This window comes from Ranitomeya variabilis, chromosome 1 (assembly GCF_051348905.1).
Source record: "Ranitomeya variabilis isolate aRanVar5 chromosome 1, aRanVar5.hap1, whole genome shotgun sequence".
NCBI lineage: Eukaryota > Metazoa > Chordata > Amphibia > Anura > Dendrobatidae > Ranitomeya > Ranitomeya variabilis.
The window spans coordinates 82,132,433-82,276,611 of NC_135232.1; the positions used below are offsets into that span (position 1 = coordinate 82,132,433).

At 44.0% G+C, this 144,179-nt stretch overlaps 3 protein-coding genes across 8 annotated transcripts in view; 1 reads left to right on the forward strand and 2 right to left on the reverse strand.

Annotated features, from left to right (window-relative positions):
* The first annotated feature begins 10,955 nt into the window (after positions 1-10,955).
* On the forward strand, positions 10,956-38,686 carry HMGCS1 (3-hydroxy-3-methylglutaryl-CoA synthase 1). 2 transcript variants are annotated; one of them, XM_077285474.1, is made up of 10 exons: positions 10,956-11,099; positions 19,314-19,771; positions 26,286-26,411; positions 26,844-27,008; positions 27,084-27,252; positions 31,702-31,872; positions 31,971-32,077; positions 32,312-32,437; positions 32,542-32,705; positions 36,975-38,686. In XM_077285474.1, exons 2-10 carry the CDS (start codon positions 19,324-19,326, stop codon positions 37,053-37,055), a joined length of 1,557 nt encoding a protein of 518 aa, XP_077141589.1. In that variant the 5' UTR covers positions 10,956-11,099; positions 19,314-19,323; the 3' UTR covers positions 37,056-38,686. The 2 variants fall into 2 exon arrangements, with proteins under 2 accessions (XP_077141589.1, XP_077141597.1); XM_077285482.1 differs by lacking the exon at positions 10,956-11,099 and adding an exon at positions 17,829-17,962.
* A 1,280-nt stretch (positions 38,687-39,966) lies between these two features.
* Positions 39,967-114,316, reverse strand: NIM1K (NIM1 serine/threonine protein kinase). 2 transcript variants are annotated; one of them, XM_077285495.1, is made up of 4 exons: positions 113,462-114,316; positions 50,168-51,015; positions 47,770-48,038; positions 39,967-45,643 (listed from the first exon to the last, which is right to left on the reverse strand). In XM_077285495.1, the coding sequence occupies exons 2-4, from the start codon at positions 50,466-50,468 to the stop codon at positions 44,894-44,896; spliced, it is 1,320 nt and encodes a 439-aa protein (XP_077141610.1). In that variant the 5' UTR covers positions 50,469-51,015; positions 113,462-114,316; the 3' UTR covers positions 39,967-44,893. The 2 variants fall into 2 exon arrangements, with proteins under 2 accessions (XP_077141610.1, XP_077141618.1); XM_077285503.1 differs by lacking the exon at positions 113,462-114,316 and adding an exon at positions 85,133-85,365.
* Positions 114,317-136,009: 21,693 nt separating this feature from the next.
* Positions 136,010-144,179, reverse strand: part of ZNF131 (zinc finger protein 131) — an 18,780-nt gene continuing 10,610 nt past the window's right edge. For 3 of the 4 annotated variants that reach the window (XM_077285512.1, XM_077285521.1, XM_077285528.1), the window contains exons 5-7: positions 143,658-144,179; positions 139,715-139,845; positions 137,581-139,077 (exon numbers count right to left, since the gene is read on the reverse strand). The exon at positions 143,658-144,179 is cut by the window's right edge and continues 158 nt beyond it. In XM_077285512.1, the coding sequence (XP_077141627.1) occupies positions 138,421-139,077; positions 139,715-139,845; positions 143,658-144,179 (1,310 nt within the window). In that variant the 3' untranslated portion in view covers positions 137,581-138,420. Of the gene's footprint in view, positions 139,078-139,714; positions 139,846-143,657 lie in introns of all 4 variants that reach the window. The other variant, XM_077285537.1, reaches the window with a different exon arrangement.

Consider the following 144,179-nt stretch of genomic DNA (forward strand, 5'->3'; position numbering starts at 1 on the left):
TCACCAGCATTATTTCCTGCTGATTCTAATGATGCTCCAGTCTCGGCAAAGCTCCTCAGTGACAGTAGACTTCTGCAACTACCTAACCAAACGGAGCCAGAGATCACCCATCTAAGATGCTAACTTCCTGGAGAAACTAAAGATGTTCATTCTATAGTAAATATCGGTGACAATTGCATGACTGATGACCTTATGTGGGAGATACGGGTTGGGTGGCCACACAGCTGACTTGAAGCAAATATAGGTTGTTGAAGTGCTGTCATCATCATACACTGAAATCACTAAAATTTGTGCTGACCTAGATGCAGTGCTGCAGGATGCCGAGAATAAAGCCCACAAGGGAAACCTATGCATATGTGGTCTGTCTGAGTCTATCAAAGACCTCCATGGTACAAATATTGCCCTTTTCCAGGAACTAGTCAATAACATTCATGTTGTCCATCTTGAAATAGATGGAGCTCATCATTCTCTTGCCTGTAGAAAGGATAGCAAACCATGGGATATTGTTATCAAAATGACCTTCTTCTGCACCAAGGAGGCTATAATGAAAGCAGCGCATGAGAAAGGCGATCTAGTTTTCTAAGGCCATCACTATCATTTTATTTGCAGACCTGGCTTCCATCACTCTTCAGAAAAAAAAAACCTTCAAACCATATGAGGACATGCTACTCAAAGCCAACATTCACTATGCCTTTGGCTATCGCCTTAAATTGAGCTTCACCTATAATTGGAAACTCCATGCTTTCACCATTCAAGGTGACCTGAAATCTTACCTACTTGACAAGTCCCCTTGTAAGATAGGAACCCACATTCTGAAATTCCTGCGCTTCCTTAAGAGGTTTCACTTCCATCATGAGTGGACACAAACCACAGCAAGAAAACAGTAATACTTTCTCATCCAACTGGTAGACCTTCCACTCCATCACAACTAGACTGAGGTGCAGGATTTTGGCTTTGGTTTATACCCGATGTCATGCTGGTTGATGATTTTATAATTTGATTCCTTGTCCCCTTGTGCGGACTTGGTCTTTTAGCCATCAGACTTTAGGGCCTAGTTTGTATTTCTGCAAACACAGCCGTTTTTCAGAATGTGCATATTTTATAATTACCCATTAACCCTTTTTATCTAGAGTAGGTCTACATTGGCTACTAATGAGCAATAAGAACTTAAAGGCTCGTCTCAGTTGTGTCAGAAATCATCTTGATGATCCCCAAGTCTTTTGGAGAGAATACTCTGTGGACTGATGAGACAAAAGTTAAACTTTTTGGAAGGTGTATGTCTCATTAAATCTGGTGTAGAAGTGACACGGTATTTCAGAAAAGGAAGATTATACAACAATTAAATATGATGGTGGTAGCGTGATGGTCTGGAGCTGTTTTGCTGCTTCAGAACCTGGAAGACTTGCTGAGGTAAATGGAACCAAGAATTCTGCAGTCAACCAAAAAATCCTGAAGGAGAATGTCTGGCTATCTATTCATGACCTCAAGCTGAAACGCACTTGGGTTATGTAGCAGGACAATGATCCAATACAGACCAACAAGTCCACCTCTGAACGGCTTAAGAAAAACAAAATTAAGACTTTGGAGTGGACTGGTCAAAGTCCTGACTTTAATCCGATTGAGATGCTGTGGCATGACCTTCAAAAGGCAGTTCGTGCTCAGAAACCCTCCAATGTGATTGAATTACAACAATTCTGCAAAGATGACTGGCCAAAATTTCTCCAGAGCGTTGGTAAAAGACTCATTGCCAGTTATCGCAAACACTTGATTGCACTTGTTGCTGCTAAGGTTGGCCCAACCAGTTATAGGGTTTGTGGCAATCAATATTTAAATTTGTTTGGTGATCTGAAACATTTAAGTGTGACAAACATGCAAAAGAATAGAAAATCAGGAAGGGGCAAACACTTTTTCACACAACTGTGTTTGTCTATGCACACCTACAGCAACCATTACAGCTAATTCCCCAAAATTCTAAGACATGTTTTGCCAACACCTCTGTAAACTATACTTTATAGCAAGTAGCCTACATTTAATTCAGACGCTGCCACCAGTTTTTTCATTCGCCTCATACTTCACACTCATAGTCCTGAGGAAGTCAATATTATGGGAGCAAACATAACTTTGCTGGATGTCTGTTGATTAAATCTCTGATGGCTTCCAAATCTCTAAGCCTTGACGGCTTCTCAGCTCTCTTATATAAAAACAAATGCGCTTGCCCTCTTAGGGTATGTTTCCACGGTCAGTAAACGCTGCGGGATCAGATGATCGTGAGAACTGCAGTGCAGGTGACCGTCGGAGACCAAGTTATCTCTGGTGGTCATCTACAAGCTCTGCTGTGTCTGGATGTCAGGCTGGATGGTGGCATAATGCCACCGTTCAGCCTCACATCCAGATGTAGCAGAGCTGGACTCGTTGTGGGACATTTTGGATTATCTTCTCGGCGGACAGGTATGGTATACTGCTGCTTTTTTTATTTTACTTTTTTTTTTACAGGAGATCGAGGGCTTCAGGGAATTAGGCGTTGCAGTAAGTATGGTTTAATTTAGAATATTAAAGGAGTCTGGGTCTTTATTTCAAGTAAAGGACTTTATTGTGGCTGTGTCTTATATTTGCCATATAACTATATGATTAGTAATGGAGAGGTGTCTTTTTTCCAGAACATACAGTAATATAGTGAAGTGAATGGTATGCACAGACGAGAAAAAGGGTAACAATGTTTTGAACTTTTGACTTTCACGCTCCATATCTCACCATTCACTACTGCTTTGAACGTGAGACTGCCAACATTTTATAGGCAATCATCTTGGCCATCTCATACATAAATTTGACTTGCAACTATTCAGCATATGATTAGTTATGCAGATTTGTCTCATGTCACTGCATTGTTACTGTTTTGCTCATGGTGGTGAAAATCTTTTTCTTCCTGTATACTACAAAATACAACCTGTTCTCACATTCACTAATAGCTCAGTGTGTTATTAGGCTGATTCCCAAGTGAAAGGTCACTGGTTGAAATCAAGGAGCAGCAATGAAGACGATTTCCAAAGAAAAGAGAAACAGCATCATCCAGCTCATCGATAGCGGTCTCTTGGCCAGAAAATTGCCAAACTGCATCATGTGAGCACCATGACAGTTGGAAGAATACGAAATGAAGTCCGTCCATCCATTCAGAAGTCAAAAGGTGGACATCCAGGCAAAATATTAGAGTCAACAAGTCAGCTCATCCCAAGGTCTAGCAGTTCAGGTGCGACAAACACGGCAGTGGAGGAGGCTCGTATGCTTCATAACAGTGAGATCACAGACGTCCATGCAAGCACCGTGCAACGGACGTTACACAAGTCTGGAATGGTGTGAAGGAAAAAGGTGAAGAAGCCTCAACTTCAAAATTGTCATAAGAAGCGTTAGCTCAAGTTTTACAAAAAGTATGAAAAATGGACAGTAGAAGAATGAAAATGGGTGATTTGAAGAGATGAGATGAAAGTCAACAGACTAGGCTTTGATGGGTGCAAATTGGTCAGGGAAAAAGGGGCTGACGGATCAAGAAATTGAAGGAACTGTCAAGTTCGGTGGAGGAAGCCTGATGATTTGGGGTTGTTTCACAACCAAAGGAGTTGGATACTTGTCTAGGATCAATGGTGGTCTCAATGCTGAGCTACATGTGTGTATCCTACAAAAGAAGTTACTTTGTACACTCAAGTACTATGAGTATGAAAAGGATGACATAGTGTTCCAGAAGGACAACGACCCAAAGCATACGTTGAGATTGGCAAAGAAATGGTTCAATGACAATGAAGTATAGATGCAGGATTGAACCCCACAGTTCACAGACCTCATCCCAATTGAACACTTGTGGGTAGAGTTGAAGAAAAAGCTGTAAACATACCCAAGTGAGTGGGGACAGTATGCACCAACTTTGGAAATGTGTAGAAGAGACCTGGGATCAGATATTAATCGAGGCTTGCTTTAACCTGATCGAGTCAGAGAAAAGAGGGAGAGCGCAAACAGGGTCTTATCAAACGTTACACAGAGTTGCTCACAAAGAGAACTACTCACCTGGTGAGAGTGAAGGAAGGACATATATTAATGGCGGCTGCTGCAGATCCACAGGTCAATGCAAGACCTGATTGAAACATACACTTAGGTAGGAAAAAAGGATCATCCCTGCGCTGCCGCAAGAAGAATTCCAAAAATTGTAGAGGTTTCAACGTGGTTTATTCTACGCGTTTCAGGGTTCAGGTGATCCCTTCATCAGGACATACCACAAATATTGTACCAATACCAATTGTACCAAGGTACAATATTTGTGGTATGTCCTGATGAAGGGTTCACCTGAACCCTGAAACGCGTAGAATAAACCACGTTGAAACTTCTACAATGTTTGGAATTCTTCTTGCGGCAGAGCGGGGATGATCCTTTTTTCCTACTTAAGTGTATTAATCTGATCGAAAGCATGCCCAGAAGGATTCAGGCAGTGTTGAAAGCCACAGGTGGATTTACAAAATACTAACAAAATAATACAAATTAAAATTTAGATTTTAGGAGCAAAACAGTAACCATGCAGCGACATGCCAAGAATTTGCATAACTAATCAGATGCAAAATAGTTACAAGTCAAATCTATGTATGAGATAGATGATTGTCTATAAAATGATGGTAGTCTCACGTAAGAAGCAGTAGTGGATGGGGAGTTATGGCGCCTTAAAGTCAAAAGTTCAAAACATTTTACTTTTTTGCTAGTCAGTGTATATTAACCCCTTTATGACTAATTACGGACATAGCAAGTTCTGACTGGGTGTCAGTTCCCTCTCCATGACGTGCTATGTTTGACATGCTTTAACCCCTTAGTGACAGGGCCAATTTTTACAATTCTGACCACTGTCACTTTATGTGGTTATAACTCTGGAACACTTCAACGGATCCCACTGATTCTTAGACTATTTTTTCATGACATGTTGTACTTCATGTTAGTGGTAAAATTTCTTCAATATGACTTGCGTTTATTTATGAAAAAAATTAAAATTGGCAAAAAATTTTAAAATTTTGCAATTTTCAAACTTTCAATTTTTGTGCCCTTAAATCAGAGAGTCGTATCTCACAAAATTGTTAATAAATAACATTTCCCACATGCCTACTTTATATCAGCACAACTTTGAAAACCAAATTTCTTTTTATTTGAACGTTATAAGAGTTAAAAGTTGACCAGCAATTTCTCATTTTTCCAACAAAATTTACAAAACAATTTTTTTAGAGACCACCTCACATTTGAAGTGAGTTTAGGGGGGGGTCAATATAACAGAAAATACCCAAAAGCGACACCATTCTAAAAACCGCACCCCTCAAAACCACATTAAAGATTATTAACCCTTCAGGTGCTTCACGAGAACTAAAGCAATGTGGAAAAAAAAAATTAACATTTTACTTTTTTCACAAAAAATTTACTTTGGAACCAAACTTTTTTATTTTCACAAGGAGAAATTTGTTGTGCAAATACCCCGTATGTGGGGGAAAGCCACTGTTTGGGCGCATGGAAGGGATCAGACGGGAGGGAGCAACTTTGACTTTTTGAATGCAAAATTGGCTGTAATCAATGGCGGGTGCCGTGTTGCGTTTGGAGACCCCCTGATGTACCTAAATAGTGGAAACGCCCAATTCTAACTCCAACCCTAAAACAGCCCTAATCCCAACCCTAACCCCAACACACCCCTAACCCTAATCACAGCCCTAACTATAACCGTAACCGCAACACAACCCTATCCCTAGACCCAACCTTAACTGTAACACCAACCAAATCCTTGCTCAACCCTAAATCTAACCCCAACCCTAACTCCAACCCTAGCTCTAACCCCAACCCTAGCTCTAACCCCAACCCTAACCCTAGCCCCAACCCTAACCCTAATGGAAAAATTGAAAAAAAAAATATATTATATATATATACACTCACCGGCCACTTTATTAGGTACACCATGCTAGTAACGGGTTGGACCCCTTTTGCCTTCAGAACTGCCTCAATTCTTCGTGGCATAGATTCAACAAGGTGCTGGAAGCATTCCTCAGAGATTTTGGTCCATATTGACATGATGGCATCACACAGTTGCCGCAGATTTGTCGGCTGCACATCCCAAAGATGCTCCACACAAGGCAGGATGGATCCATGCTTTCATGTTGTTTACGCCAAATTCTGACCCTACCATCCGAATGTCGCAGCAGAAATCGAGACTCATCAGACCAAGCAACGTTTTTCCAATCTTCTACTGTCCAATTTCGATGAGCTTGTGCAAATTGTAGCCTCAGTTTCCTGTTCTTAGCTGAAAGGAGTGGTACCCGGTGTGGTCTTCTGCTGCTGTAGCCCATCTGCCTCAAAGTTCGACGCACTGTGCGTTCAGAGATGCTCTTAGGCCTACCTTGGTTGTAACGGGTGGCGATTTGAGTCACTGTTGCCTTTCTATCAGCTCGAACCAGTCTGCCCATTCTCCTCTGACCTCTGGCATCAACAAGGCATTTCCGCCCACAGAACTGCCGCTCACTGGATTTTTTTTCTTTTTCGGACCATTCTCTGTAAACCCTAGAGATGGTTGTGCGTGAAAATCCCAGTAGATCAGCAGTTTCTGAAATACTCAGACCAGCCCTTCTGGCACCAACAACCATGCCACGTTCAAAGGCACTCAAATCACCTTTCTTCCCCATACTGATGCTCGGTTTGAACTGCAGGAGATTGTCTTGACCATGTCTACATGCCTAAATGCACTGAGTTGCCGCCATGTGATTGGCTGATTAGAAATTAAGTGTTAACAAGAAGTTGGACAGGTGTACCTAATAAAGTGGCCAGTGAGTGTATATATATTAATTAAGGGGGCGATAAAGGGGGGTTTGATTTACTATTTGTTTTATTTTGATCACTGTGATACGGTCTATCACAGTGATCAAAATGAACCAATAGGAAAAATTTCCTATTGTTGCCAGGTGCTGCGCACTATATATGCTCCCGCTATTTTCTTCCCGGAAGATGCCAAGGGCCAGGGCCGGGGGATGCAGTAGGTGCCGGAAGTACCGGGGGGCTCGGGGTCCCCATTTCTCTCTCCTCTGATGTGCTAGATTATATCAGAGAAGAGAGAAATATATGGGAAATCAACCTTTTTTTTTGCAGTCACAACACTGGGGACGGTAAAAATCGACCCAAGTCATGTAGCCCAGACCCCGGAGATTTTCAGATGCTGGGGTACGCTATAACCTTATTTCTCAGCGCCGTTAAAAAGAAGCACTGAGGAATAGGTATCCTTAACTCTTGCTGTTAACAAGCGTAGCAGCGGTCTTAAGGGGTTAAAACTGTCACTGCGAGTAAACACGAAGTGACAGTTCCGTGCCGACAGCTGTCACTGTCAGCTGAGCGACACGGGAAAAGGTGTGGTGACCCACAGAGCTGTGATCTGTCAGTCAACTGGACCTTCAAAAAACAAGCCGCAATACAGATCCTTCAGTGGAAAAATAAAAAGTTATAGCTCTCAGAATAAAGCGATGAAAAACAGCATTTTTTCTATAATATAGTTTTTGTTTTCTAGAAGTCACAAAACATTAAAGAAATTATATAAACGTGATATCGCTGTCATCGTACTGCCCAAAGAATAAATCAGTCTTATTGCTTTTATCCCATGGTGAACGGCATTATTAAATCACCACAATCAATTTCTGAGAGGCTGTTTTTTGTTCATTCTGCCTCCCAAAAATCGGAATAGAAAGTGATCAAAAAATGTTGTGTGCCCGAAAATGGAACCAATAAAAATCTCGTTCTGCAAAAAACAAGCCCTCACAAGACTCTGTTGCAGAAATATGGAAAAAAAATTATAGCTCTCAAAATATGGAGCAGCAAAAACTTTATCTTGCAAAAAAAGTCTTATAGTGTCTGAAAGCAACCAAACAATGTAATTGCACCGACCCGACGACTAAAGTCGTCTAATCACTTATACCACAAGAGCAATGACGTAAAAAAATAAATAGAACACCTGCTGTTGATTTGTTTGTTGATCACAGTAAGGCTCAGCTCGCATTTATCCTGCACTCTACACTGAGCGCTTACACCGGGGCTTCCATGTAAATCTCTGAAATACGTGAATCAGACGGAACCCCTGGTGGAAGATTCCCTATAATGAGGGAGATGGAGACACTGTGGATGCCGACTGGCCTATGATCCGGCGATATACGTCTTTTTAGGAGTTGCGGTAGCTCAGCTCACTTGGCTGCACATAGAAGTAGACACAGGAACACTGTCTCTTTAAATCTACTGCCGGAGCCCACATCACAGCGAGGGTACTGCCATCGGATGTACTATCCCGTCTGATGGCAGAAAGGGGTTAAAAAGGCGCAAGTTGGAGGTTTTACAATGGCCCTCCCAGTCCCCTCATCTAAACATAATTGAAAAGCTGTGTCTAGACGTCAAAAAAGCAGTGCATGCAAGACGACCCAGGAATCTCACAGAACTGGAACAATTTTCCAAGGAAGAATGGATGAAAATCCCTTAAACAAGAAATGAAAGTCATGTTAGGTGTCTATGAACTTGTACTGACCTGGAGAATCAAAATGGCAGGTCAGTTTTAGCATTTAGTGAACCTAGCAAAAAAGCCAAGCAAAAAACAAGTGTGGGACTGCACTTTTTTTGCAATTTCACCGCACTTGGAATTTTTTTCCCGGGGGAAGCCTGGTGCGAAACGTGCGTTGGGGTGAGGTGGAACGCTGTGCTGTCTGCTGGTAGATATGATTATATGAACTGATTATGTACATTGCTACTGTTGTTATAATTTGGGCATGCTTAGCCAGCTAAAGGTGTACTCAGTTGATATGCTGTTATGAAACTACTAACGTGTGATTGATGTTTCAAAGTGATATACTGCACATAGCCTCCACCTTATGTTAAGGTGCTTGGGCAATTTTATGCATTTTATTAAGTTTTCCAATAAAAGCCTTAATTAATGTCATTCTGGATCTCTTTGTTGCTGTTACCCTTTGGGTGACCATTTGTTGTTCATACTTCTTTAAAGTGGCCTATAAACTAAGACCACCGGCATCAGGGGCTTATCTACAGCCTCTCTGACCCTTCCCGGCACCAGCTCACTGCAGTACTTTGCTCTGCTCTCAACAGGACAAAGTACGCCTGCGCCGTAGCAGGAAGACAAGAAGAGGACGTCATTGTATGAAGATGGGAGGCGCTAGACCCGGACCGCGACGCCCATCAGACCGGACCGCAGCGGGAAAGCCCCTGGGTGAGTATAATCTAACCTTTATTTCTCATCTTTCAGGATACATCGGGGGCTTATCTACAGCATTACAGAATGCTGTAGAGAAGCCCCTGATGTCGGTGGGCTTAGTTTATAGGCCATGTTTGGGGTGACAGATTCCCTTTAACACCCCACTATCAGGAAGTGCCCCCCTTTTATCAACACTAGTTCCCACCCACGGGGCTAGTTCTATCATTAACTCTTTCCTATCCTAAAGACTAACCTTATTGTCCTTATCCTATGCTGTTGATAAACCACTTACTATATAGACCGTAAGTTTGCTCTCCCCAGCTAATCCTCTGCTTTTCTCGCACTACACACTGCTCACATTGTACATTAACGCTTTACATGACTTTTATACAGCACATTAGTACCTAGAATGTTAGAGTTGGAAGGGACCTCCTGGGTCATTGTGTCCAACCCCCTGCTCAATGCAGGACTCACTACCCCATCCCAGACAGATGTCTGTCCAGCCTCTGTTTGAAGACTTCCATTGAAGGAGATCTCACCACCTCTCATGGCAGCCTGTTCCACTCATTGATCACCCTCACTGTCAAAAAGTTTTTTCTAATATCTAATCTGTATCTTCCCCCTTTCAGTTTCATCTCATTGCTTCTGGTGTTTCCATGTGCAAATGAGAATACGGATGATCCCTCTACACTGTGACAGCCCTTCAGATCTTTGTAGACAGCTATTAAGTCTCCTTTTTACAAGCCGAACATTCCCAGATCCTAACCGTTCCTCAGACATACGTTACCATAACACATCACATAAGACGCACATCACTATTAGGCTACGTTCACATTTGCGTTGTGCGGTGCAGTGTCGGCGACGCATGCACAACGCAGAGTTTTATGACGCATGCGTCCACTTTTGCATGGTTTTTGGCGCAGAAAAAACTGCATCATGCAGCGTCCTCTGCGCCCTGACGCATGCACCACAGTGACGCATGCGTCACAAAACGCAAGTGCAACACATGTCCATGCGCCCCCCATGTTAAATATAGGGGCGCATGACGCAACGCTAATGTGAACGTAGCCTTACATAGAAAACCGCATGACGCAGTACACACAGCGCGACTTGTTCTCTTCAGGGGCAGGACCAGGGTCAGGCAGTGCACATCCCTAAACATGGACAACCGTGATGGCAGCAGGACTCCTAAAGCCCCTCACCCAGAGCAATGTACTGTGGGAAGCACACGGGAGTGTCATGGTGGTGGGGGGCACTGGGAGTACCAGTATTCCAATAAACTCTGATCACGTGCTTACTGCTGCTGGGACCCCCAAATATTCATAAACACGGGACCCCCTGCTACCAGATGACTGAGCAGCCAGTCCAGTCACCGCACACCCCCGTCTGTCAGTGCGGGGCTGGCGCCACATCCGCGCATGTCACCGTGCACCACCTGGGAGCCCCCGCTCCCGGCCCGTTGCCTGGCAACCTCCTCACTCGCACGCTGTGGGCTGCAGCCCTTGCCTATACCTCGCCAGTAGTGGGACGTGCATTCTGATTGGCTGAATCTTCTACTTCCCTGCTTTCCATTGGCTGCCGCTCTCTGGCCATACAACGTCACTTTCTCACACCATTCCATAGTGGAGTGCCGGCGAGCCGCCGCGATAGGTGGATGTGCGGTGCCGGTGGGCGTGTCCTGTAGTTCATGCGGTGCCCGGTGCGCTCTCCTATTGGCTGGGGAGCGCCGTCAGTCAGGCGGCTGCCGTGTGGTGGCGCGGGAGGGCAGCGCTGTTATAAGGACTATACTGCAGGCGCCGCACACACACACACACAGTGCTGACGGTCAGCAGGTACCAGCACCGAGCATCTCCGCCACAGACAGGTGAGCAGAGTCTGCAGCTGGGGAACTAACAGTGCCAGCATGTCTCACTAGCCGCTTCTGCCTTGTCACTCTCCTCTCTGCTGTGTAACTAGCCAGGGGCTGGCACTACAAGTCTCAGCATGTGGTGATTTGCATGGTGGCAGATTAGGTGCCCTCTAGACCTCATCCTGCCTTCCAGAACTACAGGTCCCAGCATGACTCCGCCTCCGTGCTGCTGCACATTGTTACGGAAGACTAGAAGTCTCAGCCAGGTTATTTAGCTGTGTGGCACCACAAGTCTCAGCATGCACTGATCATTGTTCTGTTAGATGATTTTTTTTCCAGTTGTGGGGGCACTGCAAGTCTCAGCATGTTTGTATCGTCTCTTGGGAGTCTGCATTCTTGTATGGTTTGTAGACAACCTGTGGATCTTGTACTGTCCAAGAACTACAAGTCCCAGCATTCCTTTCTGCTTTGTTGTATAGGAGATTTTGAGAACTACATGAATTAATGATGTCCTCAGTGGGCTATCCAAATGTGGTGGACTACAAGTCTCAACATTAATTGATAATGCATTTTAAGTGGCTTTTCTCCTTGTGAGGGGACTATAAGTCTCAGCAGTCATGGCTGACTGTGAGCGGTGGTCAGGGCCACTCCCCCCCCCCCCCCTTTTTTGTTTTCTCCTTATTGGCATTTCTTCCATATTGAAGCCATATTGGGTGGCACACGCGGGGTTACAGGAAGCCGGTCACATACAGAAAGGCTAATGTCTCCCCAGCTGTGACATCTGGACCTAAATGCTGGAACCTGTAGTCCTACAACCCCCAGTGCAGAATATATGGGCAGGTGAGTGATCCTGGTTCCTGCACCGCGCCATCCCGGCTAGGACTGTGTAATCCGCAGGTGTCGGTTGTCAGGTAGCCGCCGTGTGATCCCTCCTGGGTATAAGAAGCCGCACATCCCCAGTATCCCCGCACTAATCGTCTCGTATGTGGAAGGACTCTGCTCCGCTGCCCTAGACACCGGGGATGTGAGGTTACACCCGAGACCTCCCACCTTCCCATATTACCCAAGAGCCTATATACCAGCCCGGACCACCGATCACAAGAAGACACCCCCTCAGACCTAAAGGGAATCTTTTACCAGGATTTTGCTACTTCGTCTGAGAGCATCCTGATGTAGGGGCAGAGACCCTGATTCCAGTGATTTATCACTTAATTTACTGGGTGCAGCTGTTCTGACGCAATCTGAGTTTTTTAGATGTAGCAGAGCTGAGAAAGCGAACCCTGCCCACACCACAGCTTTCTGTGTACATTGTTTATTGACAGCAGGGAGCAGAGTTGGACACCTTGACACTCAGCAGCTGGTCCCAGCAATGATCATCTCCAGGTGATAGAATCTTCATTGTAAGTAAACAATAATACACAGCCTAAGGCCGGCCTCACACTAGCGAGTTTTACGGACGTAAGAGCGCAGAAATTACGTCCGTAAAACTCGCAAAGTAAACGGCACAATTATTCTCAATGGGGCTGCTCCTATTAGCTGTATATTACGGTTCAGTATTATACGGCTTTCTACGGCCGTACAAAATCGCAGCATGCTGCGTTTGTCAGCGTATTGCGCAAAAAATTCGCAAATGAAAGTCTATGGGGGCGAGAAAAATACGGATTCCACACGGACCAGCAGTGTGACTTGCGAGAAATACGCAGCGGTGTTAGGGTATGTTTCCACGTTCAGGATGGCCGGCGGTATCGCCGCAGCGGCGAAGCCGCTCGGCGCTAAGCCCCGCCCCCCTTCTGGGACGCGATCATGCCGGATGTGTTAACTCTTCACATCCGGGATGATCGCTCTCTCCCATAGCGCCCTGTGATATGCCTTGCGGGGACGCTGCGTCCCCGCAAGGTGTACGGACATGCTGCGATCTGAAAAGACGCGCAGCATGTCCGGAGTCGCAGGGCCGCCGCGTGCGTGTTTCCACGCATAGTGGAGACGGGATTTCATCAAATCCCCTCCACTATGCTGGAACATCTGGACGCTGCGTGTTTGACGCTGCAGCGCTGCGCAGCGTCAAACTCGCAGCGTTTACTGAACGTGGAAACATACCCTTAGTGAAAAGCCGATAATTCAATTGCCGGCTTTTCATTTCTCCTGCCTAAACCCGACAGGATATGAGACATGGTTTACATACAGTAAACCATCTCATATCCCCTTTTTTTTTGCATATTCCACACTACTAATGTTAGTAGTGTGTATGTGCAAAATTTCAGCGCTGTAGCTGCTAAAATAAAGGGTGAAATGGCGGAAAAAAATTGGCGTGGGCTCCCGCGCAATTTTCTCCGCCAGAGTGGTAAAGCCAGTGACTGAGGGCAGATATTAATAGCCAGGAGAGGGTCCATGGTTATTGGCCCCCCCCCCCGTGGCTAAAAACATCTGCCCCCAGCCACCCCAGAAAAGGCACATCTGGAAGATGCGCCTATTCTGGCACTTGGCCACTCTCTTCCCACTCCCTGTAGCGGTGGGATATGGGGTAATGAAGGGTTAATGTCACCTTGCTATTGTAAGGTGACATTAAGCCAGATTAATAATGGAGAGGCGTCAATTATGACACCTATCCATTATTAATCCAATTGTCTGAAAGGGTTAAAAAACACACACACACATGATTTAAAAGTATTTTAATGAAATAAACACAGTGGTTGTTTTAATAATTTATTGCTCTCTCAATCCATTTGCAGACCCTCGCTTGGCAAAATAATAAACGCACAAGATACATACCCTCAGCTGAACCGTCACGTCCCACGATGTAATCCATCTGAAGGGGTTAACTAATATTACAGGCAGGAGCCCTGCAAATGCAGCGGTGTGCTCGTGCTTGTAATTCCCCTACATTGACCTACATTTCCTACAGTCGCGGTGATGCGCCCCCTGGTGGATGTCCTCATATGACCTGGAGCGTGGGAAAAAGTTCCCAGGCTGCAGTTCATGAGAACATCCAGCAGGGGCGCATCACCGCGACTCAATGTAAGTATAGATCACTCTGCTTTCCTTTCAGCACCCGGGGATTACAGGCACGAGCGAGTGGTTTATCGCAGCTCGTGCCTGTAATATTGGTTAACCCCTTCAGATGGATTACTTCGTGGGACGTGATCTGACATCAGAAGGTATGTATCTTGTGCGTTTATTATTTTGCCAAGCGAGGGTGTTCCTGATGGATTGAGAGAGCAATAAATTATTAAAACAACCGCTGTGTTTATTTCATTAAAATACTTTTAAATCGTGTGTGTGTGTGTGTGTGTGTGTGTGTGTGTGTGTGTGTTTTAACCCTTTCAGACAAATGGATTAATAATGGATAGGTGTCATAATTGACGCCTCTCCATTATTAATCTGGCTTAATGTCACCTTCCAATAGCAAGGTGGCATTAACCCTTCATTACCCCATATCCCACCGCTACAGGGAGTGGGAAGAGAGTGGCCAAGTGCCAGAATAGGCGCATCTTCCAGATGTGCCTTTTCTGGGGTGGCTGGGGGCAGATGTTTGTAGCCAGGGGGGGCCAATAACCATGGACCCTCTCCTGGCTATTAATATCTGCCCTCAGTCACTGGCTTTACCATTCTGGCGGAGAAAATTGCGCGGGAGCCCACGCCAATTTTTTCCGCCATTTAACCCTTTATTTTAGCAGCTACGTGCTGAAATTTTGCACATACACACTACTAACATTAGTAGTGTGGAATATGCAAAAAAAAAAGGGGGATATGAGATGGTTTACTGTATGTAATCATGTCTCATATCCTGTCGGGTTTGTGCAGGAGAAATGAAAAGCCGGCAATTGAATTACCGGCTGTTCACAGATATCGCGCTGAATGAAATCTAAATACAGAATATATATATATATGTGTCTCAATGACATATATGTATATATACTGTATATATACTGTATATATGTTTTCCCGAACATTTGAGCACATAAATCCATTAGATGTCGGTTTTGCAAGCCTGCGCGAAAATCTCGCAGTACGGATGCCATACGGATTACATACGGAGGATGCCATGCGCAAAATACGCTGACACACCCTGACTACGGATCAATATTTTGGGAACATTTCTCCGTATTACGGCCGTAGTACGGACGTATAATACGTGGCGTATTGTCTTACGCCCAGTGTGAGGCCGGCCTAATAAGGGACACATGGTTGGAATCAGTGTTTTAACCCCTACCTCATGCCGTCCTCAGATCACATAGCAAATACCTTCTGACCTTTACAACGTTTGTTAGGGCCAGGGGCGAACAAGAACAGAGTAGGGCCCATTGCATTATGAGAGTTCACCACAATGCACGATTCCACCTGTTGACCTGTGTCCTTCCACCATTGACAGTACATGGCTGCCCTCACCCACCGGGCCGCGATGTGGCTGCACCAATCACCCGCCGCCCCTGCTTCTCAGTCCTTTCTATTTTACAACCGATAAATGGAATCGGTGATCTGTGACACCAGTTCTGGAAATGGCGGCAGCAGCGGGCCTCATTTATTATCATGGGGTCTATTTAGTGCCTGGATTTTTAGAACAGAAGAAAAGTCCTTTCTACAAAACTTTTATTTTTTTCTTTCTTCAGTTTAAAAAAAACAAAACAAAACCGGACCCTCTCAGTAATGAAGCCGCCCCTCAGCTTCCTCCTCTTTATTATCACTTACTCCGTTCATCTGTTGTAAACTAGACCAGAAGTGCCGTCCGTGTGAGCAGAGACTAAAACTCGCTGCTCCTTATCACAGTAGAAATCTGTAGAATCTGTCTCCCCCCCCCCCCCCCGGCACGTATATGACCTATTAATATGGGCATACAGGTGATAGAAATGTTAAGCTTGTCCTACCTGTATGCCTCATATTAATGGTTTTGTTGTGGATAAATGTTATATTCTGTCTTTATGTTAATGATTTCTTTCAGTTCTAATACTGCCCTGCTTCCATCAGTGTCAGTTATGGCCCCAGAATCTTGCGCCCTGCCCTCCCTCAGGAATACACACCTCATCCTCCTGTCTGGGGGCGCTGAATTCAGGGGTCTTCTATGCAGGTGCTGGCGACTTCCACTCCAGTGACCACCGGGGCGTGCCGATAAGATGCTCTCCCCACTTCCTCCCTGCACTAGGAACCATGTGTACATGGCGATGACTATGTGGGGAGAGCACCTTATCGGCGCGCACCGGTGGTCACTGGAGCGGAAGTCGCTAGTGTATAAGACCCCTGAATTCAGCGCCCCCAGACAGGAGGATGAGGTGTGTATTTCTGAGGGTGTGCAGGGCGCAGGATTCCGGGGCCATAACTGACGTTGATGGGAGCAGGGTAGTATTGTAATGAGGACAGAGATCAGGGATTACTTCCAGGCAACGAACGCTCCAGAGCCTGTAAGAAATCATTAACATAAAGACAGAATATAACATTTCTCCACAACAAGACCATTACTATGAGGCCTACAGGTAGGACCAGTGTAACATTTCTATTACCATCCCGGGAGGGGGGTGACAGATTCTCTTTAAGTTTGTTTGTTTTTTTTAAATAATGACTGCCCAGACACTGTGACGTTTGCATTGTGTGTTCCACTAGTCCAATTGCAACAATTTAATTTATCCCTCAAAATTGAAGATCAGGGGCGGAATAGCGGAGCAGTGTGCATGTAGATACCAGAGTGGGGGCACTAAGGACCCCTCCTGCTTATTTCAGCCCCCCGCTCTCCTGACGTTTCCACTCTAGTACATACTTATTATTATTTTTCAGCGTCTTTTATTTACAATTCTGGCTTTTTCCTCCATCAAAAAGGTGGGTAAAGAGTGACAACTGGGTGTGAGAGTTTGCCTTGTCAAAGGGGTGTGTCCCTACACTGACCAATCAGTGCTGATGAGATCAGACTTCATTGGGGCCCAGTTGGTGGAGACCCCTCCCTGCCACAGTAAGCCCACCAGAAGCTGGCGATACAAGGGACTGTCCGTGCATTCCGGTCCAACCTGGGTGCCGTGTATACAGCGGAGACTCCACGACGAGCTCACTGACAGATGCCCAGTTCTCTCATTCTGCAGCCAGCCATACACCGTGCAACACAGGCTGTAACCGAAAAACCATGCAAAATGTAAGAAAAAAATCTAGGTAATGTTCACGCAATAAAATGTATTTCTCACTAAATGATCTTTCTTTCCAGGGGGAGGGGGCGCTTTTCCATTTAACACTTACTGCATTTTTTCTGTTTGCATATTATGTGCCCAGTACAAAAGATCTCATGGGGACATTGAATCTTTTTAAATTGTTCGGTTTCTCACTGAAGTGCAGGGTCATTACCTCTCCTCTACTTGGATGCAGTCCTCATAGGTAAACATGGACTGTGGACGTGGAGTTTGTAGGGGCGCAGATATTGTGATCACTCGTGATCAGAGCCCGCACGTTTCCTCTTCGTGCTGCCGAATAGTGACTAAAATGCCGCCACTAGGGGGAGCTCCCACTGCAGTGAATGTGTGCGCTATAACTACGGACATATCCTATGCAGCCAGCTCCCTCTAGTGGCCGCTTCTAGGAGCATTCTGCAGCAAGTCCTGATCCTGAAAGACCTGACGGCAGTCGGGCCACACACGGTACAACCTTGTAAATAGTCACATGATACGATTGACCTTCGTGAACAAACTACCTCGGCGTCAGCGTGTGTGGGGGGAAGTCGTCTTGCCCTGATTAAATATGGCGGCGTGAAGCCCAGTCACTGACAGTACCGCAGTGAGAGGCAGCGCGCGTGCGCAGTGTGGGCGGCGCCGGCTGTGTCAGTGCGGGCACGAGTGTGATGAGAGCGTGTGACCTCTCCGCGGAGTGACTGCCGGGGACACGGGCGAGCTGGCCGGGCGCTGCCTGCGGTAAGACTAATGCCGCTGTGGCACTACAAGTCTCAGGTGGCCTCACACTCGCTGCCGGGAATGTGCACAGTGACCTAATCCTGTGCAGCTGTCCTGATCTGCTGGGAGTTGTAGTGCTGGCATAGTGAGGTGGTGGGGTCCTGCGCTCCTGCAGGTGTATACACCAGTATATAATAACGCGGAGTGTGCCCACCCGTCCCACAGGCAGGAGTGGCTGGTCCTTGTAGTGCCGCACGCTCCCATACTGTCTGGTCTCTCTGTGGATTGTGGGGTTCGGCCTTTAGCATTAAACATCCTGATAAGCCACAGACTACCAAGGATTATTGGGGAGCCCCTCGGTGTGCCCCTGACCAGCAGCCCTTCACAATCTGCCTTAGTACTAGGGTTTGAGTAAAGGGGTTGTCGGTCCTTGTGGCACACGTCTGCAGTCCCTGTGTGGGCGGTGACCCCAATGCTGCAGATCCCCTGCTTCTGGCCACATTCCGACTAGACTGTTTCCGTCCTTTCTCAATAGCCCTACCCTAAGGCCGGACACGTCTAGTCTGAATGTGGCCTGGAGTGTGCGTGTCGCTTCTGTGGTCATGTGATCTCTATCCCCGGCATTGGAGATTCCTGACCGTGTGATGTAAGGACTCGCAGGACTGGAGGCCGGACAGTGCCCAGATCAGAGCGGACTGCATTCTCTGCCAAGCACTGTTCTCCGCTGTCCCATAGACAATGAATGGGGCAGAGCACGTGCACCTTCCTGAGCTCAGTGGTCAAACCCCCAGAGATCAGCAGGTTTTCCCCTATGCTGTAAATAGCTTCTTTTTTTTTTTTTCTGGGGAGGGGGGGGGGGGGGTGTTCAGTCATTTTATGATTTGCATATTTCTATGTGTTATTGTAAGAAAAGAAAGTGTCCGTAATCCTTGCAAAGGAGCCGCTGTTATTGTAGACACCATCCTACAGCGGTGATGAGGGTAATATGGCTGCCGGGGGCAGACCCCGATCCTGGCTGGTATCCTGCACGTGTGTACAGTGGGCGCTTGTCTCATCAGCTGTCATGTCTGCCGTGTAGCAGTGTCACTCTCTGCAGAATGCCTTTAAAGTAACCGTAAACGGATTCTGTTTTTTTTTTTTTTGTTTGTTTGTTTTTTTGCATGGAGAAAGCTTGTGTTCAGCTTTACTTCTTAAGCCTCCACTTAGTCACTCAGTCCTAAAGACCCGATCCTGAGGACCAGTGTGATATGGGCCTCCAGAGACCACCCACCACCCCCAATCCTTTGCTACAGTTCAGATATAGGTGTACTATAATTATTCTGTGACACAAACCCAGACACTCCATTTCTTCTGCTTCTTCCCCTCTGTCCAGATTGATCGCCATGCCTGGATCTCTTCCTGCCTCCGCTGAAGCTTCCTGGCCTAAAGATGTGGGAATCGTCGCTTTGGAGATTTACTTCCCGTCCCAGTATGTTGACCAGGAAGAGCTGGAGAAGTTTGATGGGGTTGGAGCGGGGAAATACACGATTGGCTTGGGTCAGTCCAAGATGGGCTTCTGCTCGGACAGAGAAGACATCAACTCCCTGTGCCTGACCGTGGTCCAGAAGCTGATGGAGAGGAACAACCTGTCGTACGATTGTATCGGAAGGTTGGAGGTGGGAACGGAAACCATCATCGACAAGTCCAAATCGGTGAAGACCGTCCTGATGCAGCTGTTTGAAGACTCTGGCAATACGGACGTCGAAGGCATCGACACGACTAATGCATGTTATGGAGGCACCGCTGCCCTCTTTAATGCCGCCAACTGGGTGGAGTCCAGCTCTTGGGACGGTAGGTTTTAGAGCAAAAAAACTGAAAATTGTCTCTTCAGAGAAGAGGAGGACTAGAACTCTAGTGTCACCTATTGGAAGTAGCAATCCTAAACGTCATTATCAAGCCTTGTCACATGACTAAGGGTACCGTCTCACAGTGGCACTTTGGTCGCTACGACGGCACGATCCGTGACGTTTCAGTGATATCCATACGATATCGCTGTGTCTGACACGCAGCAGCGATCAGGGACCCTGCTGAGAATCGTACGTCGTAGCAGATCGTTTGAAACTTTATTTCGTCGCTGGATCTCCCGCTGACATCGCTGCATCGGCGTGTGTGACGCCGATGCAGCGATGTCTTCACTGGTAACCAGGGTAAATATCGGGTTACTAAGCGCAGGGCCGCACTTAGTAACCCGATGTTTACCCTGGTTACCATTGTAAATGTAAAAAAAAAAACACTACATACTTACATTCCGGTGCCTGTCACGTCCCCGGGCGTCCGCTTCCCTGCACTCCTCCTGCATCCTGTGTCAGCGCCGGCCGGCCGTACATCAGAGCACAGCGGTGACGTCACCGCTCTGCTTTAAGGTCGCGCTTACACAGGATGCAGGAGGAGTGCAGGGAAGCGGACGTCGGGCACCGGAATGTGAGTATGTGTTTTTTTTTTTTTTGTTTGTTTTTTTTTACATTTACAATGGTAACCAGGGTAAACATCGGGTTACTAAGCGCGGCCCTGCGCTTAGTAACCCGATGTTTACCCTGGTTACCCGGGGACCTCGGCATCGTTGGTCGCTGGAGAGCTGTCTGTGTGACAGCTCTCCAGCGACCACACAACGACTTTCCAACGATCACGGCCAGGTCGTATCGCTGGTCGTGATCGTTGGAAAGTTGCAGAGTGTGACGGTACCCTTAGGATAAAAGCCAAACCAGAATCTCAATTTGCAGACACGGTGTTTCGGGATTCTGCCCCTCATCAGTGCAAAGTGTGAGATCTGGTTTGGCTGTGTGAGAGGCGTCTGACCGGGATCCAAGGGGTAATGTTTCTCCTTACGGAGAGCGAAATGTCAGGTATGCCGCGATAAGGAGCATTGCGTCTTAAGTCTCCTCACACGAAAAATCCGTCTATATCACCTGCTACAAGAAGCAGTGAAATAGAAGATGCAAAAAACTCTTCTTACCCAATAAAATAATTTTTTATTAAATAATTTAAAATATAAACACCATTAATAATCAATCATAAACCATATATCTCAGATGTGAGGGACTGCTCGACTACTAATCTCTTTAAACACCGAGTATATACAATTCATACAAAAGGATATTAAATATCATTAGCTGAACAATGGGATATGTCTTACCCCTTTAATACACGTGGTATCAAAGCCACAATCAATAAATACATAGAGGGGTATACAAAAATCCTAGCCAGCTTAAATTGAATCACTTCTACTGCAACAGTAATACCTCGGACTTCCATATTAGCCTCCAAAATCAGAGGGCAAGCTATCTAATGTTGCCAGAATTAGGGAAATAAAGTAGCCTCTGTACTTACTACTGTGTGAGAAGAGTGTCCAGTCCCTCTACCCCGACGCACGTTTCATCCACGGGGCGTCATCTCACATGCTTGAAATGTCTCGTCTCCATAAGGAGAAACGTTACCCCTTGGATCCCAGAGCAGAAAACTGTCACTCTTGCAAAAAGTTCATGAGTCCGGCTCACCTGGAGCGCCTTCAGATAGGAGACCTGGGGCAATTTGCAAAAGAGAGGCCCAAAATTCCAACGGAGAGGTGTAAGGGTATGTGCACATGCTGCATGACGTTTCCGCAGCAGCGGGTCCGCAGCGGTTTCCCATGAGCTTACAGTACAATGTAAACCTATGGGAAACGAAATCCGCAGTACACATGCTGCGGAAAAAAACGCGCGGAAACGCAGTGGTTTATATTCCGCAGCATGTCAATTCTTTGTGCGGATTCCGCTGCGGGTTTACACCTGCTCCAATAGAAAACTGCAGGTGGAAACCGCGATAAATCCGCAGTAAAAACCACAGCAGTTTTGCACTGCGGATTTATCAAATCCGCTGCTGAAAATTCCGCAAAGGAATCCGCAGCGTGGGCATATGGCCTAAGAAGCTTGTCGATGGTTATAGGAAGCGATTGATAGAAGTTATTTATTCCAAATGGTGTGCAATAAAATATTAAGTGGAAGTTGCCAACAATTTTATATGGCTTCTTTTGGGGATTTTGTGTGAAATTATGTCCAATTTGTAATTGCAATAATTTTGTGGGAGAAATAGTTTAAAGGTGCCAACCCTTTCAGCCATGACTGTAGATCTGGAGTTCTTTCTGGTGCTGGCTTTTAACCCACGAGTGGTGCGAGCTCGGCCCCTGAGCCCGCACCGTACAGACCCTGCAGCCTTCCGCCATGAATATGAGGCAGATGTGATTCGGGCGGTTTTGTGTTTTAACCCCTTCCCGACCTATGTGGCGTCATGGAATGATCGCGTCCCTGCAGATCGGGTGAAGGGGTTAACTCCTATTTTACCCGATCTGCAGGGAGAGGGGGAGTGGTACTTCAGCCCAGGGGGGGTGGCTTCACCCCCCCCTCCGTGGCTACGATCGCTCTGATTGGCTGTTGAAAGTGAAACTGCCAATCAGAGCGATTTGTAATATTTCACCTAAAAAAACTGGTGAAATATTACAATCCAGCCATGGCCGATGCTGCAATACCATCGGCCATGGCTGGAAAACCTGAAGTGACCAAACCCCCCCACCCCACCGATCGCCCCCCCAGTGCTCCGTTATGGGGTCCGGTCCCCTCCGTCCTGTGCTCCGCTCCCCCGTCCTCCTGCCCGCTCCCCCCCTGCTCCTATGTCACCCCCCGGTGCTCCGACGCCCCCCCCCCGTGCCCCGATCTTCCCCCCCCCTTATACTTACCGAGGCTCCCGGTGTCGGTCCGTCTCCTCGCTGGGCGCCGCCATCTTCCAAAATGGCGGGCGCATGCTCAGTGCGCCCGCCGAATCGGCCGGCAGATTCATTACAAGTACATTTTGATCGCTGTGGTAGGTTCTATCACAGCGATCAAAATAAAAAAATAATAAATAACCCCCCCCCCCCTTTATCACCCCCATAGATAGGGACAATAATAAAATAAAAAAAATATTTTTTTTTTTCTTTTTCCACTAGGGTTAGGGTTAGAACTAGGGTTAGAACTAGGGGTAGGGTTAGGGTTACGGGTAGGGTTAGGGTTAGGGGTAGGGTTATGGCATGTGCACACAGAGCGGATCGGCCGCGGATCCGCAGCGTATCGGCCGCGGATCCGCAGCGGATTGGCTGCTGCGAATTTGAAGCAGTTTTCCATCAGGTTTACAGTACCATGTACACCTAAGGAAAACCAAATCCGCTGTGCCCATGGTGCGGAAAATTCCGTGCAGAAACGCTGCGTTGTATTTTCCGCAGCATGTCAATTCTTTGTGCGGATTCCGCAGCGTTTTACACCTGTTCCTCAATAGGAATCCGCAGGTGAAATCCGCACAAAAAAACACTGGCAATCTGCTGTAAATCCGCAGGTAAAACGCAGTGCCTTTTTACCTGCAGATTTTTCAAAAATCGTGCGGAAAAATCTCACACGAATCCGCAACGTGGGCACATAGCCTTAGGGTTAGGGTTGGAATTAGGGCTAGGGTTTGAAATAGGGTTAAGATTAGGCTTGTGGTTAGGGTTACGGATAGGGTTAGGGGTGTGTTGGGGTTACAGTTGTGGTTAGGGTTGGGATTAGGGTTACGGTTGGGATTAGGATTAGGGTTGGAATTAGGGTTACGGGTGTGTTGCGGTTAGGGTTGTGGTTTGGGGTGTGTTGGGGTTAGGGTTGTGATTAGGGTTATGGCTACAGTTGGGATTAGGATTAGGGGTGTGTTGGGGTTAGTGTTGAAGTTAGAATTGAGGGGTTTCCACTGTTTAGGCACATCAGGGGTCTCCAAACGCAACATGGCGCCACCATTGATTCCAGCCAATCTTGCGTTCAAAAAGTCAAATGGTGCTCCCGCCCTTCCAAGCCCCGACGTGCGCCCAAACAGTGGTTTACCCCCACATTTGGGGTACCAGCGTACTCAGGACAAACTGGGCAACAACTGTTGGGGTCCAATTTCTCCTGTTACCCTTGCAAAAATAAAAAATTACTTGCTAAAACATAATTTTTGAGGAAAGAACAATTATTTTTTATTTTCACGGCTCTGCGTTATAAACTTCTGTGAAGCACTTGGGGGTTGAAAGTGCTCACCACACATCTAGATAAGTTCCTTCGGGGGTCTAGTTGCCAAAATGGGGTCACTTGTGGGGTGTTTCTACTGTTTAGGCACATCAGGGGCTCTGCAAATGCAATGTGACGCCCGCAGACCATTCCATCAAAGTCTGCATTTCAAATGTCACTACTTCCCTTCCGAGCCCTGACGTGCGCCCAAACAGTGGTTTACCCCCACGTATGGGGTATCAGCGTACTCAGGAGAAACTGGACAACAACTTTTGGGGTCCAATTTCTCCTGTTACCCTTGGGAAAATAAAAAATTGTGGGCTAAAAAATCTTTTTTGAGAAAAGAAAAATTATTTTTTATTTTCATGGCTCTGCGTTATAAACTTCTGTGAAGCACTTGGGGGTTCAAAGTGCTCACCACACATCTAGATTAGTTCCTTGGGAGGTCTAGTTTCCAAAATGGGGTCACTTGTGCGGGAGCTCCAATGTTTAGGCACACAGGGGCTCTCCAAACGCGACATGGTGTCCGCTAATGATTGGAGCTAATTTTCCATTCAAAAAGCCAAGTGGCGAGCCTTCCCTTCCGAGCCCTGCCGTGCGCCCAAACAGTGGTTTACCCCCACATATGGGGTATCATCGTACTCAGGACAAACTGGACAACAACATTTGGGGTCCAATTTCTCCTTTTACCCTTGGGAAAATAAAAAATTCTGGGCTAAAAATCATTTTTGAGGAAAGAAAAATTATTTTTTTATTTTCACGGCTCTGCGTTATAAACTTCTGTGAAGCACCTGGGGGTTATAAGTGCTCACTATGCATCTAGATAAGTTTCTTGGGGGGTCTAGTTTCCAAAATGGGGTCACTTGTGCGGGAGCTCCAATGTTTAGGCACACAGGGGCTCTCCAAACGCGACATGGTGTCCGCTAACGATTGGAGCTAATTTTCCATTCAAAAAGTCAAATGGCACGCCTCCCCTTTCCGAGCCTTGCCGTGCACCCAAACAGTGGTTTACCCCCACATGTGAGGTATTGGTGTACTCAGGAGAAATTGCCCAACAAAATTTAGGATCCATTTTATCCTGTTGCCCATGTGAAAATGAAAAAATTGAGGCTAAAATAATTTTTTTGTGAAAAAAAAAAAAGTACTTTTTCATTTTTACGGATCAATTTGTGAAGCACCTGGGGGTTTAAAGTGCTCACTATGCTTCTAGATAAGTTCCTTGGGGGGTCTAGTTTCCAAAATGTGGTCACTTGTGGGGGAGCTCCAATGTTTAGGCACACGGGGGCTCTCCAAACGCGACATGGTGTCCGCTAAAGATTGGAGCCAATTTTTCATTCAAAAAGTCAAATGGCGCTCCTTCCCTTCCGAGCCCTGCCGTGCGCCCAAACAGTGGTTTACCCCCACATATGAGGTATCAGCGTACTCAGGACAAATTGGACAACAACGTCCGTGGTCCAGTTTCTCCTTTTACCCTTGGGAAAATAAAAAATTGTTGCTAAAAGATCATTTTTGTGACTAAAAAGTTAAATGTTCATTTTTTCCTTCCGTGTTGCTTCTGCTGCTGTGAAACACCTGAAGGGTTAATAAACTTCTTGAATGTGGTTTTGATCACCTTGAGGGGTGCAGTTTTTAGAATGGTGTCACTTTTGGGTATTTTCAGCCATATAGAACCCTCAAACTGACTTCAAATGTGAGGTGGTCCCTAAAAAAAATGGTTTTGTAAATTTTGTTGTAAAAATGAGAAATCACTGGTCAAATTTTAACCCTTATAACTTCCTAGCAAAAAAAAATTTGTTTCCAAAATTGTGCTGATGTAAAGTAGACATGTGGGAAATGTTATTTATTAACTATTTTGTGTCACATAACTCTCTGGTTTAACAGAATAAAAATTCAAAATGTGAAAATTGCGAAATTTTCAAAATTTTTGCCAAATTTCCGTTTTTTTCACAAATAAACTCAGAAATTATCGACCTAAATTTACCACTAACATGAAGCCCAATATGTCACGAAAAAACAATCTCGGAATCGCTAGGATCCGTTGAAGCGTTCCTGAGTTATTACCTCATAAAGGGACACTGGTCAGAATTGCAAAAAACGGCAAGGTCATGAAGGGGTTAATACCTGTCTTGTGACTCCCTTCTGCCAGTAACAAAATTATACACTTAGGTCTATTCTTGTCATAAATCTTGCAAAAAAAAAAAAAAGCGCGAACCCTGACACTTATCACAGCATCTCATTCAATCTACTTGTCTCTTTCCTGAGTATAACATCTGACCCTTCTGCAGGACGCTATGCTCTGGTGGTGGCTGGAGACATTGCCGTGTACGCCACAGGAAGTGCCAGACCCACAGGAGGGGCCGGAGCCGTCGCCATGCTGGTGGGGCCCAACGCGACTCTCATATTAGAAAGAGGTTGGTTTCTCTCCATGTGCATCCTGCAGATGGTACGCCGCTGCCCTCTAGTGTCCTGATACTGTGCTACGCCAATAGACAGAGAAAATAGTTTTTGGTAATGTTTAACCCTTTTCCCAACAAAATTTGTTATTTTTTTTTATTTTTGCACTTTGTTTTCAAACTATACACTTTAGTATTGCTGCATGTAGTGAGTATCTATTGCATTGAACCATTTAAATGCTGTTGTCAAGATTTACAGCAGCAACTAAATGCTTAAACGGCAGTGATCGGCCCAAGCTCTGGTCGCTTCTGTATAGCACAGCCGGCCCCTGCCATGGGAGGACCCGAGCTTGCTCCATACACACGCCCTACATCGGGGAGAAGAGGCTAGCCTTGGCTGGTTTGGTAGCCTCCTTCCACAGCTGACCTGTTCTCTTCCTAATGTTGCAGGGTTGCGTGGGACACACATGCAGCACGCGTACGACTTCTACAAGCCTGACATGGTGTCTGAATATCCGGTGGTCGATGGGAAATTGTCTATCCAGTGCTATCTCAGCGCGTTGGACCGCTGCTACTCCACCTACCGCAAGAAAATCCAGTCACAGTGGCAGAAAGGTACCCGGGCTTCTGTCTGCCGCCGGAAATTTGGTATTTAGAAGATATTCTGAGATTTTTTATTTTTTTTTCTAGAGGGAAACGATAGGCCGTTCACGCTGGATGACTTTAGCTTCATGATTTTTCACTCTCCTTACTGCAAACTTGTGCAGAAATCTCTTGCTCGTCTCTTACTGAACGACTTCATTAGTGATCCCAGTCCGAACATGGAGAATGGGGTCTACACCGGCCTGGACTCATTCCAGTAAGCATTTCTGTATAGATGATGATATTGTTAATGACACATGATATTATTACCACTGAGGCGGCAGTAAAGCCAGCAGCAAAAGTAACCACGGATGATCACACGTTTGAAGATGTCACCTCTGGTGGTATGTGCCCGGAACAGGGTGATGTCATGGCTGCTGCCTCCAGTCCACATACAGTCCTAGAGATGTGAGTTCAGACATCCCTGTTGTGGTGTGAATGCAGATATATATATTCCATATCATTTTTAAAACTTTTTTTTATTCAATAATCCCAGACCTGCAGGTCCCATCTCCTGTGCTATACATAGTAATGCATCAGCACTACTACATATAGCAGAAATCATGATCTCCAACGAACGCCGGCCACCCCTGGCTGTCATGACAACCCATCAGTGCCCCCGCAATCACGTTACTGGTGTGCCGAAGGGAGCATTGAGTGATGCGCTCCCGTCTGTGCGTGTTAAATCCCACTGTCAGAGATTGACAGCAGGATTTAACAGGTTAACAGTCGCGGGCGGAACACCGATCCACCTGCGGCTGTAAAGGTCACATGTTGGCTGATTAAATCACTCGCCATGTCTCAGGAAAGATGTAAACCCGCATCAAGTCAGGGACATGACACATAGCGTAAGTATATATCACATGTCGTGGACGGGTTAAGTGACCTTTAAAATCATTTATTGGTGCCATAAGGACATCACTAAATAATGAGCCTAATATTAGAATTTATTCTGATCTATCAAGTAATTGTCACTTGGGGAGTTGCATCATCATCATCATTATTATTATTATTATTATTATTATGCCATTTATTGCATGGCACTTTACATGTGAAGAGGGGTATACATAACAAGTACAGTAATCTTAAACAATACAAGTCACGACTGGTACAGGAGGAGAGGGGACCCTGCCCGCGAGGGCTCACAATCTACAAGGGATGGGTGAGGATACAATAGGTGAGGATAGAGCTGGTCGTGCAGTGGTTTGGTGGATCGGTGGTTACTGCAGGTTGTAGGCTTGTCGGAAGAGGTGGGTCTTCAGGTTCTTTTTGAAGGTTTCCACGGTAGGAGAGAGTCTGATGTGTTGTGGTAGAGGGTTCCAGAGTAGGGGGGATGCACGAGAGAAATCTTGTATGCAATTGTGGGAAGAGGAGATAAGAGGGGAGTAGAGAAGGAGATCTTGTGAGGATCGGAGGTTGCGTGTAGGGAAGTACCGGGAGAAGAGGTCACAGATGTATGGAGGAGACAGGTTGTGGATGGCTTTGTACGTCACGGTTAGGGTTTTGAACTGGAGTCTCTGGGTAATGGGGAGCCAGTGAATGGATTGACAGAGGGGAGAGGCCGGGGAATAGGTGGACTAGATGGGCAGCGACGTTTAGGACAGATTGGATGGGTGCGAGAGTGTTAGAGGGGAGGCCACAGAGCAGGAGGTTGCAGTGGGCGAGGCGGGAGATGATGAGGGCATGGACTAGGGTTTTTGCAGATTCTTGGTTTAGGAATGTACGGATCTGTGAAATATTTTTGAGTTGAAGGCGGCAGGAAGTGGAAAGGGCTTGGATATGTGGTTTGAAGGAGAGATCAGCGTCAAGGACTACACTGAGGCAGTGACCTTGTGGGACTGGGGAGAGTGAGCAGCTGTTTACTGTAATGGATAGGTTTGTTGGGGGGGTTGCGTGAGATGGGGGAAAGATGATGAATTCTGTTTTGTCCATGTTAAGTTCTTAGAAATCTAGTGGAGAAGAAAGATGAAAAGTGGACAGACATTGTGGGATTCTGGTTAGTAGGGAGGTGATATCTGGTCCAGAGATGTAGATCTATGTCTCATCAGCATAGAGATGATACTGAAAACCGTGAGATTCTATGAGCTGTCTCAGGCCGAAGGTGTAAATGGAGAAGAGCAGGGGCCCAAGGACTGAACCTTGTGGGACTCCGACAGATAGGGGGCGAGGTGAGGAGGTGGTGTGTGAGTGGGAGACGCTGAATGTCCGGTCTGTTAAGTTTGAGATCCATGATAGGGCCAAGTCTGATGCCAAGGGATGAGGTTCTGTAATAATAAGGAATGGTCCACTGTGTCAAAGGCAGAGGACAGGTCCAGGCAGAGGAGTACAGAGTAGTGTCGCTTGCTCTTGGCGGTTAATAGGTCATTGGTGACCTTAGTTGGGGCAGTTTCAGTGGAGTGATATGAACGGAAGCCAGATTGTAAGCGGTTGAAGAGGGAGCAAGAAGAGAGATGGGAAGACAGTTCAAGATAGACGTGTTGTTCCAGTAGTTTTGAGACATAGGGGAGATGTGATATAGGGCGATAGCTAGATACAGAGGATGGGTCAAGAGAGGGCTTTTTGAGGATAGGTGTGATGGAGGCATGTTTAAAGCTTGAGGTGAAAACACCAGTTGTTAGTGATAGGTTGAAGAGATGGGTTGGGATGAAGTGGGATGGGATCGGGTCAAGTGCACAGGTGGTGAGATGCGGTCTTGAGAGTAGAGTGGAGAGTTGATCTTCTGTAGTGGTGGAGAAGTTGGTTTTGGAGGTGAGGGCTGGGCAGTTGGGAGGAAGGGCTCTGGGGGTTGTCGACTAAAACTGTCTCTGATGTTATCAATCTTCTGCTTGAAAAAATGAGGCAAAGTCTTCAGCTGAGATAAGTGGGGAGGGAGGAGGTGCTGGGGGACGGAGGAGAGAGTTGAAAGTGTTGAATAACTGTTTAGGGTTGTGAGACAGGGAGGATATGAGATGAGAAGTAGGTTTGTTTTGCTGTTTCATTCATTCATTCATTCATTCATTTAAAAGCCCAATGTGTTTGGAAAGGATCATGTACAAAGACTGTGTGCTGATGTTCATCAGTATGGTGCAGAAGTCCTGGAAAAAAAATGGTGGTGTCCCAGGATACAGGCTGCCATAAACCGCAGCTGCAGGGAAAGTGCTCACTAAACAGCTCTGGAGTGAGACTGATGGAGCTTTTTAGGAGGTCGATCACTGGACATGTGATTATATTTCATATACAGTTGGCAAAAAAAGTTCTGAATTGTTCATATACTGTCAGGCTAAAGGACCCGGCCTGTTTACCCAAAGTCTAGTCTGAACTTTTGAGTTTTGGGATCTTGACATGCAGAGCAAGATCCCACAACTGTTCTTAGACGCCCCCCCCCCCCCCCCCCCCCCCACTCCACGTTCTCGTGAGATCTTGCGCTTTCTGCTGCATCTTCACTAAGTTGTTACCGATCAGTAAGCGCTCTAATGGTGCGTCCTATTAATCGTAAGTAAACGATGCAGCAGTGCCGGGTTCGGTCAGTGGCAGATTTCACAATAAGAGGCGAGATCTCGCACTTTCACCTTTAGAGGGGCTTATGAGGGTTGTGGGATCCCACAACCCAGAAACTTGGTAATAACTGTTACTTAGTAAAATCCTCTGTGGCTGCCTGCAGCTTTATTAATGAGTTATTGGTGTGTGGCTGCCCCTTTTTCTTTTTATTGTAAGGGTCCTAGTCCCATGTAGTAGTCATTGAGCGACATAGCTGTGATGCCATGACACCATGAAAGTCACCGCAACTTCCAAATGGATGTTTAATAATTCAGTGTAAACTAATTTCTTGGTAGTTACTGTTACATATCCAGGTGGCACATGTGGACCCACTGTGCCACGGGCCCGGGCTTGCCCAAGAGGGGTGTAGCTACGTGGTGTTCACTGGAGGTCCTGATGGTAGTCAGGCTTGAGCTTCTGGTAACCACCAGGTACCACTCCTATGCAGTCCCCAATGCTACAGCTGCTGACCCCAGGGGTCAGGTACTGAGACACGGATTGGACTCTGGCTCTGTTCTGACTACTGCTGACCCCAGGGGTCAGGTACTGAGACACGGATTGGACTCTGGCTCTGTTCTGACTACTCCTCGGGCAGGACTGATGCTGACACTCAGGTCACAGACAGGGCTGATTCGGAGACTGAATAGACAGTCTGGATACACGGAATACTCGGCTAGGCACACGTTCAGACACACACAGGTCTCTGATATAGATTCAGGTACCACCGGAGCACAAGGAACTTCGGGTACTGGACACTGGCCGACCAAGGACCAGGGACTTTGGGTCCAGGACACTGGCCGACCAAGGACCAGGGACTTTGGGTCCAGGACACTGGCCACCCAGGGACTTTGGGTCCAGGACAGTGGCCACACAAGGACCAGGGAACCTAACCACTAAAAATTTCTTCTAAACACTGATGATACATTTGTTGCTTCGGCATCTCCCAGTAGGAGAGGGTGCCTTTTATACACGGCGTTAGTGACCATGTGGTTTCGCTGTTAACAATCTATTTGTAAATCTCTGACTTTGACCACTGAGCCACATTTTGACCGTGCTCTGGGAGTGAGGTGGCGTCGGTCTCTACATGACAGTAAATGTAGAATAGATATCCGGCTGAAGATGGTAAATACAGCTGACTTTTCTCATTTAGGGATGTGAGATTGGAGGACACGTACTTCGACAGAGATGTAGAAAAGGCTTTCCTGAAATCCAGCGCGGAGTTCTTCAATCAGAAGACGAAAGCGTCATTGTTGGTGTCCCGGGAGAACGGGAACATGTACACGCCGTCTGTGTATGGCTGCCTGGCCTCCGTGCTGGCTCAGTGAGTACTATCTGACTTGTCTTGCTGTGGGGAAAAAATGCTAAACGTGATTAGAAATGTAACCATTTTAATATTTGTATAAATGTTTTGCCCCTCAGGTATTCCCCTCAGCAGTTAGCAGGACAGAGGATTGGAGTATTTTCCTATGGATCTGGTTTTGCTGCTACGTTGTACTCCATTAGCGTTTCCCAAGATGCCACACCGGGTAAGAGCAAAAGTGTCAGATTATGTCTGTTTTCTCCTGCTGGGGCGCTTCAGGGGATTTGCACACTCTGCTGGATCTCCAGCAATTGAATGTTTGATTTACTCTGGAATCAGCCCCTTTAACATAATGGGATTAGGAAAACCCCAGTTTGAGCTTCGAAAAACATTTTAGAGTAATGTGTATAGTAATATGCCTGTGCTGCGGTCTGATCTTGCTCCTTGCTGTCTCCAATAGGCTCCTCTCTGGATAAGCTGACGGCCAGTCTGTCCGACTTGAAAGCAAGATTGGACTCGAGGAAAATCGTTCCCCCCAGTGTGTTTGCAGAAAACATGAAGTTAAGAGAAGACACCCACCATTTAGGTACCGGCTCCTGCGGGGTGACTCCATTAGTGACTAGTTTGACAGTACGGGGACCAGTCTAATATTGTGTTTTTGTTCTGAGCTTGCCATTCTTTTCTCTGCAGCCAGTTACATACCTCAGGGCTCCGTAGACGAGCTGTTTGCTGGCACTTGGTACCTGGTGCGGGTGGATGAGAAGCATCGGAGGTTTTATGGACGGACCTCGGTACTGAATGACGGCCCTCTGGAGGCGGCTCTGGAATTGGTCCACTCGGCAAACGCTAGTGAGGTAATAAAACCACAGCCATGGCCTCTATACTGGGCAGCATGCACCCAGCTTGACTTTGAGATCACAAAGCAATACTTTAACCCCTTTACAATCTTGGACGTATAGGTACGTCCAAGGTCACATCCCCCTGTCTGATGTGGGCTCCAGCGGTGAGCCAGCAACTTCTCCAGCACATCAGCTGATGTCATAAGCTGACATGTGCCCCCAACAGCGGCAGGTGGAATCGCGATCCACCCGCGGCTGTTAACATGTTAAATGCTGCTGTCAATCTTTGACAGCGACATTTAACATGATTGCGGCCGAAGTGCATCACCAACCCCACCCATCGGCGTCTGTGTCACATGACCCTGGGTCACCGAGGGATTGGCAGATGAGCCCTATGGTTGCCATCGCCAAACTGCTGTGATCGCCACCCAATGGCTGAAGCCCTGCTATCTGTAGCACAAGCGATCAGAAAATCGTAGCTTCTAGTCTCCCATGAAGACTATTGGAGTTAGTAAAAAAAAAAAATCACAATCTACAAGGGATGGGTGAGGATACAATAGGTGAGGGCAGAGCTGGTCGTGCAGTGGTTTGGTCGATCGGTGGTTACTGCAGGTTGTAGGCTTGTCGGAAGAGGTAGGTCTCCAGCTTCTTATTGAAGGTTTCCACGGTAGACGAGAGTCTGATATGTTGGGGTAGAGAGTTCCAGAGTAGGGGGGATGTGCAGGAAAAATCTTGTATGCGATTGTGGGAAGAGGAGATAAGAGAAGGAGATCTTGTGAGGATCGGAGGTTGCGTGCAGGAAAGTACCGGGAGACGAGGTCACAGATGTATGGAGGAGACAGGTTGTGGATGGCTTTGTACGTCATGGTTAGGATTTTGTACTGGAGTCTCTGGGTAATGGGGAGCCAGTGAAGGGATTGACAGAGGGGAGAGGCCGGGGAATAGCGGGGGGGACAGGTGGATTAGTCGGGCAGCAGAGTTTAGAATAGATTGGAGGGGTGCGAGAGTGTTAGAGGGGAGGCCACAGAGCAGGAGGTTACAGTAGTCGAGGCGGGAGATGATGAGGGCATGGACTAGGGTTTTTGCAGATTCTTGGTTTAGGAATGTACGGATCCGTGAAATATTTGAGTTGGAGGTGGCAGGAAGTGGAAAGGGCTTGGATATGCGGTTTGAGGGAGAGATCAGTATCAAGGATTACCCCAAGACAGCGAGCTTGTGGGACTGGGGAGAGTGGGCAGCCGTTTACTGTAATGGATAGGTTCGTTGGGGGGGGTCGTGTGAGATGGGGGGGAAAGACAATGAATTCTGTTTTGTCCATGTTAAGTTTTAGAAATCTAGCGGAGAAGAAGGATGAAATAGCGGACAGACATTGAGGGATTCTGGTTAGAAGGGTGGTGATATCTGGTCCAGAGATGTAGATCTGTGTGTCATCAGCATAGAGATGATACTGAAAACCGTGAGATTCTATGAGCTGTCCCAGGCCAAAAGTGTAAATGGCGAAGAGCATATTTATAATTCTAATATATATATACATATTTATAATTAAAATGTATACATACATATTTATAAATATATATATATATATATATATATATATATATATATATATATATATATATATATATATATATATATATATATATATATATATATATATATATATATATATATATATATATATATATAATTATATATATTTTTTTTAAATTGCCCCATTAACCCCATTCTGCCAGCTGACGGAATAGTACGTCAGCTGGCAGAACCCCCGCTTTGAGGTGGGCTCCGGCGGTGAGCCCACCTCAAAGCCGCGACATGTCGGCTGTATTGTACAACTTGCATGTGCACGCAAACGCTGACAGCGGCATTTAACTAGTGCTCCCGGCCGCGTGGCCGGAAGTGCTCGCACAGCTGACCTCCGTCACTTGATCGGGGGTCATCGGTGCATTGCCATAAGAACAAGAGGTCTCCTTGAGATCTCTATGGTTGTTGATGGCCGATTGCTTTGAGCGCCACCCTGTGGTCCGCGTTCAAAGCAACCCTGCATTTCTGCTACATAGAGGTGATCTGTGCTTCACCTCTATGTAGCAGAGCCGATCGTGTAGTGCATGCTTCTAGCCTCCTATGGAGGCTATTCAAGCATGCCAAAATTTTAAAAAAAAGTGTTTAAATATATAAAAAAAATATATAAAAGTTCAAATCACCCCCAATTAACCCCAATCAAAATAAAACAATAAAAAAATCAAACCTACACATATTTGGTATCGCCGCATTCAGATTCGCCCGATCTATCAATAAAAACAAAGCATTAACCTGATCACTAAATGGCGTAGCCAGAAAAAAATCAAAATGCCAAAATTTACGTTTTTTTTGGTCGCCACAACATTGCAATAGAATGCAATAACGGGCGATCAAAAGAACATATCTGCACCAAAATGGTATAATTAAAAGCGCCAGCTCGGCACGCAAAAAATAAGCCCTCACCCGACCCCCAGATCATGAAAATTGGAGACGCTACGGGTATCGGAAAATGGCGCAAATTTTTATTTTTATTTTTTTTAGCAAGTTTTGAAAAAAATGTTTACCACTTAGATAAAAGAGAACCTAGACATGTTTGGTGTCTATGAACTCGTAATGACCTGGAGAATCATAATGGTAGGTTAGTTTTAGCATTTGGTGAACCCAGCAAAAAAGCCAAACAAAAAACCAGTGTGAGATTGCACTTTTTTTGCAATTTCATCGCACTTGGAATTTTTTTCCCGTTTTCTGTTACACGACATGGTAAAACCAATGGTATCGTTCAAAAGTACAACTTGTCCCGCAAAAAATATGCCCTCACATGGCCATATTGACGGAAAAATAAAAAAGTTATGGCTCTGGGAAGGAGGGGAGCGAAAAACTAAAAAAAAGCTTGGGGTGAAGGGGTTAAAATTAAAAATACACATTTGATATCGCTGCTTTTAGAATTTGCCCAATGAAACAATTTCAGCTCCGCGCAAAAACCATTAACGATCACCCAACCCCGAAAAATGAAGACTCTACAAGTCTCTGAAAATGGCAATTTTTTTTTCACCACTTAAGTAAAAAATGAACCAATATATTTGGTATCTACGATCTCGTAATGACCTGGAGAATCATAATGGCAGGTCAGTTTTAGCATTTAGTGAACATGGGGAAAAAAAATAAAATTGTGGAATTGCACTTTTCTTGCAATTTCATCACACTTAGATTTTTTTTTTTCCCCCGTTTTCCTGTACATTATATGGTAAAATCAATGGAGTCGTTCAAAAGTACAACTCGTCCCGCAAAAAAACACTCCCTCACATGTCCATATTGACGGAAAAATTAAAGTTATGTTTCTGGGAAGAAGGGGGGCAAAAAAAAAAAAAAAACGGAAAAAGCCAAGGTTGTGAAGGGGTTAAAAAGCATTGCTCTGTATTGTGGGTAGTGATGGGGTATGGTAGCACTATAACGCCATGGCTTCCCAGTGTGAGACCCCTTTGGGTATCTTTTAAACGTCACCTTTCTCTGACTATCGCGTACAGAAGGCAGATGTGAGAGGGGAGGGCTCCTGCCAGTGTCCTTACAGCCACGTCTGGTCTGAGGCTTCTGAGGAGGGGTTGGGATTCCTTATTTATTTTTCATATGGTTTACTGCATTATGAGATGTGTAAGGATCAACGAATATGATAATAAAAGGCCGCACTTATTGTCAGCCGTCATGTTGAAACAAAGCTATATTAAGGGGCTAAAGCTGCCATACCACACACAACCTGTAGACAAGTGGGGCACTGTTTGTTTTTAAATATTTTTAGCCCTGGTCAACCTTTTGTAAATGTTACCTGTCGGGTGATCTGTGCTGCCTGCACCATGAGCAGCATGAATCCAGGAGAGCTTCTGTAATTGTAGGTGGTGGTCTTACTGTGGAACCCATGAGCATTTCAGTAAAAAAAAAAAAAAAACCCCGAAATAACTATAACCTGGAATAGAGACTGGTCATGGGGGTGGGTCTTCATTGCCTTTTTCCCTCTGCCCAATTGACAAGTCTCTCTCCCTATATAAATAAGAGGAGACCTGGCTGATCAGGGCATCAAGGAGCTTCCCTCAAGACTAGTCTGCCTGTTCCCAGGTCCCATCTAATCCATGGTTATCTCTGAAATGCCTTGGTTTCAAAGTAAAACCTGGATCTCTGCAGTGAGGGCAGCATGAATAACCGAACAAGTTCACTTTTGAAGGAAAAAGGCTTTTTGTTGTGTTTTTGTCCTAATCACGTCTTCTCCGATAACAGCACTTCCCGAGCCCGGCTAAGAAGGTGCCGAGAATCCCCACAGAGACGGAGGCCATTTCTGTAGCTAATGGAGACCACTGACCCGACTTTCTGGACCGACGCATTTCACTTTCATTGATGGAGCTGCAAATATCGTCCTCCCTAAAACCTGCACCTTTTTATTTTTAATAGAATCGCTACAAGATATAAAAGTGTTTAAAGAACAACTATAAATATCCAACATTGTAAATAGTGAAAGGGCTTCTAGCTCCTCGTATCCGCTGTCTACAGAATATTTTCTATCTTTTTAAAGAGAAAAAAAAGAGGGAATTTGATCTTTTTGGTTGTTTGCTGCACTTCGTTTCTAGTTCTCATAGATCAGGGAATGGCCCCATCTGTTGTAATTGGGAACCATTGTGATATATAAAGAAAACCTGTAAAGTGTCCACCGCCCTCCTCCACAGAGACCGTGCAGCGCCGTCGCCCAGAGCAAGGCTTCCGAAAACCCTGTCCTTCCGTCACTAGAATACACTTTATTTTCTTGCTTTTAGCAAGTCGTCCTGAAACCACGTACCTCAGACAGTATTTATTTCTTCCTACCCGGCGCAGTGCGTTTTCTATGTACAAAACTGTTTAGCGTCACCAGGAGAAGGTTCTGAAGATCACATTGGTGCTAAATCTTAACTGTAAAAAGTGTAGAAAATGAATGTAAATTGAGGTTTGTGTTTTTTTATTTTTTTATTTTTTTTTTAAGCCATATCGGTCACCTACATATAATGGAGGCGGCTTTCTTGTATGTTGGGTAATAACACATATACACACAAATGGAACCTAAGGGTCATGGGATCCGATGACAATGGCAGCCGCAGCCTGTAGGCTCATCGGGAGCCATTGACTGTAATATGGCACATTTACTAGGGAAGTGGGGAACGCCACCTCCTCTATATGAACTTCTAAAAGAGATATCACTAAAAGGCCCTGCAGACCTTCACAAACACTTTCCTAAAAAATAAAAGCAACTCTGTAAATAATATTCATTTAGGACACATTTTTCTTTTTCTACAGCTTTTATGATGACTGTTGCATCTCCATGGTAACAGACTACAAACAAATCAAGTGTAGTCAGTGTCTGCAGTCCTAAATTAAATCTTGCCTCTACTTCTTGATCTTAACATAATAATGAATAAATTAAATATATATTATTGCAAGAATTGGAGGACCGGTAAAAGGAGGTATGACTTTGGAATTATTTGGTCTGTTACCATGGAGATGCTTTGGTCTGAATGGCGACTAGTTACATAAACTGTTCATTAGTGGCTTTTGTTTTGTTTTTTGTTTTTTTTCATTTTAGAGGCATTAGGACAAAGTATTACAACATGTGTTGAGTTTGACACGAGGTGGTGTAACTTCTATTTCCAGAACCATCTTTTTCTGTTCCTTTAGTGATGATTTCCATCTACAATTCACTTTTTGTATTTTGGTTGTGTAATTTTTTTTTTTTCTGATTTGTATAATATTGTGTACTCTATTTTGTACAGTTTTTTTTTTTTTTTTTTTTCTTTTCTTTATCAATTCCCATAGGAAATGTACAGGACGCAAATGTAAAACTATTTTAGATTATTATTAATAGGTGTAAACCTATGAACGAATTGGTTCTGTAGAAAAGAGAAGGGTAAGAAATGAATTTGGAAGTGATGTAAAACCTTTAAAAATAAAGTTTTCACAGGATTGTCTGCCGGTGTACCTTTTTTATTTTGCATGTTCTAAATGTACAAAAAGACATGGGGCCGCACATCCATCCCCCAAAACAATCTCTCATTCATCTGTTGCAGCTAAGCAAAAATTCCATGAGTTGCTACTTACCGGCCTGTTGTGCAGAGCGGCGGGTTCTTTTCCCTTCCACTCGGTTGACAGGATGGTCACCTCACAGCACAGACACCAAGTGAAAGACTCGTGTATTTTGTCTTGCAACGTATATTATCTTACACTATCGCAATTTTTCATTTTTCTTAATTCTTCATGCAAACAGTGAGGCCGTGGCTCCGGTATAAATACTCATCCAAGAGACCTGACTTCAGAATAATTATTACACTGGGGTCCCACGCCAGTATGAAAAATCAGACTATTAGTCCTGAAAAGTGGTACTCCCCCCCCCCCCCCCCCCCTCCTTCTATCCTCACTTGTCAACTGTGTGTGTAATAAATATATATTTTAATATATAATTTTTAATATATACTCCGTATGAATCAATAATTTACAAGACCATGTACAGTTTCCTCTCCTAAAGAATTGCAATGTATCCTTCATGATCGGATAGTATACTGTGGCTACGTATGGCATCCTATAGATAGATTTTTTTTTTTTCACATTTAGATTATTGAGAATAAAAAAATTGTTCCCTCTCCCCTGCCCCATGGAATAACATTGGTCATAACAAGAATACAATCCGTCTGTGAGGGGAGCGTGGTTTGTTCTAATTTAAAGGTTAGCGCTCGGACTGAAATATTGTCAAGGGCTGGAGCCCTTATTTAACAAGATCTGATAGGGACATCTCCAACACTAAGGGATATGTGCAAATACTGATGTGTTGGCAGGAAAAATGCAGCATAAAATACACGCGTTTTTGATAAGGGGGCCCCCATCTTCCTCATTTATTAGGGTGAAAACTGCATAAAAAAAATAACGTGCCTGAGACTTCAGGAGTCTGATTCACGTTGCTGGAACTAGGAAATTCTTCAGGTTTTGTGACGTCTGCACAGAAAAAAAAACTACAAAACCGCAGCGTGTGCACAGGCCCTAAAGGTAGAAGGGGAGCAGTAGAGGGGCTACCATCCGGTGTCTGCGTTTTATAACCCACCTGTACTATTGAGTGGCGGCCATGTACTACATTTCCCTAGCAGGAGCGTTCGCTGAATCCTGCCGCTTCCCGGCTGACCATCCGGTATTTTCGTTTCTTTAACCCTCCCTTTTAATTAATACCATTGAAGACGCGCCATTAACGACAGTACCCAAATAATAGTAAAATAGTGATTTATAGAACATTTAACATCACATTGCAAGATGCTCAATACCACCAGCACTGAATTACAAAGGGTGTCATTAATGTAGTCCTCAACGTGCACTACAGAAAAACACAAAAATATGCAAAATAACACAATATTTAAATATTTAATCAAACCTGTTCGGATAATTTAAAGGTAGAGAAGAAGCAAAACGAGGATAAAGTGCACATGCCGATAACCAGTGGACGATACAGTAGAGCGCCATGTGAAATACTGCTGCAAAATGCACGTACGAGGCCGCAAACTGGGGACGGGATTCACACGCGGTGCCGCCAATGTCTGTGACCACCCGGGGAGCGTTTATGGGTTTTCACTCTCCTCATACTGGGGGCTGATTCCAGGACAAGATAAGTCACCCATTTCCTAAACCGATCAGCTGCTTTGCGAGGGGGTCCATAGAGTCAAGGCTGGCCGATGTCTCAGATCTGGGTAGTTCCCGGTGTATGTACATGGTATTCATACCGTGCTCTGGATTAGTAACATTCTTCAGGCAAAGCTCATCTAAAAAATTCTCAGACTAGTGACGGTGTGAAGGCTCATGCAGACGTCCGTGGATCTCGGACCGTAATGCACTGATGGTCCACGGGTCTCAGTCCCATGGAAAGACATGAAGCTGTCACTCTCTGGAAGGGAGACCACGGCCAGTCCATGCTCTGACTAATCTGACAAATTTGTTTGATTTTGATCCAATTCAATGAGTCAATAATGAAAAAAAAAGAACTCTCGGAAGCCATCCTTGTGCTGTCCGTTTTTTTACTTTATAATGCTGGGAGAAGTTTGGGAAACCGCCATCACTTTTATTTTTTTTGCATACGAGAAAAATGGAACAATGATAAAAAGCGACACAGCCCGAACGCTGAAAATCCGACCCGGCGCAAAGGTGGAAATCTTATGGTATGAGAAAGACAACTGGCACTGTGAATGAGGCCTTACCTGAAGGGGGAAAAGTTGCAAGAATTCTTCAATTAAGTTTTTCTATATAAATAATCATAGAAGTAGTGTAACCAAAAATCCCACGTTAAAGTGTCCTTAAAGGGGTCATCCACTTAGGAATTAAAAATGGTCAGAATGGCATAAAAAAAGACTAAGGAAGTTATAATCGCCTCTCTGATCCACCAACACTCCTGTTCCGGGGTCTCCCACTAGTCTCTACTTTCTGCCTCCTCGCCACTCCAGAAATGATTGCTTGAAAAAGTAAGGATGTAATGATATCTTTCTGATATAATGAACACTCATTATCGGGCAACACTAAAATACACTCAAGAAGATGAAGCAATATCAAAAATAGTGATTTCCAAAAATGTGCCCTGTCTAACAGTGGTCACCAGTTACTGTAAAGCTGAATTCTTTGTGAATGACAGACCTAGGAAAATATCAACCCAAAGTCCACTGGTTAATAAAAAGTTTAGTACGAAATCCTATCAGTATGGTAAACACTACATATATATATATATATATATATATATATAGTAAAGACAAAAAGATAGGTGACATTAATAAAAAAAAAATTACTTATATCCAATATTCATGCCTCTACATACAATTGAGTTGGAACAGTCAAAAATTACGGCGAGTGTATCAAAAACCCAACACGACTGCCGCAGCTTAGTATTACACATTTTTGCAGAAAATATGTCTCTAATTGGAGAGGCTTGTTAATAATGTATTTTGTATAGTGGGTCCAGGTTATTGAACTGAAAGAGTTGCAGATAATTTTGCCTGCCATACAGTAGTCTGCCTCTCCTTGCTTCACAGACCTGTTTTAGGTCAACACCCCCACAAAATCAATGAAATAAAAGTATACATAAAAAAATTCTGAACTTCAGGATGAAAACAAGCAGATATAGGAGGGAGTTTTCAGAAATGACTGTAAGTTATGCAGTCATGCTTACCCACTAACTCAATTTTTTGTTGGGGCGGTCTTGCAAGCCAGACCACAATGGGTGGGGCTTAGAGAAAAAGCAAAAGTGGAAGCTCCTGGGTCGGTTCCAAGTGCCTCTAGAGTCAGGGCTGGGATGCAATGAACGTTTTGTAGTCACACGTCTGTACAAATCGGACTGAGATCAGAACGCGATGCTCGGACTAGCCAGTGGCTTTCCTGACCCGAGCGTGACTGTTGCATAGAAATATATGGAGCTATCACGTTCGTTTCGGCAGAGCCGCCGGCCAGTCTGGAATTGTGTTCTGATCTTGGTCCAATTTATACAGACGGTCTGTAAGGATGTGTGATGTTTGGAAAAAAAAAGAGGTAGGAGTATAAATAATGGGTTTGCCCATAAATTACAAATATCTAATCACTGGGATCCCGACTGACTACAAAGACTGGAGTCCCGAGTCTCCCAGTCCTCTGCCACTGGGATTGAGTAGAGCCACATGGTTCCTCATATACCCTGCTGCTCTATTCACTGTCTACTGGACCGACGGGGATAGTAAGCATCCCAGCAATGGGACACCCAGTCATCAGACTTCATAGATGACAAATATCAAGTATGGGACTATTGAAAGATATAATAGGCAGTAATCTTTAGGGAGACCACAAAGAATATGACCTGTTAAGGGACCAGCACAGGAGCCGAGCAGATTACAGAGATCTTCTCTAATGAGCAGCCTGAACAGCTGCTAATTGTCACGTATTCACTTATCGGATGTCTCCAGCTGATGCGGATTCCCGGTCTGGTGCTATTACACACATCTGCTGATTTATATCTTAATCCTGTTCCCAGTAACGTCACACAATATTTGAAGCTTTTATCATGGTCACCCTGCTCCGAAAAGTAGGAGAGCATCTGCAATATCTCACTGGTTTCCTACTGAAGGCAACGTCTTCTAGCGTCAATGACAAGATCTACAGTTTTACTAAAGGAACCTAATGTTGCAATAAGGTTGATGAAAATGGAAGATTCAATCATAACGAACTTTCGCCGGGTGGAACATGACGAAAACTGATCAATTTGGCCAATCGATGACACATTGTCCACCATGAAGACGGCCATGTTTGAAGTTTACTGTTGATAGATGAACAATCCTTCAGTGAAAAGAATCCTTCTATAATGCACGTCGCTTCTGGCAATACATCAGTGTTTACTCGACCGCCGCATCTGAACGGGTTAAACAATTGTAACCGCCAATATCAATTGAAATGTGTATGTCCGCGTAGGTGAAATTACTCGACTGTTCATCCATTAGCTAACTTTTACCTAGGTTTAAAAGCCCCACCTCCATGGACATTAGATAAAGTCAGCTGAACCTGCTGATTTTGCAGGATTGTATGGCGATCTAAAGTGTAGGTGGCCTCCTAACCCTTCCCTGACAGATGATGTCGGGGGGAGAGAAGGATCCGGCCTGCCGAGTTTCAATTGCCAATTTCGTTCAGTACTGTGATAAGCCTCTGCCAGAAGAGACTGGCAGCAGCTCTGTCATAAAGAACACATTCAAATTAACCTGGAAGTTCATTGAGGTAGTGTCACTGCTTTTGGAAAGCATCAACACCCCCTCTATCCCCCTATGCACTTCCAGGATAATATGCCTACGCCTTCAAATCTTGACACGTTAGGTTTTCTTCTTGCACTAAGACCCCTACAGCCATATCATAGCTTCAGTAGTAAAATCGTCCTGACAGGTTGCCTTTAAGATCGGAGCTCTTCTAGACTGCTATATTAGTTAATCAACAGATAATTTTGGTCAGCGAGTCTCCTTGTGTTATGTAGGGTGTAAAGAACACCCAAGAGTAAACCCTGTGTCCCTACTCAGCCTCTGAAGTAAGCATAACACAGTTTTACCTGGAGCATTCCATTATATTTTTTTCAGTGACTGTCTATCTACAGACAATAGCTACCCTGATGTGGGGATCTGTACAAATAATCAATATTTTATCACATTCCTGAAAAAGCATTGGTCATTGCGCCCTGGCACAAATTTGTAGGACAAGACTAATTCTTTCCATCTAAAATAACGTTAGACATAAAAATTATACCAAAATATTTTTCATGTTAGGATTTGTTACTTCGCCTTAAATGTGTTTTTTTTTTTTAATTTGGTGTAAATGCCATTGTTCTCCTCAATCTGGCGTTGCTTTTCTTTTATTCCTACTCCTCTCTGTTCCTGAGATATGGCCAATATTGGGCATGGTTCTTGACTATTCTCTACGAGAGTCTTCGTGAGGCCCAGTTGGCCCAAAAAAAAAAACAACATATATTCCAGGGGGCACATCTCAGGATTGGAAAGGCGCAGAAACAAATAGAAAACCAACGACAGATTCGGGAGAACAGCGGAAATTAGAACAAGTAAAAAAAACATTTATGGGAAGTGACAGCTCCTCATAATCCAGTGTCCAAGTCCCATGCACCATTGATAAATTTTGTGCTTGCTCGGTAGGACCTCCCACTAGGCCTGGAAGATCCTAGAATCCTGAGGCTATAAAGCTGTATTTTGAGGCTTAAGAAAGGCCAGATATGGCGGAAACGTTGCCTCGTCTTCCTATTATTGTGATTTTATAATATTATGGAAAAAAGATCTAACTTTCTGAGGATTATCCTCTGATGCCTCAGGGTTCTTGGATACTCTAAGGCAGGTCCTCTTGAACTTTAAGATGACTATTGCAGAGGGTGACACTAAGGAGGTTGCCATTTTCTCAGGGGAACCACACTTCTTGCCTGTTCTATTATTGTGTAGATATGAATTTGTTGAACGACACCATTGGCACTCTTGATTTCCTTAAAGCAAATCATTTAGACAAACATTGAAGCTGTTTGAGAGTGAAATATTTGCAAAAAGGTATTAAAGGCATCACTGAAAAACTGTAAAAAGATATAAAAGTAAGTAAGCAGCCTCTCGTTTCTGGGGTATTTCAGTTCATTTTGTGAAGAATTTTTAAAAGTCTTATAAAATTGAACAAAATTTAGATGTGTGCCGGATTTCTCGGCGGGTTCGGTGAGGCCTCTTTGTGGTCTTTTCTTTTGGTTCTGGATTGGTTATTATCGGGACGCACTCTACAGCTCTTTTCTTCTGTACTCTGTGAAGAACAATCCGATAAATCCCCGTTATTGAGCTTCGCGAGTCTTTGCCTCGGTTATTAAGAATATGATCCTCTGTAATCCCCAAATTTTCCAAAGTGTTCTTCACTTCTGTTTCATCGTCCTTTAGGGTACTCTTATCCAATAAGTGTTTTGGATCCAATTTGAAGGGTTCTAATGGTTTTGGATACTGGATGGTTTGCATCCATTCACTGTTCATGATGTAATCCACACTGCATCTTTCTGATGGTACGGGCTGAAGCATCCCTTTAATCAGCATCTGACAGGGTTCAGATACGATAGGAGGAATGGCATATGTCCCATCAAGAATGCACTTCTTTAATTTGGCCACTGTGTCTGCTCGGAACGGCATACTGCCTGTCACCATGAAGTATAGAAGTATGCCTAACGCCCAGATATCAACAAAAATGCCTATGTAGTTTTCATCTCGAAAAAGTTCCGGGGCGGCGTATGGAGGAGAACCACAAAATGTGTTGAGAGTTTCTTCTTTTTTACTTATTGTGCTAAATCCAAAGTCTCCGACCTTCACGCAGGTGTTACTTGTGTAGAAGACGTTTTCGGCTTTCAAGTCTCTGTGTATGATTTGGTTGTCATGCTGAGGATTAAAGAACAATAAAGGTTGGATGGCTGTTAATCAGATTTGTAAAGTCTAATTAAAGGATTAGGCATTTTACAATTATTGTTGGACGGATCATTATGAACAAAAGGTCAGAACGTGCTGAACTGATTGTAACATGGAACAGAGGAAAAGATGTGTGAATTTCCATTGAGCAGTAATCTGAAACTTCTCTTGTGCTGTACCTATCCTTTAGAACCTGATCTCTTACCTCAAAAGGCACTTAAAGTATCCACTTACTATTAGTTATTACTATCTACACTATCTACAGCTCATTGACAAGACCAATTTTTATGGCATGACATCACATGTCCATCCTATCACAACAATAATGTTGCGCCAGTCTGGCTAATCCTAAGAGTATACAAAACCTTAGAAAAAGTGTCAATTCAACTCATCCATCCTTTGTTAGGCCACCTGCACACTTTGAATGCTTGGTCAAGTGGTGACGTGTTTCTATTAGGGTACCGTCACACAGTACCATTTTGATCGCTACGACGGTACGATTCGTGACGTTCTAGCGATATCGTTACGATATCGCAGTGTCTGACACGCAGCAGCGATCAGGGATCCTGCTGAGAATCGTACGTCGTAGCAGATCGTATGGAACTTTCTTTCGTCGCTTGATCACCCGCTGACATCGCTGGATCGTTGTGTGTGACAGCGATCCAGCGATGTGTTCGCTTGTAACCAGGGTAAACATCGGGTAACTAAGCGCAGGGCCGCGCTTAGTAACCCGATGTTTACCGTGGTTACCAGCGTAAACGTAAAAAAACAAACAGTACATACTCACATTCCGGTGTCTGTCCTCCGGCGTCTCAGCTTCTCTCCACTGTGTGAGCGCCGGCCAGCCAGAAAGCGAGCACAGCGGTGACGTCTGACGTCACCGCTCTGCTTTCCGGCTATGGCGCTTACACAGTGGAGAGAAGCAGAACGCCGGGGACAGACACCGGAATGTAAGTATGCACTGTTTGTTTTTTTTACGTTTACGCTGGTAACCACGGTAAACATCGGGTTACTAAGCGCGGCCCTGCGCTTAGTTACCCGATGTTTACCCTGGTTACCCGGGGACTTCGGCATCGCTCCAGCGCCGTGATTGCAACGTGTGACCGCAGTCTACGACGCTGGAGCGATACTCATACGATCGCTGCGACGTCACGGATCGTGCCGTCGTAGCGATTAAAATGGTACTGTGTGACAGTACCCTAACACTTTTCCTCTGGTTGTTCCTCTCCTGATTTTGGCTTACAAATACTGAGATAAAAAACTGACCAAATACTCAACATGTGCATGTGGCCCTAGAGATAAGTATCCCAAGAGACTTCAAGGGTAGACCGTGTGTGGTCTGAGTGTGGTGCACGGTGTATGGACTGGTCTGGCTTCCGGGTCAAATAGCTCTCAATGGTCCAAAATGGGATGTTCTCCAGCACCAGATGAAAGTAGTTAAAACTTGGTCTTTAGTCATATAGGATAAAAAAATGGCGGAATGAGCAAATATTAAAAAATAGCAAACATAATTGTTATGTTTTTCGCTCAGAAAAACCCTTAATCATAGCTGGATCAAGCTATGATTAATGTTTTTTCTGACCGAAACGCGTAAGCATTATGTTTTTGTCTTTTTTTTATAAATGCTCATTCTGCCAATGTTTTATCTTATATGATTAAGGGCTAACTTTTAACTACTTTCCTTTGCTGCTGGAGCACATCCCTTTTGGACCATTGAGAGCCAATCAAAAGAGAAGCCAGTGATGACGTCAGGTTAGAGGTAGTCCAGTGGCCACAGACTACCGATGTGGCCGCTGGACAGGATCCTTCTGAATCTATTTGTACCATCTCTAATATATAGTCTTTACAGGGGTTCTCCTGTGGCATATCCACAAGATCTGAGACCAGTGATATATACTTCAATAAAGAGGTGCCCAATCCAATATTCACCCAAAATGTCTCCCATATTATCTCCATTTGAACACCATTGTTACTGGTCTAGGGTAATTCATCGAATGCACCGTGTTAGACATTGGTTCAGCAGACAAAGACCTTCAAGGTGTATATCTCATACATGGTCGAAAACACCAAATGTAAAATATAAGTAAGCCATGTCTCACCATATGCTTCACAGCAGACAATATCTGCGAGAAGATCACTTTGCTTTCTGATTCAGATAATTTTCCATCTGTGTTAATTTTGGCAAATAGCTCCCCTCCTCCGGCATACTCCATCACGAGATGCAGCTTAGACAGAGTCTCCACCACCTCGTAAAGTCGGATGATGTTAGGATGATGCAGTTTCTCCATACTGGAAATCTCTCGTGATAGCAGACGTTGAGTCTTCTGGTCCAGTTTGGTCTTGTCCAATATTTTGATTGCAACTTTTTCTAGAGTTAGAGAATAAAGACAAGTTTACTACCATTAAAAAAGAGAGATACCAGGGATTGGCTGCAATGGTGAAAACATCAGGCTACTAAGACAAATGAGCTATCTTAGAAGTGGTGCAAGTGATTCACCTTGTCATTTTAGATATTTTTAAGTTGGACAACTTCTTCACGTAATGTAATCATTGGCACAATTCCCATCTCCAAAATTCAAGAGTTACCAAAAAATGACAAAATGAAAAAGAAGCCTTCAGGCTTCTTTTACACTTGCCGTGATTTTGCGGCCCGCTTTTGCAGCCCCAATAGATTTCTATGGGGCCGCAAAAACGGGCCGCAATAATTTCACGGTGCACCGTATGGCCGTGAGGGCCGTATTTACAGCCATGAAAAAAGATCGAGTCTGCTCGATCTTTTTCACGGCTTACGGACACGTCCCCCATTGCAATCAATCAATGAAGCCGCAAAAAGAACTGAAGGTGCACCGTGACTTCCGGTTTTGCTGACCGCCATTTTCTTCCCCAATACTTTTGCTATAGCATTGTGACCCCGAAAAACTGCGATCCACAAGTTTATTGCGGTCCGTTATTGCGGGAGACCATGAAAATCGTGGCAAAAAAGGGCTGCAATAACGGGCCGCAAAATACCCGGTATGTGTAAAAGAAGCCTTAAAGTTGTATTTATCCCCCAGCTGCTGAAGTAATGTCAGACAGCAGCTCTCAAGTGCGGCCCCTTTAGCTGTATGAGTCATGTACCATCCATCCTGCACCACAGGAACTTGTATCTCTGTCAAGAGACAGCACAGTCAGGATCTGTGTTGGTGAAGGCGGCCGAGAGGAACATTCATCCACTACATGGGGTCGCGTTTGTCGTACGCAGCTAAGTACTAAAACTGAGACACTTCACATACTAAAAGCAATGTTCACCTTCGCACTTCTTTTTTTTTTTTAATCTTCATTTGTTTTCTAAACCCTAAATTTAGCAGATTTCTAAGTCGTCTTCTTTCAAAATGTTTCACCATGTTGCTGCTGCAGTTTGTCCTTTTTTGAACCAAGTCCTCAGCAAAATTACTACAAATCTGTTAGTGTTATTGCTCAGTCCTGACAACCCTCTCTGCTCCGCTCTCCCTTCTCTCAGTGTTAGAGATACTAGCATGGAGGGGGTTGTAAACAGATCTGCAATAGAAAGGGGGGAAAGTCTCTAAATCTATATGGAGGGAAGAGAAAACAGTCTATAGGCAAGGAGGAAAGCACACACAGAGGAAATAAGTGCAGCTCTGGAGCTGTGCTGTTAGGTGAAAGCGAGTGCAGACAGTAGTACTCTGGACACACACACAGCGCTCTCATCCAGCCTGTATTACCGAGAGAGACACTCCCACTAGAGAAAAATCTGAAACTTGGATCCAGCTGCAAACTGTATCAAGAGGGCTGAAAATGAATGAAGGGATGAAGATTATAGACTACAGACTGAAGCTGCAATTTTATTTTAGGGGATATCTCAAATTCCTAAATAGGTAAAATTGCAAAGTATTGCAAAATTGCAAGATACCCCTTATTAAAAAATCCCCTCAGTTCTCCAGAACACCGGGATTTTCAATTTTATTGCTACCAGCCACCCTGCAATCCCAGCATGGCGGGTTTTCTAGTCGAGAAGCAAGCGGCACAAGCAGTCTCTCTCTATGCTTTAAAGGGAAGCAGAATTGTGCTGAGCAATCTACAGACAGTGTCAGGTTGGCGCTATTATACTGATCACAATGATACCTTCTGGAGACCTAGACTGCGCTAAAAGATGAGCAGCAAGGTGTGTATCTGCTTTAATATTTTCTTTGCCAATGTTGAATGGTGTTTTTTTTTTCAATTCAGGAGTGGAAAACCCATTTGACATCATTCTAAGTCCTAACACAATGCAAGAAATTAGAATCTCCTGTGCTACAATGCAATGTCCATTACCAGGCCCCCAACGACATGATTTTGTAAATTTGGTCCTCTTAGGCCCCAACTATAACTGCAAACTATTTCCGCCCCCTTATAGATAAGCTCATGCAAAATAAAAACACAAATAACAAACTAAAGCCCAAACTTCTATATATTTTTGAAAAATGAATGAGAACCATTTACCCTTGACATGAATGTTACCTTTGGTAAGGACATGAATCCCAAGTTTGACTTGTGAGAAATTTCCACTTCCTATTTCCCCGCGCAGCCTATAAAGGCCGATCCTTTTGCCCAGTGCCATCTCCTTGACCGTCTTCTCGTCGTGTGACATATCATGGCTGAGCTTCTGAAAGGGTGTCAGTTTGCGCTGCTTCCCTTCTCCATCTTGTTCATAGCATTCTGACCGGGCGTAATCTTCCAGGCTGTCCTGCTTGTTCCAGCGGGAGTATCGCTGGTGTCCTGGACCCCCGCCATTCATGTACATTGCTGTCATGGTCAACATTTGGGCACCTTTAGTTAATAGTCTTATTATACAAGGGTGGAATATAACAAGTCACATCCAGATGGTCTAATAATCAAAAATGTCAAGCCAATAAGTGAGGAAGACCTTTTTTTTTTAGAAGGAAATGTCTCCGAGTCTTATGGATGAGTCTTAGGTTCCTCCTTAAAAAAAAGTTAAGTTCTTCAAAAAGTGGTTCCAGAAGACTTCATGTAGGAGACACTTCACATCTCCTTCTCATTTCACCAGAGGTGGACATTTCAGAGCTTTCCTTCAGTTTCATCTTCCAGTTGACTGCAAGAACTGCCTTGTCCGATGTCCTCAGCTCCGAAAGGTCTACACGTGAGGCACAGCTTCCAGCCTTAGGGGAAAATCCTGCAGATCTGCAGTCGCTGGCTAGTGCTCCAGGGTGATAAGTCACTTTCTGAGTCACATGACATGACAGAGCAGGATTAAGCGACTGCAATGTCACATTAGCCTCCTTAGCACAGACAAGTCTGCATTAGACGCCTCTGAGCCTTTTCGAAAGTTATCCAGACGTCTGGTCCCACTAAGGAGAGAAATGGAAAGAATATCAATAACACATAAGTAAAACACTTTTCACACACATGAGTGAACCTATAATGGGGTGCATGATGTCATGGTCAAAAGTTTGTTCTAGATGGAAGAACTACAAAAGTAATGTGCAAAATGTAACCCCCCTGTATACCAAAACCTAAATGTGCTTTTGGCATCAAATATCACACGACAATAATATGGCTATATACAAACTCCAAGTTGTAAACTACATCCATAAGCGTCTATGGATCATGGTCCTAGTTGTAAGATACATAATACTACATCCATAGAAGTCTATGGGGCCATGTTGTACAACACTTGTTAAATGGTTCGTCCGGCTTTAGGCTACTAGTCAGGAAGTACAAGTATGTGGTTTGCATACATTGCTCAAAACAAGTGAATTGAGTGAGGCCGGTAACAGTCTAGTCGTAATGTGGCCAGAAGTGTGCAAATTACATACTCGTGATTACATGTCCACTGCCCCTGGCGTCGCCACCGGAGAATTCCCACAGCACGCAGGGCATGTGATGTGAGGATTCACAAGTCTGCAGTCACATAGGGCAACTGCAGACTTGTAGCCTAAAGCTGGACAACCCATTTAAGCTCTACTGGCCAGAGCACAGTACCGTCCTGGCTTCTTCGGGCCATCCATGACATGGTGGTCATTTATCTCTATGGCTGCCATGTAATTCTACATTTTTCATGCAACAGCTCCTGCAGTAAACAACTTTTCAGCAAAAAAAAGGTCTCCGGTGGTTGATTCTCAATGATCTGCTGGTTGGTGCTCTGGCTCACACATTCAGGGGGTTGTTTGGTATAAAAAAAACTTTTCAAAGAAACTATATTACATTAAGACCCAGATGAAACTTTTTCTCTTTCTTTTCCTTCCATTCTGGCAGTTATAGCGTTTTTATTTTTATGTTCAAGGTTTCGTATTTTTGCTTCTCCAATTGTACTTTTAATTGACTGTTTGCAATGATTTTTTTCTGGGGGGGGTCTCCGTTTCTGTCCTTTATCACTTTAATTGAAACCAAACTAAACAATTTGTAGATTGTGAGCCTTCGCGGGCAGGGTCCTCACTCCTCCTGTACCAGTTATGACTTGTATTGTTTAAGATTATTGTACTTGTTTTTATTATGTATACCCCTCCTCACATGTAAAGCGCCATGGAATAAATGGCGCTATAACAATAAATAATAATAATAATAATAATAATAAACAATAAAATAACCAATAAACCAAACTCTGTCCTTCTGCTGAATATCAAGAGGACCTCATCTGTATGTGGAAAAGAGGACTCTGAGTAATCAGCGGGATGTGTGGATACGCAGAGATGTTAATTAGTACGTGTCCAGCAGTGCCATCTGCTTTCATTCCCAGGCTCTTCATGGAGGTTACCATAGGGAAAGTGGAGGCTGAGCAGCGCACTAGTGACTGAGCCTTTCCTCAAAAGTGTTTCCACCTATCGTTACAGGGATATTCATCACATCTACACTGACCTCCTGAACACAACATTATCCCCTGGACTGTCCTGTTTCCTAAACTAGGAAATGGAAATTGGTTTGTCCAGCAGAGCTTGATCTGGACTGTCCCAGAAATGTGGTTATCCCAGTTTTATAGCCACAGAATTTGTGGAACACATGATCAACATCTTTGACAGTGTCAGGTGTATAAAGCCTCATACAGTCATCCATTTTTATGTACGTGGTTTTCTCGGATAGCACACGTCCCAGTTATAGTCCATGGGACTGTTCATGCCTGAGCTTTTTTACGGAGCGCGTGTCTCCAATCTTGATCCAAATCATGGATCAAGAACACCCATACAAGTCTAAGGATCTGCGAAAATCGCAGACAGCACAAGGATGGCATCAGTGTACGATCTGTGTCAGCAGCGTATCTAGGGGGGAGGCAGGCATGGCGCCTAATGTGGAGGTCCGAGGTGTCTCCCCGGTGGCTGCATTTTATCGACCGTTCTCTGAGCCGGCTGGCAAGGTGACATTGGGTGGTGGTGCCAAAAATCGGACCACTACAGATCTCATATTAAAGGAAACAGGTCTCCAGAAAAAAATGCTATTAACCTGCAGATATGGAGCTAATCTACAGGTTAACAGCGTTACTATCTCCGATCAGCAATACGTACCCTTGATTGTTTACCAGCCACAGGTTTGTAAATTTTGTGGCGGCCATGTCTGGTATCACAGCTCAGAGCAGCTTGAAGTCCCTCAGTTCATAAATATTAAACTTTTCAAACAAAGTTTAACTTTAATTTTCTTTTTAACATTATTTTAAGTCCAGTGACTAGTTTATCACACTACTTTACTGGAAAATAATAATGCAACTTGGTGCAAATTTCCCCCACAATGTTTTACCGCAATATTAAGATAATGCTAATTAGTGGCTTTCAGCTGTGTTTCCTCCTTTGTAAAACCTTTTGACAGCCTATCTCTGATCTTCACCAAACAAGGGATGGAAGTGACATGAAAGGACATCACACAGAGTCATAATTACAATGCACTTTGTCTATGAAAATAAAATTACGGTAAATCACAATGAAATGATTAAAGCGCTGCATTGTGATGAGTAGCTTGTGATTAACAGATGGCCAGGACAGCTGAATGGCTTGTTTCTGAGGACAACATTTAGACTAATTAACCTTTTTTTTCCTAATCAAAAATACATATTTACGCAACGGACATGCCACGTACAGTATTTGGCCAGTTTTTTACCTCAGTATTTGTAAGGCTACTTTCACACTAGCGTCGTACGACGCACGACGAATTGCGTCGTTGTGACGTACCGACGCAAGCAGTGAAAGCGCCGCACAACGGGGGCAGCGGATGCTGTTTTTCAACGCATCCGCTGTCCCATTGTGAGGTGCGGGGAGGAGGGGGCGGAGTTCCGGCTACGCATGCGCAGTCGGAAATGGCGGACACGACGCACCAAAAAACGTTACATGCAACTTTTTTTGGTGCCGACGGTCCGACGCAACACGACGCAACCGTCGCACGCTAATGTTAGTCTATGGAGAAAAAACGCATCCTGCAAGCAATTTTGCAGGATGCGTTTTTTATCCACAACGACGCATTGCGACGTGCAGTGCACGACGCAAGTGTGAAAATAGCCTAAACCAAAACCAGGAATTGGGTAATAAATCCAGAAGTGGTGGTGACGTGTTTCTATTATACTTTCCCCCTGATTGTTCCACTCCTGATTTTGACTGACAAATACTGAGGTAAAAAAACTGACCAAATACTGAACGTGTGCACTTAAAAAAAACCAAAAAAAAACTGAACACAAGAAAGCTAAGGCTGAATTCACATGTGTCGGCTTGGTCACAACACTAAGGGTACGTGTCCACGGTCAGGATGGCCGGCGGTATCGCCGGAGCGGCGAAGCTGCTCGGCGCTAAGCCCCGCCCCCTTTCTGGGACGCGATGATGCCGGATGTGATAACTGTACACATCCGGGATCATCGCACCCTCGCATAGCGCCCTGGGATATTACTTGCGGCGACGCAGCGTCGCCGCAGGTAGCACGGACATGCTGCGATCTGAAAAGACGCACAGCATGTCCGGAGTCGCAGGGAAGTCGGATGTGTGTTTCCACGCATAGTGGACACGGGATTTCATAAAATCCCCTCCACTATGCTGGAACATCTGGACGCTGCGTGTTTGACGCTGCAGCTCTGCGCAGCGTCAAACAAGCAGCGTTTACTGACCGTGGACACATACCCTAAGTGTCAAAGACTCATGGTAACACAAAACTCATAAATTTTAACAAATAAAAACACAGACACGAAATATGGATAAATAATGGCCGTGGTGTTTTATTCAGGGTAACCATAAAATTCTTTGCAATAAATAAATAATTCCAATAACCGTTTACCAATAAATTGACCGATTGGCGATTTTCCCTCGAATATAACACACAACATAAAATTAAGGGAGGGGGGGCGGGATCTTCTTTCTTCAAAAGTGACTGAGGTAAACTGGGCAACTTTAAAAACCCCTTTCTGATCTTGGACGGGATAGTACGTCCGAGGTCAGATCCCCTGCCTTGATGCAGGGCTCCGCGGTGAGCCCGCATCAAAGCCGGGACATGTCAGCTGTTTTGAACAGCTGACATGTGCCCGCAATAGCGGCGGGTGAAATCGCGATTAACCTGCCGCTATTAACTAGTTAAATGCCGCTGTCAAACGCAGACAGCGGCATTTAACCGGCGCTTCCGGCCAGGCGGCCGGAAATGAGCGCATCGCCGACCCCCGTCACATGATCGGAGGTGGGCGATGCTTCAGAATAGTAACCATAGAGGTCCTTGAGACCTCTATGGTTACTGATCCCCGGCAGCTGTGAGCGCCACCCTGTGGTCGGCGCTCACAGCACACCTGCATTTCTGATACATAGCAGCGAACATCAGATCGCTGCTATGTAGCAGAGCCGATCGTGTTGTGCCAGTTTCTAGCCTCCTATGGAGGCTATTGAAGCATGGCAAAAGTAAAAAAAAAGTAAAAACAAATGTGAAAAAAATAAAAAAATATAAAAGTTTAAATCACCCCCCTTGCGCCCCATTCAAAATAAATCAATAAAAAAATAATCAAACCTACACATATTAGGTATCACCGCGTTCAGAATCACCCGATCTCTTAATAAAAAAAAGCATTAACCTGATCGCTAAACGGCGTAACGAGAAAAAAATTTGAAATGCCAGAATTACGTTTGTTTGGTCGCCGCGACATTGCATTAAAATGCAATAACGGGCGATCAAAAGAACGTATCTGCACCAAAATGGTATAATTAAAAACGCCGACTCGGCACGCAAAAAGTAAGCCCTCAACCGACCCCAGATCATGAAAAATGGAGACGTTACGGGTATCGGAAAATGGCACAATTTTTTTTTTTTTTTTTTAGCAAAGTTTGGAATTTTTTTTCACCAGTTAGATAAAAAATAACCTAGTCATGTTTGGTGTCTATGAACTCGTACTGACCTGGAGAATCACAATGGCAGGTCAGTTTTAGCATTTAGTGAACCTAGCAAAAAAGCCAAACAAAAAACAAGTGTGGGATTGCACTTTTTTTGCAATTTCACCGCACTTGGAATTTTCTAGTACACGACATGGTAAAACCAATGATTTTGTTCAAAAGTACAACTCGTCCCGCAAAAAATAAGTCCTCACATGGCCAAATTGACGGAAAAATTAAAAAGTTATGGCTCTGGGAAGGAGGGGAGTGAAAAACGAACACGGAAAAACGGAAAATCCCAAGGTCATGAAGGGGTTAAGCTATTTATAGAAATCATTTTCCCGGTCATTTTATGAATAGACCAATCAGGTGAAGCTAAAAAAGGCGCCATATAAACTGGTAATAACCAGTCAAAACCAGCTCGTGTCCTCACAGCTTTACTCAAAGTATAATAAGACCATATATGGTCAAAACAGGAAATAAACTAAAGGCAAATAGGGCCAAAACAATAAGAACAAGATTAATTACCATAAAATCAGGGTCTGTGTTCCCATGAGACCCCCACTACATTAGATTCGGGGGGGCTACCATTAGGCCGGTGTCACACGTCAGTGCCTCTGGTACGTGTGGTGACAGTTTCCTCACATACCGGAGACACTGACTCACTAAAATAAATGTGTCTCTGCAGATGTCAGCTTGTTTTCACGGACCGTATGTCCGTGTGCAAAACACGGAGACATGTCAGTGTTCGTGGGAGCGCACGGATCACAAGTACCCATTAAAGTCAATGGGTGCGTGTAAACACGATGCCGTCCGTGTGCTGTCCGTGTGCTTTTTTTAAGTCATAGGGTTAAAATTGTTTCAATACACGGACACCGACACACGGACAGCACACTGACAGCACACGGACGATAAACACGGACACACGGATAGCACACGGATGACACACGGATGGCCTATGTGCACACACGGACACACGGACATGGATAGCTCCGAGACCGTTTCTTCCGGTACCGGAAATATCTGGACGTGTGAGACTGGCCTTAAGCTGCATTCACATGCAGTGGTCATGCCGGAGTTTTATACCACACCAGCCCTGGGCCACTGGTCAGGAGTGTCTGGCGAGTGGCATCCACTACTGTGCGCCATGCCAGAAATCTTACTCTAGTGACTGACTGGAGTAAGATTTCCAGCATAAAGAAGGCCAAAGCTCATCATGAATTAGCCAAGCTCTAGCGTCATGTCTCAGCCGTTCCCCGTCCAACCCTAGCTCAGTCCAGTTTGATGGATGTTTGAGAAACTGGATTGAAAACGTCCAAAGTCTAAAAAGTTTTGCACAATTCTGAGTCAATCCAGAATTCTGGCAAAATTGCTTTGCTGAATCGCACAATGGAATTGATTTGGAGAATTTGATCTGAAAAACAGACTAGCAGAGTGCATGCTTGATTTCTTTTTACATGCACGCCACATTCTATCTGTCCATGTGTAAAAAAAAACCTTAATGTGAAGTACCCTATTCACTTGCTGTCAGTATGCGGTCCTTTTGGCACATGGCCAAAAATATGCTTGAAAGATAAAAAAGAGACAAAAGCTGCACTGTACAAAAAGCAGTACAAACACAAGTAAAGAAAATGCAATAAAAACAAGTTAAAAAAAAGCAATAAAAACACAATGCAATAAAAACACGTTCAAAAAATGCAATAAAAACATATGTAAAAATGCAATAAAAATACATGTTAAAAAAACGTAGTAAAAACACATGTAAAAAAGCAATAAAAACACATGTAAAAAAACGCAATAAAAAAAGCAATGAAAAAATGCAAGTAGCCAAATTATTATAATTGATGCGGAAATGCTGCAGAAAATCTGCAACATCAACAAATTCTCATCCTGGGAATGTCAACTAGTTTTCTTTTTTATAAGCGAGAAATTAATCGATTTTGATCACTGCTTTTTATCTGATTTTCAGCAATTTTTTGGCTCATGTTTCCTTTTTTACCAACCAGTGCAACATCTTTTTTTCTCATATACAAAAAAAACCCCATAAAACAGTTTCCCGGCTTCTCCTATCCATTGGTCTGGATTCAGATGAGCACATGTAGAACTCTCCGTTTTGCAGACAGAAAAATGGTTGATTTGTTGTTCCGTATTGTCGTATGCCTGATTTTTACAACTGCGTCGCACCCATTTATACATCAATCTTACCAGACTGAAATACAGTTTCCTATATTAGGCTACTTTCACACTAGCGTCGTGCACTGCATGTGGCGGCGTGCTAGCTGTGAAAGTGCCGCACAACGGGGACAGCGGATGCAGTTTTCCAACGCATCCGCTGCCCCATTGTGAGGTGCGGGGAGGCGGGGGCGGAGTTACAGCCGCGCATGCGCAGTCGGAAATGCTGCAGACGACGCACCAAAAAACGTTACAAGCAACGTTTTTTGGTGGCGACGGTCCGACGCAACCGTCGCACGACGGTTGCGACGTGTGGCAATGCGTCGCACTGCGTCGCTAATAAAAGTCTATGGAGAAAAAACGCATCCTGCAAGCACTTTTGCAGGATGCGTTTTTTCTGCAAAACGACGCATAGCGACGTGCAGTGCACGACGCTAGTGTGAAAGAGGCCTTAGAAATAGAAGGCTGGTGTGGATCCTGAGCTTACGGCATTGATCTTTTCTTAGGCTGGTTTCACACTTGCATTTTGATCTGCAGCGTTTTTAAAAAAAACGCATGTGGTGAAAAAATGCATGAAAACGCATGCAAACGGTGCGTTTTTTAGATGCATGCGTTTTTGCGGCAAAAAAAAAATGCGGCAAAACGCGGCGTTTTCCCGTGTTTACATGCGTTTTTTCCCGCGTTTGCGTTTTTGAAACGCATGCTGAGAAGTGGGACAGCTGCCAATCATCAAAATCAACTAGAAAACACACTATTAATAGAATTAGCTAGGGTTAGGGTTAGGGTTAGGATCCCTAGGGTTAGGGTTAGGGGTAGCGCTTTTTATTAGAATGTCCTGGTCACCAGGTCACTGATAAGCCACCCCCCACCATCAAGGTGATAAAGGGATCCAAACCCTAACCCTACCCCTAACCCTAACCATAGGGATCCAAACCCTAACCCTAACCCTACCCCTAACCCTAACCATAGGGATCCAAACCCTAACCCTACCCCTAACCCTAACCATAACCCTTGGGATCCTAACCCTAACCCTACCCCTAACCCTACCCCTAACCCTAACCATAACCCTTGAGATCCTAACCCTAACCCTAACCCTAACCATAACCCTTGGGATCCTAACCCTAACCCTACCCCTAACCCTAACCATAGGGATCCAAACCCTAACCCTAACTCTAACCATAACCCTAGGGATCCTAACCCTAACCCTAAGGGTTAGGATCCTAACCCCAACCCTATGGGTTAGGGTTAGCATCCCTAGGGCTAGGGTTAGTATTCCTAGGGTTACTAGGGATTCTAACCCTAACCCTAACCGTTACCCTAGGGATCCTAACCCTAACCCTAAGGGTTAGGATCCTAACCCTAACCCTAAGGGTTAGGATCCCTAGGGTTAGAGTTAGGATCCCTAGGGTTACTAGGGATCCTAACCTTAGGGTTAGGGTTAGGGTTTGGATCCCTATGGTTAGGGTTAGGGTTAGGGTTTTCTTGTTTTTTGTGTGTTTTCTTGTGTTTTTCTATAAAAAACGCATGCGTTTTTAACGCAAACAAACGCATGTGCTTAAAAACGCATGCGTTTACATAGACAGCAATGCATTTTTTTGCCGCAAAAAAACGCATGTGTTTTTTCGCGGCAAAAAAACGCCGCTAGAAATTACTACAGGTTGCATTTCTGCAAATGAACGCACGCGTCAAAAAACGCATGCATTGCCGAAAACGCGTCAAAACGCATGCGAAAAAACGCATGCGTTTTTAATGTTAAGTATAGGAAAAAAACGCATGCTTTTTTTTGCGTTTTTTAGCGATAAAACGCAGCTTACAAAAACGCAAGTGTGAAACCAGCCTTACTCACCTATTGAGTCTAATGGGTGCGTCTGATCAGAAAAAAACGGATTGATTTATTGTGGGCTGTGATTTTACTCTGGGGGTCCGAGTGTAATAACATTCACCGTGCATTGGCCTGTGTGCAGCCTGGCGTGCTAACAGCGTACGGTCAATCGCAAAATACACTGGTGTGAATAAGCCCTATAAACCCCACACACTGGGATGCAGCAGATGACATTTGCAAATTATCCATTTAAATGGGATATTTTAATCAATAAATTTAAACAGAATCGGACATTTTTCCATGTTTATTTATGGATCAATGAGCTACAAAAAACCCTAGAACTGGAGATGTGAAAAGTCACCTAGACGATAACGGGTACATGTTTTATACAGTGGGGCAAAAAAGTATTTAGTCATTCAGCAATAGTGCAAGTTCCACCACTTAAAAAGATGAGAGGCGTCTGTAATTTACATCATAGGTAGACCTCAACTATGGGAGACAAACTGAGAAAAAAAAATCCAGAAAATCACATTGTCTGTTTTTTTATCATTTTATTTGCATATTATGGTGGAAAATAAGTATTTGGTCAGAAACAAAATTTCATCTCAATACTTTGTAATATATCCTTTGTTGGCAATGACAGAGGTCAAACGTTTTCTGTAAGTCTTCACAAGGTTGCCACACACTGTTGTTGGTATGTTGGCCCATTCCTCCATGCAGATCTCCTCTAGAGCAGTGATGTTTTTGGCTTTTCGCTTGGCAACACGGACTTTCAACTCCCTCCAAAGGTTTTCTATAGGGTTGAGATCTGGAGACTGGCTAGGCCACTCCAGGACCTTGAAATGCTTCTTACGAAGCCACTCCTTCGTTGCCCTGGCGGTGTGCTTTGGATCATTGTCATGTTGAAAGACCCAGACACGTTTCATCTTCAATGCCCTTGCTGATGGAAGGAGGTTTGCCCTCAAAATCTCACGATACATGGCCCCATTCATTCTTTCATGTACCCGGATCAGTCGTCCTGGCCCCTTTGCAGAGAAACAGCCCCAAAGCATGATGTTTCCACCACCATGCTTTACAGTAGGTATGGTGTTTGATGGATGCAACTCAGTATTCTTTTTCCTCCAAACACGACAAGTTGTGTTTCTACCAAACAGTTCCAGTTTGGTTTCATCAGACCATAGGACATTCTCCCAAAACTCCTCTGGATCATCCAAATGCTCTCTAGCAAACTTCAGACGGGCCCGGACATGTACTGGCTTAAGCAGTGGGACACGTCTGGCACTGCAGGATCTGAGTCCATGGTGGCGTAGTGTGTTACTTATGGTAGGCCTTGTTACTAGGTCCCCCCGCGTGGTTCTGGGATTTTTGCTCACCGTTCTTGTGATCATTCTGACCCCACGGGGTGGGATTTTGCGTGGAGCCCCAGATCGAGGGAGATTATCAGTGGTCTTGAATGTCTTCCATTTTCTAATTATTGCTCCCACTGTTGATTTCTTCACTCCAAGCTGGTTGGCTATTGCAGATTCAGTCTTCCCAGCCTGGTGCAGGGCTACAATTTTGTTTCTGGTGTCCTTTGACAGCTCTTTGGTCTTCACCATAGTGGAGTTTGGAGTCAGACTGTTTGAGGGTGTGCACAGGTGTCTTTTTATACTGATAACAAGTTTAAACAGGTGCCATTACTACAGGTAATGAGTGGAGGAAAGAGGAGACTCTTAAAGAAGAAGTTACAGGTCTGTGAGAGCCAGAAATCTTGATTGTTTGTTTCTGACCAAATACTTATTTTCCACCATAATATGCAAATAAAATGATAAAAAAACAGACAATGTGATTTTCTGGATTTTTTTTTCTCAGTTTGTCTCCCATAGTTGAGGTCTACCTATGATGTAAATTACAGACGCCTCTCATCTTTTTAAGTGGTGGAACTTGCACTATTGCTGAATGACTAAATACTTTTTTGCCCCACTGTAGGTGCAAACGTGTGGAAGAGGCCTTACTGGGAAGTCCGTAAGGAACATGAAACCACAGAGCTGCGGCCGCCCCAGGAGCCTGCTATATAACAGCTGCACTGTGAGAATCCAGCCGCACTGACAGCTACAGCGGGTTTGTCCTCTTATGGAAGTAAAACATAGAACAAAAATAGTGTCGGCACGTAAACATCCCTGTGATCCCCCTTCTGCCCGGTTATCTGTAATTTTGTGGTATGAGATATCATTTTCCCCGCTGCGCTATGATATGAAGAACGCTCGCTGTCTGTCGGCTCTGGTGCTATAACTATTTTATGGATATTCAGAGCAATTAAAGAGGACCTCCCTGAGATTCTGTGTCCTCGGAAGTTCCGGGAAATCTTCATTATTGGATGCATTCTTCCATAATGGAAAAATCCTGACACTGCCTGCTACACATTAACCATTTCACAACCAGGCACATTTGGGCCTTAAGACCCCCATTCAGATGTCCGTGAGTCACGTACACGTTCTTTCTGTGCTTTTTCTCTGGATAGAGCATGTATCCAATATAGTCTATGGAGCTGTTCACGTACCTGTGGTTTTTTTTCTTTGGACCATGCAGTCCAAAAAAAAATCTGCGAAACATGTCTGTTTTTAATCCGAGTCACTGATCAATATAAGACATCAGTTTTTCTCCTACAGTGGTATCCATGATTTTCATGGATAGCGATTGTACCTATGATAGTCTATGCGGTGGTTCACATGTACAGTTATTATCTCGAACCGATCACAGACACTTGTCCCATATTGACAAAAGTGTTAAATCAAACTCAGCAATGCATGTCTATGAATCCGTGAAAAAAAAAAATCAGACAGCATTCAGACGTCATCCGTGCGCTGTCCATTTTTCACAGACTGTTTGATGGGAGAGTCTTGAGACACATCTATAAAGTTTTTTTTCATCCAAGAAAAACATAAAAATAATGAAACTCTGATCAAAAACACTGACGAGACTGATCAAAAACTCTGATCAAAAACACTGACAAAACTCTGATCAAAAACACTGACGAAACTCTGATCAAAAACACTGACAAAACTCTGATCAAAAACACTGACGAAACTCTGATCAAAAACACTGACGAAACTGATCAAAAACAGATCAAAAACATTGACAAAACTGATCAAATACTCTGATCAAAAACAGTGACAAAACTCTGATCAAAAACACTGATGAAATTGGTCCTGTTTCTCTCGTACGTGAAAAAAAAAACAACAATTGCCTGATTGAACCCTTAGCCTTACAAGTCTATGGCTCCATCAAAAATCACCTACAGTGCAATTTACTTTATTTTTCATCAGTGAAAATCACAGATCGTAAAAACAGACACTGACCAAACACTGATGAAAATCAGATCCAAATCATTGATGAACAATGGGCCTAGTAGTTGAATACAAGGAAAATCTCAGACTTCTGTATGAGGCCTAAGGCAGTTAAAAAGGAATCTGTCAGCAGGTTTTTGCTATGAAATCCAAGAGCACCATAATGTAGGGGCAGAGAGCCTGGTTACAGTGATATGTCACTTACTGAGCTGTGTTTTGCTGTTTCGATACAGTCAGTGTTTTATCAGCAGGCGCTTATCATTACAGAACGACTGTCCTAGTGCCTCTTGGTCCAACCCCCACTCCCCAACACCACTGGTTAGCAGCTGTCACTGTAGAATGTACCCAGAAACCTGTGGTGTGGTCGGGATTATACACAGCTCAACAACTGAGCTCTGCTAGATTTGTAGGAGAGAAAATCGTGACTCCATCACAACTGCACCAGTAAACCAAGTGATACATAGCTGGAATCAGGGTCTGTGTCTCTGTCTCCTGCTCCTGTCAGATTACATAGCTAAAACCTACTAACAGATCCCCTTTAAGGACCAAGTCCTTTTTTTATTATTTTTTTTTTCATCCTGACATTAAAAAAAGCCATGTTTATTCCAGAAGGAGTTATATTTTTCAGTCTCCCCATTTTGGAGTACCTAGGACTTATTGATTCATTTTTATTTTTGGAAGGAAATGTAAAACAGCACTCCAGCCATTATTTTTGCATTTTTTACATGGTAAAAATAACGAGTTAACACTTTATTCCATGTGTTGTATGAGTGCATCAGTATCAAATATGCATAAGTTTCTACATTTTGCTACTTTTGCAAAAAAAAAAAACTTATGGAAAAAAAAAGTAATATTTGTGTTGCTTCATCTGGATATCCATAACTTTATTTTTCTGCCATATTTTTTGCAGGATGAGTTGTATTTTCTGTCATGCTGTGTAAGAGATAATTTACACCAGACTCTCAGAGTGTCTGTCAGCCATATCCTCCTTCTTCTCCTCTCGCTTCCTCAAGCTCAATGTGGACAAATCTGAACTCATTATCTTTCCTCCATCTCGCACACCTTCCCTACCTGATTTATCTATCACAATAAATTCACACTTTCCCCTGTCTCCAAAATCCGCTGCCTCGGAGGAACCCTGGACTCTGCCCTGTCCTTCAAACCGCACATCCAAGCTCTCACCACCTCCTGTCACCTCCAGCTCAAAAATATTTCCAGAATCCGTCCTTTCCTCAACCCTTCACTCTACCAAAGTGCTTGTGCATGCCCTCATCATCTCCCGCCTCGACTACTGCAACATCCTCCTCTGTGGCCTGCCTTCTAACACTCTCGCACCCCTCCAGTCCGTCCCCAACTCTGCTGCCCGACTAATTAATCTCTCTCCTCGCTACACTCCTGCTTCCCCTCTTTGCAAATCCCTTCACTGGCTCCCAATTTCTCAGCGTATCCAGTTTAAACTACTAATACTGAGCTACAAAGCCATCCATAACCTTTCTCCTCCGTATATTTCCACACTAATCTCTCAATATCTTCCCTCACGTAATCTCCGGTCCTCCCAAGACCTCCTTCTCTCCTCCACGCTTATTCGCTCCTCACCCAATCGCCTCCAAGACTTCTCCCGAATATCCCCCATCCTCTGGAATTCTGTGCCCCAACACATCCGGTTATCCACCACATTTGGATCCTTCAAAAGAAACCTGAAAACCCATCTCTTCACGAAAGCTTACAGCCTGTAATGATCACATGGCCACCTCAACACCATTGGAGCTACTGCAACCCCCGACCTACTGTCTCCTTCCCCATAATCCTGTAGAATGTAAGCCCACAAGGGCAGGGTCCTCGCCAATCAGTACCAGTCTGTCTTTGTTAGTTTTGTTTACTGTAAGTGATATTTGTATTTTGATGTAACCCCTTCTCATGTACAGCACCATGGAATTAATGGTGCTATATTATTAAATAATAATAATAATATTTATTCTAGTGGTCATTTCAATTTTTTTTTTTAATTGTGAACCTTTTTTTTTAATAATTATTTTTTACCATTTGGCAACTAGAGCCTTAAAAGATATAGACCCCTTTAGTGACAGTTGTTTTTATTTTTTTATTTTTTTTTTAAGTGGACACATCACCAGGTTAATTGTGGCCATTTTTTAATTTTATTTTATTTCCTCTACTTCCCTGAGTAATTCTAGTTTTGCTTTTTTTTTTTTTTTATAAATCTGCCATATGGTTACATAGATATACATAGATATATTTATTGTTAGTGCTAAAAAAACAAGACAAAACTGAAAAGAACAAAAAATGGCCAACATGGTGACAGGTGCTCTTTAAATGCATTTACAATTTGGGCCACCTTTTTATGTGGTGTATGGTTCTAGCACCATAATTTACATCTTTCTTATGCTGTAAAGATGACTTAATGCTAGCGATAAATTCTTCATCTAAACTGATAACCATGTCCCAAAGCTCGTCCTCATCGTCCCATCACTGTCTTTAAAAGCTCTTAGCCAAAATGCGTTGGAAGCTCCTAATTTTTTTGGGAAAGGGAGTAAATAAAAGGTCACACTGTAATTTTTCTGCTCTATAATACCCCCATACATTGCCACATAAATACTATACAATATCATAGTTGTGTCTACAAAATCGTGTTACATGATGCTCAAATAGCTGTGCCGTATGGTATTGCTATACAGTGCCGGAATAATGTCACTGTAATAAAGATGATGAGACAGTAGATCCCATAAACTGTGACGGAAACATGCTAGATGTCCTTTTTGCCCTCATCTGTCTGTAGGTTGATGATATCTTGCCCATGATTTGGCCCAGTCTCCCACCCCCTCCCGGCATTGAACTTTCAACTGTATCAGCATTCAGGATGCTGATACAATTGAAAGCAATTATGGAAGATGGAGCTGTCAGCTGATGCTCCCTCCACCATAATTGTTCTTCTGCGTCTGACGTCTCAGCATAGCAGGTGTGATGACATCATTACAACGCACCCAATGTACCAAGCAGCGAAGAGCTTCAGAGCGCTCGCTGTCAAGATTGGAGCAGCAGGGATACGAGGAGAGGTGAGTGTTTATTTTTAATGAGGGGCCCATTATACTATATAAAGGACTATGTGGGGTCATTATACTATATGGAGAACTATGTGGGGTCCATTATACTGCATAGAGAACTGTGTGAGGCCATTATACTGTATGGAGGACTATGTGAGGCCATTATACTGCATAGAGAACTGTGTGAGGCCATTATACTGTATGGAGGACTATGTGAGGCCCATTATACTGTATGGAGGACTGTGTGGGGCCAATAATTCTGTATGGAGGACTATGTGGGACCATTATACTTTATGGAGAACTATGTGGGGCCCATTATACTGTATAGAGGACTATGTGGAGCCATTATACTGTATGGATGAGTATGTGGGGCCTTTATACTGTATGAAGGACTGTATGGAGCAAATTATTCTGTATGGAGGACTATGTGGGACCATTATAGTGTATGAAGAACTGTGTGGGGCCCATTGTACTGTATAGAGGACTTTGTGGGGAAATGATACTGTATGGAGGATTAGGTGGGCCAATTATTCTGTATGGAGGACTATGTGGGACCATTATACTTAATGGAGACTTATGTGGATCCCATTATACTGTATAGAGGACAATGTAGAGCCGTTATACTGTATGGAGAACTATGTGGTGCCCATTTTACTGTATAGAGGATTATGTGGGCCCATTATACTGTAGGGAGAACTATGTGTGGCCCATTATACTGTATAAAGGACAATGTAGGGCCTTTATGCTGTATGGATGACTATGTGGGGCTAATTATTCTGCATGGATGACTATGTGGGACCATTATACTGTATGGAGAACTATGTGGAGCCCATTATACTGAATAGAGAACTATGTGGGGCCATTATACTGTAGGGAGACCTATGTGGGGCCCTTTATACTGTATAAAGGACAATGTAGGGCCTTTATACTGTATGGAGTGCTATGTGAGGCCCATTATACTGTATGGAGGACTATGTGGGGCCTTTATACTGTATGGATGACTATGTGGAGCTAATTATTCTGTATGGAGGACTACGTGGGACCATTATACTGTATGGAGAACTATGTGTGGCCCATTATACTGAATAGAGAACTATGTGGGGCCATTATACTGTAAGGAGACCTATGTGGTGCACATTATACTGTATAAAGGACAATGTAGGGCCTTTATACTGTATGGAGGACTATGTGAGGCCCACTATACTGTATGGAGGACTATGTGGGGCCTTTATACTGTATGGATGATTATGTGAGGCCCATTATACTGTATGGAGGATTATGTGGGCCTTTATACTGTATGGATGACTATGTGGGGCTAATTAATCTGTATGAAGGACTATGTGGGACCATTATACTGCCTGGAGAACTATGTGGGGCCAATTATACTGAATAGTGGACTATGTGGGGCCATTATACTGTATGGAGGACTATGTGGGGCCATTATACTGTATGGAGGACATTGTGAGACCGATTATACCATATGGAGCACTATGTGGGGGTATTATAATGCATGGAGGGCTATATGGGGCATGTGGAATGTACTGTGGAGGAATTCACTGTGGGGGTATCATACTGTGTTTGGGGAACACTTTTGTTGGCATCATACTTTATTATCTGTATTATTTATTCATTCAAGTTTTTTTTATCCTTTGTTATTGCAAATTTAAATTAGGCCATTGGGCCATATGCTTTTTACTGCTCTTACATAATATATTATTCTACTATGCCTCATTTGTGATTATGTGCATATTTTATTTTAAAATCTATTAATTAAAAATTTACTTTGTTCGTGGGACAACCCCTTTAAGTTTGTTTCCATATGAAACGGTTCATTGTTATATTTGATGACAAAGAAAAACTTCCTAAATTGTAGACATTTTTTTAATAAATATCAAGGTTGGCCTAGACTTTGTCCAAGTTTTTCATTTTGTCCCCCTATGTATTTGAGTTTGACATCCCTGATTAAAGCTACAGTACAGAACTGTATATAATTATTGTTTTTGCTTCTCTACAAGGCTAAATAATCAAGGAAAAGAGAATCTCGTCAAACATTTCATTTTGGAAAGCGACGGAAATGCAATCCTAAGAACCTGGTGATTATAAAAAGACAATTGGTTATTGCTGAGCATCGAGTCTCGTGGGCCAGACAGGATTACAGGCCTCTGCTAATGACATACAGGTGAGAGACCTACAGGCTTAGGCAAATCCCGTCCATGAACTAGGCTGACATTGTGAACTCCTGCCAGAATAAAAGCCGGCACACATTGTTCCAGAGCATAGGATGCAGCCTAATGACTACAGAGCCGGCGGGCCGCATCAGCCAAAGGAAGAATGCTTCTCCGCGATAGAAATCACCTTCTTTATCCTAAATGTAATTTTATTAGGAACAGCAGGTATAGAAGAAATGTTTTCATCTTGATTGGGAACAGTTTTGTTAGATCTGAGTCACAGGTACCAAGTTATAAGGAAAATATTCTAACCCCTCAAAGGGAATCGGTCAGTGCAAACCAACAGTATAAATTAGCACATATCCTTGAAGGTCACATGGCATCTGTAATAATCGCTCCTTTAGTGATCTGATCGCTGCCTCCGATCTGCAGAAACTGAAGTTTAATCAAATATTCTAATTAGGGCACCCTGGGTGTGGCCAAAAGGCTCAGTGTACCTGTTTTGCATGCCCAACCTCCCTCACTGGTGATTGACAGCACTGGCCAGTTTTTGCCACAAGCAATACAACGCTCTCAATCACCAATGAGAGAACTTGGCTGAACTTGCCAAACTAGTGGATGGAGTAGTGCACTGAGTCTCTTGGCCACACCAAGGGTGCACCGAGCACTGTAATTAGCACATTGTTTTTAAACCTCAGTTTTTTTCAGATAGGATGCAAGGATTAGAACACTAAGGTCAGGAATCATTCATCAAGATTTGCTTTGCTTGATGGACTTGATGAGGGGCAGTGCGTTCCTAATTCATGAAGAGGCGCATGCAGTCCTTCCTGGAGTAAGATTTGTAGTGAAAGCTGTCGTCATGAATTTGAGGAGTGACGGTCACCACACCCCTCGTCATAGCTCCGCCCAATTTATTAAAGTTGGGCGAAAATGCGGTTAGAATGCAAATATTCAAGCCTTTTTACGCCAGAATACCAGAGTAAAAACGATATGACTTGTATATTGGCTATGACCCTAGAAGTCTATACACTTAGTTTATACTGTCAGTTTGGGCTGACAGACTCCCTTTAAAGCGTAACTTCTATCACTGATTACACAAGAACCACAAGACGGATTTCTTTTCCCCATGTATCATTTTAATCTGTATAACAGCGGCAACCTGACAGTGCCTGTCGTTTACTTAGCAAAAGCCTGCTGACAGGTTTGCTTTAAGGATGCAGCCAATTTTTCATTTTTTTTCTATCCTTCAAACAGCCATACCTTTTTATTTTTCCATTGACATAGGATGACTTTTTTTTCTTTTTACAGGATGAGCTCTAGTTCTGAATGGCTCAACTGCAATGAAAAAATAATTTCAAGTGAGGTCAAATGGAGGAAAAAATCTAGCAACATGATTCTTCAGATTGGTACAATTATAGCTACACTGCAAATTTACTAATTTAGTGGTTCAAAACAATTATGAACTTTGTGATGAAAAATTTGGTTTGTGTGGCCATTTTCCAAGACCTATAGCTTTTTTTTCATTTTCTATGAATTGGGCTTTATGAAGACTTTTTCTTTGTGAGTCAAGCTGAAAGTTTTAATGGTACCATTCTGGAGTACATACGACATTTTAATCACTTTTTATCGCACTGGTTGAGGTGATCTGACCAAAAAAAACAACAATTTTGACAGAGTGATTTGTTTTTCTTTATGACGTTTTACTGTATGGGTTGAAGAATTGTATATTTTCATAGATCTGAATTTTATAAGCCAATCAATACCAAACATGTTTTTTTTATTTCTTTAGTTGTAATTGGGGCAAATGGGGTGATATGAATTTCTATTTTTTTCATATTGATAAAATTTTTTTTTACGTTTCACCATATTTTTTGCCTTCATAGGGGATTTGAACCTGTTATCATTTGATCGCTTATCCTATATACTGTAATACAATAGTATTGCAATATATCATTGTCTCTTATAAAGCACAGCCTATCTGAGATTCACTGGAGTACAAACATGGCAGCAATAGGGGCCTTTGAGGCAGCATGGCAGAGGAGGCGCCGCTGTTAGTGATTGACAGTTCTGGCACCTGCCCTGTTTGGAGCGGGCTCAGGAGCTGAGTACACACGCCATCATGGAGTTTTAAAGGGGTTAAGAATATATTTTAAGCAAAGTAAAATACAAACTTAAACCTATAAGGGAATCAGGTCTGGCAGACAAGTGCTAAGGGGGCCAGCCTCGAAGGTACACGCTACTCAGAAGAGGTGCTAAATCCAATCAGTGGCGTGCACCTTTTAATGAATTTGGCACCTCTTCTGCTCCAACAACAAGACGGCGTAGTGTGAGCATGCAATCACATAGTCTTTAAAGAAGTACCCTATCAAAATTTTTTACCTCCTAAAATATTGCAATCATTATATTATATATTATACAGCACTTTGTACTTACAATTGCTCATCTTGCCCTTCTACCCAGCTAATTCTTCTGTTTCCATTAGGTTTATGACATCACTTGTTTAAAAACTGACCAGCTGATTCCTTCTAAGCTTTATGTAGAAACAGGAGGTCAATTTTTCCTGTATGAGTCATACGTCACTGCAAAAGTCCCTGGCAGGAGGGAGGAGGAAGTAGCTGGGCCAGGAGGTGAAGAGGGGAATGATAAATGCATTGAAAAGAGACTTCCTGTTTCTACAACAAGCATAGAAATGAGAAGAATTACTGGGTGGAAAGGCAAAATGAGCAATTGTAAGTACACAGTGCTAAATAATACGATGATTGCAATTAATTAAGAGTGTAAAAACATTGATGGTAGGAGTGCTTCCAGAGTAATTCTACAGAGAGAAACAAATGTTACCTTACTAATGTTCATTAATTTTTCTCTAGGTAAAATTAAGAGAGTTAGTGGAAGGTTCAAGGAGCAAAACATATTTTTTCCACTTTGGTCCTGGTGCTCATAGTTAACTTACAGGGGTTTCTATTTCTTCCTATTTGTACCTCTTGCTCTAAAGGACCTGTCCTGTTCTGTATTACAGTCTGCCACTGATTTAATGTGGCACAGTGTAATACCTCCTTATGCCTGTGGCGGCGCTATATGAAAACTGAACACATACTGCCTGGTTTCCTCCCAAAAGATAGATGATTGCTGCAGCAAGAAGGCACATTATCTGTTTACATCTAATGTGTAGAGATTTTCAAAAGTGTCTTTAAAAGACATTTGCTTTCTATTTCCTACACAATTTATCACACTACCTAGCAGGAACAATAATCTTATACTAAAATGTCCATCCTCTATATCACGGTGCCTGTAGCGGCAGAATTAATGCTCACATGTTCTACATGCCTACCTCCTACCTACTCCCACGCCGGCTCGTTACCTTCCCCCACTTCCCAAAAACAAAAATGTCGTTCTAAGAAAAACGATGTCGTTTGTACCTCAAATAGCAATGTTGTGCAAGCGGCTAAGAGCAAACATGAACATTTTTCCATTACGTTATTAAAATAATGTCTGCATTCAGGGATTCTAGATTTTTTTCCTATATAAAATTTGCAAACAGAGAAGTATTTGTGAAGTATTATGTCTGCAATACTGAGTACTACACAGATTAATTACCAAGTGATGCTGTCTGGGACGCAATAATCTCTGGGGTGACAATACTGGGAACATATGACATGGTCCTATTAATTATTGTCAGGGGAGTACCTAGGGGGGCACTGGCGGGGCAGGTATCCTGGATGCCAAGCAGAGGCCACCATAAGCGTCTCTGCCTTGCCCAGGGTACTTCAGAAGAACTAGGGCAGAATATTGAACCTTTATCGCAGATGAAAGAAAACCAAACTACAGCTCTGGCTAATAGCAAAGCATCTTTATCAGTAAGTAGTCCGAGATGATTACAGTGCTCAATTGCTACCAGGCTCGGACTGGCCCACGGGAGAACAGGAGAATCCTCCGGTAGGCCCCTGTGAAGAATTGCTAATGAGTGTAGTACTATTACACTTGATTCACTATTTGCAGAAAAAGGTATAATCTAATCATTCATTAAACAAGCTAGGCAAATTAATATTACATAGAAGCAAAAGTAATTTCACGTACTAGGGTCAGGTTATTTTTGCATGTAGCTTAACCGTGGGCCCCAAGAATCAACACTACTGGTGGGCTTTTACCATCCCGGGCCGACACTGACTGCTACCAATTCCAATTTTCCTAAGACCACCCAGCGAACCAGAGCTCAAAAGTGGTTTTGAAACCCCACTCAAAATTGGCATTTGGAGCCTTTCATGCTGGTTTGGGGGCATTTGGGGATGAGTTTTTTAATTATTGTCCTGATTTTAGCTGATGAAGTGTTGTCAGGGTGAGAGGGGGGGATCCTGAGATCTATGCTATTCAGGGATGTACGGTAACTATATAGGTTCTGAAATTGCAGTCACACCCAAGCCCCCAACCCTGAGAGATCCCAAACGGTACCTCCTGCTCCATAAGAGGAGACCAGTGCAATAAACAGAGTGTGCTAGCTTTGGATCCTGTTCTTTGTTAGAATTCAGAATCTGTCACTTGCCATAAATATGTAATTTTTGTGTCGGGTCTATATGCGTCTGTTCTCCTGAATCTGGCCTTGTTTTTATTTTGTTCCTGCTCCTCTCCATTCCTAAGATATGACCATCTCTTCCCTGTATGTAAATCTAATCCTTTTAGCCAAGTGGGCATGGTCCAACTCACCTAATTGGCTAAAAATATATGATTATACAAGGAAGATCTCAGGAACGGAGATGTGCAGGAACAAAATAAAAACAACCCTGGATTCTGAGGAACAGCAGTATTTACACAGATTACTAAGGGAATGCCATCTGTGATTCTTCCAGAGGATATCTATTCTAATGTGACATGTACATGCCGTCTGTGATTTGTAGATGTATATTTATGGCATGAGACAGGTCCTCTATAAAGTTATGTCTACTGGATCCACCTGGTGGATATTTGATTGTCAAACATCAATAACTAAAATAATCCCACAAAACTGTGCTTGGCTGAATTTAGCTGTAGAAGACAGCACCTTAAAGAACAATTGCAAGCAATCCATGGAAAACTAAGATTATTTAGGATAGGACTAAAGGGAACATTTGGGAATTTTTCCACTCCTCCCTTGTCTAGACTTTTCTTTCCCTTTCCCTGGGTAAATAATAGTGGATGTGAGAACTGATCTGAACACCAGTGTGAGTTCTCACTTACATTCCATCCGTTCAGTAGACAATATTTTTTTACTGCTTTAGGTATGTTAGAAAGTTTAGTCATTGCATACTGACGTGGACAACATATTTGGCTAATCTCTTCAACAGCACCTGTTATCTAAAGATATAGTCCCACAATGTTTAGAGTGAGATTAGGGGCATAGCTAAAGGAAAAAGCAGTCTCTTCTGGGTTGACAGCTAAGGATGCTTTCACATTGCGTATAGGCACCTGTTCAGTGGCCCCGTTGGGGCTTACGTTCGAACCCCCCCACAAATCGGGATGCGGGTGTATGCACCGACTGGGCCATAGACTGGTGCCGACAGAGCAAACTTACGCTCTACCGTGCATCATTTTCAGGCGTGTATGCCTTCTGGAGGCGAATACTCAGACATAGGCTGCAAAAGACCTTCAGAAAGATTTAGCAGACTGTGGAGTTGTGGTACATTGTCCTACTGTTCAGAGACACCTGCATATAGCCTCCATAGAAGAGTCATCATAAGAAAACCTCTCCTGCATCCTCTCCATAAAATTCAGCATCAGAAATATGCAAAAGAAAATCTAAACAAGCCTGATGCATTTTGGACACAAGTCCTGAGGACCGAGGAGGTTAAAATAGAACTCTTTGGCCACAATGATCTAAGTATGTATGGGGGAAAAAGGGCACAGAATTTCAGGAAAAGAACATCTCACCAAACATTAAGCATAGGAGTGGATCAATCATGCTTTGGGATTGTGTTGCAGCCAATTGCGTACGGAACATTTCATGAGGGAAGAATGGATTCAATGAAATTTCAAGAAATTCTTGATGCAAATATAACACATTTGTAAAAAAGCTGAAGCTGAAAAGAGGATGGGTTCAACAAATGGATAATGATCCTAAACACAAGTCAAAATATACAATAAACTACCTCAAAAGGCTCAAGCAGAAGGTTTTACAATTGTCTTCACAGTCCCTTGATCTGAACATCACTGCAAATCTGTGGCTAGACCTCAAAATGGCAGTGCATGCTAGACGACCCAGAAGTCTCACAGAAATAGAAGAATTTTCCTTGAAGAATGGATAAAAATCCCTCAAACAAGAATTGAAAGATTCTTGTCTGGCTGCAAAAAGCATTTACAAGCTATGATACTTGCAAAAGGGGGTGCTATTAGATACTAACCATGCAAGGTGCCTAAACAAACTTTTACATTGGCCCATTTTCCTTTTTGTAATTTTTACCATGGTATCTGTGCTGACACAGCATTTTATCTTAATTAACCAGACATCTATTTTCAGTAAGCCAGAAGGAATAGACAGTTATCTATATTTTGACTTTTTAATTTATGTGTTTGTTCTTTGTATGGTCAAGAAAACACAGACTTTTGTTCGTTTAAGCCTGTAATATTGACTTTTAAGTTGATGCTTGTTTTGCTGTTATCCTTGGTGATAGAGACGCAGGTAATTGAACAATGATGTTTGTTGATATGTTGATTACACATTGTCCAGGCCAGCCAGTTTGTTGACTTGCAAAACAGAGGAGGAAAAACTATGCAAATACATTAAATAATCAAACAATGCCAGTTAATCTCATCACCACCATTCTTCAACTTGACCTGTGAATTATGGTTTGAAGAACAGAACTATATATAAAGGGTTATGCCTCTGTAACAATATATCCAATACATCCAGAGATTTTGTAAAAAACCACAGCCAGGAACACTCTACAGCCAGAAACACTCTACAAGTCAACAGTCAAGACATCATGGCTCCATCACGAGGGACAAAGATTTGACATTCTACAGGATGTATGCTTTGGAGATCACAGCCCAGCTGAAAGAATACAGATCTGCTCCATTGATCATCATTGAACCCATGGATACGTTTGGGGTTTTCAGGATTTGGACCCACTGATCACCTGAGCCCCTATGGATACGTATGGGACAGCCAGGATTGGGACTGTTTTGTGGTTCAATAAAGTATTGCCACACTGTTTTACCCTCACCCAGTGTTGTCTGCGTAGTATTACGCCCACGGTAAAAGGAGAGCGGGCGATCGGTGGGATGATCCCTGGTTCATGCGGTTTCAGCTAATGGACTAGGGCACGCGCTGATCCCCATGTCTTCACAATAACCCATCAGCGTCCCACAATATTATATAATTTCAATGCTGCTTTTAGGGATTGATAGTAGTATCTAAATGGTTATGAGCAGTAAAAAGAGCTCAGCTCCTGTCGCTGCTGTTTTTAGAGACAGTTGCCGGCTATGCAACATATCAGACATCTACCGCATGTGGGGAGAACTCAGCTCCTGAGCCTCTTCCATCCACAGGAACTTTAGTGAAGGGCACACTGGGATGCCAGAATGCCTTTAAGCTTTGCTGCTACCCAGGAACTTTAAGTTACAACCGAGGAGTCCAATAAGACTAAAATTAAAGAATAGCACAACCATATTTTATTGTTCGTACCACGCAGCTAAAAAGAACCGGCATTAGATCAGCATGGCATCCTTAAATAATTAAAACTGATCTTAATATGAGAAGCAGAAGTTATGTAGACATCTTTATTCTTGTAACTACATTGCAAGTTAAGTGTCCTCCAAACCCTGGATTTTCCCCAGTCTATTTGCCTGCCTTCTGCTGCATTTATATCAGAACGTACTCGCTTGGAGAGTACAGATGATGGCAGTGAAAGGGTCAGCTCAGCACTTGTTGTTCTGATAAGTACAACATTTAAAGGAGGACCCTCTAACTGCAAGCATTGGTACTCCGAATGAGTATGTTCTGATATCAATGCAGGTGAAGGCAAGCAAATAGACTGAGGAAAAGTGGGGGTGTTTGGAATCCACTTACGGCACATTCAATTTACAGGAATGAAGACAAATTCTCTAATAAAATGATTTGCAACGTTCCATAACTTTCCATGTGTTTAACAAAATTGGATAAAGTTTAGTTACTCTTTCACCTCTATTACAATTCTCAGCAGATATAGGGTTAACTTACTCTACTGCAGACTTCAAAAAACAATTAGACTTCAAAGATAGGAAACATAAAGGCTTGCCTCTGTTCTAACAGATTTGTTTGCATAGAAGCAGGCCGCTCATTCACAAAGCATTCATTATTATATCCTATGGTCATCTTCTATGCAGAACCTAGCATCCGGCTCATCCACTGGAAACAAGCATCACATACATTTTATGTTATATACTGTATGTTCTATCTTAAAATGTGTGGATACATAATGTATCTGATACTTGTGTATGTGTATATATAATGAGGTACAATCTCTATGGTATATTGCATGCAGACATAGGTTGCCTGTTGTGAATTTGGATTCTGGGCTCCCCCGGTGGCTACTGGTGGAATTGAACTTGTGACATCATCTTCCCTGTTCACCTGTTCTGATTAGATCTGGGTGTCGCTATATAACCTGGCTTCTCTGTTAGATGCTTGCCGGTCAACAATGTTATCAGAAGCCTCTCTGTGCTTGTTCCTGCTCCCAGACATCTACTAGATAAGTTGGACATTCGTCCATGTTTTGTTTTGTATTTTGGTTCCAGTTCACAGCTGCAGTTTCGTTACTGTGTCTGGAAAGCTCTTGTTGATCAGGAATTGCCACTCTGGTATTATGAGTTAATGCCAGAGTCCTAAAGTAATTTCTGGATGTGTTTTGTTAGGGTTTTCTACTGACCATGAAAGTATGCTTTCTGTCTTCTGCTATCTAGAAAGCGGACCTCAAATTTGCTAAAACTATTTTCCTGCTGCGTTTGTTATTTCTTCTAAAATCACCGCCAATATATGTGGGGGGCCTCTGTCTCCTTTTTTTTGGGCATTTCTCTAGAGGTGAGTCAGGTCTTATATTTCCCTCTGCTAGCATTATTTAGTTCTCCGGCCGGCGCTGGGCATATAGGGATAAAAAGTAGGACATGCTACCTGGCTACTTCTAGATGATGCGGTAGGTTTAGTTCATGGTCAGTATAGTTACATCTTCCAAGAGCTTGTTCCTATAGAGGCTTATGCTAGTTCTCTGGCCATGGAGATCATGACAGTTTGACCGGCCCACTAAAGGGTTAAAATCCTTGGCTGAGAAAGGAGAGAAATAAGAAGTCTGCTGAGAGTTTTTTTTTTTTTTTTTTTCTCTGTGCTCTTAATTGGATCACTTGCCAGTCTGTCTATGCTGCAGTCTTTCTTTTTTTTTCTCTCTCCTTATAATCTTTGAATGGCTTTGTGTTCACTTGTTAATAATGGATCTTCAGAGTGTAACTGCAGGTTTGAATAATCTCACCACGAAAGTACAAAATTTGCAAGATTTTATTGTTCATGCTCCGGTATCTGAGCCGAGAATTCCTTTGCCGGAATTCTTCTCAGGGAATAGATCTAGCTTTCAGAATTTTAGAAATAATTGTAAGCTATTTTTGTCCCTGAAATCTCGTTCTGCTGGAGACCCTGCACAGCAGGTTGGGATTGTGATTTCCTTGCTCCGGGGCGACCCTCAAGACTGGGCTTTTGCATTGGCACCTGGGGATCCTGCGTTGCGCAATGTGGATGCGTTTTTTTTTGGCCTTGGGCTTGCTGTATGAGGAACCTCATTTGGAACTTCAGGCAGAAAAAACTTTGATGTCCCTATCGCAGGGGCAAGATGAAGCTGAAATTTACTGCCAAAGATTCCGTAAATGGTCTGTGCTTACTCAGTGGAATGAGTGTGCCTTGGCGGCTACTTTCAGAGAGGGTCTCTCTGATGCCATTAAGGATGTTATGGTGGGGTTCCCTGTGCCTGCGGGTCTGAATGAGTCCATGACAATGGCCATTCAGATCGATAGGCGTCTGCGGGAGCGCAAACCAGTGCACCATCTGGCGGTGTCCACTGAGAAGACGCCAGAAAGCATGCAGTGTGATAGAATTCTGTCCAGAAGCGAGCGGCAGAATTTTAGACGGAAAAATGGGTTGTGTTTCTATTGTGGGGATTCTACTCATGTTATATCAGCATGCTCTAAGCGTACTAAAAAGCTTGATAAATCCGTTTCCATTGGCACTTTACAGTCTAAATTTATTTTGTCTGTGACCCTGATTTGCTCTTTGTCATCTATTACTACTGACGCCTATATCGACTCTGGCGCCGCTTTGAGTCTTATGGATTGGTCCTTTGCCAATCGTTGTGGGTATGATTTAGAGCCTTTGGAAACTCTTATTCCTCTGAAGGGGATTGACTCCACCCCATTGGCTAATAATAAACCACAATACTGGACACAAGTGACTATGTGTATTAATCCGGATCACCAGGAGACTATTCGTTTTCTGGTGCTGTATAATCTACATGATGATTTGGTGCTGGGATTGCCATGGCTGCAGTCTCACAACCCAGTCCTTGACTGGAGAGCTATGTCTGTGTTGAGCTGGGGATGTAAGGGGACTCATGGGGACGTACCTTTGGTGTCCATTTCATCATCTATTCCCTCTGAAATCCCTGAGTTCCTGTCTGATTATCGTGACGTCTTTGAAGAACCCAAGCTGGGTTCACTACCTCCGCACCGTGAGTGCGATTGTGCTATAGATTTAATTCCGGGTAGTAAATACCCAAAGGGTCGTTTATTTAATCTGTCTGTGCCTGAACATACTGCTATGCGAGAATATATAAAGGAGTCCTTGGAAAAGGGACATATTCGTCCATCGTCATCTCCCTTAGGAGCCGGTTTTTTCTTTGTGTCAAAAAAAGACGGCTCTTTGAGACCATGTATTGATTATCGGCTTTTGAATAAAATCACGGTTAAATATCAATACCCATTGCCGTTGCTGACTGATTTGTTTGCTCGCATAAAGGGGGCCAAGTGGTTCTCTAAGATTGATCTCCGTGGGGCGTATAATTTGGTGCGGATCAGGCAGGGGGATGAGTGGAAAACCGCATTTAATACGCCCGAGGGCCACTTTGAGTATTTGGTGATGCCTTTTGGTCTTTCTAATGCCCCTTCAGTCTTCCAGTCCTTTATGCATGATATTTTCCGCGATTTTTTGGATAAATTTATGATAGTGTATCTGGATGATATTCTGATTTTTTCGGATGACTGGGACTCTCATGTCCGGCAAGTTAAGAGGGTTTTTCAGGTTTTGCGGTCTAATTTTCTGTGTGTCAAGGGTTCTAAGTGCGTTTTTGGGGTTCAGAGAATTTCCTTTTTGGGATATATTTTTTCTCCCTCTTCCATTGAGATGGATCCTGTCAAGGTTCAGGCTATTTGTGATTGGACGCAGCCCTCTTCTCTTAAAAGTCTTCAGAAATTTTTGGGCTTTGCCAACTTTTTTCGTCGATTTATTTCTGGTTTTTCGGATGTCGTTAAGCCATTGACCGATTTGACTAGACAGGGTGCTGATGTTGCTAATTGGTCCCCTGATGCTGTGGAGGCCTTTCAGGAGCTTAAGCGCTGTTTTTCTTCTGCCCCTGTGTTGCGTCAGCCTGATGTGACTCTTCCTTTTCAGGTTGAGGTCGACGCTTCTGAGATCGGAGCTGGGGCAGTGTTGTCGCAGAAAAGTTCTGACTGCGCCGTGATGAGGCCTTGTGCCTTCTTTTCCCGTAAATTTTCGCCCGCTGAGCGGAATTATGATGTTGGGAATCGGGAGCTTTTGGCCATGAAGTGGGCGTTTGAGGAGTGGCGCCATTGGCTCGAGGGGGCCAGACATCAGGTGGTGGTATTGACTGACCACAAAAATTTGATTTATCTTGAGACCGCCAGGCGCCTGAATCCTAGACAGGCGCGCTGGTCATTATTTTTTTCTCGGTTTAATTTTGTGGTATCGTACCTACCAGGTTCTAAGAATGTTAAGGCGGATGCCCTTTCTAGGAGTTTTGAGCCTGATTCACCTGGCAACTCTGACCCCACAGGTATTCTTAAGGAGGGAGTTATCTTGTCAGCCGTTTCTCCAGACCTGCGGCGGGCCTTGCAGGAGTTTCAGGCGGATAGACCGGATCGTTGTCCGCCTGATAGGCTGTTTGTTCCTGATGATTGGACCAGTAAAGTCATCTCTGAGGTGCATTCTTCTGCGTTGGCAGGTCATCCTGGAATTTTTGGTACCAGGGATTTGGTGGCAAGATCCTTCTGGTGGCCTTCCCTGTCACGAGATGTGCGAGGCTTTGTGCAGTCTTGTGACGTTTGTGCTCGGGCCAAGCCTTGTTGTTCTCGGGCTAGTGGATTATTGTTGCCCTTGCCTATTCCTAAGAGGCCTTGGACACACATCTCGATGGATTTTATTTCAGATCTGCCTGTTTCTCAGAAGATGTCTGTCATCTGGGTGGTGTGTGACCGTTTTTCTAAGATGGTTCATTTGGTTCCCCTGCCCAAATTGCCTTCTTCTTCCGAGTTGGTGCCCCTGTTTTTTCAAAATGTTGTTCGTTTGCATGGTATTCCTGAGAATATCGTTTCTGACAGAGGAACCCAATTTGTGTCTAGATTTTGGCGGGCATTTTGTGCTAGGATGGGCATAGATTTGTCTTTTTCGTCTGCTTTTCACCCTCAGACTAATGGCCAGACCGAGCGGACTAATCAGACCCTGGAGACATATCTGAGGTGTTTTGTGTCTGCTGACCAGGATGATTGGGTTGCTTTTTTGCCATTGGCGGAGTTCGCCCTCAATAATCGGGCCAGCTCTGCCACCTTGGTTTCCCCGTTTTTCTGTAATTCGGGGTTCCATCCTCGATTTTCCTCCGGTCAGATGGAATCCTCGGATTGTCCTGGAGTGGATGCGGTGGTGGAGAGATTGCATCATATCTGGGGGCAGGTGATGGACAATTTAAAGTTGTCCCAGGAGAAGACTCAGCTTTTTGCCAACCGTCACCGTCGTGTTGGTCCTCGGCTTTGTGTTGGAGATTTGGTGTGGTTGTCTTCTCGTTTTGTCCCTATGAGGGTCTCATCTCCTAAGTTTAAGCCTCGGTTCATCGGTCCGTATAAAATATTGGAGATTCTTAACCCTGTTTCCTTCCGTTTGGACCTCCCTGCATCCTTTTCTATTCATAACGTTTTTCATCGGTCGTTATTGCGCAGGTATGAGGCACCGGTTGTGCCTTCCGTTGAGCCTCCTGCTCCGGTGTTGGTTGAGGGTGAGTTGGAGTACGTTGTGGAAAAAATCCTAGACTCCCGTGTTTCCAGACGGAGACTCCAGTATCTGGTCAAGTGGAAGGGATATGGCCAGGAGGATAATTCTTGGGTCACTGCATCTGATGTTCATGCCTCTGATCTGGTTCGTGCCTTTCATAGGGCCCATCCTGATCGCCCTGGTGGTTCTGGTGAGGGTTCGGTGCCCCCTCCTTGAGGGGGGGGTACTGTTGTGAATTTGGATTCTGGGCTCCCCCGGTGGCTACTGGTGGAATTGAACTTGTGACATCATCTTCCCTGTTCACCTGTTCTGATTAGATCTGGGTGTCGCTATATAACCTGGCTTCTCTGTTAGATGCTTGCCGGTCAACAATGTTATCAGAAGCCTCTCTGTGCTTGTTCCTGCTCCCAGACATCTACTAGATAAGTTGGACATTCGTCCATGTTTTGTTTTGTATTTTGGTTCCAGTTCACAGCTGCAGTTTCGTTACTGTGTCTGGAAAGCTCTTGTTGATCAGGAATTGCCACTCTGGTATTATGAGTTAATGCCAGAGTCCTAAAGTAATTTCTGGATGTGTTTTGTTAGGGTTTTCTACTGACCATGAAAGTATGCTTTCTGTCTTCTGCTATCTAGAAAGCGGACCTCAAATTTGCTAAAACTATTTTCCTGCTGCGTTTGTTATTTCTTCTAAAATCACCGCCAATATATGTGGGGGGCCTCTGTCTCCTTTTTTTTGGGCATTTCTCTAGAGGTGAGTCAGGTCTTATATTTCCCTCTGCTAGCATTATTTAGTTCTCTGGCCGGCGCTGGGCATATAGGGATAAAAAGTAGGACATGCTACCTGGCTACTTCTAGATGATGCGGTAGGTTTAGTTCATGGTCAGTATAGTTACATCTTCCAAGAGCTTGTTCCTATAGAGGCTTATGCTAGTTCTCTGGCCATGGAGATCATGACAGTTGCCCATAGGGATCTTGCTTTGAGACACAAAGAAAACTTAAAGGGGTTATCCACTACTAGAACAATCCATTCTCGATCGAAATGTTTGGCCTCAGTAAAATAATAAAGCCTATACTCCCCTCCTATGCTGGCGCTGTTCCAGTGGTGTCGGCACTCGCTCTCCCCGGGGCTCTCGTGCATTGTTATGACGTGGACCCAATCAGCGTTGGCGTCACTGTCCCCCGCCCTAGTACCGATTGAACATGAAGAAGTCAGAGATCAGCTGCAGCCCTGGTGACAGAAGGCAGGGCCAGTGACGCCAGCACTGATTGGGCAGCGGACACCACGTGTCATGCAACCGCATCAGAGCTCTGGGACCACCAGTGCCAACACCACTAAAACGGCCCCAGCACAGGAGGTGAGTATAGGCTATTTCATTTTATCGGGGACAACCATTGAGATCGAGAAGGAGTTGTCTAGTAGTGCACAACCCCTCTAATTCTCCTCTGTATTTGTGGCCACCCATACCAAAGATGTGGACTTTTCCTTCAGAGATTACCTTCCTCATGCAACACAGTTCCAAAGACGTAAACGACAAATGTGAATTTGTGGAAAACTCCATTAGAGAGGACCTGTCACTTGCCGTAGATATGTACATATTTTTTTTTACCTATCGTAAATGCCAGTTTCTCCTGAATCTGGAGTTGTGTTCTTCTTCCTCTCCATTCCTGAGAAATGGTCCCCTCTTCCTCGTATGTAAATCTAGTCTTTTATCCAAGCAGGATCGGTCTTCAGCTGTCCTCTGTTGGCATATTCTTGAGGACCACATCCAGTTGGCTAAAAAGACTAGATTTGTAAACAGGGAAGAGGGAGCCATACCTTAGGAATGGAGAGGAAACAGAAGAAAAAATAAACCGTGCTATTTTCAGGAGAACACCAGCATTTATGCCACATAAAATGTGTGACATATTTATGGTCAGTGATCGTTCTTCTTTAAGATCAACAGCACAGACGGAAAAAAGTAAGTGTGTGTTCCAAAAGGTCACATACCCGGCTGACTTTCCATCCAAACTCACTGGATGAAACGTCAACATCGTATTACAGTACTGGTATTGTATATGACATTTTTAGAGATTTCATCCGTGTCCCACAGAGAAAATCTGCAGTGTATAATGATTAGTAGGGCCGATTTAGCATGACCAATTTAGTCTGCAGATCTTCGCCACAGATTACACCCTTTTATGCAGATTTTGGAGCTGCAGATTTTCACCCATGAGGATCTACGCTAACAAGATAAACAAACAGTGAACAATCGTGATCCGACAGGTCATCATTTCTACATTTAAGGTAGGGATTATTCCTGTTTAATGAAGGATGTTAGAAGTCTTGTCAGACATTGAAAACATTTTTGATCTAGTCATGGACATTTTCAAAGTAACAAACAGAAGCACGCTCACCTTTTTTCACCCCCATGGATCCTGCACAGGCCATGCCGGAAGTCTGCGCAGGCTCCGGAAGTGATGTTTATTCTCTCTTAGATGTCAAAAGGACCATAGAACTCTGTGATTGACTGCAGCGGTCAGATAACTAGAAGAAAGCATGATCAGATGTTTCTCTGATGAAGTGCTCTTCTAGTAAAGGTGAGAGGAGTGTGGTGGATTCTAGGCGCTGCCACTGACAAAGTTAAAAAAAACCTTCCAATTTATTCCAACGCGTTTTGGTGGAGAACCTACTCCTTCCTCAGTCCACGATTGGGTTATGCATCACTTTTTACATAGTTATGTTGCGCACAACCTGATCAGGTGAGCGGCCAACCCTCCAACTCACCTCACCAGTTGCCCACGGGGTTACACGGAGAGCGCCTCTTGTTTTTAATCTCTCCAGAAGCTCTCTTCTAGTCACTTGACCGCTGCAGCCAATTATAGGCTTTAGTGCTCCTGTTGACACCGGGACGGTACAGACATTGTTTCTGGAGCAGACTAAGACATCTGGAGTGGCATTTACTGGAGCCACGGGATGGAAGGAGAATATGCATCTGTTTATTACTTGTAAAACATCCGTGCCCAAAAGAATTGCTTTCGACATCAAACAACTTCTTTAAGATTATTAAAGGGTGATCATAACAAATATGCAATCTGTGCCACTACCCAAGAGGACAGGGGTAGCTATAAGAAAAATAGTCAAGCTCCCTTCAGTCTATTTGAAGGGTTTGTACTAATGAGTCCCCTCTACGACTAAAAGATGATTGTGCATTGGCACTTCGAGGAATTTTCTGGGGAAATAAGGGGCCCATATACTGCTCTTGTAGGGTCTCCGATTAATCAGATAGAGTCGCCGCGTCCTCACACTCAGCTTTATATCAATTTACGGCGCTCGCTGTAGGTTCTACTCTTTTAGGTGAACTTACCTTATGTATGATTGACCCTCAGCACATCGGATCTACGCTCCTATCCCTCAGTGGATTTCGCCTCTTATTCACCATGTGTGTAGGGCTTCTCCAGAATATCCTGTCTTCTCTCTGGGTCTTACTCTCTATTTATACAGAACGCCATAAGAAATCAGAGCTGCGAAGATAATCTGCTTCCTCCTGCCTGGAATACTACGAGCGTTTTGATCTGCCTCTCGTACAAGATGTGAGCTTGGCTGTGTGTTTGTGCAGTTTCCTCCGATTTACGTGTTCCCACTAAGCCAGCCTGTCTGGCTCTGAATCTTCCTGTGCTGTTCCTGCCCACTCTACACAATGCACCGCTGTGCTCGATAATTGACACACTCTTCTCACAGAGCACAATCTGTTTAGGAATAGCACATAATGACATTCTGGAGGGTCACACAAGAGTCAGGCAAGGACAAAGAGGTTTAATGGCGGAAAATATCACAAAACTTTCAAGCTGGTACAGGACATCTTTATATACCGAGCAAGCTGAGGCGTACTTCACGGCCAAATCTTAGATACTCTCTGGTCTGAGTCATGAGGAACATTTTAACCAGTGGTTTATAGTGGATGGATTTTTATCAAATAAGGAAAGAACATGGCAGAATTTAGTAAGCAAGGATCTGGTAGAAAGGACTCAACTAGGCTTGGACTGGCCCACAGGAGAACAGGAGGATCCTCTGGTGGGCCTCTGTGCAGGACTGGGCCACCACCCTCTTATATGAGCAGTACTTGGCACAATATACTTGTATCACTATGTACAGACAAACATGGCGTCTTCTTCATTTAACAATTTACCCAGTTAATTGTTATATAAATTTGTGATTGAGGATAATGTCACATGAGCATGTAGCTGAAAGTGGGGGCCTTGAGTTGGTTACTGGTGGGCCCTTGGTAGCCCCACACCTCATACTGCTCAAAGGCTAAGGATTATATAAAAAGGGTTAAGTGAGTTAAGTAGGCAGAGGTGGGTTACACTGTCCCCTTGGTCTCCCTTTCACTGCACTTTCAACAGTTTCTATATCTATAAGACATGGATTTAGAAAAATACTGAGGTGGAGCCATTGGCTTTCTGCACCACCGAGCGCTCCACTATGCACCAGGCCACTCCAGGCCTGTGGCCCGAGAGGTGCCAGGAACATATTCTAATCTACATTGTGCCACTGACAAGAGAAGGCCACATGCCAAAAGAAGTCTGATGACTCAGCTGCTCAGGGGCTTAGTGAATATTCCTTTTTTGAGGGAGGTGAGGGGGCACTTTAGCTCTCTTTGGGGAATTGACAGGAGACTGTAACTGCATGGAGCACTATTATTATTGTAAAGGGACCCTATGGGGGGCATTATTAATGTGTAGGGGACACAAAGTCAGGACTATATTTGTACAATAGGACACTAATGGGGCAGTATTACTTTGTGGAGGCACTATTATTGTTTTTGGGGCACAAAGGGGGGCACTAATATTATCTGGAACTTCAATAACATTTGGGGCACTATCTAGTTGGGAAATCATGGATACATAGTATTGGTGGAAGCATCAGGATGGGTTGGTAGAATCGACACCTACCAATATGGTGGTGTTCGTATAGTGGTATTTATGCAGTAACAGTTTGTCGGTATTATTTAGTCAGGATGTAGTGATAATGCGCGGTCCTGGTCTGGAGGTGTTAAAATTTACATACTGGGATGATGACAGACACGTTAAATCACAATCTGCTTGGAATTTGGCTAAACTGGGGTGAAGACTATAAGGGATCCCACCAATCTTAAACCCTCAGCCCTTTGTATCCGTCTGTCCATCCATCTATCTAAAGAATAAAAAAGCAGGCAGCACTCCAATTATTGTAAAAAATAAAGTGGACGTTAAAGGGATCCTGGCATGTCCTTTTTAGCATGTAAACCGTCTCCAGTGCGTTGTTAGTGGTGCAATGTGGAACACTAACACGCCTTTTTCATTAAAAATGACGGTCTAATCATGTGCAAAGTGCAGAACTATATTGTACCTGCTCATTTAGTCACAGGGTGTGCTTCATTGGGTTCAGTCACGGTTGTCGCAATTTGAATGATGTTCCCGGGGTTGTGCTGACGTCACTCAAATCCACGTTGAAAAATCCTGTATCGTGAAGCCGCACATGTGCAGTGTCATTTGGGGGGCCGCGCATGTGCTGGGATAAGCGGTTTCCAGGCGCAGTCAGTGATGCTGGGTACTACACACAGATTCAGGGGGCATGTGTGTGAAGTCACTCGTCACGGCGCATGCGCAGCTCCCCGATCGACAATGTGCAAACGCAAGATTTTTCAAAGCGGATTTGTGTGACGTCGGCGCAACCTCGAGATCATCTTTCAAACTGCTACAACTGTGACTGGATGAAATGAAGCTCACACCTAAATGAGCAGGTACGATCTAACTATATAAAGTGCTTTTTGCACATGATTAGACCGATGTGCATTGCATCACTAACAACACACTCTGGACAGTTTACAGGCTAAAAAGGACATGACAGGATCCCTTTAAAGTCCACTTTATTTTTTGAAATAATTGGAGTAGTGACATAGTCTAGATTTAATGGAGAGAGAGAGAGAGAGACTCCAGAATGGGAAAATGCAGCTACGGGGCATGCTCAATGTAAAAAAACGGAATCGGTCGCCGGATTCACTCATTTGACAAATCCGGAGCCATAGGCTTCTATTATAGCAAAAGCTGCATGGCGCCGGATCCGTCGCTGGCCGTTTTTTAAACACTTCTGTGCGTTCTCTCCAGCCACCGAACCGACTGTTTTTGACGGGTCCGGTGAAAAATGGATGAAATGTGAGGCCATCCGGCGCTAATACAAGTCTATGAGAAAAAAACGGATCCGGCGGCAAAACAAAAATGGATCCGTTTTTTTCAAAATTCGCCAGATTGTGCCTGACAGCAAAAACCTGATGTGTGAAAGTAGCCTTAGGGGGTGGTGGTCAGGTTTTTCTATATATTATCTATCTATCTATCTATCTATCTATCTATCTATCTATCTATCTATCTATCTATCTATGTTTCTATCTATTATCTATCTATCTATCTATCTATCTATCTATTATCTATTTATCTATCTATCTATTATCTATTTATCTATCTATCTATCTATCTATCTATCTATCTATCTATCTATCTATCTATCTATCTATCTATCTCGGTCATATGACAGCGAATGCACTAAGCTCAATTAAGAAATCCTAAAGAAATCTATCAAATTAAACATTGTCACAAAAAAGTCTGCAGCTTTCCACCATGGCATCCTTTTCATTGGACATATCTTATTTCAGGCGGCAGCGTCTCCGTCATGTACGGTAATAAGCGTCTTCTGGCACAGGGTATGCAGTACTGAGTAATCCGTCCAGGATTTCCTCGCTGCCTGGCTTGGCTTAGTGATGCCCCAGTACACACACAGCTGTTTGTCTCAGACGTAGCCAAGAAGAGAGCACAGAAATGGCCTCAGGCGAGAAAAGACAGAACTGCATGCAAGGAGCTATTCTCTTTGGAGACTGGATACATCTAGAAATATACAACAAGCAGTCTTTCTTTCTAATGAGCAGAAAGCTAAAAAGATACTGAGGTCACCGTCACCATCTAAGCTCCCCGAGAGGCCGTACAATGGCGCAGTATCTGGATGCTGGCTCTCATTGATGTATTCTAAGAACCCTGTGCCAGGACCTGACGGCCTTCTGTCGCTCTTGATGTAACAGTGTGGTGTTATGGTGGGTCATACCCTCTCTATACCTTTTCTTTAGCCTCCATTGACAATAATCAGTCATGTTGGGCTTCTCTAATGGTGTCTGTTTTACAGGAAGAAAAAAATTCATCTTCTGATGACAACTTCAGAATCGCGTTGAATCCCTTAAAAGAGGAATAAAAATGATCACACTTTCTACAAAAATTCAATTTCAACCTACCAAATAATTGACATTTTACAAGACAGTCCAAGAGATGTGATCCTGGGAGAGCTCATCACAGGGTGCGAGCAGAAGGTCAGGACAAAAATGGGTATGGCTTATATAAAAGACCCCTAACTTAATTCAGGCTCCAGGCCAGACTATATACATCTCACTTCATTCATCGTATTCCTGGGGTCTGTCACTCTATCCAAAAAACAAGAGAATGTCCAGCTTCACCGAATCCGTAAAAAAGAGTTTTCTTTATTCACAAACTTTAGCATAGAGGATACAGACTTCATAGCTATGAGTCACTAGGACCTTTGTAAAATCATGTGATCAGCGATTTCGCTGTTATTGGCTATTTAGCACTATATATACGTCGATATGAAGTTAGACATGATTAAGATCTTCTAGATCGAAACGCGTCATCCTTTCCACTTGACCGCATCCACTTTATGCAATGATCTGTACTATTTTATATTTTATATGGATGAATAAAGACTTTTTCAAAATTTTAAGGAGCTGGAATACACGCCTTTTCTTCTCATCTTCTACTACTACATGTCTGGGTCAGGACGAAGTTTCCGTGCTCCTCTGGTCTGTCGGTGAGCTGGCTGTGGCTCATGTAGCCTATTTTCTTTAGGGTTCCACTATGTAAATTATCACTGCAGCCCTCTACCAGTCGGGCCTTTATGGCAGAATGGCCCAACAGACACCTCTCATCAGTGCAAGACATATGAAAGTCCTCATAGAGTTTGTTAAAAAAGACATGAAGGACTTTCACACTATAAGAAATAAGATTCTCTGGTCTGATGAGATGAAGATAGACCTTTTTGGTGATAATTCTAAGCGGTATGTGTAGAGAAAACCAGGAACTGCTCATCACCTGCCCAATACAATCCCAACAGTGAAACATGGTGGTGGCAGTATCATGCTATGGGGGTGTTTTTCAGCTGCAGGGACAGGACAACTGGTTGTCATTGAAGGAAACATGAATGCAGCCAAGTACAGCGATATCATGGATGAAAACCTCTGGACCTTACACTTGGGCGAAGGTTCACCTTCCAACAAGACAATGACCCTAAGCACACAGCTAAAATAACAAAAGAGTGGCTTCAGAACAACTCTGTGATCATTCTTGACTGGCCCAGCCAGAGCCCTGACGTAAACCCAATTTAGCATCTCTGGAGGGACCTGAAAATGGCTGCCCACTAACTTTCACCATCCAACCTGACGGAACTGGAGAGGATCTGCAAGGAAGAATGGCAGAGGATCCCCAAATCCAGGTGTGAGAAACTTGTTGCATCATTCCCAAGAAGACTCATGGCTGCACTAGCTCAAAAGGGCAGCTTCTACTCAATACTGAGCAAAGGGTCTGAATACTTATGACCATGTGATATTTCAGTTTTTCTTTTTTAATATATTTTCAAAAATTACTACATTTCTGTTTTTTTCAGACAAGATGAGGTGCAGAGTGTTCATTAATGAGAAAAAATGAACTTTTTTGAATTTACTAAATGGCTGCAATGAAACAAAGAGTAAAAAATGTAAAGGGGTCTGAATACTTTCTGTACCCACTGTATATAGGTAGGAAGCTTATTGTTAAATACCGGATCTCAGAAACTCCTCCAACTTGTAGAGAATTTTTAGGACAAAGGACAATTTTTCTCTTATACAATTGGGAAAGCGAGTAAATCCTAAATGTAACAGAATGGCTCAATTTGACCAATGATGGTATCCATGGATGGAGACCCCTGGGTTGGCTTCTATGTATCTCCTAATGGATAGGATGTGTCCTTGTGTGAGATTTTTTTTTATATCTGCAATATATAATAAGAATTGTACTACTGCAAAACAACATGTTTGTTATATCTCTTTATGGGACTACATTCTACAACAATCGTGATGAAGATTAGAGTTGAGCGAATTTTTCAAAATTCAGTTCCGATTATGATCGGCGGCGAATATGTTTTTTGCAATATTTGCCGAACACAGACGATTGTCATTGGAGTCAATGGGTGTAGAAATGAACGAATATGTTTGGAAATGATCATCAAACATAAATTCAACACGAATATGGCCTGAATATGGCAAATTCAGATTCGGCGACCGAAGATCTCCTGGACTATTCCACCATATTACACCTTCAAAAAGGACATAGAGCTCACCAGCAGTAAAGATGAGAAGAGGGGGTGGTTGAGGGATGGTTTGGGGAAGTTTTATTTGTATGTTCTTGAAAAAAGTCCAATAAAAACGTTCTCGAAAAAAGTTCAATAAAAGTTCAATAAAAACTCATCTGATTAAAAAAGGAACAATACTTCCATACTTCACAGATACCAATCTCACAGTTCATATTAACGGAGTACAATATGTGACATTCCCAGAAAAATAAAGGATATATCACACGGACTCTCAGAGGACATCACTTAGCGTGGTGTGAGGTCTCGTGTGACTTAGCGTTAGCCATGTGGATTCTCTGTTGACTTGTTAGTCTTTTGGATTAATGTAGTTAAATCCCATAATAACAAAGGTCTGTAGTTTATCACGGCACTCTGATTGAGTGCAGCATAAGTCATCCGCTCCCATCAAATATATGGTTACATAATATTCCTCCTGCATAATAACTGGGTTATAGAATAGAATTACACAAAAATTGAGCTTGGATTAAGTTGGTATACATGCAGCAAATAAACGCATGTTCACATTAGCCATAAAGCATACAAAACCTACAAGAAACAAAATGAGCAAAAAAAACTGCTGTAAGCAAATATGTAAAAAGCAAAAGTGCATATCAATAACTCAGGGTTCTTAGTAATACTGTTTTTGATCAAAAATAGCATAAAAGCCATCCCACCGCAATAAGGTGCCCTGATCGGGACGGTCCTACGCTGTCTAATATTAAAAACCTCTGACACATGGTAAGGTTTTAATATTAGACAGTGTAGGTCCTGTCCCTATCTGGGTCACCTTGTCGTGGTGGGATAGCTTTTATGTTGTTTTTGATCAAAAACAGTATTACTAAGAACCCTGAGTTATTTAAATGCACTTTTGCTTTTTACTTATTTAGATACAGCAGGGATTTTTTGTTTCTTGTAGGTTTAATGTATAGAATATATAGAATGTAACTAATATTTAGATTTACTGCCCTTTATGTTAATAATGGTCAATGACGTCTTATCTGTCACCCCCAATCCAAATATAGGAGATTTTCTGCACACAAAAGTAACAGTAAAAAACGCAGCATTCAGGCTTCATGGGAACATGCCCTGACTCACCATCTGACTTTGCAAAAGCAGCGGCTGCTTGCCTGGGACAGAACAATTTGGTCGGAGTTTTAGTCAAGGGCTTACTTAGCTAAACACATCCGTGTAGTATCCTTTATTTCACGGATACAGCAGGTAACCATTATAATCTATGGTGCTATTCACATGTCTGTTCTTTTCCAGCGTCACGAACGACAAGAGCCAATATAAGTCTATGGGTCCATGAAAGCACGTACAGCACAGGGATGGCGTCAGTGTACAGTCAGTGTACAGTCAGTGTGTCATCGGTATGCTGTCTGCATTTAACAATGCAAAAGATTGGGAAACTTTTTAATTAATTAATTACGGTAATTTATCCATCTGTAAAAAACACTGATGACCACATTAAGGCCGGAGTCACACTAGCGTATTGCATCCGATGCGAGAGCAGGAACGGAGTGTCATGCGTCTGTGCTCCGAGCCTCTCGCACAGAGCGGATCGGAGCACAGCTGTGGAGGAGGCGGAGAAACGAATTTCTCCATCTCCTCCATTGCTTATAATGCACAGCACTTGGATGATATCCAAGTGATGTGTGCTGTCTCCCTTGCAAGCATAGGCTTATATGGGTGCAAGTGAGCCGAGAGTCGGCCGAGTGTCTGTGACAATCGCAGCATGCTGCGATTGTCTCGGACCGAGGGAAACGGCTGACAAAAATTCGGCTACTGGGAGCTGGCAAATAATTTAACATTCGTCCGAGTGCAATGCGATTTTTAATCGCATTGCACTCGTCCGTTTAAGTCACCAGTCTGACACCGGCCTAGTAGTAAAAATGGACACACAGATGACACTGATGGTAAAAACAGAGACACAGATGACACTGATGGTAAAAATGGACATGCGGATGACACTGATGGTAAAAACGGACATACGGGTGACACTGATGGTAAAAACGGACACATGGATGACACTGATGGTAAAAACGGACATACGGGTGACACTGATGGTAAAAACGGACATACGGGTGACACTGATGGTAAAAACGGACACACGGATGACACTGATGGTAAAAACGGACACATGGATGACACTGATGGTAAAAATGGACATACGAGTGACACTGATGGTGAAAACGGACATACGGGTGACACTGATGGTAAAAACGGACACACGGATGACACTGATGGTAAAAATGGACACATGGATGACACTGATGGTAAAAATGGACGCACGGATGACACTGATGGTAAAAACGGACGCACGGATGACACACTGATGGTAAAAACGGACACACGGGTGACACTGATGGTAAAAATGGACACATGGATGACACTGATGGTAAAAATGGACACACGAATGACACTGATGGCAAAAACGGACACACGGATGACACTGATGGTAAAAACGGACACACGGATGACACTGATGGTAAAAACAGACACATGGATGACACTGATGGTAAAAATGGACACACGGATGACACTGATGGTAAAAACTGACACATGGGTGACACTGATGGTAAAAACGGACACACGGATGACACTGATGGTAAAAAACGGATACACGGATGACACACTGATGGTAAAAACAGACACATGGACGACACTGATGGTAAAAAAGGACACACGGATGACACTGATGGTAAAAATGGACACACAGATGACACACTGATGGTGAAAATAGACACACGGATGACACTGATGGTAAAAATGAACACACGGATGACACTGATGGTAGAAACGGACACATGGATGACACACATGGTAAAAACGGACACACAGATGACACTGATGGTAAAGACAAACACACGGATGACACTGATGGTAAAAAACGGACACACGGATGACACTGATGGTAACAAACGGACATACGGGTGACACTGATGGCAAACAACGGACACACGGATGACAGTGATGGTAAAAAACGGACATACAGATGACACTGATGGTAAAAAACGGACATACGGATGACACTGATGGTAAAAACGGACACACGGGTGACACGGATGGTAAAAATGGACACACGGATGACAGTGATGGTAAAAATGGACACACGGATGACACACGAACCAAACACATTTGACACACTGATCCATATCACTGATGACACCGTTACCATTTTTCATGTAGACGTCTCAATGAGGCCTAACACACAGTAGCGCTATGGGGCCAGTTGCAGAGGCGCTCAGCTTCATTTCCCCCATGACCGGCAGTTCCCAATGACCCAGCGCTGAGTGAAATTAATGAGCATTGTAAAATCAATAAAAGTAAAATAATTAATTTACCAGTATGAAATATTCCGTAAAGTGGGCTGTCTAGATGCAAACATAGCACTGATGAGATAACATGTAAGGACATGACGTGAGGTCTCTAAGGTCTAAGCACAAGCCTAGGCGAGAAACCGCAGGTTTAGAACGGCTTGTGTAATGATACCCGTATATTTATGTGATCTTGAATAGTTAATTTTGGATAAAAAGCATAAAAATCATCACATACGAGTGCACACATGCCAATAGTCACATGAGCATGAGCAGGACCACAGAAATGATGGAGTCTATATAGATTTTGCAGTAAAATTGGTGATTTTAGGTGTTTGAGATATGTGTGAATACAAATATGCAGCAACCTGGGATTTAAAGGCTATCGACACGTTTAACATGGATTTTTTTTATTGCACTAAATTCAGGCTGCAATCTTTATGCCTTCATTCATTTTCAGACCCCTTCCTCATATACAGTTTTCAGCCTAGTCCAAGTTTAACATTTTTCTCTTGTGGGAGTTTCCCTCGCTGTAAAATAGGCTGGATGTGAAGTCTGTGTGTAGCCAGTGGGCTGATGTCCAATTTTTTCCTTGGACGCAGTGGTCCGATTTTGATCCGATCAAAACAGGCAATGCAAGTCTGTGGATCTGTGGAAAATATTGAACTACATCTGAGTGCAGTCCGATTTTTCACAGACTGACATAATGGAGGAGGTGGAGAAACTTTTTTTTTCTCTCCACCTCCCGAAAAACTGATCAAACTCTGGTCAGAAAAATTGGACAACCGTAAAACAAATTTACTTTAATTTTGTCTGCTTTTGAGAAAAGTGAAAAAAAACAATGTGACTAGAGATCATGCCCATAAACTATGTCATAAAACATGATGGCAGCCATAATCTAATGTGATGATCACCCATTCAGTTCCTGACAACCCTTCCTGTGCCAGCGATCACAGATTCTAGTCTCGTCAGTCAGCTACCAAATTCATTTGAATGAGGCTGACCTGCAATACCGAACTCAAACTATTGGCAAAAGTGGCGCTGTTTATGGAAAACGCAGACCCTTTTTTTCTAGTGCCCCTTTAACATCTATCATACGACAGGTATCTAATGATCCTAAAATAGCGTTCTCAGTAAGTAAATGTCAGAGGCGGCCGCACATTGTGTGGTGTTCACTAGTCCTTCTGATTATCAGATCTCCATTGGCTGCTTTGTGTTGAAGTTGGCACAGGACCCATGACTCTGGAAGGAACAGGCTGGCGTAACCCGCTTGGTTACCACCAGGATAAATATTTTTTTAATTTTCTACACGACAGTGACATTCACAATACAAGTGACAATGAGCCTCTTATCTAAATGCTGCCATGTTTGCTCATGTCTTCCGCACACTATGAAGCATGGCACCACCAGTCCTTCATAGAGACGAGTCTACTGTAAACCTACATAAAAAGTTCAGATAATTTATTTTATTTACTTTTATTGATTTCGATTAGATTTTGTCTATTTTTATCCATTCAGATCCAAAACTGCTTTCAAATATTCTGCTGATCTCCATTGGAAAGAGACAAAGGACAACAGTTTATCTACAATTGGCCAGACAAAGTTTCTATGGGGGGAGAGGAAGAATCCGCAGTGGATAACAAAAGATTCGGGAGTTTGAATTCCAGTTGTTTGATCGTTGCTACCTCTACATCATCTGCCTGGTGGGAGTCTGGAGACCCCCATACACATTATATGGTAGGCCGATTCCACTAATATTAGCGGGTTTGGATGACGTTAATCCAATGTGTATGGAGGCAATGTAGCTGTGTAACCCTCATCTACTATGAATATCTTTCTGGCAATAGCAGGCTAGTAGCAGCGTTAGGCTATGCAAACTGGTCATCGCCTACATATTTTATTGCAGATAGGGCTATGATCTAATAGGCAGGTAGTTGATCATTTCCTGCTTGTTGTGCACGGAGACGATCTGTGTTGGCTCAGCCGACCAAAGATTCCCCTGCTTCATGCCACCCCTCGTCAACAGGGAAGATCTTCCAGTCTGCTCTGTTGTTGGGGCGTCACTGAAGACGGCATGCTGATGCTCTGCAGTTAGACTGCCTGGACTCGACTGTCAATCAGCATGACATTGGTAGGGACGCCCTTTCAACAGAGCAAATTGGAAGAGAAGACACTGCTCTGACAACTTGATGTTGACAGAGCAGAAGAATCGCCAGCAGGAGTGGTCTGTCGATAGGGCGACACTGAAGACGACATGCTGATTAACAGCCTGTTCTCCGCAGTTAGGCAGCCTGGACTCGACTGTCAATCAGCATGACATTGGTAGTGACGTTCTGTCAACAGAGCAGACTGGAAGCGAAGGCACTGCTCTGACAACGTGATGTCGACAGAGCAGAAGAATCACCAGCAGGAGTGGTCTGTTGATGGGGCGACACTGAAGATGGCATGCTGATTGACAGCCTGTTCTCCGCACTTAGGCAGCCTGGACCCGACTGTCAATCAGCATGACATTGGTAGTGACGTCCTGTCAACAGAGCAGACTGGAAGCGAAGACACTGCTCTGTCGATGTGACGTCGACAGAGCAGAAGAATCGCCAGCAGGAGTGGTATGTGACCATTCCAAGCTGGCAGAAATCGTTCCTGGCTAGAACAGGCAGGTAGTTAGTAATTAGCTGCTCATTAACTCTTAGGCTTCTCTCACACTTGCGTCGGTACGGGTCCGTCGCTAAGCGTCGGCACGACGTACTGACGCACGTTGTGAAAATGTGGCACAACGTGGGCAGCGGATGCAGTTGTTCAATGCATCCGCTGCCCATTCTAAACTCCAGAAAGGAGGGGGCGGAGTTCCGCCGCGCATGTGCGGTAGGATATGGCGGACGCGACGTACGAAAAAAACGTTCTCTTGAGCGTTTTTTCGTGCCGACGGTCCGCCAAAACACGATGCATCCAGTGCACGACGGACGCGACATATGGCCATACTTCGCGATCTGTCGGCAATACAAGTCTATGGGAAAAAAACGCATCCTGCGGGCACATTTGCAGGATCCGTTTTTTTCCCAAAACGACGGACAGACGTCACACGACGCAAGTGTGAAAGAAGCCTTAGCCCCATACACAAATATAATAAAAGTAAGAGATAACCCCTTCCATTTCTACATATGAGTGGAGAAGAAAATCTCTCTCTTTAAAGACTCTTTTTGCTGTGGCGATCATTGTCCTATGGAAACATTCAGCCATCAGTCGAAGAATGAGCAAATGTGGCCTAAAAAATAATTGTCAGCGCATCTTCATGTGTAAATGCTGGCAAAGTGCAATCTGTATAGGGAGCAAACATCATATTAACAAGGCCTTAAATAAGTGTCAGTCGACCTGTTAAATCATTCATCAGACTGTAGAATAGAACCTCAACTTAGTAGTAAAGTTATTCAATAATGATGAGCGAACTTGCTCAAGGTGTTAACATAAGGTGTTATCTGAGCATGCTCAGGTGCTAACCGAGTGTCTTCGGTGTGCTCGAATAATATGTTTGAGTCCCCGCGGCTGCATGTCTCGTGGCTGTTCGACAGCCGCAATACATGTAGAGATTGTCTAACAACCATGGAGGAAGGATCTTTAACTGCGCTGTCGAAGATCCAGGAGTCAAGGTGTTGAAAACTGTGGTTTTATTAGTCAACGTGTTTCATAGTTCATGTGAAATCTTTTAGATGGTGGCGCAAAGTGTCACAGCTATTATAAATTCCTGCAGCGATACCAACAAACCTCCACAAATAGTTTGTAACCAAATAAATCTGCAATAATATACACCTAGGTGTATACAGGTACGCGCTGTTTCAAAGTTCACAGACTTCTTCATCAGGACAAACCTCTGGTGCCTTCAGCAGCGAGATCCTTCCTCCATGGTTGTTCTTTCCATTGTAGGTATCCTGGATCTGCAGCAGCCGTTCTTCTGAGCTTTCTTTGGTGTTGTGGTACACAACCCTGCCAGGTCAGCACATCGTGGCGCCTATCGTTCGCCTATCCTCTATCTATTGTGCTCTATTGTCTTCCAGTTTTCTCCTATTGAACATTTGCAAATTGTCTCCAGGGAAATTTAGAAGCTCAGCTCACGTAATGGATCAAGAATATTGATGGGCACGTGACCATTTTCCAAACCCTTTTTTATAGCCAACAAGAGTAAGAGCCTTAAAATGGGGGTAACACATGAAATAGCTGGAACTGTTTGTGTGAAGGTAAGAGGAGGGGGAGAAGAACCGGGGAGGGAGGATAGGGAAAAGAACCCAGACCTAAGGCTCTAAAGGGGAAAATTGCTAGAAGCAGGGGCATTAAGGGTGACACCAGGGGGGCGCCTGTAGCATAGACACGAGAGAGGAACCTGGAGCAAATAATGGTTTAATTCACAGCCATGGTCCCCTGAGAAATGCCGTCACTGACTGGCTAAAGTGCCTAATGTAATGCAATGGCTGAGCAGACTGTGTCTAAAAGTCATCTGCATCCATAACACACATAGAAACGTGATGTCCCTTGAGTCTTCAAAAAACATGCCATCAGTAGAATTTGCCTTTGCTGAGCTGATGAGATAATTGTTGCAAAGCGTAATTAAGTGCCACAGATTACAACGTCGCTCAGTTGAAGGATAAAAGTCACGGCTCCCACAATGGCAAATCAGGAATGTATCTCGGTAATCCACTCTACATTCTGTAAGAACAGGGCTATCCTTAGAGCAGGCACATGGCTGTCTCCGTGCCTGTTATGTAACCAGCAGAGGACTTGAGAAAATCCAGAAGAAGCACAAATCTATAGATTTGAACAAATGAATGTCAAATTCGGCTTTTAACAATATTTTATGGTTTCAATCTATACAAAGAGATGAGCAACTTATAAGTTTTAATAAGGCTAGGATCACAAGACCTCTCATCTGAGAAAATCGCTCCGATTATGCTAATCAGAGGGAAAATTGCCTCTTCAGAGAGGATGAGTACTTGAACTCTATAGTGCCACATGCTGGATGGGACCAGGAGCCCTGACCTGGCTCGATCCTCTGGTCATCCATTCCCTTTTCCCCCTTCCCCCTTTTTGTGAAACATCGTCCCTTTAAAAGTGAAGTGTGCTGCCCATCAGTCCCTGGGGAAAGTTCATGGAAAACATTAGGCACGGTTCATGGAATAATGGGACACTGTCCATAGGGCAGCTACACACAGTCCTTAAAGTTGCAAAGTTTGTTGGCCCTTTAAGGGTTCACAGTCCCGCAATCCAGCAGGGGGTGCACAAAAGATCTGGGATGGGGGAAAACACACAAAAAAACCCTTTCCTTTAGCTGTGACCGTACTGGCCAGTACAGTATGCTTTTGTTATTTTAGAGCTTCCTGCCTTCAGCAATGCTGAACAGTTCCTGGACTTGTGCAACAAGCACTCTGTAATCCGGCCACCATTTTAGCTGTAGACGACATTTTATGAGGTCTCATTTGAATAAGGGTCTCCTGGAACTCTCCACCATGGCCGATGTAGGTGGCCGCTACAAGGCCTTGGTAAATTATCACTGTGGTGCATGATGAGTTGCTGGACGAGGACTCTCCACTCCATCCCCTGACTCACTCCATTGAGTGTGGAACTCGGGGGGTTTGAGCATGGTCTCCGCTCAAATCTCTTCTGCCACCTGCTAGGCAACCCGGGTTTTGGGGCCTAGAAGTAGTGGCCCTCGCTAAAGGGGTGGCCACCACCTGCGGTAGTGCGGCCTTCTGGACCTCCGCCGCCCTCTTCTGGGGAGATCAGCATGAATGCCACCGCAAGCTTCCCCTAGGCCCGTCTACCTTGATGAAAGTGACCTGGTCGTACTCAAATGGGGACAGTTGCAACTGGATAGATCCGTCATTCACGTACACTCGGTCCAAGGTTCTGGCCTCTCGTATAAAACTGAACCCATGTTTCTCATTAAAAATTTTGATCAGGCTACGAGTAATGTTGCCAGCCATCTCCCCTTCCCCGGGTCGCTGCACCTCTGCCCAGATCAGCTTTTCTTGACGCTTCTTCTCATGTGCTACCCATGTTATCCACTCAGCCTCCTCAGAGTGGGAGTCGGGACCTCCTCGTCATACATCATGGATAGCGGTTTAGGGGAAGGAAATGGTGCCAGACTCACAGCGTGAGTTGATTCTGGTGGCTGCAGCCATCCTTCTCGGCTGTGTGGTTTAGGTAACACTGTCGCAACTGCTCCTCGACCGCTCCCGCTCTCCGCATCTGACCATGTTAGGGAAATTCTCTCCACCGGTTCAGGAAGAAACACGTCTGTGGGGTCCTCATTGGGGACATCCGCCTCACGTAGGCCTCCAGGCTGCTGCTCTCGCTCTTGACACACCATGTGCCCCTCCCAGTTCATACGGCCAATACTGCAGCGGAAAGACATACTGCATTGCTGCAGACTGTTCGCTCTCTCCTCCGGTAATGGAGTCGAACTGCATAGCACGAGTGGTTTTTCTTCTGGACCCCGCCCATCCCTGGTTGGGGTCACTTCCGACAGTTTAGAGTCTCTGCTCGTTCTTCAAGGACTTGCAGCAATGGGCGGTTTTCTTTCTTCGTCGCAGGGACTGCTGACGATGGGCAGACTTCTGGACACAGGCCACTGCCCATGCCAGATAGATTTTTGCACCATTTTACTGTTATGACACCCACAATCGGTGGAGTTTTCGCCAGCCTCCGCGCCATCATCCGCCATCTTGGGACTTCTAATGGCTGCCATTTGAACATTTCAGGGGAACCCCAGCTCTCTGTACACAAGGACTCTTGATCCTGCCGACTACGTCAAGTTGTAAGGTGCGCAGGGCAGTAGTTCTTATCGAGGGGCTGTTTACCTACTCCCTGACACCCCACAAATACACAGTTTCCAGTGTCCATTCCTTAGTGTCATGCTGTATACAATGCAATGTACTCACATCAGGCTGGAGGCCTCTGCTGCATCCACGTCCTTTGGTCCAGGTACAGCCACACACAAATCAGGGGACACCTGCTTCTTATCAAACAGTCCAACTTTACTTAACGGTCCGAGTTCAATCGATCATACAGCACAGTACGTTTCCATATTCTCCGTTTGTTCAGCCTGAGCTATCCCTTCACTTTCTGGCCCCTTCGGCCCAAGGGATACTCTGTCTGGCTCTGCAGCATTAACAAGAATCATCCTGTCTCCCTAATGTGTTTTACTGTCAGGCTTCCATTTGTTTGAAGGGAATAAGGCATGCTTCCCAGTGCCTAGTTTGGCCTGTGGGCCTTAAATGTTACAGGAATGTCCACTGAAGATCATTGCTGACATTCTCACACTGCCAGAACAGTGCGTACTCCTCATGCCCTCTGGCCTTGAACTCTTTCTAAACCTTATCTATCTCTCAATCTCATCTAACCAGGAAATGCTCTCTTTTATACATGACCCTGCCCCCTCCCAAACATATTAACTGTATCTAAACTAGTGCTCCATTTCCTATGCCTAATATGCCCGCCTCTGCATATTTCCCTTTCCTTAATCTAACTATCAGCCTTATGTCCTCATCGATCTAAAGTAACTAGCTATGCCTAACCTAAGCATTAATCTGTATCCTATACTTTCCCTATATCTTCTACACAAATAACATTATGCCTTAGTCACATTAGGTGAACCCCAGCCATTAGTGCCTATAAAACTCTATGCAGTTTCACCTATTTCCACAGTCACAAAAATGCAATAAAATCACATAAGAACACACTCCGTTACAAAGCTGTTATAAGGGGGAGAGACATATGACAGTCCCTGTCACATCCTTACATGTACACATTAGATGATCGATTAGTTCTATCAAAATTGTCAAGTTCGACTGTCATACATATGGCCTCACTTACTGTCATCGGGACTCCAACAATGCCCTACTCTCTGGAAACAGCAGAAAAAAATATCAAAATTTTTATTTAGACTCGAATGCAAAGACTCAAAATCAGAATGACAGTAAAGATTTCCTTAAAGTGACTAACATTTTTTATTCTCGGATCTAGACTCTACCATTTATGATCTTATTTATTTACTACTTAAACCCTGATCCAAAATTGTGCTTAAGCAATTTCTCCTAACATAAGTACAGTAGGTCTCCTATGTTCCTCGATTCTCTCTTGGTTTAGATCTTATGGTTGCAATCACCTCATGGTCACCACATGGTTCACATATTATCCTGAGGAGGATCACCTGCTGGTTCCTGCTGTTATCCTACAGAGTCAGTATATGGTTTAGACGTTGTCCTGGGGATCACCTCATAGAGGACTGGATTCACCCAAGGTTATCGTAAGAATCAACTCATGGTTCACATGTTATATGAGAAGTCATCTGATGGTTCAGACATAATTCCAGTCATCTCCATAACGAGTACCTATCGCCAATCTGAGGCTACCTTTTTTATTTAATAAGAGCGGGCAGCCCCACATTGGTGATTTCTATAAATATCATGTATTAACAAAGTCCCTCAGAAGGTTTCCCAAAGTCCCCCAAAAAGGTCGGACTGTCAAGCAAAAGTTGGGGCTGAACTATCTTTTTGGTATTACAGTATGCAGGAAGGGATCCCACTATCCTCGGAGGCCGCTCTCCCAGTGTTAAAGGGAACCTGTCACCAGAAATAATGCTGCTAACCTGCAGATATGGGGTATTCAGTCATAGGGGCAGGGACGTCGCTAATTCAGTCACCGCTCCGAGTATATAGAGTGGCCGCTAAAACTGCGCCCCTCCAGCCCTGCCTGACACTGGCTCTACATTGCGGATTGGCCTGTGATAGCGAGAAGGAGATGACCCATGCCGGTGTACAGGGTTATCTGTGCTCCGGGTGTCACAAAAGGTTATGTACACCTTGGCACAGAATTTTTTTTATTGCTCATTTGCTTCAAAAATACAAAGATAATCAACTTTCTAAACAGTCTTTCCTCATTAACAAAATTCTACCATTTTGCTGCTGTAGAGTATCTGTTAGATCTTCATCTAGGTGAGTGATCTGCCAAACTAGAACAAATCCGTTAGCTCCTGCTTAGCTCTTCCTCTTCCATTTTGCAGTGTTATAGATAACAGAACAGATCTGAAGGGAAATATACACAGAATTCCATAGTGAAGCAAGAGGAGAAAGCAGCTACAGTCTCTGGGAGAGCAGAAAAAGAGAGGAAAGCAGGTGAAGAGAAACTAAAGGGAGGATATAAGCTATTGGGATATATGAGATAATGAAAATAGCAGAACTCTATATACACACAGTCCTCCATACCAGTCTATACTACTACTAAGGGCTCCTTCTCACTTGTGAGAAGTACGTGCGAGTCTCGCATGTTAAAACCAAGCTCTGGCGCCGGCACTCCAGAGCGGCTGCATAGCAACACATGGAGCTGCACGCTCTGCTCTGGAGTGCCGGCGCCAGAGCTTGGTTTTAACATGCGAGACTCGCACGTATTTCTCGCAAGTGACAAGGAGCCCTAAGAAAGACACACACAAAAAAAAGAAAAATCTGAAGCTTGGATTACGTTACAAACTGCATATCATAAAGCCTAAAAATAAAGGAAGGTGTAAGATGACTGAAACTTATTGCAATTTTTTCAACTAAATGTAACCATTATCAAAAATGTAAACTTTCAATGTCAAAGGTAGCCAGAGCCTTTTGCATCCCAAGTGGTTGCACATTTGTATTCAAGCAAATCTCCAAACACCTTAAAGCAGCCATTTTAATGCATAAGTTGCATAATCAATATCCCTTCTGTGGCAGTCCTATGGCAAAAAATAGGAGTCTTGGTACTTGTGTGTATATGATCATTTTTATAATTTGTAATTAGAATTAAAGGGAACCTGTCATGTAAAAAATGCTATTAACCTGCAGATATGGGGTTAATCTGCAGGTTAATAGTGTTCTGAAGCTCCCTGGTGCCTGGACTGAGAGCCCCATTGCCGGGAGGAAATTAATTTTATTCCTCCTAGTAGCCCCCGGCTTTCAGTTATAGGGGTATGGCTGGCGCGGCTTAAGTGGATAATGAGGAACCGCGACTCCAGCGCTGACTGAAAGCCGGCTCAGAGAAAGGATGCAGGGAGGAATAAAGTTAATTTCCTCCTGGCAGCGGGGCTCTCATTGTGGGCGCCAGGCTGCTTCAGATTGTTATTAATCTGCAGATTAAACTCAAATCTGCAGTTTAATATTTTTTTTCTATATGACAGGCTCCCTTTAGCTATGCAAGGTCATGTAAATATACATGTACCCATTCAATAGGCAGTGTAAATCTAAGAAAGCTAGCCTAGGTTTCACACTAGCTGGCACATACGAATAATATGTAAAATGATCTTTTTCCCTGTCAAAGGTGTCTAAGGCCTTTAGCAATTACTATAATAACCACTACTATCTCTCTCTCTCTCTTTATATATATATACATATATATATATATATATATATATATATATATATATATATAAATACAGGTGCTTCTCACGAAATTAGAATATCATCAAAAAGTTAATTTAATTCAGTTCTTCAATACAAAAATTGAGACTCATATATTATATAGAATCATTACACACAGAGTGATCTATTTCAAGTGTTTATTTCTGTAAATGTTGATGATTATGGCTTACAGCCAATGAAAACCCAAAAGTCATTATCTCAGTAAATTAGAATACTTTATAATACCTGCTTGAAAAATGATTTTAAAATGTGAAATGTTGGCCTACTGAAATGTATGTTCAGTAAATACACTCAATACTTGGTTGGGGCTGCTTTTGCATCAATTACTGCATCAATATGGCGTGGCATGGAGGCGATCAGTCTGTGGCACTGCTGAGGTGTTATGGAAGCCCAGGTTGCTTTGATAGCAGCCTTCAGCTCCTCTGCCTTTTGTGTCTGGTGTCTCTCATCTTCCTCTTGACAATACCCCATAGATTCTCTATGGGATTAAGGTCAGGTGAGTTTCCTGGCCAATCACGCACAATGATACTGTTGCTTATAAACCAGGTATTGGTACTTTTGGCAGTGTGGACAGGTGCCAAGTCCTGCTGGAGAATGAAATTCCCATCTCCAAAAACCTTGTCGGTAGACAGAAGGATGAAGTGCTCTAAAATTTCCTAGTAGACGGCTACACTGGCTTTGGTCTTGATAAAACACAGTGGACCTACACCAGCAGATGACATGGCTCCCCAAACCATCACTGATTGTGGAAACTTCACACTAGACGTCAAGCAGCTTGGATTGTGTGCCTCTCAACTCTTCCTCCAGACTCTGGGACCTTTACAAATGAAATGCTAAATTTACTTTCATCTGAAAACAACACCTTGGACCACTGAGCAACAGTCCAGTTCTTTTTCTCCTTGGCCCAGGTAAGACGCTCCTGGCGTTGTCTATTGGTCATGAGTGGCTTGACACAAGGAATGTGACACTTGTAGCCCATGTCCTGGATACGTCTGTGTGTGGTGGCACTTGTGCTTGTGCACCTTTTAATACCACACTTTTTCCTTCCACTCAACTTTCCATTAATATGCATGCATACAGCGCTCTGAGAACAGCCAGCTTCTTTAGCAATGACATTTTGTTGCTTACCCTCCTTGTGGACTGTGTCAATGACTGCCTTCTGGACATCTGTCAAGTTAGCAGTCTTCTCCATGATTGTGGAGCCTACTGACACAGACTGTTTTTTGCAGGTGTTTTTCGTTAATATTCTAATTTACTGGGATAATGACTTTTGGGTTTTCATTGGCTGTAAGCCATAATCATCAAATTTAACAGAAATAAACACCTAAAATAGATCACTCTGTGATGACTCTACTGTATGTAACATGAGTTTCACTTTTTGTATTGAAGAACTGAAATACATTAACTATTTGATGATATTCCAATTTTGTGAGATGCACCTGTATATCTGTGTGTGTGTGTGTGTGTTTGTGTGCGTGCGTGCGTGTGTGTGTGTGTATATACATACATATACATACATATACAGTGGGGAAAATAAGTATTTGATACACTGCTGATTTTGTAATATCTCCCACCTACAAAGAATGGCGATTCTGTCTCTCACAGGTGAAGTGTACCTATGATAAAAATTACAGACCTCTCCATTTCTTTGTAGGTGGGAAAACTAACAAATTCGGGAGAGTATCAAATACTTATTTTCCCCACTATACATGCATTATAGTATTATATTATAGAGGCGGCGTATAGGATAATAGTACAGTGTATAATCATTATATTGTCAATTATGTGAGTAAACAATGATGAACCAAGCGTATGATCAGTAAAACATTGCACATTTTGTAATTAACAGCCGATTCACAAATGTGCAGGCAGGTTTAGTTCAGTAATGTGGAAAGGACTAGGTCTGGAGAGCCCGTATACCGACAGCTGCTATTGCGTACATCCAGCTCTCTGTCAGGCAGCCATATCTTAATGTGCATCTGAATAAACAGTAGAACATTCCTGTAGCCCGGGGGAGACGGGATGACGATCCCTCCAATAATTAGCTTATGCGTTGGGTGATTTATCATTTCTTACAGCACAAACATTGACATAATAAAAATATTTCACAAGCACAGGTTATGAAACCCCACGAAAAACCACTATGGAAGGCGGAAATTAATAAATAATGGAGAGAAAAATGCTCTCTTTTAGAATACTGCATTGTGTCGTTCCTCTGTTACTCCTCCTGGAAATGTGAGATGAAATTGATTTAGGAGTGTCATCATAAGGCATGGTACCGAAAAAGGGGTTGTCCAGCCTTAGGTTACAAGTCTGCAGTCCTTCTATGTGACCTCAGGCTTGTGAATCCTTGCATTGTGCACATTGCGTACTATGATTATTCTCCACATTCTAGGAGCGGTGAGCGCGTGACTGCAAGTACATGATTTGCATACATGAGGTCACGTGCCGACTAGATCAATATATGTGTATTGAGCAAGGCCGCAAACCTCTAGTCGGAACATGGCCGGAAGTATGCAAATCACATACTTGGAGTCATATGACCTCCCGCTCCCTAACTTTATTCTAATTTTTATCATCTTACCCAAGGGGACATAACTCAAAGGATTATGTGTGGGAATGTCTTTATACTTCTCTATATTATTACCCTTTGAGCTTTAACCCCCTTGTAAAGATTGTAAAAAATGGAATTAAATGAAAAAAAAAAAATCTACCTTTCTGGGACCATATGGTGGATTTGAAAAAAAAAAGAAAAAAACAAAAACCAGAATACTCAGGAGATCAGCAGGTAAAAAGTAATAGGTAGGAGAAACTGAAAAATATTTGGTAACCGGAAAATAAGGTCTGTTGTAATAGTATTGTAGGTTTGTTATTAATAAGTTTGAATGATAAAAAATATAATTATTCATGATTACTACTAGTGATGAGTCACTGTGCTTGGATGTTATTGGAACATGCACGTTTACTAAACGAGTGTCTTCGGCATGCTCGAAAAATATGTCCGAGTCCCCGCGGCTGCATGTCTGTTCGACAACCGCAACACATGTAGGGATTGCCTGTTTGTTTGACAGCTGCAACACATTCAGGAATTGTCTAACAGCCGCGAGACATGCAGCCACGGTGACTCAAATATATTATTCGAGCACTCCGAAGACACTCGGCCACCTCCCGAGCATGGTCAGATAACACCTTATCCAAGCAATTTCGCTCAACACTAATTTCAACCATATCTGTCCCAACAAGACAGAGATAGCACTGGGATAACTAAAGCCAAACAGCATTAATACAAAGCAAAAGTCGATAAGTGCATAAGGTAATATTCAAAAGTGTAAATTTCACAAGTATCTGAGAATGAATTTGTCGAGAGAAGTCCGAGTCAGCGTGCTCGATGCTCTCTAGTTCAATCCAACCATTCATTGGCAAGAATGGCATTAATTATTAGCGTCTTTAACAATATATTTGATAATTTCATCAAGAAAAATGAGATACACAACAATAAGGATAAGAAGTGCACATGGTTCATGTGAGGTCTAAAATGGGTTCCTTTGTAAGAGAATGATAAAAGGGTAATGTGTAAAATTTTTGAAAAATGGTAACACTGACAAAGGACTTGAGTCATGAACATGAAAAATGTCTTAATTCTATTACATTTTCCAAAAACATAGTTTTACAGTCCAACAGGACCAGAAGGACTCCCCTAAACGCCTTTGTTTTAGCCATCTGGCAATTCTGGCAAATGCCAGAAGGGCCTGTTTGGTCATCGGCTGCCTTGTCTGCTACGTTGTTAACAGAATCGGTGTTCTCAAGACTCCCCTACTGTTAAGAGTTGTGACTGAGCACAAAGTCGCTGACTCCGTGACTTACCCCAGCAGGTCACAAGTATCATTAGAAATATTGGTCTTGTAGTAAATCTTGCTTTCCTCCATCCAGGGTAATATTAGTAATATATCCCATCTGGTGCTTGGAGATGGGGACGACATGGGACTGTGTGATTGCAAATGCCAGGGCTAAATTTCAGCCCCAGTCCGTACCTGGTTTTAGCCATCTGTGGGTCTTAACACCCAAAACTTTGCCGATAAGAACTTCTGACATGTTACCACCATTGCTTCAGGATAATTGTAGTATTACATGATCAGATGATATATGAATGTTCTACGTTCGCCAGAGCAGATAATTACAAGATGATTGACAGCGATGGATCCCTCTGTGACATCTGTATGCCCTATTTCTATGGACAATACATATATACAATAGCATGTAAAAGTTTTGGCACCCCTGGTCAAAATTACTGTAATTGTGAACAGCAAGTTGAAGATTAAATGATCTCTAAAAGACCTAAAATTAAAGATGATACATTTCCTTTGTATTTTAGGGGGAAAAAATGTATATACTGTATATATATATATATATATATATATATATATATATATATATATAGTGATGTCTTGAGGGGAATTATATACGAGGGTCGTTATGTGTCCCCCAGGATGTACATAGAAGTACACTAGACCTACTGGAGAGCATTGTAATTACAGCCACAGCTGTGCACCCTGCATGGTAAGTATCTAGTAGCACCCCCTTTTGAAAGTATCACAGCTTGGGAACGCATTTTGTAGCCAGACAAGAGTCTTTCAATTCTTATTTGAGGGATTTTCATCCATTCTTCCTTGGAAAATTCTCCCACTCTTGTAAGATTCCTGGGTCGTCTTGCATGCACTGCTATTTTGAGGTCTAACCACAGATTTTCAAAGATGTTCAGATTAAGGGTTTGTGAGGGTCATTAGAAAACCTTCAGCTTGTGTCTTTTAAGGTAGTCTGTTGTGGATTTTACCGTGTATCTCGGATCATTATACATTTGTACAAGCCATCCTCTTTTCAACTTCAGCTTTTTTACAGATGGTGTTATGTTTGTATCAAGAATTTGTTGAAATTTAATTGAATCTATCCTTCCCTCTACCCATGAAAAGTTCCCCTGCAACACCACCCCAAAGGATGAATGATCCTCCCCCATGCTTAATAGATGGAAAGATGTTTTATTCCTGAAATTCTGTGCCCTTTTTTCTTCACACATACCTTTGCTATGTTCTTATAGCCTTCTCCTGCTCTCTGGGCCTCCACCATTTTCAGAGTGCTAGGCAGCTGCTTAGAAGAAGCCATGGCTGCTGTTTTTTCGCACCAGGTTAGAGGAGGCTCGATTTTTATAAAGCTGGAAAATTTGCATCACTTTGCCTTTCCTAACGATGATGAACAAGCCATTACCCTAACAGGCTAATTAAGCTCTGAAACCTTGGTCAAAGATATCTGAGCACACAAATCTTCAAGGGTGCCCAAACTTTTGCATCTGCCCATTTTTCTTGACTATATACACTCACCGGCCACTTTATTAGGTACACCATGCTAGTAACGGGTTGGACCCCCTTTTGCCTTCAGAACTGCCTCAATTCTTCGTGGCATAGATTCAACAAGGTGCTGGAAGCATTCCTCAGAGATTTTGGTCCATATTGACATGATGGCATCACACAGTTGCCGCAGATTTGTCGGCTGCACATCCCAAAGATGCTCCATACAAGGCAGGATGGATCCATGCTTTCATGTTGTTTACGCCAAATTCTGACCCTACCATCCGAATGTCGCAGCAGAAATCGAGACTCATCAGACCAAGCAACGTTTTTCCAATCTTCTACTGTCCAATTTCGATGAGCTTGTGCAAATTGTAGCCTCAGTTTCCTGTTCTTAGCTGAAAGGAGTGGTACCCGGTGTGGTCTTCTGCTGCTGTAGCCCATCTGCCTCAAAGTTCGACGCACTGTGCGTTCAGAGATGCTCTTAGGCCTACCTTGGTTGTAACGGGTGGCGATTTGAGTCACTGTTGCCTTTCTATCAGCTCGAACCAGTCTGCCCATTCTCCTCTGACCTCTGGCATCAACAAGGCATTTCCGCCCACAGAACTGCCGCTCACTGGATTTTTTTTCTTTTTCGGACCATTCTCTGTAAACCCTAGAGATGGTTGTGCGTGAAAATCCCAGTAGATCAGCAGTTTCTGAAATACTCAGACCAGCCCTTCTGGCACCAACAACCATGCCACGTTCAAAGGCACTCAAATCACCTTTCTTCCCCATACTGATGCTCGGTTTGAACTGCAGGAGATTGTCTTGACCATGTCTACATGCCTAAATGCACTGAGTTGCCGCCATGTGATTGGCTGATTAGAAATTAAGTGTTAACAAGAAGTTGGACAGGTGTACCTAATAAAGTGACCAGTGAGTGTATATAATAAAATACAAAGTAAATGCGTCCTCTTTAACTTTAGTCCTTTTAGAGATCATTTCATTTTCAACTAGCTTAACTGTTGACAATAACAGTAATTTTGACCAGAGGTGCCCAAACTTTTACATGCCACTGTACCTCCACCATACAGTACTGAGAATTAAGACGCAAATTTATATTTACTTTAAATTTCTTATTTTAAAGGGAAGTTTGCTCTTCAGTTCATCTAACAATATGTTTATGGATTGTGGAAAGAACCAGATCCAGAATAACGAGTGGAGGACACTGGAATCGTGTCATTCTGATCAGAACTGCTTACTACGACTGCATAGAAAACCATTGTATCCAGTATTACATTATTCTTCATTGTCACCACCATGTGATTTCAGGGGCTGCACAATTTATAGCAGGTGACAAGTAAGTGATGAAAGGCAAACACCAGCACGGGTAAGCTGGAAGCTGCTCTGATGTCGCTAGATCATCTCTTCCACGTTGTGTAATCATCACGTGTCATAAAGCAATGGCCGTCACAGTGTGGTGCTCCCGCTATTGGGAAAATACAACACCCAGTGGGACTGCACGATGGGACTTGTATTCTTACAACAGCCGGGAGGTCACAGGTTGCCTAACACGGCTGTATACTATTCTGTAACTATGCCAGATATTGCTCTGTTAAAGGGAGGATAGAAGAAAGTTCTTGGGTTTGCAAATGCTATTCTTGGGGTATCCAACTACGTGCACTTTAATAATAATAATCTTTATGTTGCACCAACATATTCCGCAGCTCTTTACAATTCACAGTTTATCTATATCACACTATGTTATGCCAATATATTCATGGACGCAGCTCTACCCCTAGGTCATCAGGGCCCAGTTGGCCTTGGACCTCCAGCGTTAATCACATCAAGTGTCCCATCTGAAAATAAATCTTTAAACCATCATCTTACAGGCAGCTTGTTATGAACTTGAATCATTGTGTGGAAAATAATATCTTTGGGCTATCCATGTAATTACTGAGACTTCACCTCACCTCCATGACTCCTTAGTCACCCCTTTGTAAATAGGTGTGAACCTAAACCATGGCATGGGGTATAAAATTCCTTAGGTGCTATACAGTGACATAATCAGGGCACGTTATGGGTTCAGTATCAAGATTTAGAGGCACTCAAATGCATCATTATATAATAATATAATATTTGGCCGATTAATAATATTAATAATATAATAATATTAATTAATAATAATAAATTAATAATATTATTTGGCTGATTTCTTTTCTTCCCAAAAATGAGAACGAAGTCCAACAGAGATAATACTTGTCGAAAATTCCCATTAAGACATTTGGTGAAATGTCGTTTATAAGAGGTGGATCTGCCGGACGTCCGACAATTGTTTCGATACTTGATTATAGGCTGTGTTCACATTTTAGTTAAAGACAGAGAAGAGACAAGTGAGTCAGATTTGACTTCTAGGAGAGCCCTGTGTGCAATGCTATTCTTGTCATTTATGTGACGGGTCCTTGATGGACCCAGATATAAGTCAACTGATATCTACCGGCCGCAATTGGGATCCCTCAATCATTCTCTTAACCCATGCGGATGAAAGGTGATGAGTATGGGAAACCAATTTCAGCAGATTCAATCCACTTATATGATCCAATCTGTAGCCACTGGGCAGGATCAGGATTGTGTTACGTACCGCGATATGTACATATTCTCCAGAAGGATCAGCCTTTGGGAAACGAATTTTTACATAGAAACTTTCACTCCGTAGACTAAGCCTTATTATTTCTTCCATGTCCTGCAGATATCAGGGGCTACGTAGACCACATACATGTATATACTTCATGTGATGGGCATGCTGTTCTACAGAAATCTGTGTTGTCCGGGAGTGGTCAGAACGTAAAACAGAACCTGTGCTCACTTTGCCTAAGTTAGTCATATCCTGGATGTTCCCTCTAACACCTTCCCAGAGGATGACCGATAGCCTCTTATTGCTGAAGATATCATCTTTGCAGAGACCACTGCCAATCCATCCTATATATCTACTACATCAACAGCCCAGAGAATCCGGGGAAGAAAAATAAAAAAAGCAAAAACATAAAATATGACATATACCCAGCTCGTTCCATGAACAATATGCAGCAGGGATCACAGACATAAGCAGCAATCTGCATAGAGATGAAGCAAGAGCCGTGTATGTCGTTACCTTCTGTTGCTACATTGCTGGTGGTCTGCGGAGCTGGGGGTCTTGAGCAGGCGGTGCTTTATGTAACCACCAACAAGCACGAAGGATTCATGTGTCGTTGTTGTTGCTGATGCTTTTCCTAATATTCTGCACCAGGGCAGCTGTTTTCCAATTTGCAAAGCCATCCATTCCAGAAAAACAGGGAGGATCTCTCTGAATGGGAATGGTGTGTTAGCAAGAAGGAGGGTGGCTGACCGCAGACCCTCATTCCCCTGAGGCTGTGTTTGTGGTGGGAGGTGGAGAAGCTGGGACTATAGCTATGGCAACTAGAAGGAATTAGCAAATCTAATGCTTTCTATTTCAGGTAGAAACTAAGGTGGCTTTCGGGTCCTGAGATGTATTATCTCTGCAGATCCTATTAGTTTTACCTTCTCTTTTCGTGTAGTTTGTTATGTAACAAGCAGATGTATAATTGTAAGCAGTGTTTATTTTTCCTTTTTTTTTACTTTGCTTCCTGCCTCCAGGATTTTTGCTGAAAGTAGTTTCATGATACAATGTAAGAACTTGAACGAAGGAGCAGGTTTCAATTTTTAAATTCCCTTTCAATATTCTCAATATTTTGATCTGATTTCCATGTTTTCGTTTTTGTTTTTTTTTATTGAGGGGAGGTTAATTTCGTGCAAAACTGTAAGAACATTTTTAATGTTGGATAATAAGACAGGGCAGATCTCGCTTTTGGAACAAAATGCCAAATATTTTGAACACCTGCGCTATTTTTGCAGGGCGGACATACCATTGGTGCAATCTGTGCAACTGCAAGTGGTAAGAGAGCCGACTTTTGAGTCCAAAGCAGATGGAAGTATACTTTATGATGAGCTATTGGACAGCAAAGAGACCACACAGTGGCATGTAAAAGTATGGGCACCCCTGGTCAAAATTACTGTTATTGTGAACAGCTGGGTAAGTTGAAGATTATATGATCTTTAAATGGCCTAAAGCTGATGATGACGCATTTTCTTTCTATTTTAGGCAAAAATATATATATTTTCAGGGTTTACATGTTAAAAACTACAAAAAGGAAAATGAACAGATGCAAAAGTTTGGGCACCCTGCATGGTTAGTACCTAGTAGCACCCCTTTTGCAAGTATCACAGCTTGTAAACGCTTTTTGTAGCCAGCCAAGAGTCTTACAATTCTTGTATGAGGGGGAGCGCCCCCACACCGCCGCAGGGCCTAGGGGTACCCGGAGCCGGGCCTCTAGGTCTCAGTCCTGGGGTTGTCACGGTGGCTAGACCCGGTCCGTGGCCCTGTCTGTCAGTGGGGGACATCCGGTGCAATAAGTGGTGTTGTAACGGTGCAGTTGTGGGGTGCAGGTCGCGGTAAATAATGAGGACACCAGGTTGCAGTCTCTTTACCTCTTTACTGAAGATCTCTGAGTCCTCAGTCCAGAATACGGTTCACCAGGCTGCGCAAGTCCGGCCGGTCCAATGGCACTTCCAGAGTTCTCTTCACAGGAGGAAATCTGTGCCTTCCCCCTAGCGCTATGTGTTGTAGTCCTTCTCTGCTGTGCTTACGGAAAGTACCCCACAACTGTTGTGTCTGTTTCTGATGTTCCCTCACAACTCGACTAGATGATGTTCTGCTAATCTTCCGTCCCTCCCTGAGGTTCGGGTAGGAACGGCACCCGTTTGACGGGTAGGACTGGAGCTCTTCCGGGACCCTAGAGACGCCCCTCTCCCGCAATTGCCTCCCAAGACTTCATAGGTGATTTGAGTTAGACAGCCCGCCTGAGACTGACTGTCCTGCCGCTGTTTGGAGTATTGCTTGAAGCTGAATGTTATTCTACTCCCTCGGCGTTCCGGCCACCGGTAGTGCGCCTCAGTAGGATGTTGCTTCGGTCTTACAGCACGACTCCTACTGGTATTTCTCCTTTTGCGTGATCCCGTTTCTCACTCAGCACAATCTATCTCTCTTCTAATCCTTTCTTGGGCACCGCCGCTACCCGGAGCTGGCGCGGACCCGTTACGTTCGTTCTCGTTGCCAAGCCTCTGTCAGGATCCCACCCCTGACAGAGACCCTACTGTATCTTCCCCTACAACACCCTCTGCCACAAGGTGTTGCCTGGTTCCAACCCAGTCAGCTTTCTGATCTAACTTCCTGCCTGACCCCCAGTTTACCCACTATGGTGGGGAGTGGCCTAATGAATAGCACCCTTAGCTCCCCCCGGAGGCCCGGCTGTGAAATGTATTGGTGTCTGTGATACCTGATCAGATGAACTCCTTCAGTGCCATCGGACGCACCATAGCTCCCCATAGTGGCGGAGCCACAGTACTGCAACGACCAGGACTCTGGGGCGCTGCAAGGGATTTTCATCCATTCTCCCTTGAATGCTTCCAGTTTTGTGAGATTCCTGGGTCGTCTTGCATGCCAGTGCCATTTTGAGGTCTAGCCACAGATTTTCAATTATGTTCAGATCAGGGGACTTTGAGAACTATTGTAAAACCTTCAGCTTGCGCCTTTTGAGGTCATCTATTGTGGATTTTAATGTGTGTTTAGAATCATTATCCATTTGTAGAAGCCATCCTCTTTTCAACTTCAGCTTTTTTTACAGATGGTGTTATGTGCACATCAAGAATTTGTTGAAATTTCATTGACTCTATTCTTCCCTCTACCCGTGAAATGTTCCCCATGCCATGGGCTGAAACACAACCCCAAAGCATGATTGATCAACCCCCATGCTTAATGATTGGTGAGATTTTCTTTTCCTGAAATTCTGTGCCCTTTCTTCAACACACATACCTTTGATCATTGTGGCCAAAGAGTTCTATTTTAACCTCATCAGTCCACAGGACTTGTTTCCACAGTGCATCAGGATTAACTTAGATGTTCCTTTCCATACTTCTGATGCTGAATTTTATGGTGAAAAAGCAGGAGAGGATTTCTTCTGATGACTCTTCCATGAAGAACAAATTTGTGGAGTTGTCTCTGAACAGTACAACAATGTACCACAACTCCAGAGTCTGCTAAATCTTTCTAAAAGTCTTTTTCAGTCATGCAGGGGTTCCGATTTGCCTTTCTAGCAATTCTACGAGCTGCTCTCACTGAACTTTTGCTTGTTCTTCCAGACCTTACCTTGACCTCCACTGTTCCTGTTGACTGCCAATTCTTAATTACATTTTGAAATGAGTAAAGGGCAACTTGAAAACACTTTGATATCTTCTTTAGCCTTCTCCTGCTTTGTGGGCCTCCACCATTTTAATTTTCAGAGTGCTAGGCAGCTGCTTAAAAGAACTCATGGCTGCTTTTTTTTGGCACAAGGTTAGAGGAGGGCGGGTTTTTATTACAAGGGAATTCTTCTGCCTGTGTCCACCAGCGGTTCTAACCCAAGGGTCCTCTTCTGTCTGTGTCCATTGAATCACAGAATGTTAGAGTTGGAAGGGACCTCCAGGGTCATCGTGTCCAACCCCCTGCTCAATGCAGGATTCACTAAACCATCTTACATAGATGTCTGTCCAACCTCTGTTTGAAGACTTCCATTGAAGGCCTCTCTTGGCAGCCTGTTCCTTTCATTGATCACCCTCACTGTAAAAAAGTTTTTTCTAACATCTAATCTGTATCTTCTCCCTTTCGGTTTCATTCCATTTCTCTTTGTGTTTCCATGGGTAATTGAGAATAAGGATTATTTTTTATCGATCTACACTACGACATCCTTTCAGACATTTGTAGACAGCTATTAAGTCTTCGCTTAGCCTTCTTGTTTTTGCAAGCTAAACATTACCAGATCATTTAACCATTCCTTCTAGGACCTAGTTTGCAGTCCACTCACCATCCTGGTCACTCTTCTCTGAACTTGCTCTAGTTTATTTCGAATGTCTCTTTTAAAATGTGGTGCCCAGAACTGGTCTCAGTATTCCAGATCAGGCCTGACCAATGAGGAGTAAAGGGGGATAATTATTTCACGCGATCTAGATTCTATGCTTCTCTTAACACATCCTAGAACTGTGTTTGCCGTTTTTGCTGCTGCATCACACTGTTGACTCATGTGCAGTCTGTGATCTATTAGTATACCTAGGTCTTTTTCACACATGCTGTTGCTTAATTCTACTCCTCCCATGAGATACTCCATTTTCTTTCCTTTTTTTGAAGAAAGGGACACTTGCTCTGCTCTTCTCTTCTTCTGGAACTTCTCCTGTTTTCCAGGATTTTTCAAATATTCTGGCTAGTGGTTGTGCAATTTCCTCTGCTAACTTGCTAACTCTTTCAGTACCCTGGGATGTAATTAATCTGGACAATTAATTTAAATTAGCTATGTGTTCGCTCACCATCTCCGTTTATGGATAGAGTGGATTCTTTTATTCTTTCGATGGCACCGTGAAGATCAGTCGTTGTTACAACTGCTTTCTTAGGCCTCTTTCACACTTCCATTTTTTTGTGTCCGTCGTAGTGCAGCAAAATAACGGATCGACGGACGTCATGAAAATAGTGAAAAACGTGTGCGACACATCCAGTGTAATAACGGATGCGTCGTCCATAAAAATAAATGTGCGGGGACGAGAGAGAGAGGGAGAGAGAGAGAGAGAGACCATTTTCCCGGACTTGAAAATCCTTCCGGGCATGCTCAAAGGGGAAAAACTGGATCCGTCGCTGGATCCGTCCATAGGCTTCCATTCTACAAAAAACGTTAAATTGAATGATTTAATTCTTAGAATTTAATTCTTCTAACTCTTGCCCTGCATTCCCTGTAAACAGCACTATATCCTTCTTTAGATATTTCTTTTTGCCTTTTTGTAAAGTGATTAAGTTCTGTGTTCGTCCATCCAGGTCTCTTTTAATTCATCCAGTTCTTCCTTCTTTTCGGGATTGTCAAAGATTGTGCAGTGAGAATTTCATTTAGCAAAATCTCCCATCCTTCTTGGACATTTCTGTCCCTTAGAACATCTATCTATTGGACCTTTCCTACCCTCTTTCAGAGTTCATTAAAATCTGCCTTTCTGAAGTCCAACCTTAAAATCTGAGTCCTCGCTGGTCTTCCTCCTCTTGTAATCCAAAATTCTAGGATAACATGATCACTGCCTCCTAAATTGCCAGCCACCTTTACTTCCTCAAACATTTTCTCCCTGTTGGTACGAATTAGTTCCAAGATTGCAGATCCTCATGTGCTTTCTTTTACCCTTTGAAAGATAAAGTTGTCAGCAAGAGAAGATAAAAATTTTCTGGATGCATAACTTTTGCCTGAGAGAGATTCCCAACAAATATCTGGAAAGTTAAACTCTCCCATGATCACTATTTTGTACATTTTTGAGAACAGTCGTCTGATGTAAAAAGAGGTCATCCATATCTTCAGCCTGTCCAGGTGGCCTATAGTAAACACCTACAATAGTGCCCATTCTGTTGTTCTCTCCTTGTATTCTTACCCAAAAAGTATCTATAGAGCTACCACTCTCTGAAGCTTGGATCTCTATGGAGATATGTTTTCCTAACATACAATGCAACACCTCCTCCCTGCTTGTTAATCCTGTTTCTAATAAATAAGTTGTAGCCTTCAAGGTTTGTATTCCAATCATGTGTATCATCCCACCAAGTTTCAATGATGCCTAGGACATCATATCTCTTTTCCTGTGCATTTGAATAGACATATTTTAGTTTGTAGTCAGTTTCTCTTGCTCTTCTGTTTATATTCAGATTTTTTTGTTTTTGCTCTTTATTTCCACCTTTAATAGCAGGGTTCACAAAAGTATTCATTAGCTGCATATTTTTTCCTGGCCGTATATTTCCCATGCATTATTGCTCTAGTTTAAAGCTCTCCTGATGAGTGCAGCAAGGTGTCTACCAAATATGTGTTTTCCTGTTTTCGAAAGATGCAACCCATCTCTAGTAAGGAGTCCATCATACAGGTAATTAACTCCATGGTCAAGAAATCTAAAACGTTGCTAACAGCACCACTGACGTAGCCAGTTGTTCACCTGTAGAATTCTAGTTAATCTTCCTGGTCCATGTTCATCCACTGGGAAGATGGATAAGATGACCTGTGCTCCCAGTTCCATAGGTCTTCAAAGTCTCTGCATATAGTTTCCAGTTCCATTTTTGCTGTGTCATTTGCTCCTACGGGTATTAGTAGGCCTGCGTAGTTGTCTGTAGCAGCAGGGGATCTTAATACCGTCAGACACATCTTTGATTTGGGCACCTGGAAGGCAGCACACTTCTCGTGAGGTAATGTTCAGTCGGCAGACAGCGGCTTCTGTTTCTCTCAGTAGGAAATCCCTCACGATCACCACTCTCCTTTTCATTTTCACCACAGTGCTTCTTTTTCTCCCTTCAAGAGGCATTGGATTTCTTACTGCAGTGCTTTTTTTATGTACATCTTCATAGTTGTCCTGCGTGAGAGCCTGGTAGAGGTTCTTCAGTGGTATGGTTGCTGACTGCCTCCTCATCCTCCTTTTTCTTTGGGTCACATGCTTCCATTTCTCTTCTTCTGTAGGTACATTGAAAGATGTTTCTTTTTGAACATTCTGAATAGTTATTTCTACTCTGTCGTTAGCTTCTGCAGGAACATTGAAAAGTTCTTCTCTTGCAACATTCTGAAGCAATTCTTCTGCTCTGTCAAGGAAATCCTCATCTTCTTTGATGAGCTGCAGTGTAGGTATTCTCTCCTCATGACTTTGCACTTTTTCCTTTAACAGAGACCCAAGCTTGCATTTCTGGCACGTAAAGGCTACGTTCACACTTACGTCTTTCAGCTCCCGTCACAATCCGTCGATTTTAGACTTGTATTAGCGACGGATCACGACGGATGGCCACACGTCGCATCCGTCGTGCTTCGGCGGATCGTCGTCTGGAAAAAACGTTCAATGTAACGTTTTTTGTCTGCGTCGGGAAAATGTGTAGCGACGGATCCTGCGTCATTCACTAGAATGGAAGCCTATGGACACAGGATCCGTCGCACACTGGAATCCAGCGACGGATCCAGTTTTTCCCCTCTGAGCATGCCCGGAAGGATCTCTCTCTCTCGGACATTTATTTTCCCGGAATTTATGGACGATGCATCCGTCATTACACTGGATGCGTCGCACACATTTTTCACTATTTTCATGACGTCCGTCGATCTGTCATTTTGCTGCACTACTACGGACACAAAAAGACGGAAGTGTGAAAGTAGCCAAAGTTTGGTTTTTCCTCTGGCAAGTCTGTAGACATGTAGCACACATTGCAGCACACCACATGGGTAATCTTCTCCATGTTGCACAAAACAAATTTCTGTGGAATCGCAGTAAAGATTTGCGGCGACTCTTCACTCGTACCAGAATGCACCAGGAATATGCAGATTATCTGCCTGGCGCTTCTATTCCATGTTTGACAATTTCCTTCAATCCGATCCATCCAGCTTGATCCAAGTTGTCAAATGTAAAAAAAAAAAGGGTCTGGCAATATGCAAGAAATTCTGACATATTTAATACGACCCACAATATCCTGCATCAGGGTCAGATGAAGGTAAGTAGAGACCCTTGGGCAACAAATGTGATGGGGGGATGCACTGTCCTACTAGCAATAAAAAGGTACCTTCTCATACCGGCCAGCCTCAGCGCAGTACTTTCAAGCAAGACAGCAGTGGTGGTCGGTCTCCTAGCAAACGAGCTGTAAATGAAAGTGCTGATATCTTAAGAACTAATGTAAATTTTAAATAAGCAACAAATTTGAAAAGTGTTTGTTTCTAAAAGCGCAATCCGACAATATCCATCAATGAAAATGGGAATAACTCTTTCAAATTATTCACTACCTGGACAACTATATTTAACCCTTGTAAAATAATAGCCCCTATACTCATCTAAGGTGGTGGGGCTGTTCCAGCGATACCGGCACTGGCTCTCCCGGGGATTGCGTGACATTGGCTGCAGGGATCGCATGACATACCAATGAGCGCTGGCTCCTCTCTCCTCACTTTCAGACAGCTGATAACTGCTGCTTTCTAATTTTCACCTAATGTGTGCAATAGCTATATGTCACACTATCCCCGAGAAAGCCAGTGCCAACACCACTGGAAAGGCGCCAGCAACGTAGGTGAGTATAGGTGTTATCATTTTACTGGAGGACAGCATAGGGACTGAGGACAGGTTGCCGAGTAGGGGACAACCCATTTAATGCGTTGCAGCTGGATATCTTTTAGCTACCAGAGTATTATACAATCTCATTACATATTCATTGTTGTGGTCCATCCTTGCCAGGCTAACAGCGAAGGGTTAATGCTTGAATAAGCTGATGAAACCCTTGAGCTGCACTAGTTTATAGGATAACGGATTACGCCTGGCTTAATATTACATGGTCGCATTTGCTATGGAGAAGATGGAATGGACTGGATCAGGAAAATCACGGCTTACTGAGAAAAGACAACCAATTATTTATATATTTCATGTTGCCTCCGCAGCGCCGTAGTCTATGTACATTATCCTCAGTGCCGTAGTCTATGTACATTGTCCTCAGCGCCGTAGTCTATGTACATTGTCCTCAGCGCCGTCGTCTTTGTACATTGTCCTCAGCGCCGTCGTCTTTGTACATTGTCCTCAGCGCCGTCGTCTTTGTACATTGTCCTCAGCGCTGTAGTCTATGTACATTGTCCTCAGCGCCGTAGTCTATGTACATTGTCCTCAGCGCCGTAGTCTATGTACATTGTCCTCAGCGACGTAGTCTATGTACATTGTCCTCAGCGACGTAGTCTATGTACATTGTCCTCAGCGACGTAGTCTATGTACATTGTCCTCAGCGACGTAGTCTATGTACATTGTCCTCAGCGACGTAGTCTAAGTACACTGTCCTCAGCGCCGTAGTCTATGTACACTGTCCTCAGCGCCGTAGTCTATGTACACTGTCCTCAGCGCCGTAGTCTAAGTACACTGTCCTCAGCGCCGTAGTCTATGTACACTGTCCTCAGCGCCGTAGTCTATGTACACTGTCCTCAGCGCCGTAGTCTATGTACACTGTCCTCAGCGCCGTAGTCTAAGTACACTGTCCTCAGCGCCGTAGCCTCTGTACACTGTCCTCAGCGTCGTAGTCTTTGTACATTGCCCTCAGCGCCGTAGTCTATGCACATTGTCCTCAGCTACGTAGTCTATGTACATTGTCCTCAGCGACGTAGTCTAAGTACACTGTCCTCAGCGCCGTAGTCTATGTACACTGTCCTCAGCGCCGTAGTCTATGTACACTGTCCTCAGCGCCGTAGTCTATGTACACTGTCCTCAGCGCCGTAGTCTATGTACACTGTCCTCAGCGCCGTAGTCTAAGTACACTGTCCTCAGCGCCGTAGCCTCTGTACACTGTCCTCAGCGCCGTAGTCTATATACACTGTCCTCAGTGCCGTAGTCTACGTACAGTGTCCTCAGCGCCATAGTCTATGTACATTGTCCTCAGTGCCGTAGTCTATGTACTTTGTCCTCAGTGCCGTAGTCTATGTACATTGTCCTCAGTGGGGCTCATAATCCAATTTGCTCAAATTGAAACACTACCAATTTCACAAGAAACCAATGGACATATCAGATTGGTTTCATCCCAGATACTAAAAACAAAGTAAGTACCCAAAAGGAAAAACCTAGACAAACGTCACACAGATTCTGCCCTAGCATGGATTCAGTTCCAGGGCAAATTTATTACAACTCTCTAATGGAGCGCCCCCAGACGCAGGGCAATGGGGTACTCGGTACCGGGTCCCTCTGTCTTGGTTCTGGGGATGTCACGGTGGCCCGACCCGGTCCGTGGCCCTGCTAAGGGGCGTCCAATTAAAGGTGTAGATGGTGGTGGTTTAGGTCGCGGTAAATAACGAGGACACAAGGTTGCAGTCTCTTTACCTTTTACTGTAGGCTTCGGCATCCACAATCCAGAGCACTGCTAACAGGGCTGGCTGAGACCGGCCGGTCCGAAGGCACATCCAGAGTTCCCTTTGCAGGTGGAAATCAGTAGCCTTCCTACTTGCGCCCGTGTGTTGTAGTACCTCCCTGCTGAGCACCACGGGATAGTCCTCACAACTCTTGTATCTGTTTCTGATGTTCTCTCTCTCCGTCCCCCAGTTTGGATAGGACGCACCCGTATGACGGGGTAGGCCTGGAGCTATTTTATAGGGACCCTAGAGATGCCCCTCTCCCACAATTTGCCTCCGTTGTCTGCTTAGGTGAAAAGGTGAGACAGCCAACTGCCCTGCTGTGATTGAAGTAAAGCGTAGAGCCAGTACTCCCTCGGTGTTCCGGCCACCGGCTACGTGCCTCAGAAGCATGTTGCCACGATCTTAGGGCACGACTCCTCCCGGTATTATCTCCTTTGTTGCTGTGATCTCGTTTCTCACTTCTCCACAATATACTTCGCTTCTTGTCCTTTCTTAAGATACCGCCGCAATGAGGTGCAGGCGCGGCTCCATAACGATCTGTCTCTCGCTAGGCCTCTGTCAGGATCCCACACCTGACAGGTCCTCCCTGGAACTCTCCCAGGCTCCTTTCTCTCTAACTTCCTATCCAACCCCCAGTTTTACCCAAGTGTGAGGAGTGGCCTAGAAGATAGGACCTTTTGCTCCCCCTGGTGGCCGGAGTGTGAAGTGTAATGTGTGACTGTGATACCTGGCAAGGTGAACTCTTTTAGTACAATCAGACGTACCATCACTCCCCCTGGCGGAAGAGCGACGTTACTGCAACGACCAGACTCTGGGGCGCTGCACTAACTTTTACGCAAATGTGCAAACAGAGTAGAAAGCCTTAAAGGGAACCTGTGACCAGGACAAAAGTGGACAGTTTCCACTCCTTTTATGTTATTCCTGCTGCTCCCCCCGATTATTTTTTTTTAGATCCACCCAATGGTTCCAGAACTATGGACCTATTTATGTGGTGCTAATTTTTATGGTCTTTACAAGTGGGCATGGCACAGGCAGATATGTCCGTTTCCTTTCCCCTGGCAGCTCGGATGACAAGGGTCAATATAAGTCTATGGGTCTGTGAAAAACACATACAGCACACGGATGATGTCCGTGTAACATCGCAAAGTATAGGAAAAGCTTTGTAATGTCTTTCTTTACCCATCCTTGATGACACACTGATGCATGACACTGATGACCGCGGTACAGATTCTTCACATTTGTGTATAAACACAGACGTGTGAATGAGGCTTTAGTGAATGGGATTTTAACAAACAGGATTTACCCAGTGTAAAAATTCGGCCCCAGATTTTAGGTGACCCCAAGATTTTCCAGAAAACAGCATTGCAAAAATGCTTAGGTTTTCTGTAGCTGGTAATAGGCACATGTCCTTGTCAGGTGTCCCCTGCCCCCCTGTGCAGCAGTGCCTCTCCACACCAGCGTCATCTAGTGGAGGAAAGATGCACTGCACATCCTCAGTGTAAGGCTGGGGTCAAACAAGCATACAAAAAAATAAGTCTGATTTTCATCCAGGAAAATGGGACAATATTTTCTCACTTGCCATCCGTGTGCTGACCCTGTACAATCCTTTTTTAACTCAGCAGCTATTATCCATTTACAGTTTCCTGCGTTACAGAACTGTAAAGTATCAGTAAAAATCAAGACTTCACTCTGACCATATCCAATTTCGGAGTGAAATTTCAGCATGCTCTGATTTTTCATACAGTTTCTCATCAGCATTGCCCCATTGAACAACAATGGTCTGTGTCCGATCCAAGAAAAATTCGGATAGCACTTGTCCAATTGCTACGGCGAGCCCTTATTTATTGCGGGACAAGTTGTAATTTTATGTTTTCAATGACACCATTTATATTCCCATATAGTTTGCTGGAAACCGAGAGAGTGCAGTGAAATTGCGACCCCCAACCTCAATCACAGCATTGTTTTAGTTTTATGGCGCTCATCGTGACATTATTCCTTACCTCCATGTGTTTACGGTGATTCCAAACTGCTTTTTAAAAAAAAAAATAAAAAATAATTGTGAAATTTGTAGAAAAAAAAAGACAAGGATGCAAAAACAATTTTCTCAGACCGTGGCTTTTTAAAAATTTTTTTTTTCCATTGATCAAGCTGTAAAAGGGATCGTATTTCTGTGCTCTAAAATGACATTTTAATTGACACAATGAGCTTTTTCTGAGTTTTTGACTGCGTATTTTCAAAAAAACGCAACTATCCGATTTTACTTTAATGGGTGCAGGAATGCTGCAGGAAATGTGCAACATCAAAAACACACCAAAAGCTCATTGTGGAAACCTAGCCCAACAGTATATAGTGAAATCGCGGTTCTCCAATGAAGCCGAGCTTCACACGAACACTAACGTGACAGTTGCAAGGCCTCACCTGCCATATAGTATCAATTGGTTCCTTTCTTTGATCACGCTGAGTGTACGCACTGGCAATTTTGTCTTATAACCCCTTCACAACATATGACGTATATATACGTCATATGTTAATGTGCCATGTATACCCCTCTGGGTATGATGATGAGTCAGCAACTTTTCTGGCACATGTCAGCCAATTTCATCAGGTGACATGTGCCTCTAACAGTCGCAGATGGAATTATGATCCACCGGCGGCTGTTAACATGTTAAATGTTGCGGATCTCGGACAGCAGCATTTAACATGTTTGCGCCGCAAACAGGGATTTTTTTGTACTCACCGTAAAATCCTTTTCTCCGAGCCATTCATTGGGGGACACAGACCGTGGGTGTATGCTGCTGCCACTAAGAGGCTGACACTAAGCGATACAAAGAAAGTTAGCTCATCCCCTGCAGTATGCACTCTCCTCCTGGCTCTCAGCTAACCAGTCCGATGCAAAAGCAGTAGATCAATAAACAATATATGAGCGTATAACATGTCACATTATATATGAGACTATAGCATGTTAAATTTTAAAACAAGCACAAGCTAATTAAAGGGTGGGAGCTGTGTCCCCCAATGAATGGCTCGGAGAAAAGGAATTTACAGTGAGTACACAAAAATCCCTATTTCTCCCTCGCCTCATTGGGGGATACAGACCATGGGACGTCCCAAAGCAGTCCCTGGGGGGGGGGGGGGATAACATCAGATCAGGCCCTGTGTAACCGCTACTTACAAGTGCAACACCGCGGCCTGCAGAGTCCGCGTGTCCAGACTCACGTCTGTGGAAGTCTGGGAATTATAGTGATTCAAGAATGTATGCGGTCTGGACGAACCCGCAAGCTGTGCCGACGCCTGATGCCTAGAATCCAAGAAACCTCGATAGACAGGGAGATAGGCTGACATCTAACATGGAAGGACTCCTGGATGGTGTAACAAATCCACCAAGCTAACATGGCCGATGAAACGGCTAAACCCTTCCTGTAACCATCAGAAAGCCATCCTCTTACAGTGAGGTAGCCCAAATCAAGTGTCCAACCTTCGGAAGGACGCCGTCCTCGAGACGTACCTACTCAGAGCACTCACCACGTCCAGAATATGGGGAACCCATTCCGTTATGTGGACTGGTGCGGAAAGAGATTAGGGAAGAACGATGCTCTCATAACAGTGGGAATACAATACCACCTTGGTAACAAGGGACGGGATGGCCTGAGGGCAACCTTGCCTTGATGGTAATAAGGGAAAAAGGTCTGAAAGAACAGAGCGGCCAGCTCCGAAGACTCGTCACTATGAGATCGCAGAGAAAAAAGGGGAGACTTTCCCTGATAGTAAAGTCTGGCCGGATCAAAAGGAGTCTACTGTAAGACTCCCAGGATCATTAAGGTCCCAAAGATCTAACGGTATGTGATAGGGAAGAACCACATGTGAAGACTCCCTGCGAGGAAGTCCATATTTGCAGTTTTGTTGCAATAAGACGGAAAAATACTAGTTCCGCAAACGAGAAAAACCTGACATGGTCAGTGAGGATCTCCCAGGATCACTGGGGCCCTTCCTGCTTCTGAAAAGATCTCGGAAGTAGTGGAAGAGGGGTGAAGGAAACTGGTACCATGGAAGGACCAGAGCATGCACTGCGATGGCTTTTGGACTTGGAGGCCAAACCATGAACTTAGAGTACATTGGCGTTCAGTTTGGACCTACATCTGGAGTGGTCCAGAGAAGACAGATCTGATGGAAGACTTCCGGGTGAAGTTCCCACTCACATGAGGCGGTACCCCCACGGCGTCCACCACCCAGAGTTCTACTCCTGAGATGTGTAGTGCCGAGATCACCAAATGATAGATCGTGGCCCAACAGAGAATGTGAGGTACCTCGGCCATGACGCCTGACAGTGGGTACCTGCTAGATGATTGACGTATGGCACAGACGTGGGATTGTCCAATTGAGTCGGATGGGGTGGCCCGCCAGAAGGTAGTGGACCTGCCGTAGAACTAGCCGTACCGTTCGGATCCCCAGAACAATGATCAGGAGAAGAGGACTGGCATCGGGTAGTCACTAATAACCATTGAACCGGGAGAAAGGATCTCCCCTGGATGAGGAAGGAGCTCAGAGACTACCCTCTGAAAGCCTGATTGACCTGCAGAAAACGAGAGGAGCAAAGAAAAACGCTTCCATTGTCATCACCAATTTTCCTCAGAGCCCTCCTAGCAAATCGAATGGAATGAGGGGATGAGTGAACAAGTGCGCAAGCTCCCTGTTGAAGGGCCACGGCCTTGTCTCAAGGGAGAATCACCAACTTTCTGGAAGATTCCAGGATCATCCTCAAAAAAGGATATCTGCTGGGCGGGAAATGAGGAAAAAAACTTGTCTAAGTTTAGCTGCCAGCCCAGGAGAGAGGATATGGCAAGAGATATGGACGACTCAGCGAAGGGCTGGAAGAGCGGCTAGAAAGTTGACCAGATAGGGCAGGATGACCACGCCTCTAGAGTGCAAGAGGAACGTGACAGCCGCCATAACCCCTGTGGACACTCTGGGTGCGGTAGCAAGGCCGAAAGACAAGGTCGTGATTTGAAAATGCTGTTTGCGAAAGGGAAAGCTTAGGAATTTTTGAAGAGGGGAAAACATAGGAATGTGAAGGTAAGCATCCCGAATGTCAGTGGATGCCAGAAACTCCACCTTTTTCCTTTGAAGTAATGGCTGAGCGGAGGAACTTCATCCGAAGAAGGGGGACCTTGTCAAGCTTGGTAGAAGTTTGAAGTTCAGGGTCGGTCTTACTTTTCGGTCCCAATTTTGGAACCAAAATCCCTTAGATCTAGACCGTCCTGGACAACTGATCCACTGCTGGTTGAGTCCATAGGAAATCAAAATAGTTAAGCTCTCTGACCAAGAGACCATTGCTCTAGCAACACATGCGGCGGCTAAGGAAGGGTAGAGCACTGAACTGGAGGCCACAAGATGGAACGAACTAGATTTGCTGACAGTCCATTGTATTTTTAATTGATGACCCATCAGGTAGGCATTCTGGTAGGTATACCACAGGAGATTCTACCCGGTTAATATGCCAAGTGGCAGAATGCACGGCTGCATGCACAAGGTCAGGAGAAAATGTCTCTTACTATCGACACTCTTTTGACGGTGCGGAGATAAAATGATGAACCCTCGATCCACCATCCTCTTAACAGGGAAGTGGAGAGGGATCGTCCACATTCTTGCATCATCTGCTAAATAGTGGAGATGCAGAGGGTGTGTTTGGACGCCAAAAAGGGAGCCTCTGTACATTCACAGAGTTAAGATCCCTGGGTGGACAGGGCTGGTTGTCCGGCGTTAGGCCTGGCTTGAGAAGAGGATACATGGAGGCGACACTCCATGTGCTGGTCTATTGATGGTGTGGGGAGATCGGTGCCCTTTAAAAGGACCCGTCGCCCTTAAGAATCAGACCAGGCATGGCATCTCACGTCTTAGGTGGGAATACGTGGAGTGGACACGCCTTGTGTTTGCATATTGGCTGAAAAAGGATACCGCGCTTGTAGAGGTTTCTGTCCAGCAGATCGCTTATCCGGACACTAACGGTCCGGGTGAATGGCAAATGCTCTGCGAGGGAGTTTAGTTTCCTCATGAGGGACGCTGCGTGATCTAGAGTAGAACCGAAGTTCTCGTCAATCTACAGAGATTGGGTGATGATATAAATATGCGAATCCATCCTTTTCTGAAGTTCTGGTGAGTCCAGAACCAAGGCAATATCTGATCCATATTCAGAGCTTGTTCTCAGCAAATCATTGGTGAGGGATCAGGAAATGAAACTTCCGTTTTCTAGGCGCGTGTACGTTTCTAGACGCCTGTACGTTTCTAGAAAACTTGCGGCTCCTGCTAGCCGTCGGCTCGCATGAAGGAAAGGGACCATCTATATTGGTCCTGCGAGCACTCCGAGCCACAGAGGGTTCACGGAGGGATTCAATCTCTTGTCAAAGAATCCATGGGTTACGGCAGTGACGAAGCCCACTCAGGGAACTAGGTACTCTGGGATAAGCTGGGATCGGCGGCGGAGGGCCCCTGAGCTCATTTAGGGTGACCGGCTTCGGACTGGTCATGTGCCCTTAAGACCAGGGAATACTGGTCATGTGCCTTTATGCAGTACTTCCTTACTCAGTTGCAGAGTCGTTATGCCCCGCCCCTTTAATGCAAAACCATAGCCCCTGTGTGTGTGGGCTGGCAGGGTGGACCAAGATGGCCACCGGGAGTTGCAGAGGTGGTAAAGTCTCGCAGAGAGTGAGGCGCCAATTTGGGGGGTGGAGCCACAGACGCTATGTGGCGGGGAGCCTCGTAACTTCTATGAATAGGCCCAAGTCGGGGCCTAAATTTCTGCAGCCGGCGTGAGCAATACCAACATTGCCAAGGGAAGCGATCGCTCCTGTGCCAGGGAAGAAGCACCAGAAAAGGTGGGCAGAGCCGCCTTAGCACGCCATAGTGCGAGCACGGCTTCCGTGATGCCGCCTACACATCGGCCGAAGCCGGGGGCTAAATTTTTGCAGCCGGCCGGAGCGTTACCTCAGGGAGGTGGGCAACAGGGAAGCTGAGGCTGCCTGTCAGCATGTGAATATCCCACTGCAGAGGCCCACCGCTGACTGTATCCACTCACCATCGGTGTGGGTCCCGGCATGGAGCCGCCGCGATGACTGGGTTTTCAGGAAAGCGCACGCACTCTACTGTTCTGGTGCAGGGATAGAGGGATAAACCTCAATCCACCATCCCTTTGTTAAGGAGGTGGAGAGGAACCGTCCGCCTCCTTGTACCATCCGCTTTAACAGTGGTGGGACAGTGGGGGCTGCTCGGACGCCAAAGAGAGGGGCCTCTGTACATCCATGGAGTTCAAGCCTCCGGGTGGACAGGGCTAGTTGTCCGGCTATAGGCCTGGCTCCAGGAGAGGATACATGGAGGCGACACTCCATGTGGTCACCTGCTGCTGGTGTGGGGAGATCGGGACCGTGAAGGAACCGTCGCCCCTGAAGTGAGCTCAGGCATGGCTTCCCACGTTGCACGAGAAGGTACGGGGAGGGACTCTCCGCGTGCTCGCTTGTTGATGATTCGGGGGAGATCGGAACCTTGAAAGGATCCGTCGCCCAGTTCACTCCATTAATTAAAAAATAAAAATTTACAGAAAAGTAAAAAATAAAATAAAATCGTTGGGGTCTGAACCAGACCCAAGTGCCTCCTACAGACACTAAGCAAGAACTGGTTAGCTGAGAGCCAGCAGGAGGGTGTATACTGCAGGGGAGGAGCGAACTTTCTTTGTATCACTTAGTGTCAGCCTCCTAGTGGCAGCAGCATACACCCACGGTCTGTGTCCCCCAATGAGGCCAAGGAGAAACATGACCGCTGTGTGCCGATGGGTTAGCATGACAACTGTGGGTCTGCAGGAGACCTCTGTGGTTTTAATTGCTGATCCGCTGAGAGCCGCCACATGGCCGGTGTTCATAGCAGGTGAGCATTTCTGCTACACATAGTGGGGCCGAAGCCCCGCTATGTGTAGCACAAGCAATCAGAAGATTGCAGCTTCAAGTCTCCCAAGGAGAGTATTGTAGCCAGTAAAAAGTGTAAAAAAAAAGATTTTTAAAATATTAAATATAAATGTTCAAATCACCACCTTCATCCCATTACAAATAAACCAATAAAGAAAAAATAAAAATACACATATTTGGCATCTCCGCTTTCAGAATCGCCCAAACTATCAAAGTATAAAAAGAGTTAATCTGATCGGTAAACGGCGTAAAGAGAAAAAAATTAAAAACGTCAGAATTACATTTTTTTGGTCACTGCAACATTGCAATAAAATGCAATAAGTAAACATATCTACCCCAAATGGTATTGATGCAAACGTCAGCTCAGCACGCAATAAATGAGCCCTCAACAGCCTCAGATCCCGAAAAATGGAGACTCTACGGGTCTCGGAAAATATCGCCATTTTTTTTTCTACAAACGTTGGATTTTTTTCAGTACTTAAATAATAAAGAACCTAGACATGTTTGGTATCTGCAAACTCGTAATGACCTGGAGAATCATAATGGTAGGTCAGTTTTAGCATTAAGAGAACATGGTGAAAAAAAACAAAAACGTAGCATTGCACTTTTTATTTTTTGCAATTTTACTGCACTTGCATTTTTTATCCTCTTTTCCAGTACACTCTATTGTAAAACCAGCGAGGTCGTTCAAAAGTACAACTCGTCACACAAAAAACAAGCGTGCGATGGATGGAAAAATAAAAATGTGAAGGGGTTAAATGTCATCGTTAGCAGCATTTAAATGGTTAAACTGCAGGGATCGGTGGTAGCTCTGGTCGAGGCAGATGCTGGCTGTGTAACACAACCGGCATCTGCAGCGTATGAAGCAGGCTCAGCCCCTGAGCCGACCTCAAAGTCATTATTGACCTATAATGAAAATGCCAAATCAGATCTCACACTTTGTGTTTCGGGGTACTGCCCCTCATCAGTGCAGTGTCTGCAAATTGAGATTCTGGTTTGGCTATTATCCTAAGTCATGTGACAAGGCTCGTTAAAGGGTCGACATTGACTGTTAGGATTGCTACTTCCAATAGGTGGCACTAGAGTTCTAGTCTTCTTCCTCTCTGAAGAGACAATTTGCATATTTCCCAGAGGAGCATTGCGGCTTTAAGTCTCCTCATCCCAACATGCTTAACATGTCACTGTCCATAAGGAGAAACGATACTTCTTGGATATTTTATGTACAATATTTATTGGTCGGACGACCCCTTTTCAGACATTTTCACACTTGATAGAACAAGAAACAAAAAATAAAAGCGCCTAAAAAATAAATGACAGGAGATGCTGCATGGCGGCAGTATTTTATTACCCAGTAACACGGAGTAAAGTTTTATTTACAGTCCCGTTTCCATTTATCTTTTGCACTGGTAAATGTTATGGCTTGTTGGTTTCCATAACCGAGTAATGATACAGAAGCTGCTGTAAAAAACAAACAAACCAAAAACTCTCCGCAAAATCGGAGCCTGATTCTTCTCATAGTGCACAGTATCCACAGGAAATAAGGAGCTTTACAAAAAGGATATACCGTAAAAAAAAAAGGCTGGTTCTAAGTCACCCACTATGGCATGTCCACGCAACACACCATCTGTGCACGGTTTGTGTCCGATGACGGGATCAGTCCCAGGTGAGAAACAACCTCCTGTAGAGCTGACCGGTACATTCTGCAGCCATGGCCACATCAGTCAGTGCTCCCCTATAGACCACCCCCTATTTATCGCCATCCGCGCCACCACTCCTTATTGCAGAATGGGGCCTCTCCATGTGTTACATTGTGTCACGGGCTTTATGTGCCTGTGCCGTCACTGACAAGGAGCGAGACGTGTCTGCTCCATTGTAATGAAGGTCCTTACAAGGAAATGACGGCAGCGCAATGCTTCTTGGCAATCGTCCACCTCCCCAACAATTTTTTTTTTTTTTTTACATTTTATTCCTATTCAGGATGCAACTTCTTTATACAAATGATAAAAGATCATACATTAAGCAAGAAAAAGGGGGGAGAACATATAAGAGATATAAATAACATATTGGACGCCAGGGTTCCAAATAGACAGCGGATGTGGCAGTGTACAAGAGACTCCAGGCTGGTATCGGGAGTATATAGTGCCAACACATGGTGTGAACATCTGCAGGCGACGGACTGAAGAGTGTGCTGGAAGATCAATCTAGTGAGGTAGTCAGTATGTTTATTCCTCACTTTACTGCATGTTGGAAAGGGGCAAAATGCCAGAAACCCTAAACTACATTGAAAAGGGTACGAATGTAGGGTAAGAAGTAGGACGGTGGCTCATGTAACCAGAGCCCAGCTATGAAGGGATTGCTTCAAGCTATTAAATAGTTAAAATTGCAATGTGTTTGTGAAAATGAGCAGCTTTACAATTTACGTCCTATTAAAAATCCTTTTTGTTCTCAAGTACAGAGGAAATTTTACCTCTATAATTTACTGCTCATTGACTAGGTTACCCCTGGAGTCTCATAGTGGCCAGTTACCTACGTAAGGAGCGTGTGTCGCTTGTAGGCTCCTTGACTAGGTTACCCCTGCAGTCTCAGGATGGCCATTACCTAGGTAAGGAGCAAGTGTCGCTTGTAGGCTCCTTGACTAGGTTACCCCTGCAGTCTCAGGATGGCCGTTACCTAGGTAAGGAGCAAGTGTCGCTTGTAGGCTTATTAACTAGGTTACCTCTGCAGTCTCAGGGTGGCCACTTACCTAGGTAAGGAGCGTGTGTCGCTTGTAGGCTCCTTGACTAGGTTACCTTTGCAGTCTCAGGGTGGCCAGTTACCTAGGTAAGGAGTGTGTGTCGCTTGTAGGCTCCTTGACTAGGTAACCTCGGCAGTCTCAGGGTGGCCAGTTACCTAGGTAAGGAGTGTGTGTCGCTTGTAGGCTCCTTGACTAGGTTACCTTTGCAGTCTCAGGGTGGCCAGTTACCTAGGTAAGGAGCGTGTGTCGCTTGTAGGCTCCTTGACTAGGTAACCTCGGCAGTCTCAGGGTGGCCAGTTACCTAGGCAAGGAGCGTGTGTCGCTTGTAGGCTCCTTGACTAGGTTACCTTTGCAGTCTCAGGGTGGCCAGTTACCTAGGTAAGGAGTGTGTGTCGCTTGTAGGCTCCTTGACTAGGTAACCTCGGCAGTCTCAGAGTGGCTGGTTACCTAGGTAAGGAGCATGTGTCGCTTGTAGGCTTATTGACTAGGTAACCTCTGCAGTCTCAGAGTGGCTGGTTACCTAGTTAAGGAGCAAGTGTCGCTTGTAGTCTTGTTCAAGAGCGCAATAAGTCAGGAGCCAGTAGAGCCGTGAACATAGAACATCCCTTTAAGCCACCAATCAGAGCCCAGATAAATATGCCACTGGAGTATAGCTCTAGTAAAGACAACAGAACTTCTCAGCCTCATTTTACCACATACTGAAAAAGGAAATGATGCCAGGAGTGCTAAACTGCAACAAGAAGGAACTCTGAAGAAGTGTGCAAGGTAAAAGTAGGACGGTGGCTCAAGTAACCAATCAGAGCCCAGCTTTATTTATTTTTAACCAGAGGAAGAAAAAAAAAAAAAAGTACTTCAATTGGTTAGCATAAACAAAAAGTCCAATTTTCCCCTACGCACCACAATGTGTCACCTACACTGTACACTCCCCACCTGACGATGGTGGACAGACCCCAAAGTCCAAGTGAAATGCCTACTACAGAATAGAGCGATACTTTGGTCTTTTCACAACTCTCGTGTGAGAAAGGCTAAATGTAAGACATAAGGATAATCCTGGAGAGGGCGGATAAAGCCGCACATCATGGATTATAATGGATCCTTAAATCATACCGATGCATCTCACAAAATTAGAATATCATCCAAAAAGTTAATTTATTTCAATTCTTCAATACAAAAAGTGAAACTCATATATTCTATAGAGTGTGAAGTTTCCACAATCAGTGATGGTTTGGGGAGCCATGTCATCTGCTAGTGTAGGTCCTCTGTGTTTTATCAAGACCAAAGTCAGCACAGCCGTCTACCAGGAAATTTTAGAGCACTTCAGGCTTCCCTCTGCCAACAAGCTTTTTGGAGATGGAAATTTAATTCTCCAGCAGGACTTGACACCTGTCCACACTGCCAAAAGTACCAATACCTGGTTTACAAACAACAGTATCACTGTGCTCGATTGGCCAGCAAACTCACCTGACCTTAATCCCAAGGAGAATCTATGGGGTATTGTCAAGAGGAGGATGAGAGACACCAGACCCAACAATGCAGACGAGCTTAAGGCTGCTATCAAAGCAACCTGGGCTTCCATAACACCTCAGCAGTGCCACAGGCTGATCACCTCCATGCCACGCCACATTGATGCAGTAATTGATACAAAAGGAGCCCCGACCAAGTATTGAGTGCATTTACTGAACATACATTTCAGTAGGCCAACATTCTGGATTTTAAAATCATTTTTCAAGCTGGTGTTATAAAGTATTCTAATTTACTGAGATAATGACTTTTGGGTTTTCATTGGCTGTAAGCCATAATCATCAACATTAACAAAAATAAACACTTGAAATACATCACTCTGCTTGTATTGACTAATATACGAGTTTCACTTTTTGTATTGAAGAACTGAAATAAATTCACTTTTTGATGATATTCTAATTTTATGAGAAGCACCTGTAAGTGCAAACAACTAGTGTCAGAGTGCCGCTTTCACATTCAGCTCCCATACTGGGAGATGGAGAATAACTGGTTTCCTTTTTCATACACTTGAAATAAAATTATTTATGAATATAATGAAGTAATCTTGGCTTTACATTTCTATTTTTGAAAGCCAGTAACACCAGAGGGGTGTTCTCTGCCACTGACGCCATCGTGCTGCCCCCCATTTTGTTATTTTTATATGAAGCAAATTTAAAGGGGTTCCTTTCTAACCAGCTATTTGCCTGCACCCATTTGGATATGTGTTAAAAAAAAAGAAGAAGAAGATCTCTTTAAGACAAATTAATATGCCAGGTTGATATAAAATTCCCAAAATCTTAAAGCCATCTTTTTTTATGTTAAGACAGATTTGCCTCTGAGTTGAAGGCAGACTGAGAAGCCCGACAGGTTTGCAGGTTAGCTAACCAGCAAAAGTGTTTTGCACATATAATTCTAATTCTGCAATAATAATCTGTTGCACCTATATATTTTCACCCCTTCATTATAAGAAGTTGGGTCATGTGATCCCTAGTTTCACCCCAAGTCCAGTACCTGTGCTAAGGTATAAACAGAAAATCATACGCTGACTTTCTGTGAAATACAAGATGACATCACCTATCCAGTGTATCCTATAAGATAGTCCATCTCACCCCCGCCTCCTGCTTGTAAGAGCTTACAGGGAGGAACCCATCACATGCAGGAGGCAATGGACATATGTACATAGTATACAACAAGACTGTGTGAGTCAGGGGACAGCAGTTATGTCACTGATCATTGCTGCACTTAGCTAGGGCTCAAAGCAGAACAAGCAGCGTGATGAGACTGCACCTGCTCCACAATGCCAGTGGCATCATGGGAAATGTAAGCTGAAATTGGGGAATGACACTCTGAAGAAGGAATCGACTTTGCAGACAACCCAAAAATGGCTAAACCAAGTAAACAGGGTAAATACAAGAGCTACTAGGTCATTCTTAAATATTAGCGATGCTGCACTATACAGGCAAAAGGTTGCTGAAGTGTAGTAATTTGGAGAATGTGTGGCATACAATTTATAGTTCGGTTAGAAAAGACCCCCTATAAAACTAGCAATTACTTTACAAGGGTGACCAACATTGTAAAATAACAAAGGAATTAATTCTTAAAGAAAAAAATCCAGTAAATACATAGGAGTACATAATGGCAGAAAATTAAAGGGGTTCTCGCAACTCCATTTCTTCAGAACACACCACTCCCAGCCTTTGGCTTTGCTGGAGGCGGTGCCTTCCTGATGATTGACAGTTCGGACCAGCGGCACGGTTACAACGCTGTTCCTAACTGTGGCTCTCCCAGTCAGCTAGCAGAGAGAGGCAGCTTTGACTCTACAGCTTGGAAGAAGCGCAGGGCATGGAGGCTGGTCGAATCCAATGATCTGACCATACCCACAGTAGCGCCAGCTTCTTACCTAATTAGCTGACCACTCAGATAGCAGGGTGGCCGGTAACCTAGACAACGAGCTGTACAATATAGAATTCAAACTCTTTCCGTTCTTGAGAATGAAAAAGGATTTTTAGAAGAAGTAAAACTGCAAAGTTGCTAGTTTTTCCAAGCATATTGCAATTTTAACCACATAAGAACTTGAGACAACCCCTTTAATGAGTAATTACACATAAATTATTATTTTTTTTATTTTAGTTTGTCCTCTTTTCTAATTACCTTGCACCCAGAATAGAGCCAACTGGTTGGATGCCTATGTATTGAAGTAGCTGAAGGGGTGATGGGAACATACAAGTCTTAGAGATAAATCCTTTAGCTGCTCTACCTGTGGTCATTACTGAGAACAAAACCTTTACAATGTGCAGGAAGAGAGTACATTTTAAGCGCTATAATTGACAACTGATGGGTGTCTTCTTGTAGAAGGGTAGTCGCATCTTCTACATTTATACATAAAAAAATGCATGATACTTGTAAGGGCAATGTCTCGGCGGAGAGGTGGCCGTGTATGTGCGGCTGACCATTCATTTAAATGGGAATTATCCACACATACTTGTAAATGAATTGGGAAAACTGAGCTAGTGACTCGTTCCAAAATGTGCCGAGTCCCATGCTCTCCCCGTTCATTTACAAGCATGTTCTGCAATTTTTGCAACTCCCATACAAGTAAATGGAGAGAGTCATGTATGCACGGCCGCCTCTCCTGATGGGGCCCCATTCTGGAGATAGAAGTGGGTCATGCATCTATGGCATGTCTGTATAGAACAGAATAACCCCTGAAATACGCTGCCAGACATTACTGATCAATACTGAACAGGTCGTGAAGACAGAAGGTTATTAGGAGCAAAACATTGGGCTATATCCATGTAATTAACATAATCATTCCCTTTTCGATGAGGTAAACGGAAGAATGTAGCACCAGGCGTTCCAGGGCTGGCACATGGAGGAGCATTTCTAAAATCCTGTGTGAACAGAAGGCAGCCTTCTGTGTTAAGACTGCGTCCTATTCAGCCGCAGCTTCTATGTGTGTCATCTCCATCTGTCTTATCTGTATGTTCTCAGATCCTGTGTGAACGATGTGATGAAGTGTGGCCACCTCCGCCTGGCAGGATTGTTCCTCAATAGTGTGTTCAATATGTTGAATATTGGACTCGTCCAGGAGTTCTGCCTCCACCTCCTCCATGTGTATCTGATTGACATGTTCAATGTGCGCCTCCTCAACGTGAACCTCGGTCCCCGGGTCTATCTGAAGATGCTCCACCTCTATGTGACCCATGTGGACCTGCGTCTGTAGATCCAGTATGTGTGCACCTTTCACTTGGTTCACTTCTAGGAGATCTTGGTGCAAGTGACCGACCGTTAGTTGAGGTGGATCGACTTGAACTTGAATTACTTGATCCACCGGCACCACGTGGACTTGTTCCACCTCCTCCACAAACGCCATGGAAGGCACGGTCTCCGTTTCTGTTTGTTCGGATGAAATTACGACCTCGGTCACTATTCTCTCGGAGATGTTGTGAGTGTCGCGGAGATGTTTCCTTAGTTCAGTGCCCTGCATAAACCACATGTCGCACAATGTGCAGTGGTTGGGTTTCTCACCGGTGTGAAGAACTAGGTGGTCTTTAAACTGGTCCCAGCAATTAAAGACGCTATCACAGACCTAGTAACGAAGGGGAAAAAAAAAAAAAAAAGATGCTAATTATACATATTTGGTATCTCATGCATCACACCGTAGGTCGCACTATGCCCCACTAGCTATATACATTGGTAGGCTTCACACAATTTCACAACGATCATCTTTGGGAGCAAAGAAATAATACACCAGTCTCGGCGGAGCGGATTATTACAGCCCAAGACTAGTGCCGGCCAACAGAAGATGGCCACATTACACGGCGCATGCTACGCCATTGATTTGATGTATCACCTCAGACACGTTATGTACAAAGCTCTTCCGTATACCTTCCTCTTGGTTGACTTATTAGAAACCAAACATTGTGAACTGTGGCACTTTTAGGTCATGCCCTGTCTAAGGCCCAGTCAGAAGACTAAGCAGCTCCGCAATCGAGCAGTACTGGCGGCTGCCAGTAACAGCTGACTGGTGGGGGTGCCGGACCCCGATCAATCAGACATAGATGATCTACTCACTACAATGTCCTGTGGACCTTTCCCAGCCATGTGCTGCCACTCCATCCTGGGCACAACTGATTCCACCTCCCTATTGTTGGGATCTCTGCCCGGCTCTCGGTGGTCGACCCTCTACCAAAGCAAACATTCACAGCACGTGTGGAGCCACCTACCTGGCATTCATACAATTTCTTCCTTCCCTTCTTCGCACCGACACCGTACTGACAGGCGGTGAGGTGACATTTAAGGGTGCTGTTCCTAGCAAAATGCTCGTGACAGTTTGGACATTCGAAGGGTTTTTCACCTATTTGCCAAAAATAAAAATATTACAGTAAATTAGTTGAGAAAAAAAGTCACAATACAATATGTCTGCCGTGCAGATAAACATAAATGAGATTAATGTCTGTACTAGCCTGGCTTAAATAAATTGTATGAATCAAAAAACCAATGATCAAAACGTACCAATATCAGCAGGTTTTTGAAATAATAGAAGCATTAAAACGTAACTTTTACTATGTTACTCGATAAAATGGTGTATACAAACAGAGTCACAAAGGTGCTGGTGCTAACATACACAGACAACACAAAACGAACGAACCATATATAAAAATCACTGCTTTAAATCATCCCTGGGGACCTATTCATGGCCACCATTGGATACAGAGATAAGCTGCCCAACTACAGTTGAGTCCAACGTGCCACAGCCGAGGAAATCTCCCCTACCAATGTAATCTAATGGACAATGGTGGTAACACTCACCCCTGAGACGGGGACCACCCGCTTAGATACACTGGGTATGCCTGGGGACGCCTCTCATGGGGCTCCTTTGTGGGGGATGTGAAATACAGTACTAATAGCAGTGTACATATGCAATATACCATATATGCAAATCAACATAGGACCCTAGATACCCTGGGTCCTAGATGGACTGAACATTTCTCAAACCGTGGCTAAACAGACAGTAACACCGTTTTCCACTACCGGAAACCACTCAGGGTGTGTGTCCGCAACGGCCACCTAGTGGGATCTCGTATTGTGTCCACCTATTCAAAGTATACTCATCTGCTGCTACTGGTAGTCATCATACTCCTCGTGCAGCGTTGAGTCTTTCAGGACTCCCTAGCGGCCATGAATAGGTCCCCAGGGATGATTTAAAGCAGTGATTTTTATATATGGTTCGTTCGTTTTGTGTTGTCTGTGTATGTTAGCACCAGCACCTTTGTGACTCTGTTTGTATACACCATTTTATCGAGTAACATAGTAAAAGTTACGTTTTAATGCTTCTATTATTTAAAAAACCTGCTGATATTGGTATAAATGAGATTAATAATAGTTGGAGTCAAGCTTGCAGATTTATTCGGATTGCTTTCCACCATTCATGGCTTCCAGTGTGGACTGATAGTGACGACGTCCACTGTATGGAGCAGCCATATTCACAGAAATCAGTTATTTGCATGCCTATTACAGTAAGCTAAACCGAGGAGTAAAAACCACACACACGCATACGATTGCCATAGCACGTGGTTTATTCCGTTCTCTGGTTCCCGTTTGGTAATGGTGCTAATCTCGTCATTAGGGAACAGACGCTCCATGCATGTAACATTCCCTAATGAAGACATTTTAAGAACCGCAGCTGTTGAATATCCACAAAAGCCCCATCCACAAATGACGTGGTGCCATTCGGGGGAGGGGGCTAACACACTTTCCCCTTGATAAAATCCGCAGGGTGGGTTAATCACCTCTGGGGGGAGGGTCATATTGTGGAAGGGGGAACTTTTTTTAAAGCATTAGATAAAATGATCAATGATGGGGGCTTCTGGAACATTAAACATGTTGCTATATGATCTGCACATGATGAATTTGATAACTCACCAGTGTATTCTCATCAGCCCATGTCTGACCATGCACTAGGGGTCCCAGGAGATCCGCTCTTACGCTTCTACTTTTGACAAGAAGTGTTACTGTGTGGGCACATGAACACAGCAGTTAGTAAGGGGGCAGCTGGCTAAGTTGTCCTCCGATGTAGACCGGGGGAGGCCGTGTACCTGCTGCAGTTAGCAGACAGCCTCCTTCACTCCCTACAGCGGTCAGGTTATGATCCGTGAAGTCCTGTCCAGGGTGGGGTACAGACCTGGACTAGACCCTGCCCGGACCCAGCGTGCAGCGGCTGGAGGACGATGGGGGCACCTGGGCTAATAAGGCTACACTAGGAAGTAATGTAACGTACCATGTGCACATCATTTAGAAATGTTTTTGAAACCTTTTAAAAAGAACTTGACAACTTCCCCATCCGCATCATGGCGTCATTCCTGTCTTATTACAGTTTCAAACAAAACCCCTTGTGTGGCTTCTTGCTTTATGAATCGGTCTTATAATTTGGCCAGTGATGAACTGCTAATTAGTGGGTGGACATATATTATTTTGATCATAGAACCACGATTTCATCCTCGAGGCGTTTCCCTCCCATGATTGTCAGGAGGCATATGGGACTGTGAGTACAGTGCCTGGTGGCAGGTGTGAGTGAACAGGAGGCAGTGGTGCCTTTATATAGCTCAGAGGGCCGGCCGGTGAGATTCTAGGTGAAACAGACGAGGGGTTATCCATCTAACTCCCCGTTATAGGTTTGTCCCCATTCCAGATCTGCGCATGTCCACGGGGGCGGCAATTTGAGTTCAAGTGAGGGCGCCAACCTCCGCTGGTAAGGCAGGGTCACATCGGAGGTTAATAGGGTGAATTGGATACACCCACCCCACTTTCCCATTCTACCACTGGGTTAGTCAGCTGTAGGGAAACTTACAAATTGTTTGCCTGGTAGGTGCTATATATGTTTTGTTGGTCGTTTAATGACATTTCAATAAAGATTAATTAGTGGGCGACTAGTCGTTGGGGCGTTGTTATACCCTGGACTAATCATGTCATTAGGAACATCATTGGTTCATGAGTACGCACTATGCTCACCCTCCCTGGCGACTGTCTACGGCTCCTCAGTGGATGGGAAAGCTACTCTCTCCGCTGCCCCCTGGGCATGCACAGTGTGCAGATGAAGCCGGGGAGCGTAGACAGCGTTAATACGCATAGTACGGGAGGGTGAACGCTACACGCGTGCACGAGGTCTGGTGGTGATGCTGCTGTTGAGAAATAACGTTCCTTATGTCCACAGGGGCGCGATACCAAGATTAATGGGACGATTAGTCTGGGGGGGACAACAACAGTCCCACAACTAGTCACCCACTAATTAGCAGATCACTGGTCAAATCATAAAACGATTTTATGGATATTTTCAAGAAAGAAGCCTCCAAAAGGGGTTTGCTTGAAACTGTATTAGGTGCGGAATTAAGGGGCGAGCTTTTGCATTCCCCCCACCTCAAGAACCATAGACATAATTTTTCTGTCCATAGCGATATGAGGGCTATTTTTTTTTTTTGCACGACACCATTCATTTTACTATATAATCGACTAAAAAAAACAAAAACAAAAAGAAACACGGTTTAAAAAAAATGTAATTCCATCATTATTTCCTGGGGGTGGGGTGTTTTTACAGTGTTAATGCTGAATTAAGAAATGACTTGACAGTGGGATTCTTTAGGATAATTGAGCAGAAAATGGGCCCGACCCCCAACTGTGAATGAGAGCTGCACAATGGTCAATGACAACCAGCTGAACAGTCCTTAGCTCTTCGGTTATGTGCACACCACGTCTTTGTCAGGATACTGCTTGGAAACCTCCTGAAAAAGCCCGGCAAAAAAAAATGCACAGCAACGTCAAAAAGACATCACTGTGTGCAAGATCCGTCTTACGTCATTTCTTTAAAGCGGTTAAAAGTAGTAAGATGTTCGTTCTTCGGAGGCTTTCTCTGGCAGACATCCGTTTTTTTATACTAGAAAATACAGAGCAAAGAATCCGGCAGAAAAAATCCTGAAAAGATGCCAGCAAAGACGCTTCAGGAATAGGACCGAAGTAGTTTCCCTGAAGGGTTTTGGAAAAAACTGTAGTTCTGACCGCGTTTTATAGACATAGTGTGCACATAGCCTTAGGCGTACTAGCCATGATTCCAACAAGTAGTTCTGCAGCAGCTGCTGCCCCGAGCCGTGCCTGTGCACCTATGGCCAATATTACCTGTATGTTTCCTTAGGTGTTCCTTAAAATGTCCAAAGTGATCAAACTGTTTATCGCAGTACTGACAAACGTGGATTTTTTTGACAGGTTTCGGCCTTTTGTAGCTGCCGGTTTCTTCCGGATGATAACAGGTGAGGTGTTGCTTCCACGCAATCTCCCGCACGTAGCTTTTATTGCATATTTCACACTTATAATTGTCAGCGGAGTGTGATTTCATGTGCTCCTTTAAATGGTAAAACAATTTAAATGAACGACTGCATTTCTGACAATGGAACATGTTGTTGACATGTGACAGATGAACTTCCATAACCTCTATGCCTTCTACCTGTTTGCCCGCAGCGTCGCTCTCGTTGGCGCTGTCTTCTTCAAGCGGCCTTTTTCTCTCGCCTTGGCGGTATTTACTGGTAATGTCTGCTAGGAGCGCCAGCGCGGAGTCGTCCGACGTGCCGGTGCTCTGGAGGTATTTCACAGAATGTTCTGGGGAGGTCACGGCCTCCAGAGCCTCCACGTTCTCCTCTAACT

Coding starts and splice junctions, on each gene's coding strand:
- HMGCS1 (XM_077285474.1), top strand. CDS start 19,324: ATGCCTGGATCTCTTCCTGCCTCCGCTGAAGCTTCCTGGCCTAAAGAT. Junction 26,412..26,843: donor GACTCTCATATTAGAAAGAG/GTTGGTTTCTCT, acceptor CTAATGTTGCAG/GGTTGCGTGGGACACACATG. Junction 27,253..31,701: donor ACCGGCCTGGACTCATTCCA/GTAAGCATTTCT, acceptor TTTCTCATTTAG/GGATGTGAGATTGGAGGACA.
- NIM1K (XM_077285495.1), bottom strand. CDS start 50,468: ATGTTGACCATGACAGCAATGTACATGAATGGCGGGGGTCCAGGACAC. Junction 48,039..50,167: donor GATTCATGTCCTTACCAAAG/GTAACATTCATG, acceptor CTCTAACTCTAG/AAAAAGTTGCAATCAAAATA. Junction 45,644..47,769: donor TGTCTGCTGTGAAGCATATG/GTGAGACATGGC, acceptor TTTAATCCTCAG/CATGACAACCAAATCATACA.